This window comes from Botrytis byssoidea (genome assembly GCF_014898295.1).
Source record: "Botrytis byssoidea strain MUCL 94 chromosome Unknown BBYS_046, whole genome shotgun sequence".
Lineage (NCBI taxonomy): Eukaryota > Fungi > Ascomycota > Leotiomycetes > Helotiales > Sclerotiniaceae > Botrytis > Botrytis byssoidea.
The window spans coordinates 1-110,755 of record NW_024065887.1 but is presented as its reverse complement, the minus strand read 5'-3'; the positions used below and the strand labels follow the sequence as shown (position 1 = coordinate 110,755).

General features: G+C 41.7%; 35 protein-coding genes across 35 annotated transcripts; 16 read left to right on the top strand and 19 right to left on the bottom strand.

The window, feature by feature from the left end:
- Positions 1-4,949: 4,949 nt before the first annotated feature.
- EAE97_012047 (uncharacterized protein) lies at positions 4,950-5,865 on the bottom strand (the record flags this gene model as incomplete). Its single annotated transcript, XM_038882561.1, has 4 exons — positions 4,950-5,124; positions 5,174-5,450; positions 5,629-5,692; positions 5,776-5,865. The coding sequence occupies 4 exons, from the start codon at positions 5,863-5,865 to the stop codon at positions 4,950-4,952; spliced, it is 606 nt and encodes a 201-aa protein (XP_038726632.1).
- Positions 5,866-7,312: 1,447 nt separating this feature from the next.
- Positions 7,313-9,863, top strand: EAE97_012046 (uncharacterized protein; the record flags this gene model as incomplete). Its single annotated transcript, XM_038882560.1, has 2 exons — positions 7,313-7,420; positions 7,470-9,863. The coding sequence occupies 2 exons, from the start codon at positions 7,313-7,315 to the stop codon at positions 9,861-9,863; spliced, it is 2,502 nt and encodes an 833-aa protein (XP_038726631.1).
- A 4,885-nt stretch (positions 9,864-14,748) lies between these two features.
- On the top strand, positions 14,749-16,113 carry EAE97_012045 (uncharacterized protein; the record flags this gene model as incomplete). Its single annotated transcript, XM_038882559.1, has 2 exons — positions 14,749-15,928; positions 15,989-16,113. 2 exons carry the CDS (start codon positions 14,749-14,751, stop codon positions 16,111-16,113), a joined length of 1,305 nt encoding a protein of 434 aa, XP_038726630.1.
- Positions 16,114-16,798: 685 nt separating this feature from the next.
- On the bottom strand, positions 16,799-18,496 carry EAE97_012044 (uncharacterized protein; the record flags this gene model as incomplete). Its single annotated transcript, XM_038882558.1, has 2 exons — positions 16,799-17,889; positions 17,956-18,496. 2 exons carry the CDS (start codon positions 18,494-18,496, stop codon positions 16,799-16,801), a joined length of 1,632 nt encoding a protein of 543 aa, XP_038726629.1.
- A 792-nt stretch (positions 18,497-19,288) lies between these two features.
- On the bottom strand, positions 19,289-20,188 carry EAE97_012043 (uncharacterized protein; the record flags this gene model as incomplete). Its single annotated transcript, XM_038882557.1, has 1 exon — positions 19,289-20,188. The coding sequence occupies one exon, from the start codon at positions 20,186-20,188 to the stop codon at positions 19,289-19,291; it is 900 nt and encodes a 299-aa protein (XP_038726628.1).
- Positions 20,189-20,494: 306 nt separating this feature from the next.
- Positions 20,495-21,992, top strand: EAE97_012042 (uncharacterized protein). The gene is made up of 3 exons (XM_038882556.1): positions 20,495-20,814; positions 20,874-21,246; positions 21,300-21,992. The coding sequence occupies exons 1-3, from the start codon at positions 20,604-20,606 to the stop codon at positions 21,670-21,672; spliced, it is 957 nt and encodes a 318-aa protein (XP_038726627.1). The 5' UTR covers positions 20,495-20,603; the 3' UTR covers positions 21,673-21,992.
- Positions 21,993-22,421: 429 nt separating this feature from the next.
- Positions 22,422-23,070, top strand: EAE97_012041 (uncharacterized protein; the record flags this gene model as incomplete). The annotated part of the gene is made up of 2 exons (XM_038882555.1): positions 22,422-22,472; positions 22,621-23,070. 2 exons carry the CDS (start codon positions 22,422-22,424, stop codon positions 23,068-23,070), a joined length of 501 nt encoding a protein of 166 aa, XP_038726626.1.
- A 729-nt stretch (positions 23,071-23,799) lies between these two features.
- On the bottom strand, positions 23,800-24,722 carry EAE97_012040 (uncharacterized protein; the record flags this gene model as incomplete). Its single annotated transcript, XM_038882554.1, has 2 exons — positions 23,800-24,556; positions 24,640-24,722. 2 exons carry the CDS (start codon positions 24,720-24,722, stop codon positions 23,800-23,802), a joined length of 840 nt encoding a protein of 279 aa, XP_038726625.1.
- A 1,456-nt stretch (positions 24,723-26,178) lies between these two features.
- EAE97_012039 (uncharacterized protein) lies at positions 26,179-27,480 on the top strand (the record flags this gene model as incomplete). Its single annotated transcript, XM_038882553.1, has 3 exons — positions 26,179-26,236; positions 26,342-26,400; positions 26,513-27,480. 3 exons carry the CDS (start codon positions 26,179-26,181, stop codon positions 27,077-27,079), a joined length of 684 nt encoding a protein of 227 aa, XP_038726624.1. The 3' UTR covers positions 27,080-27,480.
- A 978-nt stretch (positions 27,481-28,458) lies between these two features.
- Positions 28,459-29,292, bottom strand: EAE97_012038 (uncharacterized protein; the record flags this gene model as incomplete). The annotated part of the gene is made up of 1 exon (XM_038882552.1): positions 28,459-29,292. The coding sequence occupies one exon, from the start codon at positions 29,290-29,292 to the stop codon at positions 28,459-28,461; it is 834 nt and encodes a 277-aa protein (XP_038726623.1).
- Positions 29,293-34,128: 4,836 nt separating this feature from the next.
- On the bottom strand, positions 34,129-37,050 carry EAE97_012037 (uncharacterized protein). Its single transcript, XM_038882551.1, has 3 exons — positions 35,585-37,050; positions 35,154-35,518; positions 34,129-35,104 (listed from the first exon to the last, which is right to left on the bottom strand). Exons 1-3 carry the CDS (start codon positions 36,231-36,233, stop codon positions 34,226-34,228), a joined length of 1,893 nt encoding a protein of 630 aa, XP_038726622.1. The 5' UTR covers positions 36,234-37,050; the 3' UTR covers positions 34,129-34,225.
- Positions 37,051-37,369: 319 nt separating this feature from the next.
- On the top strand, positions 37,370-38,141 carry EAE97_012036 (uncharacterized protein; the record flags this gene model as incomplete). Its single annotated transcript, XM_038882550.1, has 2 exons — positions 37,370-37,712; positions 37,768-38,141. The coding sequence occupies 2 exons, from the start codon at positions 37,370-37,372 to the stop codon at positions 38,139-38,141; spliced, it is 717 nt and encodes a 238-aa protein (XP_038726621.1).
- A 171-nt stretch (positions 38,142-38,312) lies between these two features.
- EAE97_012035 (uncharacterized protein) lies at positions 38,313-39,164 on the bottom strand (the record flags this gene model as incomplete). The annotated part of the gene is made up of 2 exons (XM_038882549.1): positions 38,313-38,622; positions 38,680-39,164. The coding sequence occupies 2 exons, from the start codon at positions 39,162-39,164 to the stop codon at positions 38,313-38,315; spliced, it is 795 nt and encodes a 264-aa protein (XP_038726620.1).
- Positions 39,165-39,924: 760 nt separating this feature from the next.
- Positions 39,925-41,325, top strand: EAE97_012034 (uncharacterized protein; the record flags this gene model as incomplete). Its single annotated transcript, XM_038882548.1, has 1 exon — positions 39,925-41,325. One exon carries the CDS (start codon positions 39,925-39,927, stop codon positions 41,323-41,325), a length of 1,401 nt encoding a protein of 466 aa, XP_038726619.1.
- A 419-nt stretch (positions 41,326-41,744) lies between these two features.
- EAE97_012033 (uncharacterized protein) lies at positions 41,745-45,314 on the bottom strand (the record flags this gene model as incomplete). Its single annotated transcript, XM_038882547.1, has 9 exons — positions 41,745-41,920; positions 42,000-43,102; positions 43,155-43,842; positions 43,897-43,932; positions 43,982-44,084; positions 44,133-44,365; positions 44,459-44,765; positions 44,825-45,100; positions 45,198-45,314. 9 exons carry the CDS (start codon positions 45,312-45,314, stop codon positions 41,745-41,747), a joined length of 3,039 nt encoding a protein of 1,012 aa, XP_038726618.1.
- A 1,175-nt stretch (positions 45,315-46,489) lies between these two features.
- EAE97_012032 (uncharacterized protein) lies at positions 46,490-47,203 on the bottom strand (the record flags this gene model as incomplete). The annotated part of the gene is made up of 2 exons (XM_038882546.1): positions 46,490-46,561; positions 46,730-47,203. The coding sequence occupies 2 exons, from the start codon at positions 47,201-47,203 to the stop codon at positions 46,490-46,492; spliced, it is 546 nt and encodes a 181-aa protein (XP_038726617.1).
- Positions 47,204-47,715: 512 nt separating this feature from the next.
- On the bottom strand, positions 47,716-49,124 carry EAE97_012031 (uncharacterized protein; the record flags this gene model as incomplete). The annotated part of the gene is made up of 4 exons (XM_038882545.1): positions 47,716-47,783; positions 47,835-48,123; positions 48,182-48,997; positions 49,074-49,124. The coding sequence occupies 4 exons, from the start codon at positions 49,122-49,124 to the stop codon at positions 47,716-47,718; spliced, it is 1,224 nt and encodes a 407-aa protein (XP_038726616.1).
- Positions 49,125-50,511: 1,387 nt separating this feature from the next.
- Positions 50,512-53,924, top strand: EAE97_012030 (uncharacterized protein). The gene is made up of 3 exons (XM_038882544.1): positions 50,512-51,072; positions 51,144-53,177; positions 53,227-53,924. Exons 1-3 carry the CDS (start codon positions 50,945-50,947, stop codon positions 53,513-53,515), a joined length of 2,451 nt encoding a protein of 816 aa, XP_038726615.1. The 5' UTR covers positions 50,512-50,944; the 3' UTR covers positions 53,516-53,924.
- Positions 53,925-54,335: 411 nt separating this feature from the next.
- EAE97_012029 (uncharacterized protein) lies at positions 54,336-56,575 on the bottom strand (the record flags this gene model as incomplete). Its single annotated transcript, XM_038882543.1, has 4 exons — positions 54,336-54,550; positions 54,816-55,623; positions 55,902-56,188; positions 56,473-56,575. 4 exons carry the CDS (start codon positions 56,573-56,575, stop codon positions 54,336-54,338), a joined length of 1,413 nt encoding a protein of 470 aa, XP_038726614.1.
- A 2,348-nt stretch (positions 56,576-58,923) lies between these two features.
- Positions 58,924-60,159, top strand: EAE97_012028 (uncharacterized protein; the record flags this gene model as incomplete). The annotated part of the gene is made up of 1 exon (XM_038882542.1): positions 58,924-60,159. The coding sequence occupies one exon, from the start codon at positions 58,924-58,926 to the stop codon at positions 60,157-60,159; it is 1,236 nt and encodes a 411-aa protein (XP_038726613.1).
- An 899-nt stretch (positions 60,160-61,058) lies between these two features.
- EAE97_012027 (uncharacterized protein) lies at positions 61,059-62,458 on the bottom strand (the record flags this gene model as incomplete). The annotated part of the gene is made up of 5 exons (XM_038882541.1): positions 61,059-61,462; positions 61,619-61,747; positions 61,834-61,941; positions 62,004-62,373; positions 62,435-62,458. 5 exons carry the CDS (start codon positions 62,456-62,458, stop codon positions 61,059-61,061), a joined length of 1,035 nt encoding a protein of 344 aa, XP_038726612.1.
- A 907-nt stretch (positions 62,459-63,365) lies between these two features.
- On the bottom strand, positions 63,366-63,675 carry EAE97_012026 (uncharacterized protein; the record flags this gene model as incomplete). The annotated part of the gene is made up of 2 exons (XM_038882540.1): positions 63,366-63,508; positions 63,534-63,675. 2 exons carry the CDS (start codon positions 63,673-63,675, stop codon positions 63,366-63,368), a joined length of 285 nt encoding a protein of 94 aa, XP_038726611.1.
- A 1,477-nt stretch (positions 63,676-65,152) lies between these two features.
- Positions 65,153-66,145, top strand: EAE97_012025 (uncharacterized protein; the record flags this gene model as incomplete). Its single annotated transcript, XM_038882539.1, has 1 exon — positions 65,153-66,145. One exon carries the CDS (start codon positions 65,153-65,155, stop codon positions 66,143-66,145), a length of 993 nt encoding a protein of 330 aa, XP_038726610.1.
- An 826-nt stretch (positions 66,146-66,971) lies between these two features.
- Positions 66,972-68,266, top strand: EAE97_012024 (uncharacterized protein). Its single transcript, XM_038882538.1, has 3 exons — positions 66,972-67,222; positions 67,365-67,692; positions 67,840-68,266. The coding sequence occupies exons 1-3, from the start codon at positions 67,043-67,045 to the stop codon at positions 67,950-67,952; spliced, it is 621 nt and encodes a 206-aa protein (XP_038726609.1). The 5' UTR covers positions 66,972-67,042; the 3' UTR covers positions 67,953-68,266.
- Positions 68,267-68,278: 12 nt separating this feature from the next.
- Positions 68,279-70,029, bottom strand: EAE97_012023 (uncharacterized protein). Its single transcript, XM_038882537.1, has 4 exons — positions 69,750-70,029; positions 69,384-69,688; positions 69,101-69,332; positions 68,279-69,051 (listed from the first exon to the last, which is right to left on the bottom strand). Exons 1-4 carry the CDS (start codon positions 69,919-69,921, stop codon positions 68,411-68,413), a joined length of 1,350 nt encoding a protein of 449 aa, XP_038726608.1. The 5' UTR covers positions 69,922-70,029; the 3' UTR covers positions 68,279-68,410.
- A 1,066-nt stretch (positions 70,030-71,095) lies between these two features.
- On the bottom strand, positions 71,096-72,043 carry EAE97_012022 (uncharacterized protein; the record flags this gene model as incomplete). The annotated part of the gene is made up of 3 exons (XM_038882536.1): positions 71,096-71,243; positions 71,305-71,341; positions 71,404-72,043. The coding sequence occupies 3 exons, from the start codon at positions 72,041-72,043 to the stop codon at positions 71,096-71,098; spliced, it is 825 nt and encodes a 274-aa protein (XP_038726607.1).
- Positions 72,044-72,482: 439 nt separating this feature from the next.
- On the bottom strand, positions 72,483-73,758 carry EAE97_012021 (uncharacterized protein). The gene is made up of 3 exons (XM_038882535.1): positions 73,042-73,758; positions 72,915-72,979; positions 72,483-72,847 (listed from the first exon to the last, which is right to left on the bottom strand). The coding sequence occupies exons 1-3, from the start codon at positions 73,203-73,205 to the stop codon at positions 72,630-72,632; spliced, it is 447 nt and encodes a 148-aa protein (XP_038726606.1). The 5' UTR covers positions 73,206-73,758; the 3' UTR covers positions 72,483-72,629.
- A 987-nt stretch (positions 73,759-74,745) lies between these two features.
- EAE97_012020 (uncharacterized protein) lies at positions 74,746-76,365 on the bottom strand (the record flags this gene model as incomplete). The annotated part of the gene is made up of 2 exons (XM_038882534.1): positions 74,746-76,231; positions 76,286-76,365. The coding sequence occupies 2 exons, from the start codon at positions 76,363-76,365 to the stop codon at positions 74,746-74,748; spliced, it is 1,566 nt and encodes a 521-aa protein (XP_038726605.1).
- Positions 76,366-77,648: 1,283 nt separating this feature from the next.
- On the top strand, positions 77,649-78,959 carry EAE97_012019 (uncharacterized protein; the record flags this gene model as incomplete). The annotated part of the gene is made up of 4 exons (XM_038882533.1): positions 77,649-77,813; positions 77,872-78,601; positions 78,654-78,703; positions 78,759-78,959. 4 exons carry the CDS (start codon positions 77,649-77,651, stop codon positions 78,957-78,959), a joined length of 1,146 nt encoding a protein of 381 aa, XP_038726604.1.
- Positions 78,960-79,097: 138 nt separating this feature from the next.
- Positions 79,098-80,270, bottom strand: EAE97_012018 (uncharacterized protein; the record flags this gene model as incomplete). Its single annotated transcript, XM_038882532.1, has 3 exons — positions 79,098-79,953; positions 80,002-80,047; positions 80,099-80,270. The coding sequence occupies 3 exons, from the start codon at positions 80,268-80,270 to the stop codon at positions 79,098-79,100; spliced, it is 1,074 nt and encodes a 357-aa protein (XP_038726603.1).
- Positions 80,271-81,750: 1,480 nt separating this feature from the next.
- On the top strand, positions 81,751-83,785 carry EAE97_012017 (uncharacterized protein; the record flags this gene model as incomplete). Its single annotated transcript, XM_038882531.1, has 2 exons — positions 81,751-82,476; positions 82,562-83,785. The coding sequence occupies 2 exons, from the start codon at positions 81,751-81,753 to the stop codon at positions 83,783-83,785; spliced, it is 1,950 nt and encodes a 649-aa protein (XP_038726602.1).
- Positions 83,786-84,760: 975 nt separating this feature from the next.
- Positions 84,761-85,930, top strand: EAE97_012016 (uncharacterized protein; the record flags this gene model as incomplete). The annotated part of the gene is made up of 1 exon (XM_038882530.1): positions 84,761-85,930. The coding sequence occupies one exon, from the start codon at positions 84,761-84,763 to the stop codon at positions 85,928-85,930; it is 1,170 nt and encodes a 389-aa protein (XP_038726601.1).
- Positions 85,931-93,888: 7,958 nt separating this feature from the next.
- On the top strand, positions 93,889-100,559 carry EAE97_012015 (uncharacterized protein). Its single transcript, XM_038882529.1, has 6 exons — positions 93,889-94,526; positions 94,840-94,935; positions 95,065-95,753; positions 95,822-95,996; positions 96,072-97,597; positions 97,661-100,559. Exons 4-6 carry the CDS (start codon positions 95,957-95,959, stop codon positions 98,255-98,257), a joined length of 2,163 nt encoding a protein of 720 aa, XP_038726600.1. The 5' UTR covers positions 93,889-94,526; positions 94,840-94,935; positions 95,065-95,753; positions 95,822-95,956; the 3' UTR covers positions 98,258-100,559.
- Positions 100,560-107,987: 7,428 nt separating this feature from the next.
- EAE97_012014 (uncharacterized protein) lies at positions 107,988-109,160 on the top strand (the record flags this gene model as incomplete). The annotated part of the gene is made up of 2 exons (XM_038882528.1): positions 107,988-108,701; positions 108,774-109,160. The coding sequence occupies 2 exons, from the start codon at positions 107,988-107,990 to the stop codon at positions 109,158-109,160; spliced, it is 1,101 nt and encodes a 366-aa protein (XP_038726599.1).
- An 889-nt stretch (positions 109,161-110,049) lies between these two features.
- Positions 110,050-110,736, bottom strand: EAE97_012013 (uncharacterized protein; the record flags this gene model as incomplete). The annotated part of the gene is made up of 1 exon (XM_038882527.1): positions 110,050-110,736. One exon carries the CDS (start codon positions 110,734-110,736, stop codon positions 110,050-110,052), a length of 687 nt encoding a protein of 228 aa, XP_038726598.1.
- Between the last annotated feature and the right edge of the window lie 19 nt (positions 110,737-110,755).

Sequence of the window (110,755 nt, the reverse complement as noted above, 5' to 3'; positions counted from 1 at the left end):
TCTATTAAAATAATATAATAGATTTTAGATTATTAGATTCTTAATAGTTTTAATTAATTAATTCAATTATTATTGAATAATATAAGATTGAAAGTATAAATTGAGATAAAAGTAGTATATTCGATGATATGATGCACTCGGTGTTAAACCATGTTATACTCTTTTAAAATTAATATAATAAACTTTAGTATATTAAAGTATTATAAAGAAATATCTGAATATATTTAATTATATTAAAATCTTATATATATTCTATTTATTATAATTACTACCTTGTAATATTCTCTGTTAGAGTAGATACTAGTAATGAATCAACTAGGTGAAATGTAGTACAAAGACTTTTCATTAATTCTTCTAAACTTATGAAAACTATACAATTTATATATATATGCGGGCTCCCTTCGGCACACGGTAGGCCCGAGGGCTTACTATCATGTGCCTAATGGAGCCCTTTAGTCCATGACCGTGACATTCTCTTATAGATTTTAATAATTTCTTTAAATAATCCTTTAGAACTATCTTCTATACTTTTTTTATAATTTTTCTCAATATTTTATAGTTTAATTTGTTTATAGAATAATGATTCCAAATTTATTTTTTTATTTAATTCTATACATTTTTAATAGAATTGAGATTAGAAGAAAAAGAAAACCAATTTATCTTTTTAATCCCTTTTTCAAAAAGATTTTGAATAATAATATTTATAAAGTATTCTAATACACTATTTTATATAAATATATAATCTAAATTTAATTTTATTTAATTATAAATAATAAATATTATATATACTTAATAAGATTTAATATTAATAATTCCTTAATTCTTTTTTTAAAATATATTTGGTTCTTTATCTAATTTATCTAAAAAACAATTTTAGAATATTTATTTAGCTTTTTTATATTCTCTTTTAAATATATATATAGAATTGAGAATTTTATCTTTTTGATATATAATATATATTTTTCTATATAATTCTATAATTATTTATATTTTATTTAATTATAAAATAATATTCTATTATTCTTTAATTTAATGAATATAATTTAATATAAATTGGAATTGAATTTATTGATTTTTTTTTGATATAAAAAGTTTTCGAAGAATAATATAATATTTATATTTTATTTTATATAAAATCAAATTGTAAATTCTTTTATTTCTTTTCAAATTAATATAATAACAACTTTTCAATATAGTATTGATTTATTTGTTTTTAATTCACTTATAAATTGAATAAATTGATTAATTTGATTAATAATTAAAATAAAAAATCAATCAAAATGTTTTTGAGGAGTTATTTATATTTTAATAGTATAATAAATCTATTTATATATCAGACTTATTTCTTTTTTAAAAAAAAAAGATTGAATCTTTTTAAATTTTATATTAATATAATATAAAATATATATTTCGATTTATTAATTTTGAGTTATTTTTTAGTATTTAAATATAGGAAGTAGTAGTAATATAATAAATAATAATATAAATCTAATATTTGAGAATATTGATAATAAAATAAATAATAATAAATTAACTTCTTTTAATTTAATATATTTACTTTAAAAAAATATAAAAAACAAGCTTTTTTATAATGATTTTTAAAAATACTTTCTAAAACTAATTTAAAATAGGTTTTTAAAAGTAGTATTAAAATAAAATAAATTAATTAATTAAATCTATTTATTTTGATATCCTAGCTATATATGGGGTCAATTAGCGTTTTATACGACTTACCCATTCAATCATCGTATACCTACTAATTAGCCTATACTTATTAAATGAATAGTAATTTCTATATAATCTATATTTATTAGATAATCTATAACCACTGAATATCCTATATCTAATATAATATTGAATATTAAAATAGCCTGTAAGTAAATCATTACTTGAAAACATTTGAGTATTAATTTGGATGACTAATACAATATTGATTAATGAAATAGAAAGATGTAAGTTATTTATTATTTGGAAATAAACATTTTGTTATCAGTATTAGCTAATTTAATAATCTAGGTTGTGAGTTATTTACTACTTCGATATAAATATCTTGATATTGATATACTTTACTAATATAATATTGGATATTAAAATAGCCTGTAAGTAATCTATGACTTGAATTTTTTAACTGTTAACTAAGATGACTAATATAATATTAAACAATTAAATAGGGGGATGTAAGTTATCTACTATAATTTGAAAACAAATTTCTTGGTATTAGTACAGTTAACTGATATGATATTAAATGATGAAATAGGAAGATGTAAGTTATCTGTCAATTATTATTATAGTTTTATAATAGATATAATATATTCCGAAATAATTATAATTAATATTAAATGAAATAATAGAAAAAAAGTAATATAATTGAATAATCGAAAATAAATAATAATAATTATATATAATAATAGTAAGAGGAATATTATATTTTTATTTTTAATAATTTAAGAATAAATATTTTTTTTTAATTAGTATATCAAAATCGATTTTTTAATAAATTAAATTATTAAATTTATATTTAATAAATAAACAAATAATAAAATAAAATTAGAATAATTAACATATTTTAATAAATATATAAAAAATCAAATTAAAAGTAAATATAGAATATTAATATTAAATGAGTATAAAAGCTATAAATTAATATTATTCTAGAATTATTATAAAAAGAATGATATTAAATATATATATTTATTATTATATTTAAGTTATTTAATTCAATCTTTTGATATTAAATGTTTTAATATTTTAAAATAAGAATATAATATTCAAATTAAGGGATTTATAAAAGTATATATTTATTATATCTCAAAAATTGAATTCTTTATAGCTTTTAAAATTATATATCAATAATCAATTACAAATCAAGATATAAAAACTGAATTTCAAAAAACAGAATTAATTTTATTTAATTCTGAAATTATATTTTCTAAATTAAATAATTGAATTTATATATTTATTCTTTTTTTTTTGATTTAAATCTTTATATCTTTTAAATATTTTAGAATTCTATAAAAACTCTTTTTTTAATTAATATTAATTGAATCTCAAATAATCTATTATCAATTAAGCTTTTCTATATTTACATTCAAGATTATATTAATTTTAGTTAAAAATATAAAAAGATTAGTTTATAAGAATATACTTTTGGATATAAAGATTTATATATTTTAAAAAACAAATGAGATATTAAATAAATATTAATATATAAAAAAAACTTAATTATATTAAGAAAAAATATTTATTAAATAAAAGACTTTTAATATATATTTTAATAAAAAATTAATATTTAGATTTAATATAATAAATATTAAAATAAAAAAGATCTTAATAAGAAAGTATTTTCTAATCAATATTATAATAAGTATAAAAAACCAGATTATAATTTAAGAATTTATCAAAATAATATAATAAATCCTAGATTATTAGATTTTTAATAGTTTCAATCAATTGATTCAATTATTGTTGAATAATATAAATTAGAAAGCGCAAATTGAGGTAAAAGTGGTGCATTCGGTAATATGGTACACTCGGTGTTAAACCACGTTAAAGAGATTCTGAATATTGAGATAAGGTACTTGGACTGCTAAGAGGTCTACCCATGATACTTATTATACATCATATTCAAATGGTTATCTGATTACTGTTATCTCATCCTCAGACCACACGATGATTACATAATTTTTTTGGCCTTGATTTCGAGATAGAAATCTCCTGAAGGTTTATTATTGTAGAATCTGAAATAATTTGATTTCAGTTTTAATAAGAAAACCAATAATTCATTATTTTTTGATTTTTTAATTAAAGATTATAAATCATTTAATAATTGTATTATTTTGATATAGTTTTAATATATATAAATAGATTTTCTTATTATTTTAATATATTTTTTATTATAATAATTTTATTTAATTATATATATATATATATATATATATTGAGAATACATATTTTTGAAAATTAATATTTTATCAAATTAAATATCCATTTTTTTCGAAATCTATTAATATTATTATTCCTAATAATAATATATATATTCTAAAAATCCTTTAATTAATGTAATTTTTATTATATATTTTAATTCCTTTTAAAAAGTTAAGATTATTGATTTCAAAGAGATTAAATGTTTTTAGATCTAAAAATCCATTTTCATTTCAAAGTTATATATCTTAAATTTAAAACAAATAGTTTTAAAACTTGAAAAATAATTAAACTTTTATTAATAATATAATTCTAATATTATTAAAACTATTAAAAGAATTAATAATATATTCAGCTTAATAAAATAATTCAATTAATATTATTTTTATTATTAATATTAATAAAATAAAATTATTAAAAATAACTTATTTGATTTTAAAAGAAATCTTTTAAATTATTTTATATTATTATTACAAATCTAATTAATTCGATATAGATTTAAACAATAATATTAATTAAGCTCTTTCGAATACTCTATTTAGTTTTTTAAGAAATTATAATTAAAAAAATAAAATATAATATTAAAATACTTTTATTTAATAAATTAAGTTTCTTATCAAAAATACAATTAAATATTTTCAGATTTTTAAGAAAATAAATATTTTTCCCAATCCCTAATTAACTAAAAAAAATTCGATCATTAATAAACCATAATATTACTATAAAAAGGATTAAGATATTATTTAGAATTCTAATTAAAAATGTTTTATCAACAAAGAGATTCTGAATATTGAGATAAGATTACTGATAACAATTATGATTAGTACCTACTAGTATCCTATTTACCAAAGAGTTTCACGCGACCGTAAGCCAGAAGACACTATGAAAGTTGCGAAAATGAAAAGTGATTATTTCCTAGATCCTAGCGACAAATGGTAAGGATTTTCGTTCGGCGTTTCCTTCTGAACCACATAATAATGATTTGCTAACTCTATCGATCTCAGGTCCTCTCTGGGATTTATCCCCAATCATTCCAGTTTTCCATTGAAGTCAACATAGCCTTTTCCAGCCATGAAAGTGGCATCCCAAGTCAAAGGCTCCTCACTCGTCGCCAATTCATAACAGAATTCTCCATGTGCTTTACCATCGATTGCCTTGCCTTTAGGCCCTCCGTCTGTCGTTCGTTCGTCCGCCCAATAGAACCTTTGATGTGTTAATACAGATTTCACAATCCCGTTTGATTTTCACGCACCTATATCCATCTTTCTTATACGCTTCTGAAGCACTTTGGATAAGATGGGCTGCACCAGACTTTCCAATGCCAAACGCAAGTAAAGATGGCATGACTTGACGATTCAGTATATTTCCGGTGTAAATGAATGTCTTATTAGTAGCTTCAGGAAGAGTTTTGAATCCCTCTACAGCCTCATGTGCAGCAGCATATGCTGAAGTAATGACTACATTGAGGTCTTCATTGAACGTTTCCAATGGCACAGAGAGAGGATCAGGAGTGACTGTTAACGCTGCGGCTTTTCTAATCATCAGTAGGTTTCATTAGTTTGGCTTTGGGGTGTTCAATATTTCAGACTGCTTAAACAATCTTGTATGAATCCATCATATGGAGCAACTTGAAAGTTTTTATCGTCTCGAACAATCGAGTTGTAGTCTGGATCACCAAGACCCCGATCCTAGGATAGAAAGACTAACCATTATACACAACAACATTTGGAACTCCAAAGTTCTGTTTCACTTCATCAAAAATGCGTTTGTGCTTGTGGGGTCAGTGAAATCGGCTTGGAGAGAAAGATCAGCCGCCTTGATGAGCTCTTCTTTAGGATTTCGTGATACAATTACGGTCTTGTATGATCCTTTCGATGAGAAAACACGAGCAATATTGAGCCCAATATTGGGACCACCGCCGAGAATGAGGACAATTTTCGACATGATGACTTAAGAATGGATTTGATATTACTACGAGATGTTTATATCACGGAAATCTCCTGAATCTTAGAGGTGAATATCCAAGAAGGACCTGGTATGAGACTTATAGAACTGTTGTAAGACTTCTTCGTGTGCTCTTGCAAGTTGATGGAGATAAATCTGTATGTATATACAACATTAAGAACTGCTTAGAAATACATCTGCTTACGAACCATCATCCAACAATTTCGTGCTTAGAGATGGACATTTCCCCATAGTCTATGATTGATGTTACTGAAAGTAGTCAATGGTGATTTTATTGGCTGAGAAGGGGAGCATTTGTTAATCATATATCCTTGTGGCTCTATCTTACCATAGAAAAGTTGTTCCCTTGTTCCGTAACTGTACAGATAAGTTCCCATGTATTAATTGGTACCGGCGGATTCAGATTGCTAATGTGCTTGTGGTGGCTTGTGGCTTATTTTTTCGATTATAAATTCAAATTGATGACGCAGTCCAACTTGTTAATCATGGCACTCACCATCAACTTCTTTAACGTGTATTGTGGAAGGTAATTGAAATTGACCTAAGCTTTCATCACTCTTTGAAGAGAATTGACAAGAACACGTAATAAATCAAGCGAGGAGAAGAAGGGGTACCTAGTGTTTAAACTAGTGGTTAAGAAAAGAGGGTTTGATCTTTGAGCAGAATGAGGGGCTCGAGGGACTCCGGAGAAGTGAATTTGGAATATTCTGCCACGACGAAATGATTCACCGCTTTTCAAACATACTAGATCATTACTCGCCACAAACAACGAATAGGACAACGCCACACCTAATGCCTTTTTTCCCCTCTCCTCTTCTTATCCGCCATTCGAGCACTTCGTAGAGATTTTTATATAAAAGCTACACAGTAGATACTCCCTTACAGCTTTGAATTTTCTTGATGTCTATACTTTTCAAACTCGGGCTGATTATCTGTTCATGCCTATCCAAGTAAATATGACTCAACCGAAGAGTTACCATCATTCTGTCTTACATTTTCCGTTTTTACATCGTTTCCTTGTTCGTGTTGCCTCGCAGTGGAACATAGCCGCGGTTTCCAACGTGATGTATAATGCTTGATTGGCCACACAAAATCGTAAGTTCATCAATATGCGGGGCAAAAGGTAAAGCTTTCAGTTGCCTGACATCCACTGATACCCTAAATTCTACCAAAATATGAACATCGGACGTCAAAATTGAGCGTCGGGCGATAGAACGGAATATAAGGATTTGAGGGAAGAAGCAACTTTTCATTTCTGCTCATCCTTTTTTTCCATCTCTACTCTTCGTCAAAATCTACTTTTGACATCTGATTATCGCACTCTCCTCATTATCCGTGAAATTTTCTACAGCTGAGTGCCCAGCGGAATCCCCACTCTACGACTGGTCAACACGCGTCGACAACAAACCCAGAAAATTGGGCAAAAATGTCAAGCAAACAAGAATTCCGTGTTCGAGATTTAAGCACTCGAAGTGTTTTGATCTTTCCAACCAGAGCGCAGATTGTTCGTGATATTAGAGATATCACATTACAGGTAAGAAATTTGAACAAATACCGTGGTTCGTTGTGCTGACCGAGTTTAGACCGGAACGAATCAAATCATCATCGATGGACTTGCTCCAACCATCGATGAACATTCCATCAAAGTTGAAGGAAACGGTTCCGCCACCATCACTGAGGTATCTGTTGATCTTCTACCTAATCGTGATGTTTACGAAGAAGTTTATTCATCCGACTCAGAGTTTGAGGAAGAAACAGATGATGATTCCTCCGACTCTGAAGATGAATCGATGAAGCTTGTCGATACCAAAATCAAGCAAGTAAACCGTTTGCTCGCCCAAGAAACCGAAAAGATCAATTCTGTTGCGAGTCGTCTGAAGATTTGTGAGGATTATGGTGCTACAGTTCGCGATAATCCCCCATCGCCCGAACAGTTCGAGAAGCTCATCAAAGCATATCGCGATGAACGTGAGAAGATTTACGTTGAACACGTAGCTGCAACTGCTGCTTTGGAAGTTACGCAAGATGAAATTGTTAGATTGATGAAAGAGAAGAGCAAATTAACGAAAGCACGAACGAAGGCACAACGGAAAGCATTCAAGCAAAAAATTAAGCTTCAAGCGACCAGATCTCGAAAGAATGCTGAGTCGGCAAAGGAAAAATTACGTATCAAGTCAGAGAGAAGTTTGTTCTGGCCAAAGAAAGTTTATCGTGTCACAATCAGTATCGAGCCTACGAGCTCTGCTATGACATCTGGATCATCCCGTCCTAGCTCGGTAGCTAGTGACATGACCGTCAACAACTACCAAGTCTCTAGCCGTCGGGCTACAGATATCATCAGTCTCTCCATTTCTTACATTACCTATGAAGTGTCTTGGTCTCCACGCTATGATCTCAGTCTTAATACCTTGACTAGCACGGGTGTATTAGAGTATGCAGCTGAACTAAAGAATATGACTTCAGAAACGTGGCGCGACGCCAAAGTTCTTCTCTCAACTTCTCAAACATCCATCACTAGTTTTAATGAATCGATACCAACCTTACCCCCATGGAACGTGCGACTACTGAAAGGGGGGAGTAGAAATGCCGAAGCTGCTCTTTTCAGCACCAGTGAAATTGCGGCCAAGAGAACGGAATGGGCTGATAAAAATAATCAACATCTCCAGCAACCTCGATATCTCCTCTTCGGATTCGAGCCGACAAACAACATATTTGCAAACAAAGGTGGATCTCCAAGTAACAATGTGTTTGGCAGCGCCCCAGCCCACCATAAACAAAACTTGTTTCCTCCAGTTGCGGGATTTGGATCTACTACTGCACCATCTCAAGGACCCAGCACCGGTGCTCTGTTTGGATCTAATGTATCATCCCATAATCCTGCCTCTACTGGTGGCTTATTTGGGGCCCCTGCTCCATCCCAAAATCCTGTCTCTAGCGGTGGTTTATTTGGGTCCTTGCGTCCATCTCTAGCCAACAACTCCGAGTCTGTTGCCGAGAACTCTGGCAATCAACCAGCTCATGGTAATCCTCTCCTTAATAACACCCAGCCTCTCATACATTCAGAGCATAGCGCCAATGTCTCCGCGCCTGGATCAGATATAGGTGATCCTACTGGCGCCTTCGAAACCCCTCTAATTCAACGTCTTCTTTCACCAAAACCCACCCTTACATTCGAAGAAGGAGCTTGGGAAGAGTCTGGCATGTCTACCACCTATGATCTCCCTGGCCTTAAAACCCTCATGCCTTCAAACTCTGTCCTTAAGCACAAGATTGCGAAAATTGAGTTTAAGAATATTGGATTTGAACATGTGGTTATACCTAAGCTCCGGACCGTTGCATTCCTCAAGGCCAAGTTGCGAAATTCGTCGAAAATTCCTTTGTTAGCAGGCCCAGTGGGATTAAATTTGGATGGCAGCTTTCTGGGTCAAGCTACATTCCCAAGATGTTCTGTTGGTGAAAGCCTGAGTTTGAATCTTGGTGTTGATCCAGCTATCAAGGTCGTGTATAACAAGCCCGAGGTACGACGTTCGCAAAGCGGGATCTTCTCAAAAGAAGACAGCAATGTCTTCTTACGTTCTTTGTCCTTGCGCAACACGAGAATGCAACGAGGTGTCAGCCTATTAGTTATGGATCAGGTGCCTGTTTCCGAAGAAGAGAGACTTCGAGTCGAGGTTTTGGTCCCTCGAGGTTTGAAACCGGATGGTGATAGAATTCCTACGGGATTGAACTTGGATGATGAGATGCTTCAAGGAGGTCGGGAGCGGGAAAGAGATAGGGATAGGGAGAGAATTTCTAGTAGTGGAGGTGAGCTTGTTCGTCGAAGTAAAAAAACCGATGCATGGGGAACGGCCGATGCAGAATTGAAGAAGAGTGGAGAAGTTCTGTGGAATGTAAGGCTGGCACCGGGAGCAGGTGTTAAATTGGTGTTGCAATATGAGGCCGGATTTCCAAGTGGAGAGACTGTGGTTAATGCATAGGTGCCGGAACATGGTTGTGTTATGATAGACAAGGCGGGACGCTTGTTATGATAGGATATAGCAATAGTTTATGTTGGTAGCAATTTGACAAACGAATTTCTCTAGACATGCAGTCTTCAAAGACACTCCGTCTCCCCGTCCAACGCTCGTACAATGCCCCGGCTAATAGTGCAGGACAGAGTCTTGAATCAAACCATCAGAACAACTTGGCGAAACAAAACAGTATAGAAACAAATATGGTTTTACCACTAATAGTAAAGTTACAAGATCTCGGATACGTCTACAACCGAGCAAACATCTACGTTACAAATTAAAAACGAACTGACCTTCTAGTTGCCGATAGCTAATCCTTGACGAGCAATCTTTTCTGTGTGTGGCGAAGCCCAAAGTTCGGATAAGAAAATTGGATACTTGTGCCGTAGTTAAATGTTAGATATTACAGTATTTACATATCGAGGCGGCAGTGATATGATTGGCCCAATTCATACTTCTATCCCACGACAGCTTGAAAATCTCCTACTAATGTAAGATGGTACGTCAGAAGAAAGCTTTCCATTTTGGTAGATATGACTGAAGAACCAATGATGACTTTGGTCCTTCGACATTGGTTTCCGGCGGGCAAGTATTGACTCGTATACCCGTGATACTCCGAAGAGTCTTCACGTTGCCAAGAAAGCGTAGTATACGGCCATCAGTCGAAACAAATATAGTTTGGAGGATCGAGGCAAAGTTCAAGAATCCAATGAACACAAAGGTAGGATCTATAATGTCTCTACCGCGCGGAAACAAGTAAGATCCACAGCATCCGTGAAGACAAAGCTAGTCAAGAATAAAGGCGTTCAAACATCGACGCAAAATAAATACTTTGTCTCAATAGAGTAGAGAGAGTGGGTTGCACTTTCGCGAACATAGGACGAATTCTGGATTGGGTGAAATGGTAGTTGAGAGAAATTCGGAGAAATTTCGACTCATCATTAAGATTGCCACCATGGGAACTACTAGGCTTCTACAGCTCCAAAGAAATCTTCATGGTCAAAGGAACTGTTAATGAGACGGAAGTCATTCATAAAATCCGAGCACACCATTTCTCTCCGAATCCCAAAACTAGACCCCGCGGCATATGTTCCGACCCTCATGGTATTCGGGGAAGCTACAAAAGTCAGTGAAGCAGAGATGATTACCTCTATAATTAGATCTCAGACCGGATACGAGTGGTACATGCCTAAGCCATCTCAATCAAGCTTTGCGGGGGTGGGTTCGTGATAAAACTGCGCCGATGTAATAACAGTTGCGTAGCACCTATTGCTTACATTATGGTTGATATGAGTTGGCATTTGAAGAACTATAAGACTTTCGGGGCCCTGTTGGATCAAGACTACACAATCACAAACATTCTACAAGGTGGCTTGTGCACATGTATCGAACGGTCTTGTATTGGTCTTGTGATTCATCCGAGCCATGATGATTGAGAAGTCAGAACTTGAAGTCTCCAGCCTTCGAAACAGAAACACCTTACGCGGAATACTTCTGCCGCCGATGTGCCAACAGCAATGAAACATTGATTGAGAAGATAACTTTGTCCTCGGACGAACCAGAACATTCAAGCCTCAAAAGTACGAAACAGACCCTCACTCAACACAAACACTCAAGGAGGCGTGCGATACTTCTTGATCAATGTCGAACGATAGTAACATAATATCCCTGCTTTCTGGTACGCGAATAAGGTTCCAAACAAGCTTTTGATTCATATCAACTTCATTCTTAATTTGCACAGCCATAGCAGTTGCGGATTCAAGCTGTGTTGTTGTTTCAATAGAAGGCTATGTTTTACGCGTGAATGCACGAGGATATACCTCGGCGTTTGATCTCATCCCATCTCAATAGATCTGCCTTTTCAAATTCAAATCTTAGACTCAGTCAAGGATACGCATGCTTCGTGGCATTTGTATGATAACCACTGTGAGTGGTTATGGGGTGGATTTAGAGACGATAACAGTTTGACAATAATTTGGTGAGATGGTGGCCTGTCCGGGCCTCCGAAGCGAACGCACGCACGCACAACGTAATCTCTCTTCCAAATGCACACTAAGAGCACAACGAAGACGGAATAGACTGAGTGAGATGAGTGGCTAGTTCTGTATGGAAGATCATTTTTGGTAGACAGGATCATATCATAATAAAGGCATGATGGCAACTTACCAATCTGGAGCGAAGGATTAAGAGGAATAATAGAAAGTAAAAAACATAACGAGGAGAAGGCTGTTTTGGTACGACTTCAAAATCAAATAAGCAAGTCAGGCAAGTCATGAACAATGCAAATCGAAGATCACGAAAAGAAATACCGCAGTACCATGATACCATTGCTCGAACCGGTCCCTATAATACGAGGTCATATGAAATCATATAGAAACTCCTCCATGTAATTTTGTACAGCGAAAGAAAGAACTAAATCGAAGGATCTACATATCTTAGTAATAACTGTATTTTTCCGTTCATGAAGAAAGAATATAGGGAAAGAAAAAGAAAATCCGTTATCCAATTAACGCGAGACATTTCCAAGAATTCGCAAACCCCTTTCAGATACACGCTCCGATTTGATCATTGGTGGCCAAGAGCTGACGTTTCAGATTATAGTACATCTAGTTTCAAGCTTGGATGGCGGGGGGATGCTTTCACTTTATGATCCTGTAGACTTAATTCGTCAACCGATGAGATCTAACAATCCTTGTCTTTTTATAAATTTCAAAAGTACTGGCCGCTATGTCGCGGCCACAATCATAACAAGTTAACGAAGCGCCAAAATTTTAAGATGTGATGAAGGAGGTAGGCGAAGGTGATGACGAGATGACACAAATACAAGTCTTTTAGCTCTTGAAGGATGACACATTCTGCTTTGTATACACATACACTATAATGGCTTCAGAAATCCTTCAGTAGCCAGAACAATCCAATCGACACAAATGATGTTTCTAGATCTGATCACGGCAGTGGCGTGCGGATCAAATTCCTACCGTATATTCTGAAATTTCGAAACATTGCACAATCACATCCAGATAATCCAAGAATGAAGAAACGTATCCGAGTCGACTTGGATATCAATAGGCGCCTCCATCGTTTTGCATCCATCTGAGAATTCAAAAATGGAGTTGTATCGAAAAGCTTAGCATCATTCGAGTTTATTGTTCACAGTCGGGTAGCCTTTATTGTGATTACACGGAAGACATGATTAAATCTGTATGTCATTACGGAAGAGATCTGGAAATGGATTCGACCAAGCAAAGAATTATATTGGGGAGAGAGATAGTAGTTGCTGGGCATTCAATGTGATACTGATGTGAAAGTAGCTCGAGAGTAGGTATTAAACTCCATACAAATTCATGGGGAAATAGTTGATCGTGATTTAAACAGAGGCCCTTTCTCTTGGTATTCTCTTGGTATCGGCACATTCAGTGCTCTGGAATCCCCGAATGATCGGTATTGATTTCGGAAGAATATATTCGAAGTTCTAGGTATCTCAAACGAACGGAATCTAACATATGAGTCGATGCTCTCCATTGAATCCTTCAAATACAATTGGCTCAAAAAATTTCAATCTACCAAACCGCTCTAACTGCCCTATTTTCAGGGGGAAGTAGATGGTGCCAAGTTTGGAACCAATCAATGTGTACTAAGACATTCATCGCTAAACACTTCCATTCATATCCTTTAGCATTGAACTATGAATGAGTCCGTCGCCCTCAAAAAGTTTGGTGTCTTTGAGGTAAACGTCAGCCTCAACGCTAAGTCTATCCCTATGGAAAATCAGCAGCCACTTGAGTACGAATCAGAGAGGCTAATTCAATGATTTTCAAAGACTACTTTCCTAAAAGTAAATCCTCATCAACCAAAGAAAATCGTCGCCGGTGACATTGCCAAGTTCCAGGATATTTTAGGGCTCCCCTGAATCTCACAGGGTCCATAACATTACTAATTTAACCATCATTTTGCCTCTTTGTACAACTCCATTTCACGAATTTGGGTCTACCATATTGTGACTTTCCAGGGCTCTTCATATACGATCCAATTACGAACCGTCTCCAATTTCAGATTGCCCAAAAAATCTACCAAACTCTCCGTATTCAGACATGACTGGATGTGACTATTCCTGTCTAGGTATAGTTATACAATTTCTGTAACCTTTTCTCACAACCCACGACCTCCACTTCCACTTCCACTTCCACTTCCACTATCCATAACCCCGTACCTTTAAAATCTTTTTTCATACCAAAATCCCCACCATGCAGTAGTACAATCCAGAACAAGGGTCAAGTAGAAAGTCATGTCAATCCCAGAGCCTTCGTCAAAGCACAGACAACGCCATGAAGGCCAGGAGAAAGATCAAACACGCATACCCGGCTACTCAAGACGTTAGGGACTTTTCCTGAATAAGTATCATTCTCCACCATTATGCCGCAGCTTGTGTCTGGCATCCAGCTTTGGCGTTTGAACCTTGTCTTCAAACTTGCATGTCAAATAGTCTTAAAGCTTCATGCGCAAACTTCATATTTCTTCTACTTATTCTTCGTGAAAAGCCGCGTGTTTTCGTTTTAGTTTCCATTACTCTCTCTATCTCTATCCATCTCCATACCCGGAACACTCCAGGTTTCTTGGCTTGTTTTTTTATAGTTGCATTTCCAGTCATCGTTCATATATCTGTTTACATTTCCTTCATAATAATATTGGGGCTGGCATCCATTTTTCTTTCTCAGTTCATATTTTCCAGCGATCTTCTTTTCTCTTGTGGTCTGGTCTATCTCAAGCAATCGCATTAGTCTTTCATTCACACAAGCCAACCACCCTTTTCTTTTTATACAACCACCTGGCGTGGCCCTACCAATCATTCAAGATGCCTTCATTACTTCAAGCATTCTATGTCCTCGCACTCATCAACTTGGTCCTCGCCGCTCCACACCCAGCACAAAAGCGAAGCTTCAAAGTCGAGCGTGTCGCAAACCCTAATTATGTCGGTCGAACAGCTGGTGCCGGTACAAGAGCTCTCATCAAAGCATACAACAAGCATTCCATGACTCTCCCAGCATCATTGGTCGCGGCCATGAACTCAGGTGCCAACCCTGCTTTCCCAGAAGGAAACTCCAAAGCCGCCACTGGAAGCACAACGGCAGTAGCCGCCGCCGCAAGTGGTAGTGGTAGCGCAGCTGCAGGAACTGGTCTTGTTACTGCTACACCAGAGAGTGGAGATGTTGAGTACTTGTCGCCAGTCAACATTGGTGGACAAGTCATGAACATGGACTTCGACAGTGGATCATCCGATCTCTGGGTTTTCAGCACTCAACTCGCAACCGCTTCCCAATCTGGTCACCAAAACTATGATGCCTCCAAATCAACAAGCTTCAAGGCAATTCAAGGTGCTACTTGGTCCATCTCATACGGTGATGGATCCGGAGCTGCTGGTAACGTTGGTACAGACACTGTCAACATTGGAGGAGCCACTGTCACTGGACAAGCAATTGAGATGGCCACCGCAATCTCCGCATCCTTTGTCTCCGATACCCAATCTAACGGACTTGTCGGTCTCGCATTCTCTAAGCTCAATACTGTCAAGCCCGCTCAACAGAAGACTTTCTTCGATAACGCCATGTCCCAAGGTCTCGCTCAACCAGTTTTCACTGCCGATCTCCGCAAAGCCGCTGCTGGATCTTACGAATTCGGAAACATTGATTCTACCAAATTCAACGGATCCCTCACCTGGGCTGCTGTCAACACCACTCAAGGATTCTGGCAATTCAGCTCCGGTAAATTTTCCGTTGGAGGAGGTCCCGAGACCGCTGTACCAAACGGACAAGCTATCGCTGATACCGGAACCACTCTCATGTTGGCTGATGCCAACATCGTCAACGGTTACTATAGCAAGGTTCAAGGTGCTGTCAACAACCAAACTGTCGGTGGTGTCACATTCCCTTGCGCTGCCACTTTACCAGATTTGGCTATCGATGTTGGAGGAACCTACATGGCTACTGTCCGTGGTTCTGATATCAACTATGCTCCTGTTGATAACACTGGTACCAGTAAGTTATGACCTGATCTTCTTTCCTTTTGGACAATATGCTAACATTAATTCCTCACAGCCTGTTTCGGAGGTCTCCAAGCCACTACTTCCAACCTTCAAATTTACGGTGACATTATGTTCAAGTCTCAATTCGTCGCATTCAACGGAGGAAACAACTCCCTCGGAATGGCTCCTCATCAATAGAGTCTTTTTCTCTTTTTCTTTTTAGATAATCGTTCCCGGTCTTTGTTGTATAAAGTAGCATAATAGAGGCGCATAGATGTCGAGCTACTGTTTCGGGTGTTGGGAAAAGGGAGATAGGAGATGATCAAATGGGCTGGAAGGATTTATGGAGAGGAGGCTGTGCATAGGAAAAAATGGAGATGTAAGGAAAGGAAACAATCAAACATTCACCAAGGATAAGACTGAATGAATATATGATTTCATGTTTTGTATCTATAATAATTGAACTTTATCTTGAAAGATTAGGTAATCATTCTTTAACAAATCATCGTCCTAGAAGTTAAGGACAACCTTGCATAGGTATCTATATTTGGTGAACATAAAAATATCTTGGCTATCCATCTATGTTGATTGTATGTACGAGGGCTTGTGCCTACCTACCTACTTTGGTACACCTTGAGACCTGTACATTCAGCCGTGGACTCAGCGGTGTCCTGTTTTCATGATTGGCCAGACGTGAAATATCCCTCAAGCCATGATAATATCTAATATCAACTGCTCATCATACAATCACAAACTCACATAATGTTCAAATTCTTTACCTGTAATTTCTGATTTTTTTTTCATTCTTAGTACCAATTTGGAGTATCTATAATCTAAAGGTATACATGTACGAAGGTAACGCCTAAAACACAAAACTTGACATTTATTCCAACTCGATAGTTCCAGGTGGCTTGCTAGTGTAATCATATACGACTCTGCAAACACCGTGAACCTCGTTGATAATTCTTGTAGAAACCCGGGACAAGAATGCATTCTCGAAAGGATATGCGATGGCAGTCATGAAATCTGTTGTTTGAACTGCTCTCAGGATAATGATGTTTCCATACATTCTCTTGTCACCCATAACACCAACAGCTCTACTTGGGTCAACAGCTGCAAAGGCTTGTCCAATGTTATCATAGAGGCCTGCCTCTCTGATCATGGAGATAAAGATATGGTCGGCCTTTCTGGCCATTTCGACACGTTCACGAGTAACTTCTCCCAAGACACGAATGGCAATACCTGGACCTGGGAAAGGATGGCGCATAACGAGTTCATGGGCAATGCCCAACTCTCTTCCCAATTGTCTAACTTCGTCCTTGAACAATTCTCTCAAGGGTTCGATAAGTTTAAGTCCTTGACCCTCTGTCATGCGTTTTGGAAGACCACCAACATTGTGATGAGTTTTGATAGTCGCGGAAGGGCCCTTGAATGAAATACTTTCAATAACATCCGGATATAATGTTCCTTGCAAGAAGAACTCAATCTTGCCTGCTTTGTCAGAGTTGGCTGCTGCGTCTTCGATCTTTTTGGCTTCGGCTTCGAAAACATCAATGAACTTTCCTCCAATGAATTTTCTCTTTGCTTCTGGCTCATCAAGTCCGGCGAGGCCATCGAGGAAATCTTCAGATGCATCTGCGACAATCAAATTGATGCCGAGATTTTCTGTCAATGTCTTTCGCACTTGTTCGCACTCATTTAATCTCATAACACCATTGTTGACGAGAACGGCATGGAATCGGTCTCCAATAGCCTCGTGCATTAATTTCGCAGCGACAGTTGAATCAACACCTCCACTGACAGCACCCAAGACTTGACCCTTCTCTCCAACCAATGTACGGATTCTAGCGATCTCTTGATCCACGAATTTGGCCATAGTCCAGTTTGTTCGAGCCCCGCAAATACCTACGGCAAAGTTCTTGAGAAGTTGAATTCCATTTTCGGTGTGAGTAACTTCGGGGTGGAATTGAAGACCTAGAGTTTAATTAGCTTTGGATCAGGGGGAGGATTCTCTGAATAGATAGGTCTAAATTCCCTTACCATAGATATGTTGAGACTCATGTGCAATTGCTGCGTATTCAGAGTTTGCAGTTGTAGCAATAGTGTGGAATCCATCTGGCAATGCGCCCAACTTATCACCATGGCTCATCCAGACTTTAACATCGTCCTCTAATCCTGCGAACAATTGGTCGACATGTCCATTATCAATTTTCTTTGCTTTCAAATCAGCGTGTCCGTATTCGCGGGCTGTGCCAGCAATGACGTTGTCTTTGCTAATTCTATAAGCAATCTCTTGCATTCCATAGCATATACCAAGAATAGGAACTCCAAGTTCGAAGAATGCGGGGTCAACGTGTGGTGCACCCTCCTCATAAACTGAGTATGGTCCTCCGGACAAAATGATACCTTTTGGCTTCCATTCGAGATCTGCAAGCTTTTGAGTACATGGAAGCATTTCAGAGTAGACATTGAGTTCACGCAAACGTCTGGTAATAAGATGGGTGTATTGAGATCCAAAATCCAGAGTGAGAATGGTGTCATAAACCTTGTGAGGTTCAATCTCAGCAGCTGTAGAAGCCATTTTGAATTATTGTTAGGAGATTGTGAGAAGTTATGAGGATATATGGGAGAGCGAGGGTGAAGATTGAATAAAAGGAATATGGGTTGTAAAGGTTGGAATAAATGGAATATGACTCTGAAGGAAAAATATCGGGAAGAAGAAAAATTTGGTTGTTACATGCTTATCGGGATGGTGGGCTTAACCTTATCGGAAGGAGCTAACCTGAGAATAGTTTAGGGAGGGGCAATGGGCCATTGGCAACATGGGGTTTTTCGTGGAGAAAGAGAGAAAAGAGATCTGATAGACATTGGATCAAGTATGGTCTGACAGTATTAATAAAATAAAAAATCATTCCAAGGATGGATATATGTATAAACACTTAATATTGTTGTCAGCTTGGGGTTTGACTCAATTACTACAGATTTTATAGAAACCTTTTATTCGTAAAGTAAATGGTGACGGAGTAATTTGTCACCAAAGGTAAGGTTAAACAAGCAATCGAGAAATATACAACAACTGAGAGTTTATATTCTAGGAGTCTAATGGACAGGACGGGTATCTAGGAGAAGCGCATATAGGCGCGTCAGACTAATGGGTAACAATAGCGCCCAAGACTTAAAGCACACTGGTCTCACCTCATTGCTCACCCTGGACAATGAGGGGTGTAGAAAATATAAACAAGATTGATCCCACATTGCGAACATCGTCTTGGAGAGTATTCGGCAAATCTAGGGTCTGGGCAGTGAAATTATGTTCAATCCTCTATTTTCAGGCCCTGAGATCATCGAATCGCCCGTCCAGACGAAGTTGGTCTTATTCATCCATCTTGTTGAGAACAAAATCGATGGTGAATACAACATCCTTCGTCGTTTCAATGGTCGCCCAATCCTCCCTCGCATGGTTGCTAGTACTTATATCACCTCCAAATTCCGTCTTCCAATCTGTTACGTCCCACTCTAAGCCTTGCGTGGTTATGATCGAAGGTTCCTTGACCGGTAATATTCCAATGTGCTTTCCCAATTTCAGCAATTTGCCCTCTTCCTTGATCTTTATCTTGTGTTTTCCAGCCTTGAGAACAAAAGTTATGGCTTCACTAGAAACCAGGTACATCTTGCCCTTGGAATAGTTTGGTTCTTGCTGAAACATGTAAAGATGATGAAGTTGTGAAAGAGCCTGATCAACTCTTCCACCTAAACCTCCCAGGCAAATGATATCGAGAGGTCTGGGTAACTGCTTGAGTTGATCGAGTTTCTTCTGACGATGTGAACATGGAGGAGTTCTTTCCGAGCCACCAGGTTGCTTAAGACTTTTAACATATCGCACTGCTTTGGTAAAGTCTGTGGAATACTGATCGCCGTCTCTAATGATTTCGGTGCCATTATCCTCAAAATATTTGAAGAGATTGGGAGACATGGAATCGAAGTCCCCAATGATAGTATCAATGTCAAGATAGGTTCCAGCCATTTTTTCATCTTGGAGGGCTGGGTCTAAAGAATTTTCATCGAATGACTTTTTGTGATTCCTGTTGTAAACTTGGTTTGCGCCACCATCAGCTGCGATATGGTAGACAGCATTATCCCACAACTTCTTGTAGATGTTAGAAGGCAACTCCAAAGGCTGGTTTAGGACAACGAGCGCAAACTCTTTATGATCGGCTGGATGATCAGAGAATATATCAGCAGGATGCCAAGTGACAAAATCTTGGGATCCCATAATTTTATAGCGTTGGTGAAGGTTCTAGGTGTGTAGATACTGAGACGAATTTGGCCATTAACCTTTCAGCTTGTAAAGTCCTAGCAAAGAGAATAAGACAAATAGACTATATCCAGCAGTGTAAACTACTTAACGCTGTTATCATGGGGGGCTACAATAAGGAAGCAAGAGAACACATGTAGACATTCTGCTTGGTGGGAGGAGAAAGTTAAGAACCTACACTTGCGACAATACCTTATCTTATCATCAATCACATGATCCAGATATTTTCTTGATTCGGTGATTCGGTGATTCGGAAAATCCAGAGATGCTTACAAACACGGCGTTCATATTCGAGTCTGCTATTCTTTGAGATTCCTAATATTTCGTTTGAGTCCTTTCATCTTCACAGTCATTTTCTCGAATTCAGCCCAGCATGTTCAAATCAGTTTTGAGAGTTGCGCCGAAAGGCTCACGACCACAATCTAAATCTGTCATTAATACCACTTCTGCTCGACGATTTTTAAGCACAGCACCACCCTCACAAAAGTCCCGAAGTTGGAAAAGCAGCGCTGCACGATGGGCATTGGCAGGTGCAGGAGTATATTGGTATAATACGAGCAATGTTTTCGCCGAAGAACCAGAAGGTATGAGAATACTAGCAGCTAGGAGGCGAATCTCAAGGAGATGCTGATTGGCACAACAGCAATTCAAAAATTAGATGAATCAATACACAGAGTTCGAGAATCAGACTTACCCACTCTCGATGCGGTCATTGAAGAAAAGCGAAAACGACAAGCAGAACTAGCAGCAGAACAAGAGAAGAGGGAACACGAGTCGGCCGCGAAAGCAGTCGCTGCAGAAGGTGGAGCTGAGGAGGAAGGAGAGATGGAAGGACTAGAAGATGAAGCTGGCCAACAAGGCGCATTCAATCCGGAAACTGGTGAAATCAATTGGGATTGTCCTTGTTTGGGAGGAATGGCACATGGACCTTGTGGAGAGGAGTTCAAAGCTGCGTTTAGCTGTTTTGTTCACTCTACTGAAGAGCCAAAGGGTGTTGAATGTATAGAAAAGTTCAAGTGAGTCTGCGGGTCTAGAACATCGACGATCGGTCAGGACTAACAATGTTTAGGGGAATGCAAGATTGCTTCCGAGCTCATCCAGAGATGTATGCATCAGAATTGGAGAATGAGGAGGATGAGATAGAGGAGGAGCTTCGAGCAAGAGAAGCGGCAAATGGGTCAGGAGAGGGTGGCTCGGAACCGTTGTCTCAAAAGGCCGCAGTATCAGAAAACCCCGAAGAAAAATCCGAGAAGAAGTCTGAAGGAAAATCAGAGCCAGCGAAGCCAACTACACAAAAAGCTACCGAGTCCAATTCGGATTCAACTGAAGAGAAACACAGGGATGGCCGAAACAGCACAACACCTGAGCCTACACAAAATTCGGGCGATGAGGGAGGAGATTTATTACCACGAGCTGCTCATGATGCTACAACAAAGAAATAAGTCCTTTTAGACTGTAATTTTATTGTACAAATGTAATACCAAAAAAGACGAAACCATTGGGCATTCTTGTTCTTCTGTATGATATATGAAAACTCAACTCAACTCATGATAGTTTGAATGGTGTTGATTTTTACCTATGTTTTAGATAGGAAGTATAGTATGCAAGAGGTAAGTGTTGTGATTCTTTGTTCCCCAGAGTTGGAAAGCTTTGATGACAAGAGCCTTCTATGATTTTAGAGCATTTAGTATTTACTAGGGAATATACCGGTACAAAAATGCTATTGCTATCATTCTGGACATCGTCAACAACTGACAACTTACATTGAAATCGGAATTAACATGTCTTTGTATCGCTTGTGCTACGACGTTTTCCCTGTTGGTGATTTTGTCGTACCTACCTATGTATGAATGGTTCCGTACCAGAATCTACTCGTAGAGTCGAGAGAGTCTAGAATCTAGAATCCATTTGAGCCGCCTACGTCAACAGATGAAAATCCACTTTAAGCGAGAAGATCCAGCTTAAGCCACATCCACATCCAAGCCATAGCCACACCTTCATTGAAATCTTTCCCGGTTTCTCACATGTTTCCCTTGTTCGCACACGACATTTTATCGTTTACATACTTCTATTTCTCGCCAACTTAAACCATCCATCTTGATATATTCACATCCTCTCGAAAGCCACCCGCAAATTCCTATATCACACTTACATCCTTCCACCTATCATACCTAGTCATATCATATTAAAGATGTCTTACGCACAAGCAGCAGCTTCAGGTCCACAACAGACTGATGAGGAGGTATGTTTGAATTTCTCTTAAATTCCTCTACATTTACCTTGTATCCTCTCAACCCATGTCTCCTTTCTCATCGTCGTCAAAGGAATCCCCTCTACCTCCGACGATATTTACCACTCATTCAGGTCAAGAACTAATCATCCCACCACAGAAACGTGCTCCTGCCCCACCATCTGTCATCCCCACCGAAAGTGCCTCCACCTCCTCCTTAATTGACGTCGACACCGATTCCGTGCACACTGTTCCTTCAGACTTCCAATCACAACCAGTCCAAACCGAGACACAAGCCAATCGTCTTGAGCAAGAAGCTGAACAAATCGAGGCTAAGCTTCGCGCTGCAAAGGATGCCGCTTCCAAGAAATCAAAGAAGGGCAAGAGCCGTGTTCAAGAGAACAGTGATAACCCAGTCGTGATTGGAAATGCGATCGCCGTCGCAGCATTGAGCACTGGATTGGGATTCGGAGCATATTCAAAATACGCAAAGGGAGAGTTGACATGGAAGGTCGTGGGTGCGTGGGCTGGTGTTGTGGGTGCTTTGGCTGTAGGAGATTATTACTTGAGCTCGTACCTTTTCAAGACCAAGTATCCAGCCAAGAAGTAAAGGGGAGATAGAGAGGTGAAGGACTACGGCTTGGAAGGAGGCAGGATACCCAAGAGATCATAACTATTATGTGTGGTCAATTGGCTCGTGGTGGTCAATTTCTAAATGTTACGACATGGAGATACTTTGTATTTGGTGGTGTTACTGCGACTGCGGAACTCTCCCCTCTTTGCGCTTTTTGGGGTCGATATCAGTGCGGTTTGTGCAGTCTATATCGGTGGGATAATGCACCTTTTCATAGATCAAGGTTTGCACGTTCAACAAAAGACGATTTACGACATTGTTTGTTTTTCTAATTGGTGAAATTCTTCCATGCATTTTCCAACAAGCACTTTTGATATGAGCGACCTACACTAGGCGTCAAATACTTCCTCCCAAAAAGAATCTACAAGAACAATCGTATTTGACTTGCAAGCTTCTTTCGTCGCCGTGCAAGCAAGCATACTTTTAACCTGGAATTGGAATGTATCTTCGTAGCCCCCCACTTGGCTACAGATACTGGGTGAAGTAAACTTTATACAGCTATCTACATATGTAACCTTTACTGTATTTGGGCAAATGGTTTTTAACGAAATGGTATCTTAATTTTTTGAAGCAGTCGTGCCACCAACTCTTACATATCCAGGGCTCAAAATCCAGACGGGTGTCATGCTTGATATCAATTTGTACCTCATCTTCCCACCCAATGCGCCGTCAAAAACTTTACCCCTACATCCGTACAAGTTCCTCTTAAACCTTTCCTCTACTCACTGACATCCACCCAGCCTCGGTCTCCTTACTTCTGAAAATGCCCCAAAACTTTCCAACATCTTCACAGCTTCTATCCCCAGCTTCATGTTCATGAAAAGAACATACTTTTTCGTCATAGAACTTAGTCCTAACATCCTTCCATCCCTCTGACCCTCTCAAAAGTCCAACCACACTTTCATACAGAGACGGAAATCTCAAACCTAAATCAGCTAAGCTATCCTCCGAGATACTATTCCCCGCCGTGGACGAAACTCCTTTTGGAAAAAGTAGCATAATAGCATACCACCTTGCCATCCATCTCCTCAGTCCACAGTCCCGATCTTTGGGACCCACCGGTTCCGTTAACTCAAACGCTAACTCAATTGCAAAGACATTCGGCGTAAATCTCTTCTCCACATATCTTCTTCCTAATCCCGTCAACACTTTATCCATCATCTCCGTCATTCCCAATTGATGCGCTAACGCGTAGACTTCTATTGCTGCACAACTTGGTTTATTTCCTTCGTTCTCGAATCCGGCGTCCAGAGTACCGCGATATAACCATTTCATTATGATGGAGAAATGTTCCGAGCTAATCTTGGGTAGATAGTGGTCTTCCTTTTCTTCGCTGAGTTCATCATTGTTTAGGAAGATGTCTGCGAAGAAGGGGGATTTGGCGCAGAGGAGTCCGCGGTGGATGCTGAATTTCTTGCGTTTGGGTCCGATGTAGAGGTCTATTATGGGACTATCGAGCATGCTGTTGAACTTTTGTTAGATGTGATGTTCTAATGTATAAGGCAATATTGATATGTGTCATGCGAGATTGCTGAGAGAACCTACTCCTCGTAAGATGGCTTTGGCTTGACATTCTTGATCGTTGACATCCTTTTCTTTGCCGACTCGGAATGAAGTCGATGCGTCATCTTGTGTTGATTAACAAGGTCTTGATGCTATTTTTTCCTTTGCCGTACTTGAAGTTGCACCATCAAAGTTGTTTAGTTATGAATAGCATTCAGATAGACTGAAGTGTTGTACGCGTCGATAGTGTTGGAGACGCGTCGTACCGTGCCGAGGCGCTTGTAATTATTTTTCAGTCTAATCTTGTATTCTCATAGTGAAGTATGAGGCGGGATAGAAACTCATTACACTATTTCTAGTGAATAATGTTCTATGAATATTCATCCTGGGAACGCTTTTAAGAATCATAATATATCCAGCACGCTCCAAACACATTCCCCTTTGCCTAATGTGATGTGTAGCTCGACAAACTTCTACCAAACCAAAGTCAATAAAAATTGCCAGAAAAGTCTGGAAGTAGGAATCAGTGTGGTAATCATGCGAGGAGAGCTTCTCTGAATCACTAGGTCAGTCAACACAGATGGCCATCGCAATTCAATTATCTAGTACATCTCATGCAGTGCACCTCGATTCCATGGCAGATTCCTCTGGTATTGCCATCTTACGTATACTCCAGTGCTCCCTTGTACCACAAATGTTTCTCAGCATTTAAGGCAAGGTATGTCACCGCTTCGTTAAGGTATTATTGATTAACAGAGTGAGAATAAATGAAGATCCAGAAGTAGAGAGAGGGGGAGATAGGCACATTTTAAAGTACTCGTATCAACGAGGGTCATAATACTTTTCATAATCGCGTTCGTGTATGAACTTCATTTTCAAGCGTCATATGGGTGAAAAAATCGATCTAATCCAGTAGGGGTTTCTCACTCGAGGAACAAGATTTGACAGCGATTCGATGATCAGAGTCTCTCCAACTACCTAATTGACCTCAGGCGTGGACGACCTAAGTCAATGAGGGAAATCCATCTAGTAACTTCACATTCCTGTCTAATCCAAGCATTTTGAGCTGAAACCAGTAAGGAATGGTGGTGAAAGGTGCTTGGCTTCAGTCCATCTATTCAATGTCAAATACAGGAACATCCATGGCTCAACCATTGATACTTAATTGTACTTGGTAGAGAACATCTGGGCAAAGCAATCCACGTTCCTCTTTACTTGCATGTAAATGATTTACACAAGTAACAAGTTGTATTTGACTTAGCATAAATTGGACCTTATACCGCACACAATCCCACCACGTCGTTAAAACAAAGACAAGCCTATATTTAGCCCCTATTTTATTTATCCCTTGCAGGTGCAGGCGCCATACACTGACGACATTGATTTTGGTTCTCCTCTTTCCCAACCTCGCTCTTTCCCCATCTCATTGTTTATGCCATTTCTGCAAAATTCCATCTATCTTTCATCCGTAATTAAAATTAAGGATATTTTCATGTGTATACAATTCTCATTCATCGACGCATTTATCATTGGCAATTTCTCTATATATAACTTTGGATTCATATCACCGCCATCGCAAATATGCCTTCTGCTAAAGGGAAGCCAACTGATCCCGAGCTCAAGAAGGACATTACTGAAAGTAAAGAACTTTCTTTTTCCTTTCCCCCTCGTGATCCCAAGACCCCTTTGAAATCTCCCCCAACTTTGATTGTGTCCGATCCGTTCTTAACAACTACCAAAACAGAAGTAAAGCAAGAAACGAATAAAGATGGCAGTGGTAAAGGGAAGATGGCTGCATGGAAGGTAAGTCATCTGATCCCATAGCAACCAGTATTCCGAGGTTTCAACCATCATTCTTTTTATCTCAAACTCTTCTTACGTGGTGCCATATACTAATTACACACTATCACTTTAGGCCAAAAAGATCGGTCAAGAATATGAAGCTGAAGGAGGTGATTACGAAAATGAACCCGGATCTAAAGACAAACTCACGAAAGGAACACCTGAGAAGAAATCCGAGGAGGAGAAAGCTGCTGAACTGAAAGATTCCGAGAAGGAGAAGAATGGCCATGGCAAGGAAACCGCTGATGAAAAAGCAAATGGGTCGGACGACAAGACAGAGGAGAAAGAAGTCGAGAAGAAGGCACCCGTTCAAAAGAAACAAGCTGCCCCGAAGAAGGAAAAGAAGGTACAAAGACAGGGAACGCGAAGTAGCGCTCGACAACAAGAAAAGTTAGATCCAAAGCCCGCAGCAGAGAAGAGAAAGATCGTCAGTGATGAGGCAGCGGATGAGGATGATGAAGCGACTGAAGAAGAAGAGAAGCCCGCGGCAAAGAAATCCAAAAATCAGGAACCAAACGAAGAGGAGCCAAAAACAGAGGAACCAAACGAGGAGGAAGAAAAAAAAAAGGAACAAGCAAAACCAGAGCCAGAGGAGAAAAAGGCAGAGCCCAAGAAACGTAGCAGAAAGGCCAAAAAGTGAAAGTTACACTTATCATTTATTCTTCTTCTATACAGTGTTGAACGGAAGTAGCATTGGCGCATAAGGTATCACACAATTGCGCACACTCGTTTTGGAATGAAATAGGATGAGTATACGAATTTGCATTTTGGAGCGTCTGTTTATTATTCTTTGCTTATTGGGGCACCATCTTGAGGAGCATTCTCTCTTTATTGTATATGACGAAGCATGTATCATTATTGTTGATCTGCTTTCGATGCAGAAGCAGTTATTCAAAAATGGATATTACCCTTTATCATGAACTTCTGTCTAGCTGTTCGCATCATCTTGGTTCTCATTCTGTGTGAATGAAACAACTTCTATGTCTATCGTGGCTGGTCTATGGAGAATTGGACTCCAGGGTAACATGATGAGGCCTCCAGGTGCGTCTTATTTCCATTACATCGACTCGTTCATCTACGTTCACTCATTCCCCACCAACTATTTGTCCCCACACCACCTCCACCCTCTTTCATTTCTTCTCTATGGCTTCTTCCGACTTTTGAACATGTATTCTCCTAACCTGATATTTTCTATCAAATCAACCAATAATTCGGTCGCTTAGCTCAGTTGGTTAGAGCGTGGTGCTAATATCTGTTCTGTTTATTTAGATAGGTTTGGCACGCCAAGGTCGGCGGTTCGAAACCGCCAGTGATCACTTTCTTTTTGCTCTGCTCAGAGGCTTCATTTATTTATTTTTTTAATCCAAAATGAAGAGGCAAGCTTTGATGGATACCTAGGAATACAACGTTGTAAAGTTGCAGGTTGTTTGGGCGTGATCGAGATGAATCTGGGGTCCATTGAATGCTAGTTTTTCATTTTTCATTTATGATGCTGGTGATGAATGAATCTCGATTTGCTAATAAGTCTTTCTTGATTAATGGAAATATTTTCTGCGTAATCCATTCTGTGAATTTGGTAGAGGGTGTGAGTGGAGATGAGATGGGTATTAATTGGACGCTTTGGTGGAGAATGAAGGGGCTAGTTCTAGGCTAAGCGAAGCTAACTAATATTGGCTCCCGCAAGGCCCGGGGGTTTGAAGATCTTCAACTTTATTGACGGTTTCTTTACTTCGTACTGCATGTTAGACCACTGATAAGGTATCTATCTTTGATTTGGCTTCGACAAATTGCAAAAGAATAATGCGTTATGGGGAGTAATCTCCTACCTCCATAGGATGGCAACCACATACATGCTGCATGTAGCACAACAGGTTAAATTGATGGTCAAGAGTATGATATACAGGTATCTCGAGACTAAAACATTGCGACAACAAATGGTATCTTATTAAAATAATAATACACGAAGGAAAGTATCTCTAGATCGTTTGTACACGTTCCAAATTCTCACACCCTTGTCCATCAACCACTTATCTCGCCCCTCGCAATCCTTCCCTCCCTCCATTCCTCCTCATATGTTTTTCCTCCAAAGAGTCTCCTCCTTTCCGGTTTCTCGCCCTTCTCATTCTTACGATTGCTCCTACTAGCTTCCCTTCCTCCAACCCCTCCCAATATCGCTCCCCCCAACGTTCCCAACCCAGGCATTATCAAATCCCCAATCAACCCCCCACCAAATGCTCCAAAAAATGTATTTCTATCTTTATGAGTATTCCGAGCTCGAGTCTTGGATACTCGTGAGTGTGTATGTGAATGACTATGACGAGATCGACTCATAGATCTTGTCGATCGAGCTCGCGAATGTGAATGAGCACGGTTTCTCGATCGTGATCGCGATCTGTCGGTCGAGGAAGAATAAGAGGAAGATGTCGAACGTCCGCGGTGATGGTAGCCGGGGATGTGTTGGGCTAGATAATGCGGATCGGGTGGTTCAGATATAGAACGTCGGGGACGAAGATGAGGGGGGAGGTTTCGATAAGAGTGTGGTTCTACGTTCTGGTATTGATGTCGTCCATCCCTTTGATGAGGTTGTTGACTTGGAGTTTGATATCCGTAAACTGGAGGTTGAGTAGAATTGTAGTCCATAGCTCGTGGTGGAGGTGGGTAATATGATTGTTGTTGTGAATAACTTTGTGGGTTGTAGACAGCAGGAGTCGGATATGCTGATCGTTCATTCATTGCTATATCATGTTGTGCTTGTTGATGATATGCCGATGTAGGATATTCAGCAGTTGGTTTCAATATACCTGGACCTGGCATTGCTTGTGAAGAGGGATTATAAAATTCTCGTGCCGCCATCGTGATACTTGCAGTTAGATATTCTGATCTATCTCGATACTATTCTAAAGTTATTTTGGGAATTTTACGACTTTAATATAAATACTGTTCTTCAACTCATACACCATGGCTGCATGTAAATGTGTATCACAAGGCTCAGCGAATCAAATCGACGTCACCATACATGAAGCCAAGAAATATTATACTCTGCCTGATTAAGTTTACGTCACAAACAAGACTAGACATAGTAAATATTTCAGAAGTATAATGTGGTGCTGATGTCTTGGAATACGGATATCGCTTTCCGGGAAGAAAACGAGAGGGGATGGGGATGCAAGGCTGGCGAACTTATTACGGGTTGCGGGGTAGGCATAAATTCGAAAACAGTTACAGAGTGATCATAGAACCAATGGAATACAGGTATAATGAATACTTCCTGGTAGAGCAGTGGCGGCATTCCCATTTCTGTGCATTTGCGGCGAACGATCATCCTGACCAGCCTGGTGATCAACGCTTAGAATACTTCTAGAAGAATATAATCCTTGCTCACGCAGAAGCTGAGCCTTGTGTCTCCACACCAAGACACTGTTTAGAGAACTGCCATGTATCTTGATTCTGTATGTCTTGCCGGGCACCGGCTAGATGTGTATCTTTTGTAGAATCTGGCATCTTCTGCATTCATATTGATATTGGCGCGACACTATTTCATTGTGACTTCCGCACCGACATTTCTCCAGGAAAGTCTGGATCCTCTTAAACGCTAGCACTGAATACCTATGTACCTTTGCCTTAATCTCAGATAGTTTTTCCATTGTCGTAGTCATCATCGATCTCCTAATATCAGCAAGGCATTTGCCCCGTTCGTGCAGGATCTCTGAGTGTCTAGCAAACCGTCTTCTCTGAACCACGCTACCTAAACATTTATCAGCTCGTAAACGGTTGGCTCCGTGTTATTTCAATCATTCGCAATACCTCGTACTCCATTGAACCTTTTTTCTCCTATCTCGCCATTTACCATCAAATATTCTAAGCTTTTCGCCAAAGTGTATTCCTTCTCTCGATCGGATATTCGTATTGTGGATGGATATAATGGGTCAAAGCCAAGCTATTCGAGCTCTACAATGTTGGCATCTTGACAAAAGATTACTCCCCTTTTCAACAAGCAATCCATCAGTATGATAGCCGTATCTATTAGATTGCCTTTTTAAGCAGCATTAATCGGGATTGGGTATAATCCTGATCTCCTCTCTAGACGTCATGTTTGAGAAGATATAGTTTTGACAATGTATCTTGACAATTGCTTGATGGAGAAGGTATCTGATGACCCGAGACAGATTGAGTTCTGGTATGCAAGTAGAGGTTTTCTATTTTAAGAAAAGGTACAATGTTTTCGATTATTTTCTGGCATTTTTCTTCGCTCGTTCCTGCGCCGCTACTTTGATACGAGAACAAAGGTTGAGGATCACATAAAGTAAGTTCGGAGTCTTAATAATTAAAGTACGAAACATAAGCTAGTGAATTGGTGTTAATCGTAGATCTAATGATGATTCAGTGCTGCCGTTAACCTTAAATACTGGACAATGTCAATGCATGGCCTGTGTCTTGACAGCGTTCGCGTTCGAATTCGAATCTGTCCTACCATGATATCATATCGAAATAGTATGACTAAAGTGTAGATGAAAATTGTTTAGGGCCAAGCTGCACAACCAGCTCTTGTGAATAAGAAGAGTAGCAATATATTGATATCAACCCTGTTGAACTCACTAGATCCCAATCCAATATCATAGTAGAGAACGACTGTAGTAATTGATGGAGATCAAATAACTTATAATCTTAAATCAATGTATGAGAAGCTCGTTCCAGATCAGTCTTTTCAACAGTACGGACTGCGGTTCATGTTAAGGGTTTAGTTTTGAGGGTCTAAAATACGATTGCCGACTTCAGGCATTCATTATCTTATACCAATTCGATAACAGAACTATTTGCATCTTTGAAATGATGTAAAATTCATTGGAAGAAGTTGAATGTTCAAAATCTTTTCACTATTGGACCACAGTCCGAACTATTTGACAATCTGCCCGAGGCTCAAATTAGTCTATTCGTGAAGACACCTATATGATAAATCAATTTTCTGGACCATATTGCAAGTCCAGATCATTCGAATAAATCTGTATATCAAATGAGCTTCACCTGTTCGGACGCGCTAGCTCCAGTGTCTCATAGCTTTTATTTCAAGACTGATTGGTGTATTTCCACTTGGTCATCGGGTACGCTTGATTGTACAGTTGCTTTTAAGAGCAAGACAGTGTCTTTCGAGACAACGAAGATGATGAAGTCAGTCATTTGATGATAACATGTATTGATTTCAAGTTGATTTAACGCGAAAAGGGTTTCTGATGCCCTGACAATAGGATTGCTAGAGACAATGGATGCAGTAGAATCAAGATAATTGTAAAGCTCGCGTATCTCAAGGTAGAAGCAGATAACAAATAGCAATCATCAATTAGCATCAGCAATGATCTTTCTAGCACTAGAACACAGAAATGAATGACATTCGATAGTGAATGAGCAATACTGAGACTTCCAGGAAGAAAACCGTCTTAAGAACAACGACGCCATTTCAAGTGAAAATCATGTAGCGATTTAGAAGGCTTCTAGAATCATTTAGGTGGAGTCGTTCTACAGTTCCCGTGTGGGTAGCTCCACCAGGAAGTCTTGGGCCAACCAATTCGCTTAACTATGGAGTCTCCATTTGCTATTGATGCATGTACTAGAATATCAAGCTTCCGACATATCAATAGGCCTGATAGTTCAGTGGTAGAATTCTTGCTTTGGGTTTCCGAATCTAAAATGTAAGAGGTCTCCGGTTCGATCCCGGATTAGGCCCTTTCGGATTGTTCTTTTGCTTTCGAGGATGTTATATCGAGTGGAAAGGAAAACTGCACAGATTCTTCCCCCCCTCCGAATGGTCCTGTGGAGCTTTACTGATCCTTTTTGCATCTTCTGCTGAGGAGATAGTGTAGACGACCATATATATGTTGGTATCACCTTGGGAATGGTGAAGACAATATAGTACAATGGCTCACACTGTTGTAATATTGCTCGAGGTTCTAAAAGCTAAGGCTACGAAGCCGGTAGCACAGTCACATGATCAACGTCCTCCCAATATAGGATATATTAATGGTGACTTTTTCACATCAGCGTACCTTTCTTTATTTGGACTGTAAATATACTACTGTAGCGGATTGTAGAATGGATTACTTACTACTCACGGATTGTCCACTGATTTGTTGCAAAGTGTGAATCGTCTGTGCATTATTCTTTTTTATTTTGCTACTTAATAAGATAGTCATTGTAGTCATTGTAGACGTGTGCTAGGTTATACTAGACGTGTAAATCACACTCTCTTCGTACGAGAGATGGTCTCATCTACATAAAATCCATATAGCACATCCATAGAGGGCCAACCGATGCATGACGAGTCAAGAAGAAGAAGGAAAGGAAGTTCAAAGATTTTATTCTCTATCTACAATACTTATAGTATGTTGATTAAGCAGCGATCGTTCATCAAATAAAGTAAATTGCTTCCCCGATTCCGGCATGTTGCCAGAGTGGTTAATGGGTAAGACTTGAATGAATAATTCGGTTATCTTATGGTTTCGGCCTCGTAGGTTCAAATCCTGCACATGTCGTTTTGTCATTTTGATCTTCATTTTGCTCTTTTTCATCTGGGAGCAGAATCTCTTTTAAATTCGCTGTGATTGTCTGTTTATTTTCCTACGGGGAAAAGAAGAACAAAAAGATTCGTTTTTAATGTGGAGATTTATGGGTGATGAAAATCATTCTGGCTCTCCCTACTTTTCTTGATGTGTAGAATGTTATTGACTCGATTCACCACCCCCACCAACCACAAGTAGTCCCCCCCAAAACTACCCCTCCAAAATTTCAATTCACCATAACTCCTTCAATTCTTTACCATCTTCAAGTGTTTTAGAACCCAGAGAATCCTCATGCAAAGTACAAAATGAAATTGACAACTATGAGAGTTAAAAACATTGCTAGAAAGCAATTTACAAGTTCACTCATACCCGGAGTCGACCGAATGTAATAATTCCTAACGGATAAAAAAACTTGATAATCACTTCGAGGAATGAACTCTCCCCTGGAAAGATTGGCGTGTTCACAGATGAAAACACAACATCAGATTTTACAAAAATCAACCTCCGGCTCCCTAAACGTCAACCTGAATAGCAAAAAACGACAAAACTGATCACTGGCGGTTTCGAACCGCCGACCTTGGCGTGCCAAACCTATCTGAATGAACAGAACAGATATTAGCACCACGCTCTAACCAACTGAGCTAAGCGACCTGGTTATTTGATGAAGGGACACTATTTGTGTATCTATATATTAAAGATTTCAATTTGGATGTGTAGTGAATGAAGTGGGGTGTTCTATGAAGATTTGTTCGAATGATGGATATGAGGGGCGATATCGGGGACAGGCGGATGGAATGCATTAGTCGGGCATCATTCGGCTGGGCACGGGAATGCACGGAATGGATATGCGAGTAATCCGTACATGTACATGTTGTTGTTCTGATATGATGACTTGGATGTACATCAAGAGAATTTGGGCGGGGGGGAAGGAAGGGGGACTGGAAACTCTATCAAGGTCTGGCTCACAAGGGGTAGGGTCTATATGCTATACTCGAGTACATGAGCTCGATAAATGTTTACGGGATTACCAATTTCTCAAATACGAGGCTCTTGATTTCTTAACCACTTTCCTGAATATGAATGAATATGCAGTAGAAGTGGCCCGACATGTCAACTTAAACTGGAACCTTTGAGGAAATGAAAAAGTCATCTCTAAATTAGTTTGATAATTGGATATTCCATTAATTAAAGCTATCGACTCCATTATGTATCCGGTCGCCGTCGCTACAAATAACTCAGATATCATCATACTTCGTTATACCCTCCACCAATCCCTTAATCAACAACGCCAACCTCTTACTCTGCCATCTACACAAAGCCAAGTTTCCACCCATAAACCAAAATCCTTCATGACCAGTCTTCCTCCAGATAGTTCTGACTTCCCCTTCTTCGTCAAATCCCCAGACATCCTTAACTCTATCCGCCACTTCATCTCTGAAGATTTTCCTGCATTGTGTTCTCATATTCAGGTATCCTGTTGCGAATACAATTTCGTCTGCTTCGATGAATGACCCATCTGCAAACTCCATACCGTTCTCTCTAAGTCCCGTAATTTCTTGACCCTGCTTGACTTTAATTTTTCCATCGATGATAAGTTGAGAACAGCCAACATCCATATAATAGCCACCCCCACGCTGAAGATATTTGATCCAAAGACCTGCTCCATCTGGTCCTTTATCAAGTTTGAATCCAGCCTTTTCGAGACCTTGAAGTAGTTTCTCGTCAATCTTAGCCACTTGCTTGCTACCTTCAACATTCAACTTCTTGAGTACCGGATTCGGCATACTGTGAAAGACCATGTCGGCATCAAAAGTCGGAATGCCATTTTCTCCGTAAAGACTTGATTGAGCATCTGCACTTGTCTCTGTGCTAATGACATATGTAGTTGATCTTTGGACAATGGTCACTTCATAACCATGTTCATATAGATCTTGAGCAATGTCATGACCAGAATTACAACAACCAACCACGATTGCTTTTTTATTTTGACCACGAGATTCGGTTGCTCCAGGGAATTTGGATGAATGAACCACTCGACCTTTGAAGGTGTCGATTCCTTTGAGATGAGAAGGAAAGTTTGGCTCTCCACTTGCACCGGTTGCTTGTATGATGTGCTGCAGGAAATTAGTGATTATTCACTAAGATTATTGTAAAATAACATACTTTTGGATGAACAATTCTCGTTTCCTTCTGTCCATTTCTGGTCCTCTCTAGAGTGACCGTCCATTGCTTGGTTTGATCGCTCCACGAAGTGTTGGTAATCGTAGTTTGAGTCCAAGCATTAAGTTCTAATAAACTCACATATGCTTCAAACCAATCTCCTAATTTATCCTTGGGAGTAAACACTGGCCAATTCTCAGGGAAGGGTAGATATGGAAGATGATCAAACCAAACAGGATCATGAAGGACCAATTGATGATATCTTGTTCTCCAATTATCACCGATTCGCTCCTCTCGATCAACCATGAGTGATGTAACACCAAGCATTTTAAGTCTTGCCGCTACTGTCAAGCCACCTTGTCCAGCACCTGAAGAATGTTAATATTGCACTTGAAGTCCTGAACTTCCCCATCCTCCACAATTGAAATACTTACCAAGAATCAATACTGTCGGCTCGCTTCCATTACCAAAATCTTTATCGAGATTTCTTCTATCCAACCAATTTTCTCTCTCTGTCTTTTCTCCATGCTTTACACCATAAGGCCTCTTCTTTCCTACACTCTCCTCATAGCCATTCAAGTTTTCCAGGAAAGTGTAGAGTGTAAAGACTTTCCACGTTCCATCATCATTTACTAATCTAGCGATTCCAGCCCCCTTACCAACATCCGTCTCAACCTTTATGAAAGCCTGAATAACATTCGTCTTTCCATCAACATCAAGCGGCGTTAATTTTGGTGATCGGAACTCCGAGCTTGAATCAAGTGCGATAGATTTTAAGCGTGAGCCCTTTGTTTTATTGAATAGTTCGAGAATTTTGGAAGGGCCATGTAAAGTGTGAAAGTCCCATGAAAGACACAATTGATCGCGCCAATATGATTCTTCCAAGAAGAGTGTAGAAAGAGATGAAATGTCAGCAGAGTTGACTTTTTGATTAAAGCGATCAACGAAATCTGAAGCAATTTTCGTAGTATCGATGGATTTCTCAGCCGTGGATTTAGGGAGGTTGGCGAGTCGCAATTGGAATGAGCCAGGTTCGACTCGTTGGGACGATGGTATCGGATTTTCAACTTCAATGCTTCCCATCTTGACGTGTTACAGTAGTTTGAGTATAGATTAGTGGAGTGTGTGAGATAGTATGTATATTTACAAGTTACAAAGTGACGAATGTAAGTTTATATGTTTAACAACGCATTTGTGATCACCAAAGAATACTCCTCTCTTCGGTAGACCTTCCTACGCATATGATCTTGTAATCTGTATGACATAGAATTATCGTGCGTAATTTCGGTTTACGGGTACAGAAATCTCTTGTGCTCGTATGACGCCGTCGTGCTTGTGTGAATTTAGTCTCCTTAGAGAAGCCAATAGTTGAAACATTCAAGGAGTCTCGGGGTCTGGGGAAAATTTACCCCGCACAACATGACATCGGCAAACCTTCCATAATTATAAAGGTATCCTTTCGACCACACTGGAACCCTCCGGTACCTGAGCTACCTGAGCTAAGTGTTACTGAACAAGCATAAGTGATATTCACTTCGAGGATAGTATTGCTATCATGCGAAACTCATATTAAGCATATTCTTGCGTGTAAGTATGTCATTGGTAGATCATCTGGATCGAGCCACTTGAACGGGTTTCAGCTCAGATCACAGTTTGGGTAGTTGAAAGGACAATCCCGCCGACCCAAGCATATTTACCAGATAAATCCCGCCCCTCCGCCTTTAATAACTTCGAATCCAGGATCGAGACTATATAACTTCTGCCATAGATTGTATTTTGGTTGTTGCCAACCTGAGCCTTGTGAATGTTTCTTCCTCTAGCCCACAATTCCCGATAAGTATCCATATCGAAGCGATGACTCCCTAATATTTGTAACGATCAGGCTACCTTCGGCCTTAGCTGTTTTGAGGACTTGGACGCTTTGTTTGATTCTGAGTTTGAAATATGAGTAGAAACAACTATGACTCGCTTACCCTTTCATATCTGTCAGAAGTGGGATGAACGAGGCATCCATCTGGATATATGAGTCAGATGGTCGCAGATTAGTCATACGTTTTCCAGAATATAAGCATGCATGTTAGACAACTATTCTTGATCTCCCTATATATCTATATTACATTAACAAATCAACAAGTTGGGTTATTAACTCTCAAAAATTCTCACCCGACTACTCTACCCCTTTTACATTGGCGAGATAGCGTCAATTCCTAGCTTTAATAATGGCAACACCCCCTTCAAAACCCATTGCGAAATCACGCATTCGTGAAGCAGAGCCCAAAGATATCGATGCCATCAGAATTGGCATGATTGCGTCCCTAACCTCTGATTCACCATGGCGATATCGATACATCAATCGTGATAAATATCCCGAAGATCTATTCAAGTATTCTCGTCTCTACATTGAGCTTATGGTTTCTGGAAAGTTCCCAGACTACCTAACTATGATTTTGGAAGTTGAAGAGGATTCGGTTTGGAAACTCGCTGCTTTGTCTATATGGGATGCTTCATATGTGAATAGCCGGATACACAAAGCAAAAGGAGAAACATATAATCCACCAACGCGTAAGGTTCTTCCCCAATATGTTCAATTCAAGCCCTTGAACCTAACTTCATCAAGCGGGAGAAGCAATGGAAGCAGCTGGTGTAAAAACCCGGAGAGACATAGATCCCATTTATGATGCAGCTTTTATGAAAGCTATTGGTGATACCCGAAAGGAATTTACTGAGATGTTCCATGGCAATGAATTTTATCTCCACTTGTTAGGCACTCCTCCAGACTTTCGACGTCGAGGTTATGCTACTCAACTCTTGAAATGGGGCATTGAGAGATCGATACGTGATAATGCACCCCTCGTTTTGGCGGCGAGTGCAATGGGGGAGCCAACATATCTTGCTGCTGGTTTCGAGGAATTAGGAAGGGTTCCTATAGTTGCTGAGGGTGATTATGAGAAGCGAGAGCTCGTAAAAATGGTTTATATGCCTGGAAAATGAAGATGAAATAGGAAAATGTGAGCCAATAGATACATATAATACCATTTGCCAATTACTCTGGAGAAGGTGTCAAGAGAGAAAGCAACTTGTATGTTCTTATATGCATCTCTATAATTCTAATTCTAATGAACAGTCTATGTTCTATGGACAAAATCTTGAGCCCAATTTAGTCTATGCCTTGTTTTCACTTTCGAAGTCCTTGATACCAGCAGCGTAGACTTCTTTAACAGTCGTTTTACCAGCAACGACATCCTTGACTGTTGATAAAATAGAAGTCCAATCCTCAAAGATTGTGAATGGAACCTTTTCTCTAACACAATAGGTAATGAGATCATGACCCTTTTTGGCGAATAAAAGATCAGTCTCCTTAGCAGCCGAGAGATCTGAAACTCCATCTCCAGCGTAAAACATGGTTGGTCTTTGATCATCTGGAAGTGCGGCGTATGGTCTAATCTCTCTGGATTTATCATGTCCGAAATGACTATTTTGAATTAGCTTTGTCTTCAGTAGGTTTTTTTTCCTAGGACCAAGACTATACCTTTCGTCATGGTAGACAATATTCCAGCCTCCCTCCTCATCAAGACTCTTGAATCCTTCTCTAACTTCAACTTGGTTACTGACGATCTGAATTTCGGCAGCTTCTTTTTTCCCCAAGAGATGTTCCAACAATGCTCTAATAATTGGTTCCATTCCACCACTCAAAATTACAACTGGCATATTGTTCTCTCTTGCCCATTCGAAAAACTCCTTGAAACCGGGATCTAATTTGATGTTTTCGATAAGAGTTGATATACACTTCCTATATGGAGTCTTGATGCTGTCCATCATTGATTGGAAAGAATCGCGGAAGGTCTTTGTACCATCGAGGACATCTTTGTTTCCTTGCTTGCGTAGTTCCTGACCGAATCCAAGATTATCTGTCATGAAATCGTTGGAATCGCGGGTTGTGATTGTGCCATCGAAATCGGTGAAGAAGATATATTTAGGGGAGGTTTGCATGGCGGGGAGAGTAGTTGATCTCATTTTGAATAGGTTGAAAGAGTAATGAGGTCTGGGGGATGTTATTAGCAGTTGATGCTGACTCTTGTCGACTTGTCTTGGAAATGTGAATCAATGGCAGCACAGCTGGTAGTTGGTAGCTGGTAGTTGGCAGACAGGATGAAAGGTAGGAAGTTGAAATGAGATAGACAGCGCCATTGTTTGAGTTTTGTTGGGACTGCGAACTTACATTGATAGGAAGAAGGAATACAAGAAGTCTATAAACAAACAAAAGTATGAAATATAAACAGAATCCTTTTATATACAAATAATACGGTATATTGAATGTATTGATGATTGTATATGAATGTATTGAAGTTGGTTGTATAATGATGATGATGATGATAAAGTTATCGTAGTGGGGTCAAATAAATTTATTTACAATCTCAAACTCGATCAGTGTAATGATACCCCGAGTTTGCCCCTCTATCAGTCATTACCTAGTAAATTCACTCTACATCATCATAAAAGCGGTGAAGAAATACACTGAAGACACCATCAGACACACCCTCAGACACCCTAAAGGTCCCTAACCATTTTATTTACAGGGCGAGCAGAGCAGGGTTGTCAAAGCCCACAACACCATCAATTGGGTCAGAGCTCCACTGGGGAATCTTGACCGAATATTCTCTTTTCTCACTTGATGTAAGGTAAAAGGTCAAGGAAAGAAAAGAGAGAAACAAAGTCCTCAGCTCGACTCAATTTCCTCACTAAAAGGAGGAAAGACAGTCAATTGTCAATTGCAATGCAACCATTGACAAGACTCGTTCCTCGGTTTGCAATCGACTCAGGTTCAGTCTCCATATCGAGAACTTTAAGAATCTCTCCTCGACCTTCGGTCAAATCGTCAATCTGTCTACAATGTAGAATTTATTCTCCTAGTCTGCGGCGATACTTTGCAGATGATCAAAGACCTATAATAGAACCACCTCCTCATCTTCGACCTATTGTTACACCTCCTCCTGAAGAACCCAAACCCCAAGTCGAAGAAAAGCCCACTCCTACTCCCGAGTCCAGCAAACAAGATGTCTCTTCCTCTCCCAAACCCGAAAAAGATGGAGAGCTCCCTTCCACACTCGAAAGTCGACGTCTGGCAGTCACAAAGAAACTATCCCACCTCATGGATCATATGCAAGGCAACATATTCATAGCATCTCAACGGATCAACGACCTCACAGGCTACTCCGGCATTGAAGCCCTCAAGAACAAAATCACCGATCTCGAAACCCAAGTTGCCAATTCCAAAGACCTAGTCCGAAGCACTCGACTACACTACAAAACTACCGTCGCAGACCGTGCTTCTTCTCAACGTGAGGTTACAACTTTACTAGCAAGGAAAGATACATGGACACCTGCCGATCTCGAGCGTTTTACACATCTGTATCGTATGGATCATACCAACGAGCAGGCAGTTCAGGAAGCAGCTACTCGACTTGCAGATGCAGAACGCGAAGCTGAGAAAGCAGCGGGGGAATTGAGCAGTAGTATATTATCACGATATCATGAGGAACAGATTTGGAGTGACAAGATACGAAGAATGAGTACGTGGGGAACATGGGGACTAATGGGAGTCAACGTGCTGCTATTCTTGGTATTTCAATTTGGATTTGAACCATGGAGAAGGAGAAGATTGGTTGCAGGATTCGAAGACAAAGTGAGAGAGGCATTAGAGAAAGAGAAGACCTTTGCCATGTCGACAGCTGTACGAGGTGCTGAAGTTGGTGGGGGAGAGGGTTCAGAAGTAAGCTTGGATGAGATCGTCGCATCTGGTGTCCAAGAATTGGAAGAAGAGATTGGAGAAAAGGCCCTGGATGAACCGGCGGTAGAAGCAGTAGCTGCTGTAATGGAAGGTGAAGTATCACATCACGAATCAAATAACGAGCCAGCTCCGGAAATCGGCGAAGCAGCAGCAGCAATGGATACTGCAGAATTGAGCATACCTTATTCTAAACCCGCATTCGATTACCGAAACGTAGAATCTTGGAAGGAAAAAATGGAAGCCGGGAAAGCTGCGGCAATAGATTCATGGAGTACACAACAAATTTCGATACCAAAAAGAGATATAACGATCATAGCATTAGAAAGTGCCGCTGGGGGAGCAGTGCTTGTCGGAGCCATCTTCACTCTCATTCTACGTCGCTCATAGATTCTGAATCAGATGATCGAGAAGGAATATGAGGGAATTGTACAAATCATCGCATCTTGTCAGATTTTTTGTACATTATCATATGCATTTGTGCATTTGTGCTAGCGATATAAAGGATATGTAGCATTGGGCGAAAGAGCCAGATACTCAATTTTGATACCTATTACGAAGACTACTGTCTGAAGCCTGTCGTGTTTCTTTTCTTATTGCATGATTGTTACGTACAGTACTCCTTGTTAGATTATTCACGGATGAAAGTCGTCGCGCCAACTAGATTGTGGGTGGGAATTGACAACAAGTACATAAGTGGCTGAATATGTATAATTTCTCGTATGTATATATACTTAATACCTCCTCCATACAGTACTATTTCGCTGCTATATCCATTTCTCTCACCCCCCTAAAATCCCACTCTCAAATCAGTAAGCACCTTTCCTCTTACTCCAAGCCGGACTATGCACCAAACTAGGGGCCTTCAAACTCGTAAGAACGGGTGTTCCAGCCGTCAATGAGAAATCGGTCAATGCCGCGCCTGAGGATTGTTGAGCCCAGAGTTCGATGGCAAGGGTATTTTGACCGTTGTAGTTTAGGATTCCTGCGGAGAAGTGTGAGTTAGTAACTTTGTGCATATGAGAGAGATAATAATGGGGAAGGGAGAAATGGGTAAGACATACCCTGTGGCACTGGGAAGCTGGTCTGCGGTCCAACGTTGTTAACATATTTTCCAAACTGCCATCCGTTAACCCAGAGTTGGACTCTGTAATCACTGGTTCCGTTCGTCGTGGTCGAGTTGCCGAAATTGAATGCGAGGGGTACATCATAACCCTTTGGCAAATCCAATTTAAAGGTGCTTGTCCAGAATCCGACACCTGCGCTCTTGATTCCTTGCAGCGGCGATCCAGAACTCCATGATGAAGAAGGAGGAGAAGGTTGTGTGTATCCTTGACGTTCGGCAAAGAGACCACCCTCGTTCAATGGACCGCGCACTTGATCGATGTATTGTTCTCCGCCAAGATTTCCGGTGAGTTTCCATGTGATGGAGTCCTTAGCGTGGCCGGATAGAACGTAGTTTAGGATGCCTCGTGGAGATTTCATTTCCTCGGTTCCTACGGTCCAATTCTCATCGAGACCGTTGTTGTCGATTACGACTGTGAATATGTATTTGGAGCCAGCTTTTAGGTTGGGTAGAGTGTAAGTAGAATTATTGGATTCGGCATAGTCGGCGCCGACCCAGGAACCGATGTAGGTTGAATTGAGCCAGACGGATGAGCCGAAGGCGGAACCTCCTTGGGTAGAGATGTAAAGGGTGGATTCATTGCCGGTTGCGATGAAGTGACCGCGGAATATTAACACTCCGGTGCTGTAACCGTAATCTGGACCATTGAGGACGGTTGGGGTCAAGAGAGGAGTCAGGTAGGGGTTGGCTGTTGAGTTCTTGTTGGCGACTGTCCAAGCTGAGTCGTCGTAGGAAGATTTGATCTCAGGGAGATTGTCGAGGTATTTCCAAGAGAGGCTTGAAAGGGTTGGAAGAGAGATTTTAGGGGCTGTGTAGGTGAGTGTTGATGAGAGTTCACCAGTTGTAGAATCCGTCTTGTAAGAGACCTTCTGGGAGTTGAAGTAAAGGTTCTTGGTTCCTTTAGGGGCACCAATTACTTTGAATGGGACGGTAGCGTTGAGATCACCGTAAATACGGAGATCTGAGCCCTGGGTTGAAACAGATCGAACGAGGTAACCTGCTTCTACGATGACGGAATCTGTATTCTTAATGCTTGAAGCGCTGATTTTGTGTTAGCGGCTATGTCGGACCGAAAGTAGATTAAAACACTTACAATGCACCCCATTTGTCGGTTCTGGCAAAGTCTGGCACCCAATAATTGTACGCAGTGTTTCGATCCAAAATGTAGACAAATACGCTACCAACCTTGACCACTCTGCGTGTAGTAGATGTTTGCCAATTGAGGATCGTCGACCCATTGGTGCTCTTGCTTGTAACACCTGAGCCCTCAATAACTTGTGCTGAGCTCTTCGTAACCACAGCCAATTCATGAGATTCTCCTGGTCCACCAAATACGACCAAAACGGTCTTGTCATCAAACTTCTTCCAGGTGAAGATTTCTGCTGTAGAGTAAAGGAGTGTTGTTCCCCCGATGTCATAGTCTGTTACATGCCACTTTGAATCTCTGCCACTTAGAGTAAGACTTGAGTTCAATTGAGGGATAGTAAGAGCGCCTTGACTTGTAGTAACAGTCAACTTATAGTTTGTAGAAGCCAAAGTTTGATAATCTGAATGGCGAACAATATAGAAGTTTGTGACGGTTTCATTTCCAAGAAGGGGAGTCGTGGTGATGGAGTTACTGCTGGTATATGTGCCATTGGCAGCTGGACCAACTGATGTGGTGAGATATGCAGGGCTGACTTTCAAAAAGTTGGCTTCTAACTTCAACTCGCTGTACTTTTCACGAGTGACTTCACGGTTTTCAGTGATGGCGGCGCCATAGTCGTAAGATGTGTAGCCACCTAAGAATGAATGTGAGCAACGGCTAATGATAGAACAGAGGTTTCATGGCTTACCAGCATGACCAAGATTTCCCCAGTTTGTGCCACCATCTGAAAGACAATCAGTATTTATTCATGTTCCATAACATCCAAGACTCACAGATCATATATAAACTCAAAAGAGCAACACCTGAAGCAAAATCATTTTTGTTGAAGACTCTCTCAAATTGTTCATTCAAGAGTTGAGCACATGCTTCGAATCCCTGTTAAAGTTTAGTGACAGCAAATAATTTGCAAGAAAAGAGACTCACAAGACCACCCCAGGGATCAAAAGCACCACCTTGGAATTCGTTGATGGAATAGAATGTACTTGGACTTTGTTGCTCATGACTCGCCGCAAAATAAGTCGGTAAGTTTCCAGCAGGCCAGGTAGTTGGATGAGCGCAATCAAATCCTAATGGATAAGAATCATGACCGTAAATATCAACATCTCCAATGGTAGTTCCATTAACCACGTCACCTGGTGCAAAATGTCCACCCGCATCTGTTTAATGTTAGCTCTGTCAAGACCAGCACCACAAAACTCTCTCTTCCTCGTGGATGTCGCATGATTTGAGAGGAAAGAACAATAACTTACAAGCGTCATTACTGATAAATGGCACCGTAACACCCGCGTCCCTAGCTTGTTTCTTCACGTATGCAAAGTAAACTGGATCTGGCCATCCACCTGGAACATATCCTGAGTATCCTGAGTATTCATTTTCTGGTTGATATAGAATAATTGGTCCTCCTTTTGTGATTTCGTATTTGGCGATTAGACTGGCGATGTTTGCCATATAGTTGTCGGTTGCTTTCAGATAATCTGAAGCTTGAGATCGCAGAACACCACTCACACGTTGAAGCCATCCTGGGAATCCACCTCCAGAAACCTCAGCATTGATATACTGTATTGCCATGTATTAGTACGAGATTAGAGTTGGAAGATAGAGAAATATGAACTCACAGGACCTGGACGAGCAATGAGATAGATACCCGCTTTCTTTGCGGCATCAAAGAAGGGTTCGAAAGCAAACACTCCATCTGCAGTGTAGTGTCCTGGGTTTCCCTCTAGTAATGCCCAATCGACATAAAAGGAAATTGTATTGAATCCAAGTGATTTCACTTTCTGGAATATATCAAGCCATAGATCAGGGACCGGCAGGCGGTAGGGATGGAACTCTCCTGAGAAGACAAATATGCGTTCTCCGTATACTTTGAGAGAGTGTTCATCATATGTGACCTATTGAATTAGCTTTTGTAATATGCATTGGTAGCTCAATTGACCGGTATTTGATCCAATTCTTGAGGAAGGGACGTCAATATATGTCAAAACTTACAACATCCTGAAGTGCAGCATCTCTCTCCACAACCATTTTCTCACCACCAATATTAATTGACAATGCTGCAGCTTGAGCCGCGCAGGCAACTGCCGTAAAAGCATGTAGAAACCTCATGATTGCAATATCCCAATTGCAATTGCAGCTTTAATCACACACATGTAATTGAAGATAAAGTACCTTAACAAGAACAAGGCGAAGATAGACCGGAAGTAACCTTTATATACAATACCTATGGATACGAAGAAGTTTATCCACTTTCGCCAACTTCCCCCTCACCGACCTGCATATCATTCTCCGAATAGAAAGCTCCAATGCCCTGTCCGTATAAGTACACATCACTCACCGCAGTGCGAAAATTAATTTCTCTACTTAAACCATGATATGTGCCAAGTACTGGGAATTCCCAGGCACAGGCACGTATAAAGGTTCAACTCCGAACCACAACATGCGGGGTAAACAATGTACACGATCGTCACTCGACCCATACAACCAACCAGACTCGCCAGATTCTTCATTACAACGGAGCATTTCATTTGGCTAAAAGCAATGACATTTTCCCGACCGAGCTGCCCCGGAAAGTTTTGATGAAATAATACAAAGTAAAAATGACGCCAGGCCAGAACGCCAGAAAAACGTTGATCTTGGTGGAGAAACATGTCAATGTCTTGCGCACCAACCGGATTATTCGGACGGAAGCATTTAGACACGCTTGTGGTATAGCTTCATGTCCTTGCATCAGATTCTGAAGGGAAAGAGACAATAAGTTTCTCCGGACCGAAATGCTCCTTGATTTTGAATACGGATTTAGATGTCGATCAATGGCGTATTTGACTTCCCTTCTGCCAATGTAAGTTCTGCATAAAAGTAGGTGATGTGATGTTATTCAAGTGCCCAAAGGCGAGTCAATCATTGAAGCCACAAGTATCTGTATACTTCATCCGTCTTCTGAGTGGGTTGAAAATTGAAATAGCTTCCCACAGGCACTTAACTCAAGACCAATTGAGGAATGTTGTTCTCCAGCATGTTCCACTGAACATTTGATTTCATCCATATTTATGCATAGCTCGTTGAAATTTTGTGTAATGTACAATCGCTCTCGATGTCCCCAAATCACGAAGCTGTCAATCCTGTATAGACCACCTAGAGGCTCGTTTGATGCCTCCATGTATTCCAGTGGCTATAGTTCTCTTCCCGTTCGATATATTATCGTTCATTCTCTAACTCTTTGTTGGAATGAATGTTTCTCTAAATTTCATCTTTCCCCTCCGACTGATCCTACATCAACACGCTCATGCAGTCGCCTTCTTTGGTTTCTTCGTTCCATACTTCGACCGTGATGTTGCTCTGTTTCCTACACCTCCCTATGATTGCGAATACATTAGTATAGATTCAAGACGTCATGACATTTTTCCCCATTCTTTCCATTATATTTGACTTCCCAAATACACAGCATACCAATCCAATTTCCTCCTAGAACTCTCAAAAAACAAAAAACAAAAAAACAAAAAACAGAAAACAAATCTACTCACCAAATCTCCCGCTCCTCTAACCAAATGATATCTCACACCCGGACAATCTTGACTCCTTCCTCCTCTGACCAATACCACACTATGCTGTTGGACGTTATGTCCTTCACCCGGAATATAACACGTAACCACTCTTCCTGTACTCAATCTAACTCTGGCAGTTTTACGTTCTGCCGAGTTAGGTTTCTTTGGTTTGGTGATTCCGACTTTTAATGCTACACCCTTGAGTGCTGGTGCCTGGACTGTCGACAAGGCAGGAGAAACAGATTTACGCATAGCTTGCGCAGTGCGGCAGCCGCGACGGACCTGGTTGTATGTTGCGGCGTGGGAGGGGGTTGAGGAGAATGTCCGCGATGAGGAGATTGTGATTGATTTGAGCTGATTCGTGATGAATTGTGTAGTAGGACGAGGCGTAGAGGTTGAGGTTTTTGATCGTATGGACGGCATCAAGAACCGTTGTAGTATTGAGGCGGCCATTGTGAGGACTGAGCGCGGGGATCGTTGAATGATCGTGTTCGACGACGACGAGAAGGTGAGGGAAGAGAAAGCTTTCGATATTGCCAAGACTTGTGATTGATGTGGCTGTTTATATCACGTGATGTGGCTAAAATCACATTTCGCCATAGAGGGGTGCCCAGGTAATTCTGGTGTCAGGTATGTACAATCATGGACTTAGACATTATACAAAAAGAGTATATAATTTCTCTCACTATGCAGACATTGCTTTGATGTAAAAATCTATCTCAAAATTTGTCTACCACCTGATAAGAAACCAAGAGATGTTACTTCCCAAGCCAGATCCTATCCCAGGCCATCCTAACATATACAGCGTTTCAATTGGATTTTTACCCCATGCAAAACGCCCGTACCCCCTTTCCTATCATGCCAAATAGTACCTAGTAGATATATCATCGATCCCCAAACCACCAATGCTACTCCCTAGAAAATGCATTCGAACACGAATACTATAGTAAATTTAGACTATGACTCTAGTCTTGTTGGGTTTCATATCCTTCTGGCTTCTCCATCTTATTGATATCGAAGAATCGTGATGTACCTATTGAATAATTAGGACAATGTCATATTTGAAAAGAAGAAGAAGACTTACATGAGTATCCTTTCCAATCAAAGTTATCCTTTGGATTGCAGTGGCACTTCAAATCGAGTCTTGTTTGCTCCCCTGTTGGACAATGGGTGAAAGGAACATGGTAATAAGCAATATCGTTGAAGAAATGAATTTCTTCTTTCTTCAAAAGAAGACCTGCAGCGATGGAGTGGACTGGTGCATCACCCCAACGTTCATAGAAAAATCCTCCATCTTGGTCGAGTTGCTCGAAGTAATCCGTGTAAGCCTTTGATCGAAGCCAATTGAGGTTACCAATTTCGAAGTTAGACCACTATAATATTGTATTAGTAAAGATTCACGCAACTCATTATTGTATGACCAGAACTTACCATGTGGCAGTGGTTGTAAGTTTCGCCACCATCATCACTAAGGAAACCCATTGAGTTGCCTTCGGCAATGTGCTCTGGATGGGCCTTGATAAACTTCTTGACACTGTCCCACAAAGTTGGAATAGTCTCGACATATTCGTAAAGACTCAAAACGAAACTGTACTTCTTCTTGTTGTCGGCCATGAATTTGAAAGCATCATAATCGATATCGCAGAAAAGTTCAATGGATGGCTCGACTCTCCAGTACCATTCGTAGTTCAGCATCAATTCTTGTTGGAAGAAGAAACCAGATTCGAAGCGACACATGTGGCGATAACTAACAGAATCTCCATAGATGATTTTTCTTTGTGCCATATCTTCACGGACCTTGCGAGCCTTGTCGGTATCGATATGGTCAGGGAATGACCAATGTTTCTCTGGGATCTCTCCATAATGAGTCTTTCCGGAAACAAGGGATGCGGTCACCTTCTTGAATGTGGCATCAAATGGCTTGTCGTTCAAGAAAACCCAGTCGTAATTGAATTTCTTGTTGAATCTATCCTCAACTTGACGAATGGATCGTGCAATCTCCCAAATATCCGAGTTTCTTGCCAAAGTGACGAATGTCGCATTCATACGCTCTCCTGGAATGGTCGCAGGTGGAAGATCATGAGTATTTGGAGAAGTCTTAGCATCGGATTTCGTCGAATCTTCAGCAGAGTGACCTGGTGAAGTGCCTGCCTTGGTAGGAATACCGGTTTTATCAGTGAAGACTTGCTGTGCAGTCTGTAACCTTTGGTCTGATGAAGATGATATAAAGTAGACGATGGCGAGACCCTGTGGAGAAAAATCATTAACAGGTGGATCCAAAGGACTTTCTGGTATCCCAAAAATATCCTCGGAAAATACTCACAAAGAATGCAAAGAGAATGTATCTCAAATATCTGGCTGTTCCAGTAGCCATGATGAAATAAGTTTATTACGTCGAGATTTCTGAAACTCTCGTTGATGCGGCTTTCATAAATCCAACAGTTATTTCACTAACCAATTGGACACGAATGGAATCTTCAGCAGTTGTAGACTCCTTTTAGCCGCAAACGAATCGAAAGTCGTGAAAGCAAGTGGTCTTTTCTCTCTCTCTCTTTTAATTGAACCTTCAATGTTATGAAGATATGATTAAATTCCAATGAAGAAGAAAATGGAGAAGCAGAGGGAGAAGAAGAAAAGGAACAAATGATAGAAATTGTGTGAAATAACAAACACACAATACAATGTAGAAGAAGTTGAAGATGGGAGAAGAGGATAGATGGAGAGAGGTACGTGTAAATATGAATAAAGGAGGTCAATCTTTCTCGTGTACAGTAAGGAAGTAATAGGTAAGTGTACCTGATGTACCTAGTACTTGCGTGTTCCCAAAGCCAAAAAAAGCATATAAATTATAATCGAGTAAGATTTATTCGTTCTAGCCCAAATTTATCCTGGTTTAGATTCTTTTTCTGGAAAGATTACGCAAGGGAGGATTTCCCATTTGCTTTGAGGCGATAATAAGGGACTAAATCTAAGGTCCCGCCGGCTTGGAATTGCCTTATGAGTTGCTGTTATTATGATTGAGGACCTTTACGAGTAGCTTCCCCCAGATAAAGTTTGTTAATACGAGACAATCAAGCCCTTGGAAGAGTGGCACAGTCAAATGGTTCGTGGCTCTTGGTATGTACATATATGGTGAGAGAAGGAGGTCGACGAGGACCTTTTATTAATACAGTGTAAAAAGATTCCAAGATCTAATGGAGAAAAACATGATGTTGATGCAAGTAACCATCTGATATATATATATATATACTTGATACTATTTGACGATTTTGACAAACAATGATAGATGCTTTCTTGACTGGTACCTACTAGGTATATAAAGGAGAGGCTTCTAGTACCTCACATCTATTAGTAGAAAAGGTCTAAATACTTCACGATTTAGCATTTTATTGACTATATATAATTTCAGTTATAAATTGGGCATTACTCTGTATGGTCCAAACATCACGATCCGCTGTCATGTAGATGTCGGTTGAGAGCTTCCTATAATCTATCTACCTAGTCTGCCTCCACGGCAGTGGCTCCCAGAGGGCCAGCGGAGCGTCATTCTTTGTTTACTGATATGATTATTATCTACCGGTACCAGTATATGTGATACTTACGATCATGAGGGCAAGCCCCCAAACCCCCACAGCTCGCTGCGCTCGATTTCAGTTCATCTAGACCCAGGCCAGGATTGGTGGACCGCAAGGCTAGAAACAAGGCATCAATTTTCTTACTTCTCTCTTCTCTCCTCTGTCTTCTCTCTTCTCTACCCCACCCCACTTGACTTGGACCTTTCACCCATATCAGCTACCACCCACGCTTAATTTTTGAAGCTTTATTATTCCCTTCTACGAGTAGTAACATCTTCCATCCTCCTCCACCTTTCCATCTCGTCACCTTCAATCATCCCACCAACTCAACGAAAACCTCCAAAAAAATAAAAAAGACTGCTCTCTTTCTTTCTTTCTTTCTTTCTTTCTCCCTTGTGTTCGTTGTATTATTCAACTTCTTACTACTCACCCACTGCTCACCAACAATTTTGTTTCACCAAATCATTGGAGCTTGTATTATCTATCTATTTTGATCTACCCTTTTCTTCGAGACTCAAAGAAAAGAATTGATCTTTGGAATTACAACTTCACGCGTCAAATACTTTCTTGATCTTCGTATCTTATTAATGGAAACCACGGCTTTGCGATTTCTTTAATCATGTCTTTCTTTGGATTTGATCCCAGTCAAGCTCCTCATGAGAGGGGCCATAACACTGCTGCTCCGGGTTTTGGTCAACATGCGGATCCATTTGCAAGTCTTTCTGGCACAGGCAACGATAATGAAGCGTACGTTTCGTGTGGACATTTCTCCATTTGACTTTGATCAAGAACGAAAAGCTAATATTTCTACCCTGCAGATTCGATTTCGAGGATACATATGATGGTTTAGGAGACCAGCTTCAAGAAACCGGTGATGATTTCAATGATGATACCTTTGGTGGCGGTGCAGGCGATCCTATTGCAAGCAAGCCAGTTGGAAACAACTTTGACTTTTTTGGACAAACGGCAAAGGTCTCCGATGCTATCAATGAGGAACAAATGCGATACACCCGCCAACAACCAGTAGTATCTAGGACAACTCCAGCCGCATCTTCATACTCTCAACAAAATACGTCAAGACCCGCTAGAACTGGCTATGAGAGATATCAAGAGTCAGAATATGTTCCTGATATGCAAGTGGATGCAAATCTTTGGGGTGTCGCTCCAAAACAAGCTCCAAAAGCCGCCACTCCTCCAGCTGCCGGTACTTCTGCACCGAGCCGAAAGATGATGAGTTTGGAAGAAGTGGAAGCAGCCATGAGAGCTCAAGCTAAGAAGCCATCGCAACCTCAAGTCCCTGTTCAGCAACAACCAATGCCACCATCTCAACCACAATATCAACAGCCCCCGCCACAACAATATCAAAATTTCCACCAACAAGCGCCATTACAAGCTCCACAACAGCAATTCCCGATTCAAGCCAGTGCGCCACCTCAATCGGAACAACGCCAGCTTCCTGTTGAGCAACAAATTCACATTTTGCAACGTCCCCAAGTTCCAACGAGCCAGGCAAACGTTTCATCTATCCCAATCCAACCGGCACATATGCAAAATATGAACCGATTTCCTAACCAGCCCCACGGTGGGCAACGTGGCCACCATCACCCACATGCTTCTGGAAATCGACACGTTATCACACACCCACAACAGTTGGTAAACTTATCTGAAGAAGAGCGGGCCGCATTCTTGTTGGAAGATGCCAAGAGAGCAAAGCGAAATCACAAGATATTTTTGTTGTCGAAGGACAATGGCTTGATGACGCCCCAAGACAAAAACTTCATTACTCGCATTCAATTGCAGCAATTGGTCACTGCTACTGGAAACCCAAATGAGCATGGCATAGATTCTTCTCTTTCCGAGGACTTCTATTATCAAGTTCATAGCCAGATTCGAGGTGGACCGCGCCAAAACCCGCATCAACCTCTGAGCAACTTCGCACAAACGTATCTTTTCCAAACCGGCAATCGTCATAATAACATGCGAAGACAAGCTCGTGGTGGCGACAACCATGTCCAACGCATGGAACAGCAAGTGCAACGAGCTGTGGAGGCTGCAAAGAACAAGCCAAAGAACAAGCAATTGGTCATTGAAGGAAGTTTAGGAAAGATCTCGTTCAGCAACGCAAAGACACCTAAGCCACTGTTAAATATCAAACGAACCGATAGTAATGAACCAAGACCTGGAAGTTCACCAAACCCTCGCAAGGCCAACCTCGTCAGTGGTAGCAATAGAAAGTCTATCTTGACTGATATTGAGAACGTGTACAACACATTAATGGAGCTGGAGGACCATGAACGCTCAAAACCCAGACCACTAGGTCATGAAGAGATCAACCCACAAATTGCCGGGTTGAATCAAGACTGGAATGAACGTCAAGAATTCCTCAACAGACAATTATGGCGTAATTTGAGGATTCATGAACCAATTGGCGCAACTACTGTTCATCCTTTCATTGCCTTCCTTTCATTTAATAAGGGCAAAAAGGCAATTCCTCGAGTTTTCAGGCATATCTCTGATGAGCAACGCGCTACCATCTTGACCATGATTATTCTTCATCTTGATAAACTTGACGTCGTTCGATTGGCTGTGCCTAGCCCTGACGGAATTCAACTCAGTGCTGAGACTCGTGAAAACATTGATCTATTCCAAGTCACAGTCATGTCGAGCCTATTTGGATTCCTTCACGATGCTGATTTCCAAATCACTACTGGTGTTTTGGGACTTATCCTTAATCTTAACATTGATTTGATTGCACGTACTAGAATTGGTCTAAGTCTATTGACTATGATTCTCAGTCGGGCTGAGATCACCAAGCAAGCTGGAGATGTTGATGAACGTGGATGGAATGACTGGTGAGTAATGGCCTACCCTGTATTAGTAAAACCCTAACATCTCCCTTAGGTTATCCACTCACAATGCATTTTTCGATGCTCTTGAGCCTACCCTCCCAGAGATTTTCCCTGGTACTGTTAACACCGGCGAAGATGTATATGTTTGGCAGTTCCTTGCCGCTATTGGTATCGGTGCCAATCCGGAACAGCAACAACGTCTAGTTATGGCTGTCAAGGATCGTGTTATGGAAACTGTTGGGCTTGCAAAGACACTACCTCCAGCTATGTCTATTCAACGACTCGCAAATGTTAACCTCTTCATGCGTTCTATCGGACTGGATGTTGAGTTACTCGCATGAATCATGGATTGAGGTTTATTTCTTTTAACATTTACGCACATTGAATTTCTTTCTTCTCTACTATGATATTTGATGGTGGAACCACATGAAAGGAGCTTGTTGGTATTGATTATGGTGGTATATTACATTTTGCTTCCGCATTTTTGTTGCGTGGCGATCACGAAAGTATAGCACTGAGCGGTCTCTCTAGAGAACTGATATTTATGAATGGGAGCGTCTCACTGGATGGTGGATTATAGAAAATGAGTACTATTATTATGATTTGGGAAGAAAGCGGTTATGGTTGGTGGCCAGCATTATTCTGTCTAGGGGCAGGATGGGATACCTCAATATCTGGATTTTTTTACGAGATGAAGGACTATAAGCGGATAGAGAATACCATGATAGTAAATGCAATTTTTTTTTAACGAGATGATCATTCATGGCATTGGCCTGCGTACAATTTTGAACTGACAATTGAAACATTTGCCATTTTTTCAGGGAGCCAAGTCGTCAGCCCAAGGGCAAAAGGGTTGGTTTCTTAGGTTCTGTTTTGCTTCACCCGATCCGATTTCAAAATAGTTAGGTATTGGCTCTGACTGTATTTTCATTACTTATACAAGATTGTAGTTCATCTGATGTGTATATGTACAAGCTTCCATCGCCCCAACATACTCCATTCGACATCTTCGATGTCACTGGTATATACAAGTCCTTACAGCGATCTGAAAGCATCTTTCCATTCATCTACCAGTATTAATCTAAAGATCTCCCAATTTCCAAACCCGGACTCAAAACCTCGAAATCTAAATCTAAATTCGATGTCCAGACTTGCCTCCTATCACGCTTCCTCCGCTCCCTTAGTCTCAGAGTCCTCCTTGGCATTCCCTCTCTTATCCATGGTTTTCTCCTCGCCTTTTAGTGTTTGCCAGCGCATGAAATAACAGCAGAAGGGGAAGAGGAGAGTGTTGATTGCGACCCAGGCGAATAGGACGCCGAAGTTGAGACCGATGCGCGAGTGTAGGTCGAAGAGGAGTTGACGACTGGCTTCGACGACTGCGGTTGGGTGGGTTTGTTAGCTATGGGTTGTTGCTTGTATTGATCGTGATGTGTGATATGAATAAGGGGCTTGAATGACTAGGAAAGAAGAGGGTTGTTTGGGGAGATTTTGATGTTCGGAAGGCTTTCAATACCACCATGAAAGCAATCGTGGAAATGAGTTCGGGAATCAAACAAATGCAATGTCCAGACCATACAATCGAGCACTGTAACTCTCCCTCTCAACGAGCAAAGATAAAAACAAGCAATAAAAATAACTCACTATTATGCAGCGGCCAAGCATACCCCCAATAGAAGAATTTGGGTGCCAAATCGATCGAATAAAAGCTCGTCGAAACGTTTGTGATGACCCAAAAGACCAACCAAAGCGCAGTCCACGGCTGTCCAATGATCATAGTCACATTCTCACAGGCAATACCTAACGCGCCCATACCTACCCAATTGAGCATCCAGAAAACCACAAATGTGCCTTTTCCATAGGCCGTGGCGCTTTCGACTGAAGTTATAGATTTGTGGCCTGTTGAGAAGGGGATCTGGAAGGCGAGGGATAGCAATGAGTAGAAGAGGGAGAGGAAGAAGTAGGCGACAACAGTGGCTAGCCAGCGCCAGATAACCATTTGGTAGAAGTGGAGGGGTCGATGGCCTTGAGGAGTTATGTATTTTGTATGGACAGGGAGGTAGAAGGAGAAAGAGAAGAAGGAGATGATGATTAAATAAATGAGACCGATGCTGACAGCGGGCGTCGCGACAGGCGGAGTAAACGGTCTAAGATTGAAAGTCGAGAAACCGATAGCGGGTGAGATTGCTTGGGGACTATTTCGTATATTTGTCAATATGGCCGGATTGGCAGCTGCTTGATCCGCTACTTGTGCAGCCCATTGTTGGCCAAACTTGGCGGTCACAGAGGACTGGAATTGAAGTAGCTGTGGAGTAACATAGTTGGCATAGGTCGTTTCGTCTCGTGCTTGTACGTAGACTATTTGAGCCATTCCCATGGGATCAAAAGTCGAATTGCCGTTTTGGACGGCGTCTTGCAGGAGGGCTGTTGCGTTTGCATTAATTATTACCGCCTGGGTGTTGTTAGTATGGGACAGTCTTAAGTGACTTCGAGAAGTCTATAGTGTTCGGAAGGAGTTCAAAGTGTCTAAGCATCAGTTTGGACTACAGCCTGATGGAGACGTTTCAAGCTTTTGAATATTTGCGAATGCTTAGATCATCTAAAATGCTCAATGCCACTCTGACATCGTAGATGACCTCAACAATCTCAAGCTTCCCACATTGTTGGCCTGCAATCTAGACGTCGAAGACAACGCGCCAAACCACAAAGTAAAAAAACTACACAACTTACAGCCCAGGCTCCAAACTCGAAAACCCTCCTCCTAACCTCCATTGGATCGTATCCAAAATCGCTAGCCGGTAAACTTCCCCACCCCAGCGCACCTTTAGGAGCAATCAGTGCCTCGGCGGCCTTCACAATCTCGGGTCCAACTATTGGAGTTGTGTCTGTGTAAGGTGCAACTTGTGCATCGAAATCTACTACCCAGACTACTAGCGATGAGAGGTTTTTCTCGACGTGGAAGAGGACGCTCCAGTAGATAGAAAGAATGGATAGGATTGCTATGGAGAGGATGAAGGCTGAATAGTGTTAGTAAGAGGGAGAGAGGGTTTCAGATAACATATTGCCAAAAGACAGAGAGAGAGAGAGAGATATTAGACACTAATCTACAGCAGGGTGAAGTGAAGAAGACGCAACCATCCGCCCGTATCTTCATGAAGACCTTTAAATAACCAAAGCCATCTATCTATCCATCCTGAATTCTCATGTGATTGAACTACAATCCAGCAATCGAACACCCGCATACCCAACTTCTAGGCATCCAACAAAGACACTCAAAGGCCCCAAACTAGAAGAAACATACTCGTAATAATCCATTTCTTAACAACGTATTTCCTCGTCGCGTTTAAATCACGATGCCAGAATCCCACCGGACGAGTATCTTGCTCCTCATCATCATTCGCCATTTTGGGTTTTGGTATTCAGGAATCTTGGATATCTGATCCAAAACGAGTGTCGGATGCGGGATATTGATGTTGAAAAGATATGGAGGTTTCTGATAATAATACGGTTGGAATATTCAAAGGAGTTTACTATTGTCGCCCAAAATCAAGAATACAAAAATCTCACATTGCCTCCTGAAAATGGCTAGATCCATATCAAAACTTCACAGTCTAGAAGGAAATGCAACATGATCGATCATGCTTGACAGGCATTATGAGGAGAACTTCCCCAATGCGATACTTATGTAAGCTAATAAACAATCTACAATATTACAAGTGTTGTAGAATCTCAATATTGAAGAGATCGAAATCTCATCAGAAAGATGCAATTATCAATGATGTCACTATAATTGATGTGAATGTGACGGACGTGCGAGTAATCCTTGACCTTTGTTTGGTCCATGAAGTATGGTATGTCATCGAACCATAGCGGTTAATAAGTGGTTCGGCGATGAACAATTGTCATCAATCGAATGAATCGCTTTGTCATTGTCATTGACATCAAAATTATTGGATTTGGGTACCTAGGTATATAGGAGAATCCCGCATGACTTCAACGTCGTACTCGATACGACTCCAGAGGACGTTAGGTTATTTTTCCTGGAAACTCGACCGATCGAACAAGAGACTATAGATTGCTTGATTATCAGACTTGGAATTTTGCAGTTTAGAGAAGAAATCCTTCCAAACTCCGAAGGCAGGTGTTCGGCTATTCCTCCTAATCGCGAGGGGCATCAAGCTTTTCTCTCCGATCCTCAATCAAGCTCTTGATCGTGATTTCGTTGCCAAGAATATACATAATGGTCGGCACAAATTTTGTAGGGCTATTCGTTATTCAAACGGGTTGAAAACGAAGATGGGACGAGATGTTACACTCGTTGACAGTTGTTATACCATACTTTTGCAATCATCCGATATATAACCCAAGGTCCCTTGATGGTTCATGCAATGTTAAAAGGTTCATCTTTGATTTTTGACCGTCGTCCACTGCCTAACAAACATCGATCTGACGTGAGACATTGAAAACATCGATCTGATGTGAGACATTGAAATCGTCAATATCCCCACTAGACCCTAGCTCATGAGTGAGACATCATCATCCAGATTGACACAAAGATTAGATTGTAATCGATTTAACTCTATCTTCCCGCTTGTTAGTAACGATGCAGGTAAAGAAGGGATGGTTACCAAACTGGTGTACATACTAAAGATATGGATGTGCCATCAATAAATACTTCAGATAGATTACGGGTACTGCCCTACCCATATTAGAACCTAAGATAGACGCGAACGAGTTTCAGTACCAGTTGCATCTGAACTCTGCGACATCGTTATATCAGATAAAATGCAAGGCATAGTGTGAAGGCTTTCAAAAAGATTGATGAAGGTCACGTGCGATTACCCCAGACAGGGTTTGGAGACATCGCTTGGAATCAGATCTAACACCTGCGACATGCCTTGTCCCATATCAACGCCATCATATCAATCTGTCCAATCACGAATGTTTCTTGAAGCTTGATATCTTGATGGGATGAGACGGTTAGAGGAATATCATGCTTTCCATGTCCCAGCTTTCGATAGCGGTTGACTTGACGCGAATGTCCTGTCATTATTCATCTCATCTTCTTCAGATATGTCAGATCTGAACCCTAAATGGCTGTCAAAATGGCCGTTGAATGACCCCGTATAATCACCTGAGACTGTTAGTGGAAAACCCTGAGTGTCAAGGGAGCTATTTACCATGCAAGAACCAACTTCATCCCACGTACCATGGCCAGTCCGGACAGCCACCGATACATCTTCTAGACTTCAGACTACATTCGATATACCATAACGTACTAGTTCAGTACGCAAAGCTGCCTTCGTAGCGCTTGCTTCAACAAGCAGGATTCATCAGATGAAAGTTAAATCCTTGACCATGTTCTTCTCCCTGTATGGTCTACGGATTATTTCAGAATTCACAAGTGTGGAAACTTAGGGTAACAGGGAGGAAGTATGCGACCTCGTCCTCGTTATCTAGATCTTATTGAGGGACTGACATGTTACTGATCCAAGATATAAGATCTACCAAGTCGCAAAGTGAATGCCATTTTTTCCTCATCACCTTCGCAGCCTTTCTTTCGACTATCTACATTCTCTTGTTCAGTTCTGAGAACTTTAACTCTTTTACATTCTTTAAATCTTAACTTTTACAATAACTTTACATTCAACATAGGCCGGTCCTTCCTTTTACACTTACTTTAGTCTATTGCTATCCTTCTACAAATTAAAATTTTTCATCGCGATCAACTTACATCACCAATATCATCACCATGAAGTACGAAACCGCAACCCTTTTGATCGCTGTTCTCGGCTTTGTATCTGCTGCTCCCGTCGCGGAACCAAAGAACACATTCACTCTTCCGACGATACCAAAGCGAATGCTAAGAGGGCGTGAGGTTCCTCAAGAACATTCCCACAATCGATTCCTCGATGGTGTTCGTGTCAATCTAAACATCAACAATCCAAACAAGATCCAAGATCCAGTCTTTGGCCTTTTGGGTAATGCTGCTGCTAAGACTGGAGCTGGAACAATTGCCAATCCTGATTGTCTTCACCAAGCTACCGCAGACCAAGCTTTCACCAATGCAAAAGCTGCTAATAATGTAACCGGTATGGCTGATGCATTGATGTATGCAGCACTTGAAAGAAACACAGCATCAGTTGGTGTTGCATCTGTCATTTGCAACGAAACTGCTGTCAATCCCGAGATTCAAGCCGTTCAGCAACATCAAGATCCAGCCTCCCCAAACGCTGCCGCTACCAATAAAGCTGTCGTCCTTTCACTCGCTAAACAACTTGCTTCTATTGGGGCAGATCCTCAAGAAGCTCTTCTTTCGGGTACATTTGCGCCAGGAACTATTGGTGATCCAACCGCTGCTGGTAACACCTGTGACGACGAAGCTGATTCACCTGGTTGTATTTTTACACAAAATCTTATCGTGAACGATGCCACTGCCGATGAAATCACCGCAGCTGTTGCAGGAGTTTCGGCAAATTCCACTTCTATCGCTGCCACCGCTTCTATCTCATCGAGTAACTCAACTTCAAACTCTACAGGTAGCGAATGCGCCGCCGCAGTGACAAGTACAATTACCGCCGTCACCGCTGTCGCGACGGGTTCAATGGCGTCTCTCGCTTCCATTGCTTCCGTAGCAGCAAACTCAATTGCATCAGTCGCCTCCTCTGCATCCGCTGCAGCTGCCGTATCTACTGGAACTAGCGCCACAGGAACAAATGTCCAAACTTTCACTGGAACACTAGGTGGAGCACCTCCTCCAGTTGTTTCCTCTGCAGGCGATCGTCCCTTCTCGGTTAACGGAGATTCATTTGTGGGTGAAGGAGCAGCGCTTCAAAGAAGCTGTAGTGTACAACATAATGCTTGTGCGACTGCAGCTAATAGCGGAAGTCTAGCGGGTGGGGTGGAACAATGTGAAACGCAAGAGACGGCTTGTAATGCTGCATCCGGGGCGGCGAAGAAGATTAGACGACAGGCTATGATGTTTTAGATGGAATATGGAGCTAGCTTGAGCTATTAATATTGGCAGATGGGGTGGTAGGATATATAGATGGTGGATGTGTACATGAATGATATGATGTAAGAGGAACATTGTGATTCTGGATCGCAAAGATTTCAGGAAAGAACGAAGAGGAACGAACATGTACGAGATTATATGATATGAAAAGAGCGAAAGGAAAGTGGACAAGTTGTGTGGCGTTCAATCTGTAATGATATAGGTATAAGAATATAAAATTGATACTAAACAAACGCTTTTGAGATTCTGGTTGACAAATTATTTGCCATTCCGTGAGTTTGATGTGATTCAGAGCTATTATATCTATAAAATCGAAATCTTGGGGATTTGAACAATGAGATTTGAACAAGTTATTCCAATTGGCCTTTTTTCATTACTTGTTTCAAAAGATGATAACTCCAAGAAGGGTATAATACCCACCTTCCAGGAAATTTGAAAGATCTGAAGGATTTGAAAGATTGTAATATATAACATGATCAGCTTATAATTTTGATTATTGTATATTGATTTTTTGATATGTTTGGCTATTATTATTATTATTACTGACAAGCCGTACTATGACATAAAGTATGAGTTCGGTCGGGGGATATTCTGTCTTTAACATTTCACCTTGAATTCGCAACAAATTGTAAATAGAAATTTATGATATCATTATACATATACTAATTTTAAAAGAGTGAAATATACACAGAATAGCAGAATTTTCAAATCATTATACAACAGCGCATCACCAAAACGTACCGCTGCGTATCAAAAAATATATGGTATCACCGCATCTCAACCTATTCATCCAACTCCTTTTCAAGTCCAGTCCTCAGCATACTAGTTTTCGTTTTGCTCGTCCAGAATTACCGTCTCATCACTGTGCTCAATTAAACACTTCCACTGCTTCCCTCACTCCCCTCCTTTTTTCTCCCTAAACTCTCGACTGCCCCGAGATGCAATTCTTTGGCAATCCCACTTCTTCCGTTGTTTCCTGAGTGTGGAACTACCTCGGGATTTTGGGCATGTCCATAACCTGTTCCTGCTCCCTCAATTGTAACTTGTCTTTGAATTGGACCACCTTGTTCATAAACTGCGGTGTTTGCATCGACAGTATCGAAATGGATTGGTACAGTTTCATGTGCGAGGAAAAGATACCAGTATACACCACCGCAGAAAACGCCACCGCCGACGATGTTACCGAGGAGGGATGGGATCAATGATTTCCAGATATAGTAGTTTACTGTAAGGGGAGCAGGTGCTCCAAGGAAGATGGCGAGAGGAATGAAGTACACTGTGAGTGGTGACGCGTTAGTGGCTTGTACTAGTAGGGCTGGTGCCAATGACTTGGCAGGGGAATCATGCTTGGCGCCCTTCATTTGCACTATCTGCGGTATTTTATACGCAAAAAGGAAATGGCAAGGACATCAAAAGGAAATGGAATACGAACTGTTAGCAATAACGTGATCAGTTCCCAAACCGACGAAGCACATTACAGGAAACCAGATAGCGACGATTTTGGAGAGAACTTCGCGGGACGAGATAGCGAGAAATACGGCCATACAGACGAGCCAATTGCCTGTGTAATATCGTAAGTAGAGATTCTTAAAGCATCGTTCATGTTTGTGTGGAGATGAAATGTTACACCGGAGAGGACAAACGTACACATAATTGCCTTGAGGAAAATTTGATGCCATTCTGGGGTAACTGCTTTTCCCTTTGCAAATGAAAGAGCTTCCGCTTTGTATGCTCCAGTTTCGAATGTGCCGCCATCTAATTGTCTATTAGCATCCCATAATCTACGGTTCCGAACAAAGTTGAGCACGAATACTTACAACCAGTAAGGACAGCCATGAAAAACAAAGCTCCCGCCAAATTTCCGAAGAAACTGACAACCCAAGTCTTCAACAAATCCAAAAAGCTACAGCGTCTGTGCAATAAAGCGACCACACTGTACATGCAATAACTTGTGAACAAATCGGCTCCCGTAAGGACAACCATGATCAATCCCACAGGGAAGACCATCGCAGAGATGGTACGGATAAGACCTGGAGCATTTGTTTGAAACCATGGGGAAGAATTGGTGGAGAGAGAAAGAGCACATCCAAAAGAAATGAGACATCCTCCCATGAAAGAGTTGATGAACATTTTGTCAATTCTCATACGGGCTTTTTTGGCACCGATGCGCGAGACGAGCTCGGTCGTCTGGTGTTGCGAAACATGTTAGTTGAGAATGTGTGAAGCTTTGAAACGTGTGTGAACTTGCCTGTGCTGGAGTAAAGGCGTCCATGGCTTGAAAATGTGACGAAAATAGCTTATCAAGATGTGATGTGCTGAAACCAAAGCCAAAGGAAAAAGAAAGTTTTGATTTAAGAGAGAATGAAGCAATAAGAAAGAAGACGGCCAAGACATTTTGAATAACGGTTTACCCGTCAGAAATGATTTGGAGATCTCGCCTCGCGGTAACCATTATTGTGAGATAAGACAAGGGCCCATATCAAATTTCTCAAAAGTGTACAGGGCTAAAAGTCCTTAAGAGGCACAGGTAATGATTATGAAGCTTAGTCCCACATTTACCCCAGTAGAGAGGAACATCATTCGTTGAAAGCCTTGCCGGTGGTAAAATACCCTAGTAATAGCTGCGGAGAACCATGCAGATATATTTCCTCAATCGACATTGGCTGTAATGGATATTTTCATTGAGCGCTAAGTATCTTTAAGTAACATTGAGTGCTCTCAGAGATTGGAGTAGAAAACAAACGGGTGTCATTTTGAAGCAATTTTTCCCGAGAAAACTCGCTAACGATGAAGGAGGTCAAAACTTGGATAAGAAATAGTGTGGGGGAAGATGATGATGACAGTACAGTACTGACTATACTGGCGTAAACGATTGAGAGAAACTGATGAAAAAACTGAAAAATTCATGCAAACAAGCCGAACTTCTGTTTCTGTAAAAACCATGCGTCAAACACCCTTGGGTATTGGACATTGGTCCATCAACTTGTGGGGCAGGAAGACATGATCCCTCTCCGGTATCTCCGCTTACTCGCCCCCGTCACTTTGCTTGTCAAAGTTCCCACTCGCATTGCCGGATTGAACGATGTACATGACACCAATTTCGACTCCTATCTATTCAAAATTCGAAAGAGTCCACTGAAATCCAAAGAAAACGCGCATGCGGCTCACAGTTCATGTGTTCAACAGACTGCAATGCTTGAAGATCCCCTGAGATTTTCATTTGCTAGTATCTGACAATCAAAATCACTTGTCGGGTTCGCATTTTGATTTTGCCCTTGCACCAGTCCTTGCTGTCTATCATATAGTGGTGGAAATCGGCCGTCTATCCATATGAAGTAACTGCTTACCTGTCATGCAGAAAATTGCTGCTGGAAATCCCAACGGACCGGATATAACTGCCGTGTCGCTCTCGTAATCCAATACAGTCCTTGACATGAATCCACACGGGCGATTCGTCTTCCAAGTTGCCACCTCAGACCACTCAAGCATATTTAGATTATTGGGAAAGCTGGCCAGTACTCGGTAGGATAAAGCAAATTGGAACAGGCTGCATGTCGGACATTCATTTCTTAATGTATATAAGTTCCGAGATTCGTAGGCATCGGTGAGAGAATAATTCGTGCGGATATTGAGTGAATCGTTTTGTAATCCTTTGATTTCGTTGAAGTAGGTATGAAGCCTTGTCCAAACTGACGAATCGCAATCCACGCATCGCACACAGTGCACACAGTGCACAACAAGATAATCGCCAGATTGAGTCAGGACATCGTCTAGGTAAAAGTGTCCAGGCTTCGAAATTATTTGGTAGAAAGCTTTGAAGACGGTATCGGATCGGCAATTGAACAGGCTCGCGGATCGCAATGAAAGATTCGATAATGTGCGGATCGAATGGATATATCAAGTTGATATCTGGAAGTAATTTTGAGAATCTTGAAGGTGCTATTGAATTATCAGTATCGTCGTCATCCTGCACATCTATGGATTGTCAGTGATAATCTTTGAAGCTACTCGAGTGTGCTTAGCACAGCAGACGATGTCTATGAAGCTGGCAGATAGTCTGAGACCTTAACACCCACAAACCTTGATACTTTCATACAATTCTCAGAAAATAAGTACTCATTGTCTCATCGAAAGACAGATTTTCTGGATTTGCTTTAATTCTTATGTTTTATTTGTTTGAAAAGTTCGAAATGAGATTATCTTGGTAATTTGACGCCAATACCGAATACCGAATCCCGAACTTCACAGGGGAAGCTTGGGCCGTCAATACCAAGAGTCGATACTGCTGATACCTTAGAATCTCTTGGTACCATCGAGTTGAGTGGATTTCCTTTGACCTCTACAGTATCACGCAGGTATATCGTACAAATCTCTCTGTGGTGGTTAGGTCTTGAAGAGTATTGTCATCAACGCAGCTTTGATATGGCTTACCCCTTCCCTTCATTACTGGGGACATGATTTTGATTATCAATGGTTTACAGCAATTTGGGATAAGATAGGCACTTTCAATATTGAGAAGAATCGTTCACGTTGAATATCTAGAACCAAAGCTCTCAAGCGTTAACAGATATGAACTTCATCTCGTCAGACCCATCAACCAGATTAGCACTTCAGCCTGTTCGAAGCTGCCATCTAATTATTAGGTTTAGGTAGGTTTACTTGGGAAGTAGCTATATCACAAAAATCATTGTACCTACTTCATTTCATCTGGATGATACTTTATTCTCTTCATCCTTCATGTTATCAATCAAGCATCAAAACAATCAACCCCAAGTACAATTTTCAAGCGTTCAATAGAGACATTAATATAATCGATCTCCGAGTGCATCATTACCTCTTCAATATTTAACCTAGCATTGGCATAATAAACTTTGAATGCAACAAATCGACATCCTCGACTGTCAGAATTCAACAGATCAGCCTCTCAAACATCGATCAGACTTCTGAAAATTCAATTCAAATTGCAATGAATACAGCCGCTGAACAATCGAATGAACAGCCCTCGGAGGAGAGAACAGACTCAAACGTCGACACAGATGATCTTGAGACAGACGAATCCGTAATTCCAGAGGCTCGAGTATTGTCGGACGGATCTGTGATCATTCATCCAAAAATCGGGAATGATCATACCCGTTCCGTCATTCTTGTTCATGACGTCTTGGATACTGCCGTTGGTTGGGCTCATGAATTCGTGGCGGCAAAACTGAATGATGAAACCATCATGTCCATCTTTCCTGGAACAACTTGGTGCTTTCCTGAAGTTGAGTATCCCTGGTTAACGCAGGATATGGGGAGCGACATGAGCGAAACGGACGTTGATATGGTCGATTTCTGGACTGTATATTCAGACAACGTTGAATTGGAAAAGGAATTAGAGATACTCGAATCGCTATATAAGATGCTGCAACCCATCCAACGAATGGTCGACAGCGAATCGAAGCTTGTAGGTATACATAATGTCTTTATAGGTGGTCTAGAAGATGGCGCTACTGCAGCACTGCATTTGTTTCTAGCTAGTCTAGGGAACCAAGGTGGTGCAATGGGAGGGTTCATAGGAATGAATGGCGTGCTTCCATTCCACCGGGAGGTCATCTCGCTGATAGGTGAGATACCATACGTTGAGGATTTTTCCCGGGACGAATATATAGACATACAGATACACAACCTTAAGGAAGTGGTGACTTTTATGCGAGACGCTTTGGCTCGGCCACCCGCGAGGACGATTGATAGAACATTTGCATGTCTGGGAATCCCAATATTCCTTGGTAGTATCATGATACACCCAGAAAATTTAGAACGCAGGGAAGGTAGGGAGGATATGATAGAGATCCTTCGCCACCTCAGATGTTTCCACCCTATATACTTTACGAACGATTGTAAAGACCCAAATTTCGAGGGGCAAGTTGAGGGCTTTGTTAATTACCTCCGAAAGGCTGGCTCTATCAGAGTTCCTGGATGATTCAAATAGATAAAATAGAGAGAGAATGGATGAAGACTGGTTTCATCAACAAAGAAAGATTGAGAGATTGATTGGATGTCACTAAGCAAAGCAGAATGGAGACGCTGGGTCGGCATTTTTCTGGGAAGGCATTGACAAATTCGAGTCGAGAGATAGTATGAGTTAGATAGTATGATAGTATGATAGTATACATCTTACTATCTTTCATTGACAACTTCATTCGTGTATCAATTCTTGCACGTTTCAAGTATATTCCAATTCACCACCACCATCAAATGCACCTTCTCCATGAAAGTTCACGGCAATCATTAGGCGGCGTCCGTACGCCAAGCACTCCCCCACCTTCCATTTAAGGGTACGAAATATAAGCAGCCAAGACCATGTGCCGAAATGATTTGATGCTTATCAACTTTATCTTTAAGTCTAAAGGACAATGTCATTGTCAGAAAAAAGGGTCTTCAAGCCTTATGCGAGCCAAGAATCTGTAAATGGAGTTCATGGGGTGAATTGCCTTCTTTGGGAAGCTCAACACCATCGTAAAGATTATGGTTCACAGGCGTGTGGGTGGGATTATCTATGATAGGATAAAGGAAAAATGGGTTTGGAAAAAGGTAAAAGTGATATGAATGGGGTGGAAGAGATGATAAACATGTGAATGCTGATTAGAAATGCTTCCTCTTGATAAAGAGTTCGGAGTGAAAGCAACAGTGTTCGCATGCCGCCGTGCCCAGAAATCGGCCCCAGAAATTAAGATGGGGATGTTCTGATATATCCCATTGTTCTAATCAGCATGAATTGGTTATAAAAGACTGGTATTGCCATCTCATGTTCTTATCTTCATCCTTCTTCTCAATTCAATAATACAAGTATACTCTCACAGTTAAACTTCACTTCACCATGCTTAAAGGTCTTTTGCTCACCGTTCTAGCAACGGGACTTCTCGTCCAGGCAACTCCAGTTCCAATGCCAGCACCAACCGGAGTACCAACCACAGCTACTGCTAATACCGAACTTGCTGGTCTGACTGTGGCTGCGGCCGGAAGTCAAGATGGCTATGCGAGAGACTTGTTCCCTACTGTATGTTCCTTTGTTCATTCAATCATCTCCTCATCTCATTCCTTGCATCTCACCGTCCTTTTTCTCTTTTCTCAACCTTCTCCAGCTTACTCACATACCTTCCCAATTTACCCCAAACCCAACCTAACACACTCCTCTCTAGTGGAACACTATCTCCGGCACTTGCAATACACGTGAGACCGTTTTGAAGCGCGATGGTACAAATGTCGTCGTTAATAGCGCCTGTACTGCGACATCGGGAACCTGGGTATCTCCATACGATGGTGCAACCTGGACCGCCGCCTCCGATCTCGATATTGATCATCTTGTTCCCTTGAGCAACGCTTGGAAATCAGGTGCTTCTGCATGGACTACCGCTCAACGCCAGGCTTTTGCCAATGATCTTGTCAACCCGCAATTGTTGGCTGTTACCGACAATGTCAATGAGAGTAAGGGAGACCGTGGACCGGAGGAGTTCAAGCCTTCTTTGAGTAAGTTCCTTTGTCTTCATTTTCGTGTGAGGGGTTGTTCCTGTTGTCATCTTATCAGACACGCATGGATTCGGAGCTGCATAGAAGAAAAAAGCGGGGGAAGAAGCGGGACTCAGATGAATGGAAGTATACTAACAGTTCCAATAGCTTCATACTGGTGCACATATGCAAAGATGTGGATCAAGGTTAAATCCGTCTATAAACTTACGGTTACAAGCGCTGAGAAGGCGGCATTGGTTACTATGATGGCTACTTGTTAGATGGCTGGCATATTTTCGGTTAAATGAAGAGCTAAATGTATATATGTGGACGAGCTTGAGGACGAGCTCGAGATGATTTACGATGGAATGAAGTGAAAGTAGCAAGGCAGAATCTAAGGAATTGAAGTTGCAGTGGGAGGGAGCGGAAGTGAAACGATTTAAGAGGCCGATGGCTGAGGAGTTATGGTGTTCATGTTCAATTTATTTTAACGCAGAGGTCTCACTGAGAGAAGACGTGAGGAGTGGAAAATTACACAGGATTTACAGAAATCGTAACAATTTGACCTAGAAATTGTGGTCCAATGACTGATTGGGACAATTGGCTACCCGTAATGTAAGATATGATCTCTGCATAGAAAAACCCTTGTTTCGTAGTAAAATATTGATATATTGCTTTTTGCTAAAAATACAAGTTGTCATCATCATTATCAACCTTCATTAGACATTCCATTCATCCCTCACTTCTTATACGTTGTAAGACTTGGACTTCCCGGAGCAGCTGGTGCAGAAAACTTTGTCTGTACAAAAACTTTCTGCATACCATCTTCCTTCTTCTCAAACTTATAGTAGACGTCGTCAAGTTCATCCAATGAAACCCGATGAGATACCATTTGCAAAGGATCAAATTCATTCTTCTCAATCATCTCGAGAAGTTTTTCCCAATACATGTGCACTGGAGCTTGTCCATTGCCAATAAGTCGGATACCGCGTTCCATCAAAGATCCGATGTTGAAGTGGTTCGTGTAGCCGACGTAAACACCAGTGATACCACATCGACCGAAGTTCTTAACGGATGTGATCATTTCGTTGATAATCTCGGATGTGTCTGTTTCCATGCCGAGCATCATCTCGAAGTAGTGGGCCCAGCCTTTGGCATATTCACCTGCGACACACTCGAGTGCGACATCGGGTCCTCGTGGAACCATCTCCTTTAATTTGGTGGTGACTGAGGTTCCCCGAGGAAGTTTACTATAATCAAGTAGTTCGACCTTGGGGATTTTAGACTTGACGAAGTCCAATCTCCAGTTACTGTCGATCATGATGACTCGTGATGCACCGTTCATGAAAGCAAATTCTGCACACATTTGTCCAATAGGGCCTAGATATGGTTAGAATGATTGACTGATTGGCTGACAATAAGTACTTACCAGCACCCCAAATAGCAACTACGTCTCCCTTTTCGACACCGGTGTCGACAACACAGTTCCAAGATGTACAGATGACATCTGATAAGAAGAGACCCTTCTCATCTGGAACATTTGATGGAAGCTTAAGAAGGTTGACATCTCCGAATGGAACTCTAACATATTCTGCTTGGCCACCTGCAAATCCACCAGTGAAATGAGAGTAGCCAAACATTCCTGCTGTTCTTCCTCCATACTATCGAAGTTAGCACCTGACATCCTTCCGACGATCAACACGTCAACATACCATTCCATTTTCAATAGTATTACTGTTCGTCTTTTCACATTGGGATGATTGTTTCTTTTCACAATAGTAACAATCGCCACAAGCAATCTGGAAACTGGCAACCACACGATCACCCTTCTTTAGCCCCTTTACACCTGGGCCCATAGACTCAACTTCACCACAAAACTCATGACCAAGAATATCTCCCTTCTCCAACTCTACGACGGAGCCATGAAGTAAATGAAGATCGCTTCCACAAACAGTACTTCCGGTAACTTTTAGAATCACATCTCTGTCTTCAACGACTCTTGGTTTTGGTACTTCTTCTGTTCATCGGAGAGGGATATTAGATATGTGACGATGATATTATCAATTAGAGAAACTTACGCATCTTGACGGTATTCTTTCCCATCCAGCATAGAGCTTTCATAGTCTCGCCACTTGGATCCGCATACTTCTGACGGTCCCGTGCTGGATTTGTTACATCTTGTTCGGTGACGGCATTGATATCATGACCGACGACTTTCTCGAGGAGAGCTGCTGCTTGACTAAGAGCCATATTGAATTAAGTGAATTGATTGATTAGATTTTAGGTTTCGGAACAAATATGGAAAAAAGAAAATAGATGTTGAGAATATGGCATTCTTATATCGAAATGTTAAGCGCGGGGAAGAACCACGATCGATAAAGACCTCTACGTCATATTGTTCAGATTGTTAACCTAATCAACGACGTCAGTGGTTTTAGATTGTTGATACCTTGTATATTCTCATTACATCGATGAAATATACTCGATTTTTTTGCTTTATAAGTGATTTGTAAATTAACCCTACATTTCCTCTCGTAATATACGAGATACATTTGTTCTATTTATTATTTATGACAACCAATGCGAGGACTCAGATGTGAAAGGCTCGGTTAAAGATAAACGTGATAATCAGGTGTTGTTTTCAGTAACCACTCTCTACGGAACCGAAAAAAGCGGCGGCAATTGAGTACCCTTTTGAGCCTTTCAAATAACTTCTTTAATAGATTTTAAATTTATACAAAATCAAATACTGAAATTTGAAAAAAGCAAATGAAAATTTGAGCTTTCTTTATATTTATAACTAAGACTCTATATATTTGAAATTGTAATGAAAGAGATTCAAATTGTTGAAGTCCTTTTAGATGGGATTAATTTCCCGCCGCTTTTTTCGGTTACGTAGAGCCGCTCTATGGTAGTCGTAACAGATCGCGCAGTCAACTTGAAAGATCCAGCTTTCGTGACATACATTATGTCGATTTTGAAAATCTAAAGTAAGGCAGTCTCTCGAGCTCGAGGTTTCGTCCTTCCGGTCTTTTTTTGTTGAATTTGGATCAACCACTTCAGCACAGCCTACTTCATGAGTTTATAGGAGAAATGAGAGTAAAGAAAGTTGCGACTATTCAATCTTTTGCTGGATAACTACTTGGGCCCCAAGTTTATCGCTGTGAGTGTATAGCGTAGAGAACAAAACATGTGTCTTTTCCCCACGTTCTCATTCACTCTTCTGGTACCATCCTGCCATACACCCATGATACTCATTTCCTGTATCCAAATTGAAGGCACGCACTTCCATAAAATCATTATTTCCCCACTTCAGATCTCTTACTAAGGCAGAATCATTCCCCCAAACCTCGATGCCTTGGAGATAATATCGGAAAACGATGTCATTTGGGATTAATGGAATCGTTATTATTGCTGTAGCTGCTTAGTCCGTCAATTCGTGCTCAGGTACAGAGGGTGATGTAGGGTGATTACACCGTAAATCGTTGAGAAGTTCTGCCATCGTCTTTGTGCGCCTGACTGCCGTTAAGAACTTTTGTCTATTAGATGGATCTCTACTGCACTCCCAAGATCTATCGATCGTAATCGCATTAGTTGGGTTCTTACCACAGATAAGATGCGCCATTGACTTACTGGTAATAAGGTAGATACACCGAAATGTAGAGGAGATCTTCAGATTAATGCAATTGTCAGCAGCCAGTATTTTTGTAAGGGGTGAACGTAGAATCAAACCTGGTTCAGTTAAATAAGCACTTTCTGGAAAAGAACAGAACTTGTTTGACTTGACACATTCAAAGCAAGGCTGGACTCTATTGCATGATTCACCAGAAGGAAGATCACGATTGCAGGGAAGGCATGGTTGCGAGGAAACCAGTCTGGGGTGAAGCAGCGGGTCAGGTTTGAATGTGCATCCATTTGGTATTGGGAGACGAAGATTTCTTTGACCTGTAACACCAGAATAACTCTCAACTATAGGGCCAAATTTGTAAGAGGCTGGAGGTCTTAAGATATTGGGAACCAAAGGAAAGGGATAGTTTTCAAGTTGAGTACTAGAATTATTTGGGGGCAGAGGGTTTGAGAACCCGGGAAGTGTGAAACCAGGCCTATTGGAATCCGTACGACGAAGACTCGGCATCTGGGGAAGCGTAGTATCAGACTTATTAGAATCCGGATACAGAATTTCCGGAACCCTAGGAAGTCCAGTTTTAGAACTGTTGGAACCTGGAGCTCCAAGATCTGAGGTCCCGGAAAGTGTAGTATCAGATATGTTGAAACCTGGAGGACTATGATCTGAATTCATGGGAATTATAGGATCAGAGTCATTGGACTCTTGCGGACTAGAAACGATTGAAATTGCGGAATCAGAGCCCATTTTCCGTGATTCTTTTTGGTTTTGGAGAGTAGTGGGTTACAAGGTTATATTGGTCTGGTAGATAAAAGTATTTTTGATTTATGTTTCTGGAACAATATGAAGTTATCCGTGTCTGGATGTTGGAGGTAACATGTTTTCTTTCTGTATTTTTGATATTAATGGAGAAAGTGCTCATGATGGTTGATACGATGATAGCGGGATAATTGATGAAATATCACTAGGTAACTGCGATCAAGTACTTACTTGATTGTCTGGCGAGAATATTTACACCTTCGTAATCCACGCGAGTGTGTTCATTGAATCCAAATCTAAAAGATTTATCAACTCAGTGGTCTATTCCAGGAAGCTCAAAGAGGTAGGGGAAAGAGAGGCATGTCATGAGATCCGAATGTTTTTGTTAACCAAGATTTTTGGTCAATTTCATGGTTTCCAAACTCAGCTGGGACAATTGAATACGAATTCAAAGCTTCTTCAACTTACAAATTACAAACTGCGAATCGAAATTTGTAGGATCTCGACTCCGACTCACCCTTACGCCATCTCGATACGGTCCAGTCCATGCAGCTCACAAGCTCGACATTGGCTCTCATCGCCCACCCCTCCTTTCCTTCGCCTGCCATATGTTGTCAAAAGGTCCACTACAGAAGAATTCAATGCCTTCGTCGTCAAACACCTTAGCATACACTGTTTCTCCTCCACCAAACACGCTTCCGACCAACACATCTTCACCTATGATCTGTGTTCTGCGAAGGAAAAACTCGAAGCGTAAATTCTCCGGCAATTCATATTCCCTTAATAATGCATCTATATGGTCTGTGGTCAGTATTTATTCGCTTTAAAGCCTGGTTATATTGTCGGTAGATTTACTTACTCTCAAGACCGTCGCGAAGATCATGCATGCTTGCTGTCTCAAAGGATTCAAAGTAGCGACTGAATCTATAGAACGCGGCTCAGTAAGAACCTTAGCGTAGTATGGGGATTGAGCCTGCCGCACTTACCCACGACCAGAAGAACAGGATCGATGCAATTGAAAGAACAATATATCCCCACCTTCGCGATATCCCTTACCATGCCATTGAGGTCTACGAAGCCGAGCGCGGGTGTCTCTCGGATGTCGAGGATTTGGTCTGAAGTGTCGACTAGATGTGCGTGCTCCATACATCTTGGAACGCTTTGACAAAATTTGGTGGAGGATTTTATTTTGCTTGAGTTTGAAGAGGTGGAGAAACTTTATCTGAACTCGGAGGAGACCGTCGACTTATATTGCAAGGCATACCGATTGAAATGGAACCTTTCGGGGTTGCAGACTGCAAAAAGAAGGAATCCGTGTAAGTCAATGCAAGAAGTTGCTCGGTTCCAAAGATGATTAATTTCGATTAATTCATGCATTGCTTGATTCACACATCTTTTTTTCCCTGAAAGTCCTTGGATCCTCCGTCTCTTTCATTCTCATGGACAAAATTTACTAGCAGCAGTTTCTTCTCCAAGTGAACATCGCCAGCAGCTGAGTCCGATCAAAGTTAATGACCTTTCAATAACATATTCCATTGTTCGTAGCTTGGATCCGGCATTCGTTTGTTTGTGCCGAGAAGCGCTTAGGTGCAGCTTCGCACATCTGCTACCTTCCAAAATAGGAAATTGGTGCGGGGTTAACGAGGATATCTTCTATCAAATGATAATGATGGCACTCCGTTTAACATGTTCCCCTGAGCTACGGTAATTGACCTCAGGCTTCTGAATCTCTCGGAGCTCCTCTAATATTGAGGCCTGCTATATGCAGGAGGGTTGCATTGTGAACTTCCACTTTGCTTTACTCTGTAATGCTCCTACAAGTATATATCGAATCAAAGGGAATATTCAAATGACGTGGGAAAGACTCAGACCATTTTTCCTGCGAGCGCTGTAGCGAAAACTGGATTTTGGGAGAAACTATCAAGGATGCTATCAATGGAGCATTCATCCTCATGTTGTTGCTGAAGCGAATTGATGGATCTATACCGAAATTCAACCACCATCCTCTCCTCCACAAATACACCAACAAAAAGCACCACAAATTCACTTCACCCATCACATTTAAATCTCTCTATAGTAACATACCTGAGCTCGTATTTGCCGATATGGTTTCCATCATAACTTGTGCACATCTTTGCGTTTGCAACATTGCTGCTTGTTATGTATCTGATAATAACCGCTGAACATAGTGGGCATGATTTTGTGAATCTGTCTTTTACAAGAACGCATGATTTGCACCATGAAAAATATGTATTATTTATTGAACTTTGCATGTCATGGATTGGGCGCGTGGCACTGACCGTCCACGTATTGAAAAAGAGCAGAGCGAGGTCATGCTCGGAGAAGACCAAAAGAAAAGGGGAAAAAGTATGGATAATTGGCTCACAGAGAGGATGGTTCTTAAAGCAATCACTTGGAAGAATGGCGAAGCCTGCTGAATATTCATTTTGCATTTTGCTAGATATTCAGGTACATTTTGAGCAATCCAGAAAATAGATCTTGATGATGGTGCGCTGACATGTAACGTTCAATCTAGCCACTTTACTACCTCGAGCTTAGCCGGATGCTCTTTCCCTTGCATGCCTCCCAACCTAGTAACCATTTTGAGTTGTGCAAACAACACTCAAACGCCGTTTCCAACCAACGCCACCCAAGCATATAAGAGAGATACCATCAGAGAATTATTAAACTCATTGTTGGTCGTTCATATTGAGTTCATCAAACTCGTCTAGCAACTCATTCATATCAATCTTTGGTGTCTCATCTTCACCATCACTCGTCTCAGCCACACTCATAGCATCCGCTTCCTTCTGAGCCTGTTGAGCCTTGTACAAAGCAAGTGTCTGTCTGAGCTCAGGATCTTCCTCAACATCCTGTAAGAACATCTCATAATCTCTATCCATCTTTTCTTGATCCTGCTTCCTGGGTAAGACCTCTCCTTCTTCTTTACCCATACGCTTGAGACGCCAGTTCCTGTTCTTAGACTTCTTCTTTCTTGCGTACAATTTCTTGACAAGCATTACGTCAGGAATTTTCGATGCGTAGTTATTTGACTCTTCAAGGGCGTCGTATTGAGGGTTGTTGAAATTAGTACCAGTCATCATATATCCCATTACAGAGTCTCCGGGATGGACAACATTTCCGAGATGCGTTCTTGTATAGAAGGTCTTGTCATTTGCTCCGAGGTCAGATGCACGAGCAACGGTAGCCTCAGCAAGAGCCCATCGTCCCTTTGTAGGACCTAAGGGCTCAATGTCCATAATGATGAATTCCACCAATTCCTGAACATCAGCCAAAGGTTTGAATGGTGCACGCCAGTATATGGGGCAACTGATTTCGGCAGTCTGAAGGGATTGTGGGTCAAGAATATTGATAGAATTACCAATTCGGTAGCAAAGACCAAGAGGGGAAATATTTCCAGCTGACTTTGCTAACTTAATTGGAAGCGCAACCAAATCATCCTTACAGATTGGTACCAACTCGACGGAAAAGGAGAACTTGTAGGATTTAGTAGATGTGTGGATATCCATAGAGATAAGTTCTTGAGACTTCTTTGCTGTAATAGGGGCAACAGAGTTCAAGAAGTCGACAAACTTTTCCGCAGAATTTCGTGCTGCGAAGAAAAAATCCAGACCATCCTTGACTTCCTTGATGTTAATGGTATCCTTGTGTGCGCCATGCTTCAAGATCAATTGTTCCAGGTACAAAAAGGTTCTCTTGTGAGGAACCTTTTGTCTAACTTGCACACAAGCTCTCCATGTATTCGCGGTATAAGATTTCGCACAATCGGGACATTGCTGATAGGCAACCACATATTCGACCTCGAATGACTGTTGCAAAACGACACCTTCGGATACCGAATCTTGTATAGTAAGCTTGACTTTGATTCTTCGAGAATGAGGTTCCGTCCAGATGAAGCTCGCATCGATAATTCGAACTTTGTGTAAACCTCGAAGTTTCTTTAGGCAAAGGGCAAGGAGTTCTCGGGATTCAAGGGAGGCTTGGATCCAAGTTTGAGGTGGGAGTAACCATCTTTCGCAATCTCGACAGAAGTGTACAGTGGCTTCTCTTTGAATACCTTGCGATACATCGACGGTAAGTTTTACGCAATCATAGCAGAGAGCACCGGCGGAAGTCGTTCCGTCAATAGGAGCGCCACAGTTGCAGCAGAGAATACTTCGAAACTATCAGCGACAGGAACTTGAGAAAATTCCTGGGGAAGAAACTTACGTAGCACCAGTTTTTGGTTCTTGTGTCTGAAATTTGGAGGCAATAGATACCGGCGCGTCGTCAACATCCATAGCAGACATGATGGCGGAGTTTTTCTTGTATTTTTTCTTTGGATGGTGGGATTTTGATAGAAGAGAAAAAAGTTGCCCCGCAGAGATAAAAGATAGAGCATGACGCCGCTAGGCAACGCTAGTCAACGCTAGGGTGGACCGATTTCAGTACTACAGTCAAATCTGGCTATATGGGCACGTGCAGTATGGGCATCCACTTTATACGGGCATTTTTTTCCAACTTTCCAAAAATTTATATCGTGAAATTGACTTAAACGGACATCCCCTTATATAAGAGCATATGGTCCTATAAAACTGGTGGTATTGGCCCGAGCTTTGGCGTATCACACGATGAATTCATAAATTTACATGACAGATTTAGTGAAATTGGGGAGGCTGAAAGTATAAAACAAGGCTAAATGACGAGGCTGAATTTTAATATACGAGCAACCCCGATATACGGGCATTTATTAGGCCTTAAAGTTTTTAGACCCTTGTAGCCAGGTTTGACTGTAATAGTCTTAGCGACCATACTGGCAATTGATTTCTCAGCACTCATGCTCATAGGGATTAATCATGAGCCATAATGAGTGATCAAAAGCAACTCAAAAACCTGTCTTCCTGCAAATCAAAAGTTTTCAAGTTTGAGGTTTGGAATCTGTCCAATGCTTGTTGAATCAACCAGAAAGCTTCCTTCGAAAAATACACGTGACTTGTGTCAGCTTTTGATCACGTGTAGCATCAACACTCCTATGGGTAGGGTAGGGTAGTCAGTTAGAAATCTGGGGATGGGGATCCTAGATATCTGGAATATCGGTCTTGATTGAAAAAGGAATCGTTTCTATAAGTGGCGAGTATGATTGTAACTATCTACCCCTCGATTCCCGATGTATCCACTCTGTTATCACATTTCCCAAACAACATTCGTGATCGCTGAGCACAATTGCACCATCATTCATTGACCAATAACCACTCTAATATCTCAACGATCAACTACACCAAATTGCGTGTCATCTGTCTTTGCTTGCGTATTGGGTTTCCCGAGCGTGTCACGATCTGATTGTTATCTATGATTAGATCTTGCGGAGTGGTAATTAGGACGCAAGCTCCAATAAGAATCTTGTGTGATGTCGTTATCAAGAATCGACGGGTTGAATGTGGTAAGTTTGGCGAATGAGTTATGTTGAAGTTGCGAACATGCGTTCTGCCCGGATGTATTTAAGTCCTTCAAATTCCTGTTTCATTAAGAAAGCTCAAGTTAAACTTCTACATCCAACAATTGAAACATTACAATAACAACCACCTTAAACACAATGGCACCTTCAGCAACAGAAACAGTTGCTCTTCCAACTCAAGTGAAGAAGTCTGTAACTGATAGATTCAGTCGCGATGAGCTTGGAAATTATAAAGAGCTTGCCCCCACGTCGTTCGATAAAGAAGCCGAAGAGAAAGGTCTTGGCAAGTTTGCTGCTGCGTCGGTATGTGTTCTCCATAGTTCATTGCGAGTAACAAAATTATTCTAATACTCAGACTCAGTATCCACATTATCTTCCAACTTGGGACGATACTACATACCCACCCCTTGAATCGTTTGAGCACAGAGACCATGGAATGGATGCCGATACAACCTATCCAGAACTACTTGCACCGGGTGTTGAGGCAGTTGAATTGACACCCGCGATGGGCACAGAAATCAAAGGCGTACAGTTAAGCAAGTTGAGCGATGCTGGCAAAGACCAATTGGCTCGATTTGTCGCAGAGAGAAAGGTCGTAGCCTTCAGAGACCAAGATTTTGCAGATCTACCGATCGCAGACGCCGTGAAGTATGGCAGTTATTTCGGACGACCTCATATCCATCCCACATCAGGAGCCCCACTGAGTCATCCTGAAGTTCACCTAGTACATAGAGCAGCTGGTGATAAAACAGCTGATAGCTTCTTCGAGACTCGAACAAATAGTGTAGCATGGCACTCTGATGTCACATATGAGAAGCAGCCACCGGGAACGACTTTTCTATATGTTCTTGACGTACCAGAAACCGGAGGAGATACCCTCTTTGCTAATGGTGTCGAAGCATATAATCGTCTTAGTGATGCATTCAAGGAACGTCTGCATGGACTTTCTGCGACACATTCAGGTATTGAGCAAGTGAACGCCTCTCACTATAGGAATGGCATTGCTCGCAGAGAGCCTGTCGTGAACGTTCATCCTATTATCCGAACGCATCCAGTAACTGGAGAAAAGGCATTGTATGTTAACAAACAATGTAAGTATACGCGATCTCCACTGAATTTATTCGTCACTGACCTGTCTTCTAGTCACTCGAAAAATCGTAGGGTTGAAACAAGAAGAAAGCGATGTACTATTGGTAATGTCCTCTCCAATGTTTGCAATATACCGACGATTATCTAACCGTTTCGTAGAATTTCCTATATGACCACATTGCACTAGGTGCCGACTTTCACGTAAGAGTCAAGTGGGCACCAAAAACTGTAGTTGTTTGGGACAACAGAGTGGCGACCCATACCGCTCTTGTTGATTGGTCGGGTGGAGCACGCAGACATCTCGCGCGTATCACACCACAAGCTGAAGCACCATACGAGACGCCTTTCAAGGCATCATAATGTGCACAAATTCATTGTAGTTGTGATGATTGTAATAAACCATTTAATTCAAAGTTCATGAGTGAAGTTTTCAACGAGGTCCGTGAGTCATATGTGATTAAATTGTGATGATAATTTCAACACAGGGTTGTTGATCAATCATAAAAACGTCGGTATGATGTCGAGTTTCTTCTTGTCTTCCTCCTCCTGTTTCCTTCTAAGTTTCGTCTGCGCAATTCGTCTTGCTATCCTATCTTGAGTGGCAGATAAATGAGAGGGCGGATCAGCGATTGGAGCTTTGATAGATTTGTAAACATTGGCCTCAACAGCCACAGGAGTCCTTAAACTTTGTAGCTTAATAGGAGTAGCCGTTGTTGATATTTTCGGTAATTTGACTTCTGATTTTGTATTAACAGCATCTTTCCCATTAATTGGTCTAAAGAATGGGAATTTTGGAGCCGAAATAGGTGCATCTAGATCATCATCGTCTTCGGAAACTGTAGCATCCAAATCCAGATCCAGATCCACAGCTTGAGTCTTACGTTTGATAGTCGGAGAGGACGCGCGCTGTGAAGTTTTAAATTTAGTGGGATTGCGAAATCCCGCGGCTGCTCTTGTAGTTTTGGTTGGAGAAGAAATGTTCATGAGTGATATACCTCTTTTCTTCGGACTTGTCATCAGACCATAAAGTGATGTTCCAACAAAGGGTAAAGTTTCTTCGTCACTATCACTAGAAAGGCCATCTGCCTTTTTGCCAACTAATTTCTCTAGAACGCTTCGCTGTTCTTTCGATCTTGCAACTTCTTCGGCTTTACGCCTTGTTGCATCTGGCATTCTACCAACCACAGGCCTTGACATCGAATTAATAGCATCAGCATTTCGTGTTTTGGTCATTTTTCCAAGTCTTTTGTATTCGGCTGTGTGTAAGTGTACAGTGAACGACTTTGCAACTGTCAAAAATTCGTCTTCAACAATACGATATTTGTCATCATGCTCTCGACCTTCCTCCATGAAACTACTAACGGGTTAGCGACAAACGCATAGATCATCAACTCGAACGAACCTTTCAGTGGGAGGTTCTGGCGGAGGCGATGTAGATGGCTCACGACCTTGATCAAAATCAGCAAGAGAATCAGAGCACTGCTTATAAGAGTACAAACTATGGGTCACTGCTTTGATCTGCTTGGGAGCATGGTCGGAATCATAATCGCTATCAGAAAGAGAAGCTTCAACGCGAGGGCGCTTTGCAGATCTGCCGACAGATGCAATGGTTTTCTTTGGAAGAGTCAGTGTGGTCGAACCATTCTTTTTCTTCCATGGAAGTGTCCTCATGATTCAATGAGAATCCAAATACTTGACGTGGGACCAAGCCTTGAAAATTAGAGGTGCTGCCCGTTGGTGGTTACGGTGAATAAACAAGACAAGTGAAAGACCAGGATTTTATGCAAGATAAATTCAAATTAAACGTGAATAATAATGGGTAGACGATTAATTTCATTACCGACAATGGCTTGTTGTATAAATTGGTCCTTTGTTCAAAAATGTAGTAAGGCCTTCAACAATATGGCGAAATTGGAATTTGTTTGCATTCGGTAGAATTCGATAAGCAACAAGTGAATGATTGATTCCTTCTAGGTGCTTCAATCACTTTCAACTTTGAACCTTCAGCCGGAGAAATGACTACGCGTGGCAAGCTGTTAGGGTTGTTCTCGTAATGAAAGCGATCCTCATATACTGAGTGCGGCGGCGTGACTATGAAGAATAACGCAACGAGATGCTCTATTTACTGTCGATAATTGGTATAACTGCTCGCTGATATCACCAAGGAACATCAAAGTATTCAGCAATGAGATGTCATGAAGTCGCCCGTGTGCCCTCACTATCAAGCTTCGGCGTAGCGTTTCCTGGATGCAGAAAACTTTTTCCTTAGTGGAGAGACTTTGAGTGACCAAACCAAAGCTTCAGCAGACACTGAGTTGAGTGTAGTGGGATCGTCTAAAGAGTGTTGTAAGGTGAGACGATAATGCAATGGGCCCTGTCGTCAAGGAGTACATTTACCACGAGCGCTTTCTTGGTGACGGATTCTTGTTGAGCCTCCAATGGCTAATAACTAGATTACCGTCTTGAGTTCTTCAATCGCAGCGCTGGTGGTCCTCAAATGAAAGACAAACCACTTGATGCAGCCGTATGCGTTCTGTCTGTCACAGCGCACGAACAACACTGCTGCAAAGACAAAAGCCAGTGGTATCTGATCTCGGGAAGAATAGTTAAAGTTAACTAGCTTGATAGTTCTCGTAGTTTTTCCGCAACTCAACTTTTGTTAAACATCAGCTAAAGTCTTTGCATTGCTCTCTTTCAATATGGAATATCCGAGACATCTCTTCCTTGTGATAAGGAAATCGGGATTCTGATATTGACGCGTTTCACCGCCACGAGTCATCTGATTTTTCTAAATGACCGTATCACGTGCATTATCTGAGCAACAGGTCCACTTTTACTGGGCGCTTCTCCAGAATTGGACAGAAGCTTCGATGACTGTTCTAGAGCTCAGGGCATATTCATATCCTGTAGCCTGCACTCTATTCTTCGAGCCCTTCACTTGAAAAGGTACCAATAAAGGAGAAACCGCAATCAAAAGCCAATTTGACACGTATAAGAAAGACAAAAAGACATATCACATACTTGACTCTCGTATCAGTTCTACACTGCACTTATTCTCCAATTTCTACGTTTGTTTTATATCAGCAATTCAATGTTCAGACCTCAGTTCGATATTGAAAGTCGTCCAAGGACAAAATAGGAGAGGAATATCATGTCTTCTACTACTGGCAACAAAAGAACCTTCTCTAGTGACGAGGAGACAAGGGATGAAAAGTCTCAATATGATTCATCCACCGAGGACATCCACCTTCCTCCCCAATCTCCTTCTACAGCTCTGACGAGATTTGGCGATGTACATTTGCCAATTGGACAATTAAACAACCAGCAATCCACTCTTTTTTACCTCTCCTTAATTGAGGCAAGATGTAAAGCACAAGCTTTGACCACCTTAAACTCTGGTCGTGGTCCAGATGATCAATTGCCAGAAAACCATCCAGATATCCAGCGTTTAGCTCAAGCGCTATTCAGTGATATGGCGGGTGAGCTTCGCCGGTCAGGCGTACTTCCCAGAGCAGATGAGCTTGCAGGTCGGCAATTTTCAACTCTACGCGAGGGCTATCTCTCAACATTCGATTCTATTCTCTCTCAAAGTGCATTGCAGCGTGTACAGACTTCGACCTTTAGCCAAAACTCCATCCTTCCATTAACGTCTAATTCGTCGATCGGAATGTCCTATTTTGACCAGCCGCAAAGTCTCAATCTTGCAATGATCCCCAAGAACCCTTTCTCGTCAGCTGCTTTGACCGCAAATCCTTTTCAATACAGGTCAATTTACAACCGAGAATGGGAGCAGATTAGCCTACTAGGCAAAGGAGGATTTGGAGCAGTCTACAAAGTGAAACACAGAGTTGATGACCTGGAATGTGCTATCAAGAAGGTGAGTAAGAATAATTCATGCCCCTTGAACCTAGCATTTTTCGTTATTCGAGTGTTAAGAATCTTCTCTTGCTGACTTTCTGTAGGTCATCATTACACCAGACCAGCTTCGTAAAGTTGACACAGCGGCACTATTGTCTGAGGTAAAAGCATTAGCTGAACACAAACACCCCAACATTGTCAACTACTATGGCTGCTGGATTGAGATGGGAAATGTAATCGTTCCATCAACACGCCGTTTGATGGATGCTGAGGATGAATCAAGCTATCTCTCAATGTCTATGAGTGAGGTGGAACAATCAGAAGATGAACTTGGAATGCAGCAAGACCCCACTTTCGGCATGAATGATTTGCGTTTGGACATGGAGAAGGAACTTGAGAAAGACACTAGAAGACGAGGTAAAACTAGCAGCGACCAGGTACTCACAAATAATGGTGATGGTGGTGTAGTTTTTGATGTTTCAAATGCAACCGCGACAAGATCCAGCGGGAAGTCGTCAGAGGAAAGCGAAGATGAAGAGGAAGAATATGAAAGTAACAGCAATGGCAACACCATCACTCCACAAGACAATAGAGCTCGCATCCTATACATTCGATTTACTGTCTATCCTCTGACACTGGAGGAATATATCTCAACAGATACACCACAGCCAGGTCACGAGTTTCCCATCCGCCACTGCTTTCATACACTTCCCACAATTCGAATACTGAGTGCCATTCTCAATGGAGTCCAGTATCTCCACGCAAAACGCCTGATCCATAGGGATTTAAAGCCCGCCAATATATTCCTATCCGCCAAGAAGGACCTGGAAGCATTCGTTCCCTCGCACGACTTAATAGATGTCAGCAGGAGCGCCTGTCCAACGTGTACTGGGTCTGCTGATCAAAACAAAGCTTATATTACGCCGTGCATTGGGGATCTTGGACTAGCAGTCAAACTTGCTGAAACTACGGCCACTCCTGCTGCTGGACCATCTACAAGAGCTATAGAGCTTAACCCCTCAACACAGCTATCTCGTCTCGGGTCAAAGCAAGCAGGGACAAAGCTTTATATGCCTCCAGGAAAGTCCACTATTGTCTGTCCTAAATTGGACGTTTATGCCTTGGGAATTATAGCGTTTGAGCTGATCACCCCCTTTACTACCCGTACCGAGCGTCACATTGTATTGAATAATATCAAATCTGGTAAATATCCGGCAGGATTTGAGAATCATGAGATGGCAGAGGGGATCAAGGGGATGTTAGCTGAGAAGAGATCTGATAGGTGGGACTGTGAAATGGTTAGGAGATGGATTAAAGGATTTGAATAGTCCGGATATAAACCGGCAGCTGGAACCTTCAACTTTTCAATCCCATTGGAAAGTTGATGTTGTTTGAGATTTTGGATTCAGTCTAGATATTGAGAGCCTTTCAAATAATGAAATCTCGTATCAAATTTGGACACGCTGCCTCTATGGAAGGCGGCGAAGATAGGGGGAGTCATTTTTAAAGTAGTACTATACCCGGTTTAGGTTGTTGAGGAATTGAAACGATTTGTATTTCACTTGTGCACATTTTTCACTTCGATTATCAAATTTCATTCCCCATCATACATCATTTCACCGAAAGGACAGCTCCTTACAACAGAAATACACTATGCAGATATGTTCTTCGACGTGGATTTAGCTACAGGAGCTTCAATTCAAGTAAATTAAGAAACCTGAACTTGGCAAATCGACTTCAGAGAATGAGTCACTTCCATCCTGATAGTTTCAGATGCTTTTATACATGAAGAATGGAGAAAGGAACAAAAGCACTGTGCAACCATTAGCTCACTGTCGTTCTTTCCTCCTTTGAATAATGAGAATGTACACATGTTCTAGACAGAATCGTAATTGCGAGTACTTGTCGTTCATTTTCATGGAGCATCTAGTGCTATACAATATTGAGTTTCCAGCATATCTCTAGATCTAATAGCCCTACTTACCTGGGCATTTCCGAGTGTCTAATTTTAGCCACATCGCACCTACTCCTCTTTGCTCGTACTGGTGCATTTTAATTTAATCTCAAGGCAAGAACGTAATTAAATTATGGGCAAGTATCCTCAAGTTTCATTCTCCCAGAAGTCTCTGAACTTCATGACAGCCTCAGAGCTTGACAAAGTTCAGAAATTTTGGAATCATTTTTGCTATTCTCTTACTTCCCAAACTGTGATAAAGACTCGAGATATCTTCAAAATTCATTAGTACAGTAGCATATTCTAACTTTAAGAATTAAGTGTTGCGACAACGGAAGTAATTATCATCATGTTAAGACACCCCCTCTCAAAAGACCTTCCTTCAAAGCCTTCTCATACACTACTAGATACCCCTGAACACGAGAAAGCTCGGAACAAGAGGCCTATGAGACGCACTGAATCTTTGTTCACAAAGGAAACATCCACCATGCTTCGTCACTGGCAATCCCGACCAAAAACTTCCGCAGATGCTGCTCTTGCCGACCACCCAGAAATATTTGCCACGAAAGTGGCCGTTTCAAAGTTTCCAGGAATTCCAGACACGTACGGAGATATCAAAGTTGTTATCTTACAACTCAAAACTGCCACATCTTTGTACCTTAGACCGGCAATATATTACATTCACGGTGACCCTTTCATGGCTGATGGACCCTTTGACGGTATATCCGGCTTCTGCGATCTGATCAAGCAACTTGACCTTGTACTGTTGACAATTGATTATCGCCTTCTGGACAAGCATTGGTGCCCCACTCCAGTAACAGATTGCTATCGTGGTCTTCAATACGTTTTCAAGGAGGCAATGAATTTGCGCATCGATCCTACGAAGATAATGATAGCTGGGCAGTTTTTAGGAGGAGGACTTGCTGCCGCAACTGCAATCATGGCTCGTGATGGAGTCGACATGGGACTACATGGAAGGGGAAAGTTAATGGCACAGTGCTTAATCTGTCCCGTAATCGATGATCGCTTGGTTGTAGAAACGAAACAAAATTCCGAGGAGGAAGGGGAATTCTGGACCTCCAAAGTCTGGAAGAAAACTGTGTGGGATTATCATCTGCAGGACATTTATAGCATTCCAGACCATGTTTCCGACCGCCAGCTTATAGTAGACGCTGATCCGAGTGACAAAAAAATTCTTTCAGAAGCTCTTCGGAAAGAAAAACTTTGGAGAGAATATCATCGGTCACAGCATCTGGAATATGTAACACCAGCCTGTGCGCCAAATTTGTATGATTTACCACCAACATGGATTGATGTCGGCAGGGAGGAAGTGTTTAGGGACCAAGTCATGAAATTTGCAACGAGATTGATGGACGCAGGGAATGAAACGGAGTTGCATATATTAAAGGGAAACCGTAGTGATTTTGATAGTTTACACAACCCCCAGACAAATCTTTCTCAAGCCTATATGAGTTTGAGGTTGGAATGGGCGAGGAAAGCATTCAAGGATGGTACGTAATGCCAAATTTTTCATGGGGGTCATGAAGAATAGACTATGTTTACTCAACTTCAAACGCCGCTCAACAATATTTGCTAGTATCAACAGCTGATAAAAAGACATAATCCCGCTCCCCTCCGCCAAGATATCAAAAAGTACACCACCACATGTCGTCTCCCCGCCCCTACCACGATCCCCGCAATTCCAGCCCCCACGGCGATGCTATCCCAAAGGAGAAATTGGCCCCGGACTCCACGCCTAAACCATGTTCTTTCACTCACACACATATATTATCTGCACATGCAATGTGATAGTGACTACGACTGTGATCGGCAAATAATAAACAAATGAAGAATTCCACGGACTAAGATTCCGACTCCTGCACTCCGCTATCACATCTTATGTTCCGTGGTTGCGTGCGTGCGTTCCGTGCATCTTCTCGGGAAATTTCTGCTGATGGGGTGGGTGGTCAGGGGTTGGGATTCGGGAACCGTGGTGCCGAGAGCTGAGGTTGTATTGCATTTTGTGGGTGAGAATTGTTCAATGTCAGATTTGATTGGGGTAATGATGAGGAAAAGAGGTTGATGAATTAAAGATTTATATAAATTCTGTCATCACATGCAATTTAGATGATGTATTGACCGTTAGATCTCCTGGTAATTTGAAGTTTAATTATCTATCAACGTGGTGATATTTCTTTCGCCTAGCTTTCAAGACAAGTCATCATCGCCGACTCTTCAAGAATAGTGGGAAAGTGAGCATGAGAGCGACAAAGATCATCAACCCAATACTGTTCTTTCCGCTAGCTGACAATTCAATTTTTGAAGCATTCGTGGAAAGCCCGCGGTAAAATCTCACACGAGGGGCGTTGGTAAGAATCTCCATGGGGTATTTGCGGGAAATGAAACTTCATCCCGAAGAAGTACTGCACGTTTCCTTCCCTATATCAGGTCTTTTTCGAATTCACTTGCCTATACCGATGCAAGAAGTCCGAAGTATGATAAGTAGTTTTGAAATAAGATGGAATAATATCATGGCGAGACCTCCCCAATCTCCTCGCCGATTCCGTTCCCATTTTGTGAATAAATATTATATAGCGGAAACAGAAGTCAATTCACTGTACCTAGAAAATTGAGGCAGTAGAGTCAAGAGTGAGATGTTTTGTTGCACATCTGAAATTCTCAGCTTTGAAATCCATCTTGTAGCAGTGAAATGAGATCTTCTCATCATGCGCAGAAATGAATATGTGATGTATAAAGTACATCACTTGTATAGAGTACATCATAGGTACTCGTGTAATATATTATCGACTCGCTCTCTGGTGTGCATTGCCCTTCCCTCCCTCAAGTCTCACACTTGTTAAAAGACTTGTAATTGGAGGTGCGCGGTCGAGTAAAGTTTGACTTGATAATTGTGTAGAACCTACTAAAATGATCTTACAGAATTCGCAAGTGTGATAAGCTCCGATGCTCTCAATGCGCCGTCATCGCGGAGAGTCTCGATACTTTGAGGTACGATTGTTCCATCTTCACCTCCCGTCGCAGTCGCAGGAAGCCGAGTGATTCCCCACGGGGAAGGAAATATGAATCTACCCGTAATGTCCATAAGGATATTGGTGGTACTCTCTCATTTATAAACCCAAAGCCCTGTTTCTTTCCCGTGGAGACGGTTATGCTTCGTGGATCGATCATCTATGCATATGCCAAGTGGACAGGAAAGAAAAGGCTGATCACATACCGTGTACCCATACCGCTCCTCGAAATTATCTCTCGTATACCGCCCTTTTCCCGTTATGATTTCGCCCGGAACGGCCTGAACGAATTGCTGATTTCTCGATATTGCTTTAAATCCACGTGGCGAGCGCGGGAACACATCCATAGTCTATCGTCATCAAATTTCCATTTTCGTCCTCGCCACGTGGAGTCTTCGGACAGGACAGGGTAAGCGTCCTTTCTTTTGCTTCTTTCCCTTCGCAAGCAGTTTGGCCTTTGATCGTTTTCAACGCAAGGTCATTCGTTAGTTCAGCTTGCTGTTTTAGATGTTATGCAGCACAATGGTAGTCCAGGCCAACACTTTGCCAACAGGCGCGTACATGAAATTGTGATCAACCCGACGACCAGGAACCGAAATTCGGCTTCATGCAGCAAGCCAAGGGTAAAAAGATCAAATAAGGATCCAGAACCGTGGTTGGTAAGATGTTGCTGTGGTACAAGGTTGTAAGGCCCTGTTACCTGTCCATGCATGGAAGAAAAAACGCACATAGAACCAAAGATAGAAGTTAAGCGTTCTGAATTTTATACTATTTGCTGATAAGTATCAATACAGTCATACTAAAAAGAAGTATTATTGTAACAACTAGATTATGCAACAAGAAGATTATGAAATAGAAGCTGATGGAAAACAACGAGATCAGCTGAAAATGAAAATCGATATATGTCAATTCTTGGCGAATTTACTAAAAGTATTTTGAGGCCCGAATGGTACCGACCGACTTTTTCAAAAATTAAAAGTCTTGTGCAAGGCAGTAGGTCATGCAGGTAGCCATATGGGAAATTGCACGGAGTTTCCCTTGGTGGCGTAGTAATCGAGGTACCTTAAGCAGGCGCGCTTAGTTGGGATGAGCTACGCATCACATAGGAAATAGAGTGGAAAGAGGAGCTTAAAATAATCAAGAACTGTCAGCCAAAAGTTTGGTGGCGCAATAGAGACTGATATTTGGTCTGACTGAAGGTTATGTGAGCTTTATTAAGTTTGGTATCGTGGCTCCATCTGATTCATTGGACCACTCGTCAACGTTGTTGTGTATGGTGTGGTGTTCGTCTAGTGATTTGGTGCCGCAAGCAATGAGTATAGCCCTGGCCTGCTCCCTGGCATAATAGAATGCAAGCGTAGGTAGTACGAAAAAAAAAACCTGGTAGATGATCGTAACTTTATTTCACATCACACCCGAAAGGCCAATCTAGCTTCCGAGGCAAGTCGGTAATGAGGTATGAGTATGGGACCTTGCATGAGGTAGGACGACGTACAACAATGGGATGGATTCGACAATATCGTGTACTACGACGATGGAGTCACGGATTCTCGAGCCCAGTGATTATGAAATGATTGATTATGAGATGAGGCAAGGAAAAACTCGAAATATTTGTTATCTTAATGAGTCTGCCTGGAAGCCTCGAGCAATTCAAACTATTGAAGCCACACCACAAGGAAGAGTGAAAAGTTATCTATGTTGGTCCCCAGTTTTGGGATTATAATTAACTCACGAGCTGTCATATGAACTAAAGCTTATTATTCCTTGGTACCTGTAAATCCGTCGTTTTTTGTTGGAAAAATATGATAGATACTGAACTGATTGATGAATATTTGAAGGCTTCTCACCTTCATGCATCAACATGGCGAGCAAGGGAATGAGATAGGAAGTAATAGAAAGATAAGTTGAGTACCGTGATAGTGGCTGCATTTTGATATTCTTATGTGAAAAGCGCTATTTTGTTGCCACTTTAGAGATCGGCTTGATGGATAGAGAACAGAGTAAATTATCCATTCTGAAATTTGATAGGAGCGAGGGAACATTCTTTGGCAAGATGATACTCCCTTGAAACGGAATATATGAAACTGGGCAGATGAACTTTACGTCCCAGATGACAACATTTCTACTTAGATTGTTGATCGCTTCATACGAACAGGAGGTAAGATTGGGATCTTTTTTTCTTCATGTAAAAGCAGCCTTTCATTTCTCTTCTATTTCACATCTAAGTATTTTTTATGACTAATCACGTCCTAGTACTCTTTTCCCCTTGTAATGCTTGATATCTATAAGCAGCTGCCCAATCCCATCTATTCAACCACACGACAGGAGTCAATTATTTCAAAACAAGCACAGCCACGACTGATATCAAGGGTGTTCATCCACTCGTACAATTCAGTTATCTAAACGACCAAAGGGGAGCATCATCCACATCTCCTGAATTTACTACTTGACTAGGATTAGTTCGGGGTTACTTTGGGAGAATCTCCGCATGATCTGGTCAGTTCTCTCATTATTATGTCAGAAAATATATCAATTATTATACTTTCATAATTTCACCGCAAAGATCGAGCTATTTGCTGTGATGGTTCTCCTTCTATTAATAGTTTACATGATTGAATAACAGACGAAATAACTCAGGTTAGGTATATGGATAACGAGTTACGAGGATTGAAGAGGCGGTCGCAGGTATTTTGATCATTGTAATACGCATTCCTCTTTGCTTCCTTTGGACAGCCCAAGAAAGAAAGAAAAAAAAGAAAAAAAAAAGAAGAAAAAAAGTAAATCTACGTGAGTGGGACGAAGAAGAGAAAGCACTGCAGTATTAGGACGACTAAAATACGGGGTAATGTAGTTATTCCTCCCTTTCTTTGATTTCACAGCAGCGGTGAATACGATTGTAATCTGTGCTCCGACGGCGGTCACGACGGGAGGCTTGCGGTTTTCTCGTAAGGTTGCGAAAAGCTTTCCGTGGTTGAGCAACAGTCGATATGAAATCCCCAGTATCTATCCCAGCTCTTTAACTCAATAAGGAAAGAGTCAGAATATCAATCTGGCTACACCGGGCACAAAAAGGGAAAAGAGGTACGTATTGTTTGTTGAAATGAGAATTCGGATTTCCTTTCCGAATAGGCCTGTCGTTTGTGGCGTCCCAGTGTTTAGTGACCCTACTCTTCTAGCCCTGTTTAACATGCACAATATGCACACCTACCTAGGCATAGCACTCGCTCAGGTCATCTAACATTATGACACTCCCGAACATCCAAGTGTCGATCTTTTGTCTGCAGCAACTTTACACTGCTGCCGTGATTCGTCAACTAAAACCCCAACGCCTATTCATCATTAAGGGTAGCTTCAACTACACTGATGATGGACAATGTATTCATCAAAAATCTCAATTAGAACCATCTAAACTTGGTCGGGAAAGTCCACTTTGTGATCAGATAGTTCAGCAGTAATATTGCCTCTTAGAACACCAGTTCTCGCTCCAAGCATTTCAGCGTGAGAAGTGACAGCCATCAATTCCTGAAAGAGTCGAGCCTCCCACGCCCATCCCGCCGGCCTTACCAGCTCTGGACCGAACCCGACGAAAGCGATGAAAACGACCAGAGAAGGGGCAGTAGATGTTTCTCCGACGAAGTGGTCATTTGTGCTTGTGTTGCCAGGAGGAGAATATGTCGAAAAACTCGAGCTGCTGTACAATATTGCGCAAAAACTTTCTGGGTATTAGCGTCTATTCCGAGGGGATTGTCTATACCTATACCACGACCGATAGTAAGCAGACCCAGCGCTACGGGAGAGAACAGCAAATGAAGTTCAGATTGACGATTCCGATGAGCTCACCAGAAGCTAAAATCGGATCCAGATGATGAGATCGTCGGACTTAGATAGTAATCGATAGACCCGAGGTGCGATATCGAAAAATGGGAATTGATAGCCAGGGATGAGTTATTTATTAACAAGGTAGCAAAGTAGTCTCTCAGATAAATGAATGATCTTCCCAAGTGCCGAGCACAGGAAGGGGATAAGTTTCACAATTGGCCAAGCATGGATATTAATGAAGGGTGCTTTTGTACTGTACTGTCTGTACAAAGTCTAGTGACGCTCATTTATGCAAGCATTGTATGCAAGATGCAAGATGCAAGTTGCCCAAGGGCAGATGATAATTTCTTCGTACAGCGCTGAATAGTGTAATAAGTGGAATTACGTGGGCTTTTGCGCGGACTTTAAGTATTTACTACCTACATACACTGACTGATAGGTACTTATTACACTCCTTGAATTTCCCACGAGTCGTCATGTGGAATATGATGAAGGTGTGTAAGATATGTCAAATGTAGTAGAGAATTGAATCACTATGATTAGATGAAAACAATGTACATACGTGTAGACGGCAATAGTGAAGAGTAATAAGGCTATTGATTTTGATTGTACTTGTTTGTGTTAACTTATTATTATGCTGAGAACAAAATTAAACATCATTTGGTCAACCGAAAATACCCCTTCCCTTCCATCGACCCAAGTAAAAAGGAATTATTCCTGAGCCCTGATTGGAAACGAAATAAAGTGTGAAACGACTGCCCCTCAATTCGATTTTCGTTCTACTACTATCTTTCTACTATACAATTCCTATGCATCTCATTCGATTATTCTACGAAAGCGGAGGAGAAGTGTATTATTTCAAGGTTCTGGGGGATTCCGGACAGTGGATTCTCTTGTACCCGTGGCTTCTAAATAGCTTCCAAGCAAGGGAAGCAAGGGAAGCAAGGGAAGCAAGGGAAGCAAGGGAAGCTCAGGGAAGAAAACAGAGTTTACAGGGTAGAGCTCTAGGGAGTCAGAAGGGATCCCTCAACTTGTCATTGGCTTTCAAAAGGCTTATACGCAGCGTCGAGACAGAAAAGCTTCTAAGTTGTCACTATTTTTATATTAGTCGTGGCCCTATTTGATCCACTAAATAGCTTCGCCGCAATTGAATCGATGGGCCTAGCAGGGGGACCTACGACCTAGGCACGTTGTACGACGACAATAACATCTCATCTCGCGGCCATCCATCTCACCCGTGGATCTATTCCATGTAGAGTTGAGAACCGAAATCCTTCTATCAAGTGGCCAAGCTGGAAAATGTCAGGTAAAAGTTCCTTTTCGAAATTTCCATGACCCTTGTCATAGAACCATCACCCGGAAAATAAAAAGATCTTTTCGACAGGGACTTGTGAGAAAGAGGAAACTCATCCGAAAAGCGGAAATTCTCCTATACCCAAAGCATAATCCTTTCCCGAGCAAGGGTCCTCTTTAGAATTCTATTCGAACTTGTAAGTTGTAACCCTGAGCGTGAGTGGGCTTGCTTTCCTTGTCGGCTTGTCTTCATTCCACCCACACTACACTACCTCCCTAGGGAAAAATGTCACCGCCTCTTAGAGTAAAGTTCCGTCATTTACATTCCCATCATATCATGGGACTTTTTGGTACACCATTGTTTTTCCTGTAAATCGTGTACCAGTCTTTTTTTTTTCTTGCTCAAAATTAAATAATAAATCATATTAATTATCAATTTTTTTTATTTTTTTATATTTTTTTTTTAAATTCATTCATACCACCAAGATTCCAAGAACAAAGAAAAAGAAAAGAAAGGAAAGAAAAGAGAAGAAAAAAAAAAAAGCAAGCAAGTTCTGTTCAATCTAATCCCAAGCTGGATGTCGAAAGCCTCCCTCTCCACATTCTGAACAAATCGGCATACAGTACAATTCACATTTCGATCTCATCATCAATTCCAGCCGCAGTCGCCGACCTACAGTATCGATATCTACTTTCATCGAATGAAGCACACGACAAAACCCGATTAGATTTGACCTTGGCCTTCAAATTCCTCAAACCGAAGGAAAGGACATCATCACTTTTCTTGGTCCCAGGTCTACTCCACGTCTTTACTCCTCCTCCTAGAGAGAAACCTGGTCGTATGCAGGAAAACGTATTCGTTATCCCCTCCATCAGGGAATGCATGTCATAGATTTAGTACTCATCCTACATCTCAGTTCAAACAACAACACTACTCTTCTCCCTTACCCAATCCATATTCGAAGTCAGCATCGAATTCGAGAAAAGCTCTCAGACAAACTCTAATGTTCCTACTCTGATCCTCTACTGTCTACCTCGGTCTTCTACACATATGCACAAATTTCGACGTTTTTTGGTTTCTTTTTTTTTTTCTAAAATAAGAAAAGGCTTTGCATACTTTGCATACTTTGCATACTTCGCATCTTTCATATCTCGCTCGTCAAATTCAACCTTTCGATAAAATACTAATTGGTGATCACTACCACTTCACTTCCGACACGCTCTTTACTACATCATACCATTTAGATATATTCCTTTCTGCGTTAAGAAGATATCTTTTTTCACAGCCTTTAAAATTCAAATCAGCCCTTTCCCCCCCCCCGCTACACCTTAACCTATAGTTTCAAGACTTCAGCAAGCACCCAAAGCTGCGCAGCATTGCACCAAAATACCGACCGCATATTCTCAACCTTTACAAAGTTCTCTTTGCCGGACTCGGAGTCAACGAAGCATCAGTGCCTCATTCCAAATCCTCTGAAGGCAACAGCCACACTCAACTACCCATATCAAGAACGTGTCTAGCCTGTATCCGAATCCTGCCGTTCGAAGCCTCCATTTTCATCCCAAACAACACGTCAACCGTTTTATTGATTTATACAATACACAATCGGATAAAATTTAGAGCCGGAAAATAGTATATCAAAGTTCGAAACTAGAGCGAGAATCCGGTCAACGGACCTGATCGCGTTCTCTTCCGTGGAGAGTAAAGAAACCAGTTAGAAAGCCCTTGATTTGGCCCAGCCTTTTCCAGGCGTTTTGAAGCATTTTCCTGAATCGTTGAAATTGGTGTGACCACATTCAGCAGATCAGCCATCCATCAGCCGCCTCTGCACCATACACGAGATCTGAGCAATCAAGAAAAAGGCCACACGCACGCTTTACCTTTTTAGCGGACTACTGCCATTCTTCTTTGCCCAGTACAAGTTACTTTAAGTTACTCATAAAACCTGCAAGTGCCTTCTAGACCCACCATTTGTATGTATCTCACGCTTTACCCTTTTTATTTTATTCTTATTTTCACACCATCCTCATCCTTGCACCTGGGAAGTCATATGTGCTATTCTATATACGGGACTAGGATGGTGAATTCATAACCTCCACCTCAATCACCACGCAACCTTACCACTAGGCGATCGTTCTACCCTTGGTATACACTCGTCGATGTGCACATGCTACTTACTACCTACTCACCACTACACCACCTTTCTTAACAACTTGTCACCAGCACATCCATCATGACGGCATGCTTCTGATATACGAATACTGACATTTGCCTCGCAACGAACAGGTTCAGTTAAAAGGTTCGACCATTCGGGTGGCTGCATATCTTCTGGCAATCCGTAAATCCTATCGAGCATCCAAGAAACTTCAAATTCTTTGTCCGGTACGTGCCTGCACCCTCCCCTCACTATGAATGCGACTAAAAGCTATGAACGCCCCTCGTCAAGCCATCTTGAGAATACTGTTGTTCTCTTCATCATTTGTAAAGTTACTCCGGCTGATTGACCCACAGAGTTTCCTTTAGAATCGTTATCGACACTTACTATTTTAGTTTCACGCTCCCGAGACCTTGTTCAGACGATTTACGCCTCTGCCCTAGTTATTTCTAGAGCGCGGGAACTTGAGATCGCTAGTCAAGATCTTTGGAAAACAAGCGTTGTTGAAAAAGCATTCAGCTCTGAAACTATTTCGTCGACTAGCCTGTTCTACTCAAGTTCTATTACTTAAACTCGGCATCTCATCATTAATCGTTTTAAGTCGTTGTCGATCGAACTTTAATTCTTCCCAATAACGGAAACAGAAAAGGAGCCACTCTACCTAAGAGATCTAGGGTACGGTACCAAGATCTATCTAACAGACTACCACTATCCACCCAATACTTTGTCACCTAAGTCTATCTTTCAAGATACTCCACTTCTATCGACAGTTCTCTGACCGATTATCATCCATTTCCTCGAATCTTCATATAGATACGCAGCGTAACAACACTCAAGTTCTCGCTCTTCTTCACAACCTCATCACTTTTAAGATTTCTACAATTTCCATGGACCCAGCCTTCTACAATATTCTCGATAATCAATAGTAGAACTTCTCAATTCATAGAAGCTTCTGCTCAGCGTTCTTGTGGTGTTTGATAGCATCTTTTAGCCTTACTCCTCCCCCACCGCCAAACTGGCCTACTCAACTTACACCTTGTTCGACGTACGTGTATTCCAAGACTTCACACTGTTAAAGATATTCTTCCTGCTAATACAATGCTTTCCATACAGTCCGAACACCTATCTTCTGGTAGACCGATAATAATTGACGAAACTTATCCATCACCAGAGACTACAGCCTTACACGAAGGAGGGTACGAGGGAGCCCTTGTGCCCCGGGCGGATTCCCCGACAGATATCCTGTCAATGTCTGCCTACGGGAAGCCGCAACCGCCACAGCTTCATGGTTAGTGCAGCGAAGAACGGCTTTATCCCTTGACTAATAGCTATGCGAACATTGAAATCACTAACTTTCAAGTAGGCTACGAAACTGCTCGATCCTATCCAGAGAATGCATTCCCATATCAGACCCCTTCATATGGGACGCAGTCTTCGATTCCAACATCTACTCCGGCATCAGTCTACCACAATGCCGGGCAGATGACTCCGCTAGGTTATGGATCGGGTAGCACACGTACTACTTACGATGAGCAATCGGGACCTTACTTGAATGTTGGGTCTACGCCGATACCCGAAGTTACATCGTTCTCCCCCCAGCGGGGAAGTCAGGGTACTCCAGTGAGCGTCTACGTAACTACTTTGTACGAGCTATTAACCTCAAACTCGCCGACCTTTTATTTGGTGTTTGGACAACAAAAATGCCAGGCTTCAGTAAGAAAAATGAATCAGTCAGGAGGGGTTTGCAACTATATTGTGACCTGTGAAGTCCCTCAATTCGCATCTACAAATTGGTCCTCTTCTCGAGTACCAGTGTCAATGTTCATGGAAGGCGATGGAGATGTTATTTCCAAGGTGGATGTCGGAGATTTCACTTTCGAAAGCGATGTACACTCACTCGAGGGAACGAGGAAGAGGAAAATCTCGACTGAATCCGCGGAATTGATGAGGAGCCCCCCCAAACGTAACTCCCAACAGCTGAAGCCAAAGGAGGAATTTCCTTATGCATTCTCTTCAAGTGATGGCTCGCCATCTTCTTACTCACCATATCTTCAAGCAAGTTCTGCCTACAGCAACATGATGCCTCAGTACAATAGATCCGGTGCCTACTCAACAACCCAGTCAGCGCCTAGAAATATGGGCTATGGATATGGAAGTTCTTCAACAGCGTCGCCACCCACCCTAAAAGCTCATTCTCCGCACGTATCATCCTGGAATTCTGGCTACGCAACGATTGGTTCGAGCATGGCGCGAAGCCCTGGATTGCCATCCAACTCAATGCATCGATCAAATATGTCATCCTTGCCATCTCCTGGCAACCCAGCCTTGATAAGAACTTCGACCTTGCAATCCTCAAGTCCGGGTGCCACACCTCATGCAGGCCACACGTACAATCCTTACCCAATGTACGCAAATAAGGCGAAATTGGAGATTAGTGGAGATTTAGGTGATATGATGGTAAATAATTGGACTGCAGAAGAATGGGAATCAAAGAGGCGACTTGTTCAATTCAAACGATCACAATCTGGTTGCACGATTACGACAACTTTCAACGCTATATCAGCCGATGAACGACCGCCTCAATCCGTTGTGATCAGCTGCATATACTGGGAAGAAAAGAATGATTGTTATGTCACAAGCGTGGATACTATTACTCTACTGGAATCACTAGTCGCGGCAAAGTTTACAGTGGAGGAAAAGAACAGGATACGGAGAAATCTGGAAGGGTTCCGACCTGCAACTGTATCCAAAGGAAAGCCTGACAGCGAGGAATTTTTCAAAGTCATCATGGCGTTCCCTAACCCCAAGCCTCGTAACATTGAAAAGGACGTCAAGGTCTTTCACTGGAAGGATTTAGGTCCCGCTTTGAAGAAGATTATCAGCAAATATGTAAGCTCACATCACGATATATTTAATTCTGGGTCCGCACTCAATACTAACAATGATTTGTAGTCCGCCAGTCCTGCTTCAACTCTTCCACCCACACATGCTCCTGCCCTTCTGACACCTGTTAGCTCCACTGGTTACGCTGCGGAAGCTTCGTCTGCAGGCTTACCGTACACAAGTGATCATCATGGAGGAATCTCACCCCGATCAATATCAGGATCAACAACTTCTACATCTTACAATTCCAACATGCCCGCACAAAGAGCAATTTCACCGCAAAGTCAAAAATCCATAGGGTACCAGGGTGGTCCCCCCGATTTAAGAATCGCAGTACCACATGGTGCACAAGAATCGAGTCATTGGCCACAAGGAACTGCACATCACATGCCTACACCACAACAACAATATCAAGCACAACTTGGAAATGCGGCAGCCGTAGCAGCAAGCGCTAGAGGCTCATGGGACTTGTCGAATTATCTTGAAAATAGTTCCGCGACTGCCGCCGGCACTTCGGGTACAGGGGTTGATTATCAAGGTCAAGGTCAACAACATCAGACGCCGAGAAACGTTGTAGATGCTTCAATGGCTGGTGGGGGTAATGGAAATCGCGCTTTATCTTCGCTTCAACATCAACAGCAGAGTCAGCAGATACCGCGTACTTGAATCGTGAATCGATTGCGCGGTCCTATTGGATGAGAGGTGTAAGCTGATGAAGCCAAATTATGGGCTCATTGCATCACATCTGATAGGGAACCTGGGATTCCGTGGGTGTGTATTATGAGAGCCTTGAGTGGGTGTCTTGTGCTGTGGTGCTTTTTCATTCTTTCTCTACCGTTTTTCGAGCGATGGAATCCATTGGTCATGGGGTGGTGTTTCTCTCTCAACATGGGGTATGAAAGCGGGTTAGTGCGAGATGATGGATGCTCATTCGGCAGAAGTTATCTCGTATTACCCTCACATGCACATTCATGCATCAACATACCTTGCACAAATCCATGCACTACCACCATGACAACCCTTGCTGCACATCAATTTATCTCTAATCGACAAAGCGACCTATCAACATAGCCATTACCTTCGAAACGACTATTATCTACATTCAAGGCATACAAAGATACATCTTGGTTGTTTTGTCGTTATACTTGCTTCTCTAAGCGACTTGCGTCTCACGAAACACTTTTGTTTATTCGTTGCTTTCGATGGATCTAAGCATACTACCATGGCTCGTTACGACTTTAATATCCACTACTTCCTACAACTGCCACAATTCTACTACCTTGTTACCTATTACGACTATACTATATATCGATATACGGCTGGATCCTCTGATGGCTACATTCATCCTCCACACCCTCTTCCAATCCATTCATCCCACTCTACGCGATCATCTTTATTCTATAACACAGCCACCATACTACCATGTTACCGCCACCCGCTTATTTTCTTGTTTCTTACTGTTTACATGCATGACTATCTATCTTCAGATTACTTATCTATCTTACTCGTGTATCACCTGATGCACTACGACACTACCACACCCAGGTTCGAATATTCTCTCAATACTTAATTTAGACTTCATTGCGTATGTTTTTTCTGGATGGGAAGGGGCGAAACGGGGATGGCTCTGGCAGGACTTATTAAAAATCATTGGTGGTGTGGCGTTTATCAATCCAGTTGCTATCTACTGCATCTTATCGTACTAGCATATACCAATATTCCCTTTGGCCACTTACCTTGCGTTATTTTCCCCTGTTTTCTTGCTTTGGACTTCTTATTCGTATCAGTGCTACATGTGCTTTATTCGATGGCTTTTCTGGCATTCCGAAAAGATCTTGTTTCATAGCATCATATGGCATCATCACTGGCACACATATCAAATGAGCAAGACCTGCCTACCTATCTTGGATGCCATCCCTAGCTATGGAATCTACCCTTGCTTGCTTGGCATATCCTTGCACGATTTGGAGAAGTATGCACAGCTCGCATTGCATTGTGCATATTGCTTGCATGGAAATAACTCCCGAGCATCACGGATTTTAGCCTATTTCGCGTGGATTGGCCAATACACCATACTCTACGATAAATTGGACACAAGAACGCCCATGCGTAACTCTGTGTTCTCGTTAATAACGGGTTATCATTACTTTGAAGGACCATCGATAGATCGACTTTATCGCTCCACAGTCAGCGTTTTACGACAAGAGGGTGGGCTTGCAGATTTGTCACGGTCTCTCTTCGCTGCCGCTTTATCTCCGATCTAGCCAGAACAGATCTTCAGTCTTCTGGTTTCTTTACAATTTGTCTATTACTACTTAGCCTGCTTTGATTTGCTTTGCATTCTTCTGCGTAGCAGAGGTGTTGAGGAGAAATATATCTGCATCGTTACTAGATACCATTTGAGCGACTCCGTCAAGTTAGTTGAGACATCAATTTGTTTTCCTTTCATTTACATCAGTTTCCTTTACGTTTTATTTGTCATTCGGGGTTTACATAGCTAGCGGGTCAATCATCTTCCATTTGTATTGGACTGGACACACTGGCGGTAGGGGCCAAGCCGCAGTGGGGCATTATAGGTTCGCATAGGAGAGGAGTTGTTCGGTCACCAAAAAATACGTGTTTTTCATTCTTTTGTTTGGGTTCTGATGTGGCTTGGTTTGGGAGGGTCGGATGGATGTGCTGGGTACATTTTGCGTGATTTGGACTAAAGCAAGGTTTTGATTTTTGTGGAATTACGGGGTACACATCTGTATGGTATCGCGAGATCTTAATGGGAAGGGAATGAGAGATCTCGCTCGGTAGAGAGTTGAGTATGGATTAGATGGGGAATGACGAGGAGATCGACGAGATGAGATGAGATGAGATGAAAGAATAAATTTATTTTACTATCTATCTATCTACTATATACTGCCTAGGCATTTTAATTGGTTGTAGGCCTTGCGTTACTTAATTCTTAATAAAAGATCTTTACATCATATCCACCCTGAGGCCTTTTTTGTTTTTTCAAGGTAAATGAAGCTTGTTTCATATTGGCTTACTTCTGGTGCGAAGATCACATGGGAATTGACCGTGACAAGCATCACTTCCTTCTAAATGCTTTCAACATACCTGTACCCTGATGGAAGATCTCTGACTCCAGATCCAAGGGTTGGTTCAAACTCAATCTGCAATAGTCCCGTGATCTTTGTACGATCACACTAACCTTGACCGACATGTGTGTCTAGAACCTAATTCTTCTTGAAGATCTCGCGATCTCAATGTCTTATTTACGCCGCCAAATCCTGCCATCATATAAATGATATGGGCGAGATCTTCCAATTTGAGTTTCCCCCTATGCTTTAGTAGATGCGATCCCTGATTATCAGTCAAGAATTTGACAAGTGATTGGACGTCTAGTAGCACAGATACATTTTGTGGTGCTGAAGGCGACGGATATACCTCCGTGGAAATCGAAGGGGCAAGCAAGCGGGAGGACAATTAAAGGCTAACATGTGTAGTTGAGCTTCGGAAATGCCGATGAGTATCTCGGTACAATATTGCTCTTCAGAAATACTAGCAATTCTATTGGCAAGAACGGCGAAGATAGACAGCGCGGGATGAAATGGTGTAGATTAGCGGCCCACAAGTCAAAAGGAAACAAAGCATTTCCAGCAGTTTGGGTCAAAACCACGACCGCATTTTAAATCTCCTAGTCCTGTATTTCTATTCATTAATTTTCACCGTGTACTGTACTGAGGTTATGCAACTGCATCCCCTAATGAGATCAAGTCACTTCCAAACCTTAATTTTTGTAGCACAATTCACTAGAGAAATCCAGGCATTGGTATGCGCATCATATGCAGTAAAGGTTGTACAAGATACAGCATAGACTCGGAGACTCGGGAATCGGATCATTTTTTTCTAGTATCGTACGCTATGAAACATCGATGTACGGTATGTATGTACAGGAAGTGGATCCTTTCGGGTATGTTGTGATGCGGTATTGTGGTCGAGTGGTTACAGGAAGCAAAGGTGATTAGAGGATACTGGGCTGGGGCCGCAACACAAGACTGGGAGGTTGGGATACACAAATACTCGGGATGTATAAAAATCTCTTCACTTGTTCACTTATATTGTCTTGTATTAGCTGGAGCAGGGCCGAGACAGGAAGGATACCCCCTGGGTATTGCGTATAGTGAAATGAATGAACTCGGAATTAGTGTCTAGATTGGGCCGTTTTTACTTGGAATTCTAGATAGGTAAGGAATATTGAAGAAGGGTTCAGAACGAGGAAATTGGGAATATCGTCAGGTGAAGCGCACATGGGGAACCTTGGACTTGAAGATTGAGTGGGTTGAAGCTGTCACGGTACTTGTTTGCAACTCTATGTGACTAAATGAGTGTTTTTCATGTACGTGTGCATGCATGCTGCAATGCATATGCAAATGTAGAGTTACGTTTATGGTAATATCTACGGGTAACGGGTCTTTGCGCAGTGGTCTTGTGGCACTTTTGTTGTGTTCTACTGGTTTGTACAATCAATGCTATGGTTATTAAAGTGGCGTATTAGTTTCAGGTTTATCAGCTAGTGCTTTCTCCCTTTCTCATCACTTCATATTGATCGGGGCGCCAGTAGCATTTAATCAAGTTTGGAGTTCGTCTCAATGTAGCGTTAGATTGAATCGCTTGTGCATACGGAAAAGGTTCCAATAATGGGATATGGGCTCCCTTTTTTCTCAGTTCAAAAAAGGGTACTTATGTTGTACATGAAATATTACCTCCTACTATGTCGGGCCACATCGGCCATCATAAATCGAGAAGTCTCGGTCACGGTCTCAGTTCGTTATTCATCAAGACAACACGAGAATAGGGATAATCATGTCGATGATGATGGAGACTCCAACCATGTCTAACATCAGAATGTCTTTCTTCAATACTGACAGTATTACTTGTAATTTTGTGCGGGTACCCATGAAATCAAGGGCAAGGTCTCAGCTTTTCAGCGATGATGTGGATAGATGCAAAACCCTTCGATTTGATGGGCATATTGCGAGACCTCGAGGAATTCCAAGATCTTCTAGGGTTGATTATCGCGATGGAGATGACGCTTAGGCATCCGTATGGTCAACTTCGTTGGCAAGTTCAAGTATTGTATCTAAGTGGGGGTTGGGGGAGTGGATCCAGACCGGGCTCACAGTAGTTGCATAGCGCGCCCCCACTCTCAGATGACGAGATGATTAGCCCGGACTCATCATCTGTGGAGCTCGACCGCAATTGAAAAATCATTTCGGGCCATCATCAACCCAAAATCCTGAAATGGCCGTTGTACGAAGTTGTTGTGAAAATGATAACACGAATTTGGATGTGCCAAGAATGTTGCAAGGGTGTAATCATCTTTCAATTTCAAAGTCTGTGCATCGATAGGGTCGTAGATAGTTACTAGAAGTTTCGCGCCAGTGAGTAGTTGCGGCACCGGGAAGATCGTCGCTAGCTGCAACTTCGAAATTACTTGGCTGGGCGGGGACGGGCACTAAAGTAGAATCGGCGAGATGCCATGCTAATGGATGTGGGGATGAATGTGACCTTGTTTAGTTCAAGTCTGAGCGTATTGTTGGTCAATTAGCAAGTGAATTAGTGAGATGAGATGGAGTGCCAGCGATGAGTTGTCGAATAATATTGAGTCATGATGTATTCGTGGTCATGTCGATTGGGAGATAGATTAAGATGAGCTTGGCATCTTGTTAAAGGGGGTCTTTACTTTCCAGTTAGTAGGAAACTATAAGGCCCTTGAATTGGCATCTGGCTAGGTAAACTGTAAGTGTGTGTCTATGTGAGACGGGAATAAGCCGGAGAAGTGTCGAGTGTACGTTCTCTAGTGGGGCAAAGTATTGGATTGTTAAGGGTAACGATGTAGAAATAAGAAATACATTAGAGTTTGAAGCTTAGACGTATCTGTGAAGGACGGTGAGTAAAGAAGATCGTGAGCGACAAAAATCATTCCCACATGGGGAAGGTCCATGGAAAGAATAATTAGAGAGTAGAACGATTCCGCAGATATGTGGGCTACCATTTTTGTCTTGAAATTGGAAGTAGATCTTATTTGCCCAAGCTAATTTGTGCACTATGTAATTGATTATGTGTAGCCTTTCAATGCTATTGATGACTATCATGTTAAATTGCCCCTCGCTCTTGAAGCTAGAGCCTTCCACGGCTGCCGGTGATGCTATCAGAGCAAGGAGTAGGCAGCGCCCGATGCCACAGCAGTTTGGATCGAATTCCAAGACAACGGTAAAGGTAGTCTCAATAGGCAGAAGTTACAATTTCAAGGGTATCTCAGAAAGTCCCCCCCTTGACTATGCTAATACCACGACGTTAGGAGCGGAAAGCTATGTTGTTGAAGATAGATGCTGGCACCTTCCTCACATCCTCACCAAAGTCGTAATATCATTCCATGCTCCGAGGAAATCATTCTTGTAACTGGTGAGCATACGTATACCAGGGCGTTGAGTTGACGTAGCCTGGTGGAAGCCTAAAGTCGAAAGGGGTGTGGTGCTTAGGCGAGAACAACACTCTCGGAGATACATTGCGTTGCGATCAATTCTGTATACAAGAATCAGCAACACGCTCAATAACTCCAGTGTTCAAAGTTAAGTGACTCAAAATGACAGACGAACACAAGTGTGAATCATCACAGCATTGAAGTAAGAATTATTATGATCATGAGGTTGTCTTGTGAGAGCTTCACGGCGGCTTGTACGGTTGACTTGGGAAACACATGTGCCTTAGGAATTGAGATCAAATATAACTCGGGGCCTGATAAACTGATCGCAGGCTAACATGGTGGTTGCCTCGTAAGTATGCCTCGGCGACTAACTATTGTTGGTGAATTGCCCAAAGAGGATGCTTTTCATGATTAGTTTATTGAAATCCATAGCTAGACTTTATACGGGCATCTCGAAAGCTCAGAGAAGATGCTACTCAGAACAGATTAGACACCTCGAAACATCTTTTTGTATCGTAGGACTGATACTACGAAAATCAGCGGTGGAATTGAGAAGAGATTTCGCAAGGCTATTTTTCTAGCTACCAAGGTAAGATGCAACCGTCAAAGAAACGGACTGTAGTATTCAAGCCCTTTCATATTGTGTTAGCCAATCTGGAAATTTACGCATCCGATTTCGGGAGTAACATTATGATTGATGCGGTTCCAACTTTACTTAGGAACGTCTGGCAATGAATCAAAACATCACGGCTCACTATCTCTGTCAGCACCATCCCCGTTCTCGAATCTTGCTACACTATTAAAATGCGTTGATCTGGAATCAAGACTTCCTACTACTACCTGTCAGCTTTCTTGGGTGTCGATGGATACCAGCTCCACGGTTTGGTAGGATCATGAAAATTTGAAACTGCCTGCGCCACCATCAAAATCCTCGCCCCACCACGTGTTGATGTTGAAGAAAGAGCTCGGGACCCAGCATAACAGTTTTGTTTCGATGGGAATGGAAGTATACAATAGGATTAGACGTAAATAGATAAGCTTAGCCAACATGTGTAGTATGCTGTAGCTGCTCGCTCAACGAAATGTATGCTCACTTGTATGGGGCGGAGTTGATATTATGCATGAATCCTTATGTGGCGGTGCGGCGTGGCACTCATGCGAAAATGTATCTCAAAGGATCTATAATATCTGACGTAGGATGATATTGCAAACCGTTCTCAAACAAATCAATAGGATTCAAGGGAAACAAACGACTGTGCAAAGATTGGTGATGGCGGCCAAAAGCTTCTTCATACCCTTGATCGCTTAATCAGGGGATTTGTCCTGATACCACAGGGATCACTTGAAAGATGATTGTTACTCTGAACACTATATAATCAAAAACCAAGTATCAACAAGTGTTTGTAAATCCATAAATATGTTGCTTACTTCGTTCCAATGACCGAGATATTTCCCAAATAGGACAGAATCTTTGATTGAAGCTATCTGGCAAATGAGCTGTAGTGATTACGAAAACGCCACTTCCGTGCTTACCTACCTACTTAAAGCCATTCCAAATGCTTTAAACGGGTATCATATTATGTTCCTATTCGCAAATATTTGTCCAGTCGCCATAGTCCTAGGTGACTACCAACGAAGACATCGGGGACCATAACTGTTTTTTTTTTTACAGCTGTGCGGGCTGAGGTTCGATGGCATTGGATTTCCCATTTTTGGATGCTGCGTTGGCATGACTGTATTCAACCCGTCATAATATTACAAAATAGGCCAGAATTCGACCGGCTGATGATATGAGATTATGATTCTTCAATTAGTGGTGGCCATTGCGAATCTTGATGTGGGATGGAAGTGATGATTGTATGGTAGCTTTTGTCTGTTCCATATTTCGTCGACACATCTTCAATACTGTGGCTAGGTTAGTGCCAGGTAGAATCTCCCAATTGCTGTTATTCATCGTCGGATCATTGCAACTTGGTAGTTCGGAGTTTGCGTCTTCAAGGGATAAGTGGAGATGAGGACAACAATTGGCAAGTCTAAAAGACAAAATTTTGCACGTCTACTTACACAGCGTTTGGCCTACTAAATCACGTGTGTTTATTAGAATCTTTATGGAGAACGTAAGAAGCTGAGAAAACGTTTGTACGATGTAAAGTGTGAGAATGTTTCTTCCCTCTACAACTAGTTGGCATTATGAAGAAACAATAGCACTATCAGTCCATTCCATCCAATTAATTTTTGGAATGCCTACTGTCGAATCGATAAATATGACTTCATTTCGAACAATATCGATGATTTCATTAGAATTGTTTGGACTGTGTGTCCTAGATCATATACTATTCATGTGATCGTACATTCATTAGCTCTATCTGGTCAAATTGTGTCTATGTGACGGTTATGACTTGAAGGCGATATCAACTTTATGTTTCTATAATTTCTATAACAGATCAGTGGCCGTTGACTTTGCTTAAGTAGAAATGCCGCATAGTAGATGATCTGATTATTATCGACCTTCAGTTACTGTGTGTTGATGCTTGTAGCCTACGTATGCTGAGATGTCATGGATGAGGTTTCGGATTTCCAGATGTGAAGAAATCTGCCAGTGCACCACATAAACTTCGGTTGATTGGGGCGTCTAATTGGCGCGGGAGCCTCTCTGGACAAAGTCATTTGCAAAATCGAATCTGTACGCCTGACTTTACTCTCAGATGTAGCGGCTTATGGCTCATCGAAAGATTGAATCTGCTAGATCCATTATATTAAATCTGTGCAAGCAAATATCTTTCCAATGCTCTATATCCCTATAGTTGTGGGGTTATTAGCGCCACCTGTTCGCATCTAGGTACCCGCACTTACAAATATCATCATACTTTGAAAATCCAGAATCTCAGCGGTAAAGGCTCTACTTTCTGGTAGAACGTCTCGTGTAGCTGCAAAGACCATCGAGTTCTATATAGCGGCAGGCACACTCTTGAATATACTCCTTGCCCGTCGAGCGATATATATAACCACGTTCAAGCTTGATTTGTGGCTCTAAGAGAGTGATAACACCATGCAGCGACCCTCGTCACGCAATGTTTTATAATGCAGCTGCTCTTGAACTATTCCCGATTCGATATTTTGAAGAAAAGGAGATAACGGTAGCTGCTTGACTTGTGATGCTAATGCGATCTTGTTGCCTCTGGCGATTTCCATCTCAACTTCTGGCACTCAAATATTCATACGCGCTTGGAAACGTGGAATTTTTCGAGCGGGAGTCTAGTAAGGAAGGATAATAGTAAGTTTTTTAAAGCCTACAAAGGACTTAAACTTGCTTAGGGTTAGGGTTAGAATGAGTATATAAACTACCTGCCTCTGAGAATCAGTCAGACCATACTTTTTCCATTGATGAAACTCAAAATAACAAGAGCAATGAGATCCGAGAACTTTACTTCGAGGTTTCCATGGAAATTGCTTGTGAAATATAACAACTGCATACCTTATGGCCTCATTGACCACATACTATGCGTACTTGCCTTATTGAACATCGTGGCACTTTCATCTATCCTTCCCATCTGAGAATTCTTACCGACCAGAAGAGACAAATTTCAAGGAAAGCGACCATTCTCCGCAAGCGACGAAAGATTGTCACTTTATCAATATGCACTTCCATTGATACCGCTTGTAGTAAATGAGCCATAATGCTGTCTATCATTAGAGGACTGAGGACCTGCCACTGGAAACGTTAACACTACTACCAGTATCAAGATCCTAATTAAGATAAGCCTGTCTGAAATATTCAGAATACGACTACCGTCACAACTGAGACTAACATTTGATTCAGCATCACCGATACCACTACAATTACCACACTCAGATTCACAACCGCAGCTAGAGCCACAATTGAAACCACAACCACAACTACCTAAATACTCCAACATGAGTCACCCAGAAGAATCCCTCACTTCACAGTCTTCCACCCCTAAGATATTGATGTCCCCATCATTCCACAGTTCACCTCAGATTCTCCTCTCCAAAGATGCCCGAATCAAACCTTGCTCTTCACCAAAATCTCTCCCCCAAGCAAACCCCAAAACAGAATCTCCATGTCGCAGCATCATCCAAACCACCCATTCATCCCCTGCAACCCCCGGGCTCGATGTCTGGGTCTCCGGGATATCCCATCGGAAAACTCTCCAGATGCTCGGCTATCCATCATCCAACTCACACATGTTTTCCCTAACTCCCACTCCCCCATCTCTCCCCAGCACCACCTCACCCACCTCCACGATCCAAAAAAGCCACGCAGTCACCCGATCCCAAATCCCCGCATCCTCCGTCCTCAACTATCTCCTCGAGACGTCCCCCAAGAAAATGCACATCACCATCAACGGATGCAAACGCACCAGCCAAGTCGAAGACAAATCCGAAGACTACGCTATTCTCCAATATATCGCTCACTATAGCGAACCACGGTACTGGGTATTTGACATTGAGGATCTGCACTGCGCTGTATGTTGCAAACAGATGCGCGATCAGCGGAGAAGAGATTACGAGAAGAGTCGGAGATGGAGCGAGAGAGTTAAGGGAGCGTGGAGACATCAGCATTGTGTGAATTCGTGGTGTCATGGGACGTGTACGCATGAGCGACGGGTAGGTTATTGTTCTAGCGAGTCTGATGAGTTGAGAGTATAGGAAGGGATGCTGATGAAAATTGCAATCTAGTCTCATCACGTACTCGCTCGTCTCGGACGCGTCACAACGCGGAAAATAAAATACGTACAACTGACTACTTCATCCGAACGCATGGATCCAGATATCCTTGCTTCCGCAATAACGGTTTTGAAACCGTTCGTTTCGAAACTTTCTGGCTTGGAAATTCTGCTCGTTTCTTCTTCTGATGTGGTTGGAAGAGCGAGGGATATGCGGAATGGATCGAGACAAGAAGCACGGCGTTTCATATGCTGTTTTATGGAGTTGGAGGAATGGTTGGTGGAAGGGGCGAGGTTGGAGATTAAGGGGGTGGGAATTTTTAGAGAGCTGGAGGATATGTGGTGGGATGTGAGGAGGAAGTGGTGGAGGATGGAAGGGAGGGTGAGGGATGAGAAATAGATTGTGTGGTGGGATGGGATGGGATGGGAGAAGGAGAGCGCGAAGATGGGGAGATGGATGTGTTTGTTGCATATGGATGGAGGGGCGGACTGAAGTGTTTTAAGTAGTCGTAGTATATTATATACTACGCCAGCGAATTGAAATGAGGTTATTCGACATTATAAACCCATTGTACCGTATGCATTTATTCCGTCTGATACCCTAGGAATCATTTTAATATATGATTTTGTACACATACATAACATAACTTAAGAACATATCTTATTGATTCCACTATTTCCTCCCCTCCCCTTCTCTTCGCTTCACTCTTCCACCCCTTCACTTCATGCACTTCTCAGGAGAATATCTTGCTACAAAGTCAACTCTCACCAGCTCTGACTCTATATTTCAAAGATCAAACCGTTAAACTCCTCTCATAAAACCCAACCTATTAATTCTTCCTCTTTCAAAATCTACATCTATATCTATATCTATATCTATAAACCCAACCTCCCCTCATCTCCCCTTAACCTCCCTGCCCACAAACCACCTTCCATTACTTTTCATCCCATCCCATCTCATCTCATCTCATACAATAACCCACTAGTATTCAATTCCAAGGTTAATACACATATTTCATAAAAATTAACAAAACATCAAGTGATACACTACAGTTTAAATATAGAGATCGGTGGTGTGGAAGAGTATTTTATATCTTATATCTAGTATTATTTAGAGATTAACAAATTAGGTAGATGTAGCAGATCATTCTTAGTCTAATCGTCGCTTTTTCCGACGAGCGAAGCGAGACGAGGAAACCTTTGAATGAGAGTAGATAGATAAACTAGACAAAATGAGACAAAACTAAACTATCAACCCATCTCATCTCATCCAAAGTATCCCCCACATCTCACAACATATACAAAAACGCCGTTTTCCCTCCCCTCCCCTTCCCCTTCCCCTTCCCATTCTCATTCCCCACCAAACCCCTCTCCTCTTCATTTGCCCCTCTCTCCCCCTCCCCCTCCCCCTCCCCCTCCTCACCACTCACCCTCCCATATTTTCCCCCACTCCTCTCATTTTCCCTCCCCAACCACCATCTCAAGCCTAGTCCCAAACCCGCTACTATCAACATGACCCCCGCACACACGCCCATGCCCTCTCTATAAAACGGCGCTTGCGATTCAGGATACAATCTCGTGCCGACCAGCGGCCCACACTGCCCCACGATCTGCATGACCGCGAATCCCGTCCCTTGTCTCGAAGACGAGGGTTGATTATTTAGGGTCCAGGTGATGAGGATTGTGATGACGGAGAAAAATCCCACGCACGCAGGATAGATGGCGAGGTAGCGGAGAGTGGGGGATAGGAAGTGGGGAGGGAGAGTGAGGAGGGTGTAGCCGAGGGAAGAGAGCAGAGCGTGGAAGATGAGGAAGGGAGAGCGAGAGCGGAGTTTATCGGAGAGGTAGGAGGTGAGGAGGACGGAGAGGAAGGAGAGGAGATAGGGGGGTGCGGAGAGGGCTTGGGAGGTGGAGGCGGAATGTCCCATGTGGGTTAGAATAGTAGGGAGGAAGATGGGCATACTGCTAAATGCCATGTTGGAGAAGAAGAACATG

Coding starts and splice junctions, on each gene's coding strand:
- EAE97_012023 (XM_038882537.1), bottom strand. CDS start 69,921: ATGGCTCTTAGTCAAGCAGCAGCTCTCCTCGAGAAAGTCGTCGGTCAT. Junction 69,689..69,749: donor AAAGAATACCGTCAAGATGC/GTAAGTTTCTCT, acceptor TCCGATGAACAG/AAGAAGTACCAAAACCAAGA. Junction 69,052..69,100: donor AGTTGCTATTTGGGGTGCTG/GTAAGTACTTAT, acceptor AACCATATCTAG/GCCCTATTGGACAAATGTGT.
- EAE97_012030 (XM_038882544.1), top strand. CDS start 50,945: ATGTCTTTCTTTGGATTTGATCCCAGTCAAGCTCCTCATGAGAGGGGC. Junction 51,073..51,143: donor ACAGGCAACGATAATGAAGC/GTACGTTTCGTG, acceptor TCTACCCTGCAG/ATTCGATTTCGAGGATACAT. Junction 53,178..53,226: donor GAACGTGGATGGAATGACTG/GTGAGTAATGGC, acceptor CATCTCCCTTAG/GTTATCCACTCACAATGCAT.
- EAE97_012024 (XM_038882538.1), top strand. CDS start 67,043: ATGCTTAAAGGTCTTTTGCTCACCGTTCTAGCAACGGGACTTCTCGTC. Junction 67,223..67,364: donor CGAGAGACTTGTTCCCTACT/GTATGTTCCTTT, acceptor ACTCCTCTCTAG/TGGAACACTATCTCCGGCAC. Junction 67,693..67,839: donor GGAGTTCAAGCCTTCTTTGA/GTAAGTTCCTTT, acceptor CAGTTCCAATAG/CTTCATACTGGTGCACATAT.
- EAE97_012015 (XM_038882529.1), top strand. CDS start 95,957: ATGTCTGCCTACGGGAAGCCGCAACCGCCACAGCTTCATG. Junction 95,997..96,071: donor GCAACCGCCACAGCTTCATG/GTTAGTGCAGCG, acceptor ACTTTCAAGTAG/GCTACGAAACTGCTCGATCC. Junction 97,598..97,660: donor AGAAGATTATCAGCAAATAT/GTAAGCTCACAT, acceptor AATGATTTGTAG/TCCGCCAGTCCTGCTTCAAC.
- EAE97_012021 (XM_038882535.1), bottom strand. CDS start 73,205: ATGTATGGAGCACGCACATCTAGTCGACACTTCAGACCAAATCCTCGA. Junction 72,980..73,041: donor TCCTGTTCTTCTGGTCGTGG/GTAAGTGCGGCA, acceptor CGCGTTCTATAG/ATTCAGTCGCTACTTTGAAT. Junction 72,848..72,914: donor TCTTCGCGACGGTCTTGAGA/GTAAGTAAATCT, acceptor CAGACCATATAG/ATGCATTATTAAGGGAATAT.
- EAE97_012042 (XM_038882556.1), top strand. CDS start 20,604: ATGTTCAAATCAGTTTTGAGAGTTGCGCCGAAAGGCTCACGACCACAA. Junction 20,815..20,873: donor TTTCGCCGAAGAACCAGAAG/GTATGAGAATAC, acceptor TTGGCACAACAG/CAATTCAAAAATTAGATGAA. Junction 21,247..21,299: donor GAATGTATAGAAAAGTTCAA/GTGAGTCTGCGG, acceptor AACAATGTTTAG/GGGAATGCAAGATTGCTTCC.
- EAE97_012037 (XM_038882551.1), bottom strand. CDS start 36,233: ATGGGAAGCATTGAAGTTGAAAATCCGATACCATCGTCCCAACGAGTC. Junction 35,519..35,584: donor GCCGACAGTATTGATTCTTG/GTAAGTATTTCA, acceptor AACATTCTTCAG/GTGCTGGACAAGGTGGCTTG. Junction 35,105..35,153: donor CGAGAATTGTTCATCCAAAA/GTATGTTATTTT, acceptor AATTTCCTGCAG/CACATCATACAAGCAACCGG.